Raw genomic sequence first — 122,835 nt, forward strand, 5'->3', positions numbered from 1 at the left:
AGGGCAATGATTCTTGGATAATTTCTTTACTCTTTTTTGTTATATAATCCTTATAGTAAGCAGAAGAATAAAAAAATCCTGCTTTCAAAACCCATTACTTTTTTTATTCGTATGGATGATGAAAGGCCAGATATGCACTGCTAAGTAGATGGATTTTAAAAGTTAAAGTTAACAGAAGTCTGAAAACCTATTATTATTAAATATTTTAATATATATTAGCAGAAAATTGCTCAAAACCAGTGAATATAATTTTGGCCAGGTTTTTGTTCCAGTTACTCCTCTGTGTGTCGTTTACGCGGTACAGATTGTCCATCGCCTCGCGATCTTGGTCTTCCTGCTGACGCTTCTTCCTTCGGAAAACCGAGTTTTGTCAGTTCTGCGCTTGTCTGTATCGCTCCACATTCAATCTCGTGCGGTGTTGCAGCATTCTCGCCCGTGCTGCATTCTTCTCCTCTACTAACAGTTTGCATTTACCGTCAAACCAGTCATTTCTTCGGTCCGGGATTGCAGTAGCTAGTGCCGCTGCAGTAGTACTACCTATGGCGGAACGGATATCCCTCCAGCCATCTTCAAGAGAAGCTGCGCCAAGCTGCTCTTTCGCTTCCAGCTGCTGCACGTAGTCCTGGGCAACTCCGGCGTCCCGTAGTTTCTCAATGTTGGGTCGCGGCGTTCGACTTCAACGTGTGTTATGCACCGTCGAGAGTTTTGAGCGCATGCATACTGCAACTAGGTAGTGGTCCGAATCTATGTTCGCACTGCGGTACGTGCGGACGTTGATAATGTCGCAGAAGAATTTCCCGTCGATTAGAACGTGATCGATTTGGTTTTCTGTGTGTTGGTCAGGTGATCTCCAGGTGGTTTTGTGGATATCCTTGCGGGGAAAAAAGGTACTTCGAACTGCCATACCCCGAGAGGCTGCAAAGCTCACGCATCGCTGAGCGTTGTCGTTCGATACGGCATGCAGGCTGTTTGGCCCAATTGCCGGTCTATACATTGCCTCCTGTTCTACCTGAGCGTTCAGCGATTCAAACATAGTGTATCACTATTTCAACAAAACATATTTTTGAATCAACAAAATGGTTTTTTAGAATCAACAAACAGATTATTGACTCTACAACCTGTTTGTTGATTCAAAATATTTTGCTTAGAATTAACCGAATAATATATTTGAATCAATACCAAAAATATATTAGGCCCTGAGCCAAAAATATATCCATTTGAATTTAAAAATCATTTCTCTGCGTGTATAATAGTGAGAATTTGTTGTGATAGGTATCTCTTTCTCTTTTACGTTATACCCTTAGGAATGTGATGAGAACATCGTAAAATATAAAGAGCCAGGGAGAGCAGCACCAAACTTAGAGCGCACCACCTAAACAAAAATCTTAAGGCTGAGTTCCATTTGGTGAATTTTTACTTAAATTTGGCAGATGGAAAATTTTCAAATTCCAGCAGACTTATTTCTGACAGACAAGAAACCAATTTTGACAGACACCTTCTCGAAAATCGAACGATCAACAACAGAGAGATTTTTGAACATTATAATTTATTTTCAAAGTGTCAAATTTAAGTGAAAATTCCCCACATGGAACGAAGCCTAAGTACGTCTCTACATAGCCGAAACATACAGAGGAGACAATCTCCTATGTATTGGTAATGTTGGTAATGTGATTTCATTTCTTTTCATTATGGGAAAAGCGTGAGGGGGGTTAATACTCGTAAAACTTGTGGGTGTCATATTTGAATCACCCCTAGTCGCTGAATAAACTGCAAAATTGAGCGTCGTTTACTCTTCAGTCGTACCATACGCGCAATAAAGTTCACCACGTGTGTCGCGTACCGCTCGCTGACCATACGATGGGCAGCAGTGAAATAACACCAAACGGGACGGACTGGAGGAACGTCAACTTTTTCGAAGATGTTGTTGTTGCCGATTTGCAAATTGCCTCCGAAGATTTCACAATATTGGATGTAAAAGTTGCAAATGCCACCGAGAAAATTACCGGTTATATGTCGTTAATGCATCGAGTTACACTGCAAGTGCAAGTGGGAAGCGCTGACGGTGGTCAAAGAAAACAACTGAACTACATCGTGAAAGAGAAATCCGATAAGGTTTTCGGCGGTGAAATGGTTGAACTGATGAGAGTATTTCCCAAGGAAATTCATATGTATTTAAAAATTCTACCGTCATTGGAAGAACTGTGGAAGGCCGACAAGGTGAAATTTGGACCAAAGTAAAAGATTTATTTTGCAATTGTACTGATAGCTGATACTGATGCTAATGGAGAATTATTTCAGAATGTTCAAAGTCACATCGTCCCCATTTACGGTAATTGTGATGGAAGACTTGCGACTATCGGGCTTTAAAATGAAGGAATGTAGTGCAGGACTTAGCCAGGAAGATTGCGAGAGAGTTCTGGAAAAAATGGCCAAATTTCATGCTGCTTCCGTGGTGTACTATGAAGAGGTTTGTTCAAGTATTCATAATTGTCTAATTGCAACGAATTGAACTTTAATCATACGATTTTTGAAGAACGGCCCTTACCCAGAAGACTTTAAGGATGGAATGTTTTCTGATAGACTGATAACAATGCTCGAGCAGTATTATGCCCCATTGTTTGACTCATACCTGCAGACTTTGGAAGAGCTTAGGTATCCAGCTCAAATCATTGAAGCACTCGTGAGTCGTTATCACTTAACTGCAATGATGAATAAAAACTAATTATTTACTTTTATTTCAAACAGAATTCGTTCAAAGGGAAAGTCTATTCAACGATCAGCAAACTATTCAGATTGGATTCGTCAAAGTTTAATGTCCTCAATCATGGTGACACTTGGATCAATAACATCCAGTTCAATGAACTTGATCTACTTTTGGTAACATCCCAAATTTAGCGACAAATACTCTTTTTGTTTAACTATTTTACTAACATAATTTCAGCTTGACTATCAGATATCCTTCTATGGATCGCCTTCGTACGATCTTCTGTACTTTATAATCAATTCAGCGCTTAGTGTGCGTACCGAGAAGTTTAATGACCTGATCGATCACTACTACAGTCATCTGGCAGCAGGATTGCAACAACTAGGAGCCCAAACACCCACACCAACGCGCCAACAGCTCTATGAAGACATCACGGCTCATGGCTTCATGGTTTGCGTTCTGTCGATGGAGGGACTGGCGATGATGTTGGCTATGCCAGAATTGGACCTGGATATGGAAATTTTGGGCTCCATGGAACCGGAAGGAATTGAATTTAGGAGAAAACTGTACACAAATGGACGGTTTGTGAAAATGATTGAAAAGCTGATGCCGTTCATGTGGGATAGAGGGTTTCTGAAAGAGGTTCAGTCATCAGCATAAATAAATTTTAGAAGGGGTTACTACTACTACTTACCCTATGTTAAACTAGTAACTTACTAGTTTAACATAGGGTAAGTATGCCAGTCTATGGCCGTAGTGGCCCTCTTAGTGGCCCTATTTTAAAGTTAATTTTATTGATTATTTTCCAAAAAAAATTCGATGCAAGTTTTTTTTTATTATGCCATTAATCTACGCAGCCGGCACCAGTGGTGTTGTGGTAAGCGTGACTGCTTTCTCACCCCAATAGGTCTGGGTTCAATATCAGCCGAAGTCGGTGGGATTTTTCTGAGGCCTGAAAATCTCTAGTTACATCTTCCTTCGGAAGGGAAGTAAAGCCGTTGATCCCGGCCCATGTATGGTTGAATGGGTGCGATACGCAGGTGTGGAAGCTGCCTTCCTGCACATTCGATTATCGCCAATGGATGGCAATCGATGTCCGTCGGTTATTGGCACTAGATTGCGGAACAGAGACCGACGTTAAATAAAGGAAAGAAAAAAATCTACACAAATTAGAGCAAGAAAATTTATTTCAAATTTGAGTTACACCCTAGCACTAGTGCCATAGCTGGTACGCTTACCCTATTATTTGCTATTATGTGCTATACATGAAATTACGACTGTCTTGCTTGAAATATCTATTATCCAATAGGCCTTTTTAATGCACCACCAATGTAGAGTGCGCCAAGCGAATTTGAGGGGAAACGTCTGCCAAACCATTTGTTAACATCAGAATGAGGAATTTCACAACGCAAATTAAATAAATTGTCATTCAACATCTTGAAAATTTCCATCAGTAATTGCCATATTTTACGATTTTTCACAGATCTGAATTGATTTTCACCTCAACTATTCACACACAAGAAATCCAGAAGATCATAACCACTAAGGCACTTTTTTTTTTTTTTTTGGTTTGTTTTCCGTCGATCTTGTTTTCCGTGCTGAGCACCAATGCTACCGACGCCAGGGAGGCTGCTCCCACACCTGGACCCTACCTATCGACCCATCAATTCATGAACCGGGGACCAACGGCTTTACTTCCCCCCGAAGGAAGGCGTGATCAGAGATGTTATGCCTCAGAACATCCCGGCGGCGCCGACTGGGATTGAACCCAGGCCTGCTGGGGTGAGAGGTAATCACGCTTACCAATACACTACCGGCACCGCTGAGGCACTTTTATAATTTTCCATTTTTCTCAACAAAAATATTCTTGGACACTAGCAGCACAAACGAAGTGACAGACGGAGCGGCTCGAAAACTTTGAGGATGAACCTGCTATTGCAATTTTTCAGTGTACCACATGGCAACACTACTACCAACTGGCTCAGTTCTAGTACTCTCTTCGGTCCCAAGCTAATCGATTCACCCCTCGAAACATAGCAAAATCTACGAACCCCTCATTTTATCTGTCAAACTATCATAACGAATCAAAACAAACATAGTGTGGTACTAGAATTTCGACTAGAATGGGGTGAATGGGGTGCGTTAATCGATATGCTCGGGATCAATAGGCTAGTCAAGTAGTGAGCCAATTTAAAATCGTTAGTTTCCACCGGTTGATTGTACCATAGAGGTAACTCTAAGACCAGAAGGTCCCGAAGAAACGAGCTCAACTTTCTGGCTCAGCTCTGGTACTATCTTCGGTCCCAAGCTAATCGATTCACCCCTCGAAACATAGGAAAATTCACTAACCCCTCATTTTATCTGTCAAACTTTCATAGCGAATCAAAACAAACATAGTGTAGTACTGGAATTTATACTAGAAGGGGGTACGTTAGTCGATTTGCTTGGGACCAATAGGTTAGTCAAGTAGTGAGCCAATTTAAAACCGTTAGTTTCGAATTGAACATGGCAACACTACTACCATAGAGGTAACTCTAAGACAAGTAGGTCCCGAAGAAACGTGCTCAACTTTTTGGCTCACCTCTGGTACTATCTTCGGTCCCAAGCTTGTCGAATCACCCCTCGAAACATAGGAAAAACCAATAACCCCTCATTTTATCTGTCAAAATTTCATAGCGAATCAAAACAAACATTGCGTAGTACTAGAATTTCGACTAGAATAGGGTACGTTAATCGTTTGCTTTGGACCAATAGGCTACTAAAGTGGTGAGCCAATTTAAAATCGTTAGTTTCGTATTGATTGTTGCTACTACTGGATTGTACTAGCATTTTCACCAAATGTACTCGAATGTTGTGGTTCTATCTCTTTCACTCTACTCAAAACTGAAATGCATAAAAAAATGACAAAATGATACACTCTTTGCACACCGTCAAAGATCATTGCACACAAAATCAACTTTGTTCAAATCACAACAAAAATACTAGCCCATCTGGTGGATGACTGCACAAGTTTCTAAGAAAATTCTATTACAACGAACCACATTATTTTAACTGGTTCCTTCGTCAGTTAGTCGTCTGTCACTTCGTTTATGCTAGCAGGATCCTTGCAAAATCGATACAGAATTAAATTTTTCAACTGTAAATCAAGTTTTGGAGCATCCCAGATGAGTCAATTTATCAGGAAAAGTAAAAAAGTGTACCGCTGTCTATGTCTCACGACAAAAATTTCTGCTCACAACACTCTCACGATATTCTCCTATTTACCACCAGAGGTTGAATCGATCATTTAGTTTCTATTAAAAGACGTATGCCTGCTTACCCAAGTAACCAACAAGCCCGATAAGGGTTCTTTTTGCAATAGGCGAATCCAGTAGAAACTAAGCGATCGTTTCAGCCTCTGGTGGTGAATAGGGGAACCATCAAAAGAGTGATGGGCTGAAATTTTTGCAATGAAGCATAGGAAGAGGAACATATTTTTACCTTTTCTGATTACTTTATCCATCGCAGGTGCTTGAAACCATGTGAAACCAAAGTGAAGATTTATAAAACTGCCCCAGCGGTTATGATCTTCCAGATTTTTAATGTGGTGTTATTTGAACTGTACATCTGTTCAAATATGTAAAAAAAAAATAATAAAATAAGACCCCTCCCGATGGAAATATGCAAGATGTGCATAAAAATATGCATTAGTTTGAGATGTAAAAAAATGTAATTTTGATGTAAACAAACGGTTTGGTTGACGTTTCCTCTCATAATCATCTAGCGCCTCTACATTGGTGATTCAACCTCTGGTGGTGAATAGGAGAACGTCAAAAAGAGTGTTGTGAGCAGAAATTTTTGCCGTGAGGCATAGGAAGCGGAACACTTTTTCACTTTTCCTGATAAATTGATTCATCTGAGATGCTCCAAAACTTAATCTACAGTTGAAAAATTTAATTCTGTATCGTTTTTGCAAAGATCCTGGAGATGTTCAGGAATATTTTTGTTGGGAAAAATGGAAAATTAGAAAAGTGCCTTAGTGGTTCTGATCTTCCGGATTTCTTGGGTGTGAATAATTGACCTACAAATCAGTTCAGATCTGTGGAAAATCGTAAAATAAGACAATGGGCCGTATGTATAAAAAGAGTTTACTTTACTTTCCCGTGCTTTTCTTACGGGTAAAGTAAAGTAAACGCTTTTATTCATACGACCTAATTACCGATGGAAATTGGCAAAATGTTAAATGAAAAATGCTTTACTTTACGTTGTGAATAAATCCTTATTCTGATGTAAACACAAACGGTTTGGTTGACATTTCCTCTCGAGCTCACCTAGTGCCCTCTACATTGGCGGTGCATTAAAAAAGCCTATATTAAGTTGGTATCCAACTGATATAAAACATGGAAGCACTATATCAACCTTATATTGGTTGTATTGATTCAGCCGAATACGATGTGGTTGGAAAGGTGTCCAGCCATTTGACCGGACACTTGAAAAGAGAGTTCTAATCTTTGAACACTACTAGGTTCCTAAATGGCAGCCCTGTGGACTTTTTTTACCTTCCACAATTCTGATTTTTGATGTTATAAATATGGCATTTTTTGTTAAATTTTATCTTGTATAAAACTGATTTTCTTTATTGTCAATGGATTCATTATTCTATTAAAGATAATCTTTCCGTAATGATGTTGGTATTTTTTCAGCCACCCTTTTTAACATGAGCATTTCTTTGGAGATTTGATGATCTTATTCTTTTTGCACAGTAAATGCAGCAGTACTTTGGAGCAGACATGGCAAATCATTTGCATTCATTTTATACATTCATTTACATTCATTTGCCTCTAACTTTTTTCATCAACAGCATTCTGCAAAATAATGTACAAAGCTTTTGTAGGTTTTGTTATAAGCTACAAGTTTTGCTCATAACTCAAATCCGTATCTCTTATGCATGACGAACCAGAGTGAACAGAAGCCACTACTGTTTTTCAGTGAATGTATTTTACATTCACTGAAAAACAGTAACAAGTTCTGACCGCTTTAGTTCGTGATGCATAAGAGATTCAGATTTAAGTTATCAACAAAAGTTGTAGCTAATAACAAAACCTACAAAAGCTCTATTCATCATTTTGAGGAATGCTGTTGATGAAAAAAGTTAGAGCCAAATGAATGTAAATGAATGTATGAAATGAATACAAATGATTTTCCATGCCTGCTTTGGAGTTTAAATGTTCTTTTTACATTTTGCACAGTAAACGCAGCTTGTTTCAAAATTCATAAAAAAGAAATTAACAATTTTAACTTCTTTCAAACACAAGCAGTTCTTTGGAGTTTTGTTGTTCTAGTCAATTTTGCACAGTAATCGCAGCTTGTCATAAAAATAATACAAATCAGAATTTAAAAAATAGAAGATTTTTCCTTTTTTTATTTCCATCAAGAATTTTTACAAAAATCCGAATGAATACATTTATACAGAATCATCAAAATTGTACATGGTGTTTCGAAATTTTTATTAGAGTTTCGTTCGTAAAATCTTTTGAATTATTTATCTGAATTTATAATGTTAAATTGAAATTGCGATTGATTAACTTTTAGTTAGGTTAAAATTTCTAATCATTTAAAAATTTCGGAAAATAAAAATAAATCCAAGAGAATCAATTTAGTACATAACAATACTAAATGCAAATTTAACATTTATGGCTTAAAAGATGGTATATTTTTTATATAAATGCGGAGCCGATATACAGTGTTTGGACTACAAACTGACTTAAAACTAACGTTAGTAAAGCGGGGACCTATTACTCGCGGCTATCTCGAGGTTAGGGGTAACAATTGTAACAATTGGATGTCAGGGAAGGGATTGAGAACACAGTGTTTGAAGAGCAATGTGCTCTTGATCATGAACTAAGCGACAGCGGCGCCGGTGGTGTAGTGGTAAGCGTGATTACCTCTCACCCCAGCAGGCCTGGGTTCAATCCCAGTCGGCGCCGCCGGGATGATCTGAGGCATAACATCTCTGATCACGCCTTCCTTCGGAAGGGAAGTAAAGCCGTTGGTCCCCGGTTCATGAGTTTGATGGGTCGATAGGTAGGGTCCAGGTGTGGGAGCTGCCTTCCTGGCGTCGGTAGCATTGGTGCTCAGCACGGAAAACAAGATCGACGGAAAACAAATCCAAGGAAAAAAAATGAACTAAGCGACATACTGATGAAAAAGACAAACATGGGGGTATACCGATGGGCAGCTATCAACTTGGGAGAACACAAGATAACTACTTAATCCTTAGATCGATGCGTTTTAAAAACACATAAATTAAATTTAAATAGTCGAGATTTCGGCTCGCCAAGACGTCCTCTAACTGTTTTCCTCGGGCCCTGAGGGATGCGGATAACTCGGATCTAGCAACACAATGAAGGGTGCATGAGCAAAGCACGTGATCGATCTCGTGATAACCACTACCACAAGCGCACAAATTGTTGCCTGCGAGCCCGATTCGAAAGAAATACGAGTCTAACGAGTAGTGATTGGACACGAGCCTTGACATGACACGTATAACGTCACGGCTCATGTCCAATCCTTTGAACGACGACTTGTTCGATACCTGTGGGAGAATAGAATGTAACCATCTTCCCAGATCACTCTCATTCCATTTTTGTTGCCAGTTGGTAAGGGCCTGCTGACGGGTAATTGAGAAAAATTCCGCAAAGGTGATTTGTCGATCAAAAATATTGCCTTCCATAGCACCCACCTTAGCTAGCGAGTCCGCTTTCTCATTACCCGGAATTGAGCAATGAGATGGGACCCAAACTAAGGTGATAGAATATGAGCAGTTAGATAAAGCACTCAGTTTAGATCGTATTTCAGGCAGGAAATAGGGTTAACTACCCCATTTCCGGCCTATTAAGCACAACCCGCACTTCGTCTTTCAATCTAGCGCAGCTTAGCACCAAACGGAATGTTATTATTACTGATGGCTTCCAAATTTATTTACCTTTCCGTACGTACCGTAAGATTTGATAAAGAGAAACCTATCGTTGAGATATTGTCAAAAGTTTAACACTGCTTCTTTACGCCAAACTCGGCCTACGGATTCTAAACTCGGCCTAACGCATTGAAACGCCATTGAAATGCCAATGAATTCACTTCGGCCTATCGGATGAAGATAAAAATTGATTCGGTCGAACGCTTCTTTTGTTTTTGGGAATAATGAGTGCAAACATTCATATCACGCGTTCTCAATGACTTCGTTCAGAAGCTTATTAACTAAAGTATCGTACCAAACCTAAAATATCGCATAATTGACGTGATTGATCGTGGATTTATTTGAAGTTTTCTGCTCGATAGGCCCAAAATGGCTGAAGTAGTTCTCTACCCTACAAAGAGTGTTTCGTGAGTGAACGAATAGCCTCCAATGAGCTAAGACTATCCGTAAAAATAAAATAATGGTCAGAGGGTAGTGAGGCAATTAGCTCTACTGCGTAGAATATGGCTGCTAATTCCGCAACATATACGGAACAGGGTTTTTACAGTTGATATGAGACGCTATGAAATTCGTTGAATACTCCAAATCCAGTGGAAGCGTTTATAAAACTCCTATTGTTACTGACATGATGGTACTTGTTTGCAAAGATTAAGGGAACAAGAAAGATGGTCCATAAAACCGGATAATTTTCGATTTATTCACCAGGAAAACCGGTGAAAAGCCTGATCCAACAAAATCCGATTCTTTATTCAAATTTTTGACATAAGACGACATACAATTTCCTGAATTCATAATTAAGGCCTTATCCCGTTCAACATAAAGTTCCAAACATTTACATTCAACATTCATTAACTGAAAAATGTTTATGTTTCAGATACCGGAGCGGCAATTCGTTAATTAAAATGCGTTTCATATAACAACCTGGTTTAAAATACTGCAAAGTACGTCTGTCACCATACACAGCAAAAAAATAATTTTGATATCACATCAAAGTGGATGCACTACAATCATGTCGAAAATTTCATGTAATTTTTATGACCACATAAATAAACAAATGCAGTAAAAGCAGCGTAATGTCAGTTCATGCATTGTATTAATGATAATTTTGTCCTTTTTAGCAAGTAATATTACACCATATTTTCGACATGATTATAGTGCATCCACTTTGACGTGATATCAAAATTATTTTTTTGCTGTGTACAACATTTCGTTTGTATTCATCTTTAAATTGAAAGTCAATTTGATTATATCATAGTAACATAGTTCAAACTCAAAACAGAACTGAATATTCACGTTGACAGGAGGCATACGGATATATTTAAATTTGCAAACTTTATGGTACCAATTTCATAACATTTCTTATTCTATGTCCTCCTTTGTTTCACTGATGAAAATTGCATATTGAATTTACGCGGTATATCGCTTTTTACGCGGTTTTTTCTTACACGGTCTTTTTTTACTCGGTTTTTTTTTACGCGGATTTCGGAATTTACGCGGTTTTTTTTTACGCGGATTCCGGAATTTACGCGGTTTTTTTTTACGCGGGACGTATCACCCGCGTAAAAAGCGACTCCAGTGTATATTGTTTGTGCAGTCACCATTTCACATGTAACGACGGCAGTCACAAAACGGCAAATAAAATTAAATTAAAATTTTATGTTTTATGTTGTTGGTATAGGCCCTAACACTGGACTAATCCGAAGACCCTAAATGGACAGCTCAGTAGAGTAGGTATAACTAAAACATCAGGTTTTCAATCCTAAACAAAATCAACCAACAATCGTAAGTGGTAAGTACCCTAATATAAAAATACCCAAACGGACGATAACCCAAATAATAGAACCAATCCAATTAGTTTGGAAGATTCCCCAAACTCGTCGTTCAGCAAAATAATCATACAAAATGCATTAGGGTAGATAAGAAGAATGCAATACATATTTATATTCATCAAGCAGTAGTTGAATGTATGCAGACACTATAATAAATTCAACAACAGCCTGATGAATATGAAATATGTATTGCATTCTTATTACCTACTTACCACTTACGATTCTCCCCTGAAAATGACTGATCTGACCAGGTGTCCATTAAGGGGCTGAATTTCATCATGTTTCGTCATCTTCTAACAAGCCACAGCAAATACAGATATGCTCATTCTTTTGAATTTATTACGTCCCTACTAGGACTTTACGTCGGCTCTCAACTTGATAACTTCCAGAGTTGTTAATTGAGAGCTTTCTAAGCATGTACCATTTTTGCATTCGTTTTATTGTGTGGCAAGGGAAATCTGAAATGTTTCAACCCAACAAACTACTAGACCAGGCCGGGAATTGAACCCAGTCGCCTCCAACATAATTTTGCTTTAGAGCTGCCCCTTTACCGACTGAGCTTAAGGAGACCCACAGATATGCTTATAATCAGCAATAAACTACGCTGATTTGGATATTTACAGTGCCAGTGTGGTGTGACAATTCTGGTTTCAGTTGTCTCACTTGATTTCATTCGCGAATCGTCATTCACAGCATTGTGAGTCTTGCAAAAATGTTGAACTGCGATTGGATTGATACCGATCTGCTGCTTGACATTTTACAAGCAGAACTAGGATCTCACAACCAGGAGATCAATATTGTTGGCTTTAATGTGGAACCAGCAACGAAAAAAGGTGACAACTATGCCAGTGAGATGTACAGAGCCGATGTAGAATACGAGCAGAATGGGAAACGGACGAAGAGCAAACGAATTTTGAAGGTATTTGTGACGATTTGAGTGTTACCTCATGTTATAATACATATCCTAGCTGACTTTTTACAGGTCATTCCATCAGGAGAAATTCAACGGATGATAATGGATAAGAATAGCATTTTCCCTAGGGAGATAGCAGTCTACAGGGATATTCTACCGAGGATCAACGGGCTGTTACAAAGCATAGGCGATTCAACAGTGTTGTCACCAAAATGCACCTTCACAATGGATGAGCCAAAAACTATGTTGGTGTTTGAGGATATCAAGGATACCGGTTTCCAAATGGCTGACCGTAAGCTTGGTTTGGACTTAGATCACTCCAGGCTGGTCATTAGTAAATTGGCCAAGTTACACGCATGTTCGGCGGTAATCTACCAAAAAAATCCATCTCTTATGGACCCAATTCTAGAGGGTGCCATTTGTTCGAACCCAGATCGACAAGATTTTCTAGTTTTCTACAAAATGTGCTCCCGTCAGGTTGTACGGCTCGTAGAAAGCTGGAATGATCCCCTGTACAATCATATTTTAGTGAGATTACAGAATCTACCAGACACAATAATTAGAAAAGGTATACAGGTATACACACGTGACGAGTCGGTATTCAATGTTCTAAATCATGATGATGTTTGGACGAACAACATGATGTTCAAATATGGGAATGGATCCGTCAACGATGTGCTTCTATTTGACTACCAGCTGACGTACTACGGCTCACCTGGAGTGGACTTGAACTATTTCCTCTATGGATCGGTTCAGGAGGGCGTTCGCGAAAAGTATTGGATGGAATTGATTAGGGTAAATGATTCTACTTGAACATCATTTCCAAGTGAAATTTGACTGTTTCTGATTTATTCATCAGGATTATCACAACATTCTAAGATCAACGTTAGAGAAGCTACAGTACTCCGAAAAAATACCGTCGATTGAAGACGTTCACGTGGAAATCATTCGAAAAGGCTTCCACCGTAAGTGTTATCACTATGTCAGCATTTCGTTACAGAGCACGTGCATTTGTTATTCTTTCTAAAAGCTCAATCGGCAACTGCCGTGCGACTTTATTTATGAGCCTTATCACTTTGGTAAACCGTTTCAACTCACGATAAGATAATTTTCCCTGTGTGATGCCTTTCGTATCGTATATCGCTGTCATCGTCCACTCTATTTTTCTATTTATAGGCGTAAATGCTGTATTCTGCCTATTGCCGATAGCGTTAATGGAGCAAACGGAGAACGCCGAGATGGACGTGTTTCTACAGGAAAACGAAGCCGGTGAAGCGTTTAGGAGGGAGATTTTTTCCAATCCACGACTGGAACTAATACTGAAGCGGGCACTCATCCAATTCGATCATCTGGGATATTTTGATTGAAAATTAACAGAAAGTAGTGTTCCCTCAACTGTTGAACTTGTTTTTAGGTGTCTCGAAATTAAACATTCAAATCTCGAGTAAATTTCCAATCCAAAAGATCTGCGTTGATCGAATATCTTCATCAATATCCCTATAATAACTAATCGTATAATTCTTTAGATCACTGTTAACAATCATGACTATATGAATACGTGTGATGGGAAAGCTACTTTGAATTTTTGCGTTGAATCCAGTAACCAATAGATGCGGTAGAATGGAGCACATAATTCGAGCAGTTTTAAATTACGTTTCCTACCACTCGAACATTCTCGTGGAACAATGTTTTGATATTTTTTCTTCTAGAACCTAAAAAAAATAGGATCTTATTCATGCTCAGTTTGAAGAAATCTAGAGTTTTGCTTCATTTTCTTAAAATCGCTGGAAGAAGTATGTCCTAGAACTGAAAATATGATTAATTATCTATTCCATTTGAGCAGATAAAATGACTTTTACTACCACTCGATCTTCGAAATAATGCAATATTCTGAGATTTTTTCGTCTAGAACCACGAGAGAAGCAGCCAAAATTTGTCAGCTCATCTTTCACAAGGCACATCAACTACCCTTTTTGTGAAGTGAAGCCCGGCCAATTCAGAATCGGTACACACTATTTTTATTGCGCTGGAAACCAGCAAAATTTAGCTGGATTTTGCCGAGCTGGAAATCCAGCAATCCTTTCAGCAAAAAAAAATAGTGCTGGATCACCAGCAAAATAATCTGACATAAAAATGACAGCACTTTACTGTAGAACCAGCAAAATTTGCTGGTTGTTCGGTAATACAGAAGAGGAATTTATTTTGGTGTATGATCAGCAAAATTAGTAAAGTATTATTTTGAGAAAAATCAAAGATTTTTTGAAGTTCAAACTTAATTTATTTCACACATTAGCATCATAACTGTGATTCAAATTATGTAGCGATAAATTCAGTGCAAACGAAGAAATACTATCAAAAACGATGAATATAAACGCCAACCCATTATCCACTTCCTCCTGCAAATAAATATTAAGGAAGTCACTTTACAGCACTGGTATAACCGATATTTGTATGCAAATTTAACTTTATCAAAATAAATCAAGTTGCGATCAGGCATGCGATAAAGAATCCGCTCTCAAAATTGCAATCTATTTGACAGTTCCCGTATTTTACTGATCATCCAGCAGACAAACATGTTTGCTGGATTCACAGTGAATGTTAATTTTGCTGGACTCTGTTCAGTAATTTGTTTTGATTCAAAATTTGGTGTGTACATTTCTTTTTGTCTGGTACAGTGCTTCTAGTGGTCGGTTCTGGAATATTTTGACAGAAATGTGTTTACAATGTCGTTCTCTTGAAATCCACCGTCTGTGTAGTGCTGAAACGTTTCAAGGAACGTTTGCCTGTTTCCCGTAAGGTGTAATGAGGGCGTCGAAGTGGTACAGTGGATCGAAACCTTGTGTCAGAACGTCATGAAGCCTTTCAAAGCGAATCCAGGACTTTCGGACGTGGATGCGGTCAACAAACTCAGTGCTGTTCGCAGTACAGCTCGAAATATACTCGTTTGGGCAGGTTTCTTCAAGTATCGGGCCATTAAGCAACCGAACTGGACCATAAAGCAACACATTACGGCCAAAACTCAGGCCTGAAAGCTGCATGATTAGGTGCTGACCAAATTCAACGGATGCATACTTATGGACGATGAAACGTATGTCAAATCGGACTTCAGACAGCTTCCGGGACAGAAAACCGTGGAGATGTTCCTAGAGGTCGCGGAGATGTTCCCAAGAAATATAAATTTATTTTTGCGGACAAGTTTGCCGGTAAGCTGATGATCTGGTGGGGAATCTACAGAATCATCACAGCCACTATGACGGACAGTTATACATCAACGAATGCCTAAAAAACGTGCATTGCCGTTCATCAGGTCCCACCGGGCCCCGTCAAGTTTTGGACAGATTTGGCGAGTTGCCACTACAGTATGAATACGCAACAGTGGTATAGTGATAATGGAGTAGGCGTCATTGAGAAAGGGATGAACCCCCAATGACCAGATACTCGAAAAAAGCAGCCGGTGAGGTTGACAATAACTTATTATTCTAAACCAAACAGATTCTGAGATGCATCCGATTGAAGGCGATTCTAAATTGGCAAAGCTTTACATGACAGAAAATGAAAATATTTATAAAAGCATTGCTCCCATGTAAACACTTGAAAATAACACGCAATGTATTTAATTTATCTTCTGTCCACATATTAATCTAAAACAAATTGTGCTGGTGACAGAGCCAAATAAAGGCTTTGTTTCAACTCAAAAATCGACGTAACTACCATTAAAAGAAAGTGAGCAAAGCAAGGCGTGATAATCCACAGCTAGCTTTTCGTTCCTAGCATGCTTCTTTTTTTAATTTTCCTTTACCTAATTCCTCAAGTCGAAACGATGAATTTTTTGTATGAACACTTGCATGAAAAAGTTTGTCATTTCGACATGCAAAATGAAGCAAAACCTGCCCCACCCTAAATTAAGAAACGCAAAGTTAGTGTATTATGGTTTTATTCCGCTAATCATAAAATTATAATAACATAAATCAAAATCACATGTAATTAGGATCTTCTGGTATGTAGTGTACCTACCAATGAAATGATTATCCAAAAAGCGTTCTACATGCTCCTATAACAGCAATGAAAATATCAGCAAACCTCCACCGAAAACTACGAAACACTGCCGCCATCAATCGAGCTTGTCCAGCAAGCCTTTCCTGTCGAAAGTCGGCAGAAGACCTTTGATGATCTTGTGGTACTTCTTGTTTGCCATGATTACCTTTTTGAAACGTTTCGACCGCTCATCCCCGGCCATTAGCGCATCGAAATCGGCATCCGCCGTTTCTTCATTCAAGTGGATAGGTAGGGCTACGACACTGGAATAGATAGCTGTACAACAAAAAATCATTCAATAAATAGGTACCCTATAAAACTGTCAACAAACAAATTGCTTACCGTAAAACATCTTTTTCAAAATCTGTCGTTGAAATTGATGTAAAGTTGGGAATTTCTGCGTACAGTTTAATCGTTTCACATACTCTGCCAGGTGATAGTAATAGTACTGCATGTACTCTTCAAAGCCATTTTGACGAATTTCGTCCCTGGCCGATGTGAAAAAGAAATAGCACAAATCAATAGCGGGAGTTCCGTAGCAGCAAAACTGAAAATCTAGCAGTAATACATCCACAGGATGGCCATCATTGTCGTATTTAAACATAAGATTATTGATCCATAAATCACCATGAACTAAAACGCGAAGATCATCCTTACTATCGTTATCGAATACGGATAATCCTTGTTCGATGAAATCCGGCCGGAGCTTCCGCAGTTTATTTGCGTAATAGTGCCATTCCGAATCCCACGTGTAGATTTCATCCGTTAGAGCATCATAAGTTGATTGGAAAAAATCATGAAAAGCATCCGTTTCCCGAGTAATCATTCCGGTTTTGTAACTATCAAATATTTTTGGATACATTTCAACTAGCTTCAAGGAACTGGCATGTAGCTTGGCCATTGCTTTGAGGGATATTTTTGTATGAATTGCGTCCAACCCTTTGGTTCTGTCAGTCATTACGAACCCTTTTTTTGAAACATCGTTGAATATCATAACGTCATTATTTCGATCGACACACAATGCATTCGGATACAGGTCCGAACTATCACCGGTAGATCTCATCAGCTGTCGTAATTCTGGAATCACCAACTGATAGATGTCCATTTCTTTTCCGTGGACATTGTACTCTCCCAGTTTCTGCTTGGCCAGCTCCGTTTCTGATAAACCCTTGATTATATAACTGCGAGTTCTAGCGGGTTGACCCTTGCTATAAAATACCACTTGCACTCTGTAGATCACACTGGCATAGTTTTCACCTTTTGCCAATGCATATTTCACTTGAACCGATTGTACTTTAATCGTTGCATCATCCTTGCACTTTCTCAACAGCGACTCAAAGTACGATTGGTTTATCCATTCCGGGGCATTGCACGAATCTTCGATCAACGTTGAACAGTTCCCTTCCGGCATTGTGGCGATGCTAGCAGATGCTGTCCGATAAACTGTTTTTGAAATTGTGGAGATGACACTCGAGAACCAACTAGTTTTATAATCGCTACTGAACTGACTTGGTGGGAAGACATCTGATTTACAGCTTTAAATCCTGATACAACACCGACTAGAGGGGGCTTGATTGGATCAATGTGATTTATGCATCTCGTGCAAGTAGCAGATTGCATTGGAGTGGATAGGCCAGTAGCTTAGGACGATACTGCTGACATGCTGATCTAACGGATACGTGACGAAGCTGCTAGTTAATTTCAGTACGGTACTAAGTGATTCTGACATAAAATTCATATTGAAGCTACTGAAACAGAAGCGTTCTTGCTAATTACAGAGGAAAAGCTATCTGGATGGCACGTGGAAGTATTTGATAATGTTTCGCAATGGGTAAGTATGTCCCCGTGGATGATTTATACACCGTCAACAAAATATAAGGGAAGGATTGCTCTCTATGAACAATCGTTGGTTTTCTGTCTAGACGTGTTTCGTGCATAATTAGCCTAAATACAAAATACGTTGAGGAATTCACCGCATTTCAGCCATGGAAATCATCTCGACATTGCGTTTATCCTACTGTTAAGGTTGCAATTTACTTTGATGCATTTTCAAAAATCTCAATCCCAGGTTTTTTCGACGCATCTATTCAGATTTAAAAAACCAGAACTAATCGTTGGAAATTAAATGTACTTGCTCAAAAACATACCACCACCAGCAAAATGAGATCAGAAATCGTTATCTGTGGTTAAAATTCATACTTTTAATATGAAAACATAAACTATCAAAAATCCTTGATTAGTTGTTAAAGTGTGCACCATCTCCGAATTATTTTTAACGTATCCAATTGACTTCAATTTTCCCAAAAGTTTTTTTTATAATTTGGATCTAAGTTTTTTAATGAATTTATAAAAATGGACAATCTAATTTTGATGGAAATTTTAAGATTTATAACTGTGTTAAGTATATCTACTAAGTGACATCCAGGGACTATTACCAGCATGGTTGACTTACTCAACAGATGTCGCTATTATTAAACTGCGACTTATTGTGTATTCATAAAACCAGAAAGTGTTGATTTTCACAAAAATAGAACCTCTTTAGAACAAATATTTGTTTCACTTAATAGCTTTAATTTTTACCGAACTGGCCTTCAAAATATTTTGTATGTTTTGGCTTCTAAAATCAATATTTTGGCCGGTAAAAGGTATCTTCCAACATTATCCGGAAGTTTTTGACGTAGGACTATGTCTTTTGGAAAAGGTGCCGATGAAACGAAATGGTAGAGTTTGCAAACACAAATTTCTCAAAACCCTTAATACGAAATATATCAAGGAATTTCGGAAAACGCTCAATTCATAAACCACAAAAGTGTAACGGAACCAAACGACACTTATCAGGGCCATCAAAAAATTGCTAAAGAATTCAGAATTTTGAACGTCATTCCAAATACACCACGGCGTCAAGATGAACGCAACCACGTAGCTTTTCCAAAGGACCAATGTAACATTTTCGCCATATTGAGAAAAACAATTTTAAAATCGCTATTTTAAATTGAATTTCATGCTATATACACCTTAAGAAAGTAATACATTATATAATAATACAAGCGTGAATTTTCAAATAGCCATGTCTGCTTTTGTAAACTAAGATTCAAACGTCCATTTAATTAAACTCTTAGCTCACTCACGCAAACTAACACCATCATCAGGTGGATAAAGTATCCCCAACAATATGCTGGTGCTAGTTTGCGTCGGTGAGCTAAGAGTTTCGACAAATTGACGTTTGAATCTATGTTTACAAAAACAGAGACGGTAATTTAAAAATTCACCCGAACAGTAAAACACCTTATACAAAAAATACCATAAACGAACGATTACCCAAATGTTTTATTTTACATTGAATTGTGCTTATGATTTTTAAAACAATATTGGTGAACAAAATAAGCCCTAAGCTTAAGCAAACAAAAATGCCAAATTGTCATTGTCATTGTCAACGTCTGCCATTAATGATAAGGTTGATAGGATCCACAAATGACCGTTTGCCTTGTAAAATCAGCCATGATTGTGGATTCTATCAATCTTATCCTTAATCGAGCTTGTCCAGCAAGCCTTTCCGGTCAAATGTCGGCAAGAGACCTTTCATTATCTTGTGATATTTTTCATTTGTCATTATTGCCTTCTTGAATAGCCTCGAGTGCTCATCTCCTGCAAACAGTGCATCGGAATCGGCAATTACTGTACCATCATTTATGTGAATAGGAAGGGCCACGACGCAGGAATGGATAGCTGGAAAAGATTTTGTTTTGTTCCTTAATACTGTTCCTTAAATGTAACGAAAATTTCATACCGTAAAACATCTTTTTCAAAAGCTGCCGTTGAAATTGATGTAACGTTGGAAATTTCAGTGTGCAGTGTAATCGCTGCGTGTACGCAGCTAAACCATTGTAATAGTATTGCATGTATTCTTCAAAGCCATTTTGACGAATATCGTCTCTGGTCGATGTGAAAAAGAAATAGCACAAGTCAATAGCGGGTGTTCCGTAGCAACAGTACTGAAAATCAAACAGTATCACATCGATAGGCTGCCCATTATTGATGTCATATTTGAACATGAGATTGTTGACCCACAAATCACCATGAACAAAAACTCGTAGATCATGCTCGCTGTCGTTATCAAACACGGTCATGCCTTGTTCGAGGTAATATGGCCGCAGTTTTCGTAGTTTGTTTGCGTAGTAATGCCATTTCAAATCCCACGTGTAGATTTCATCCGTTAGAGCATCGTAAGTGGAACGGAAAAAATCATGAAAAGCATCTGTCTCTCTAGTCATCATTCCAGTTTTGTAACGATCAAACATGGTTGGATAAATCTCAGCAAGTTTCATGGAAGTGGCATGCAGCTTGGCCATTGCATTGAGGGACATTTTAGTGTGAATTGCATCCAACCCCGTGATCCTATCAATCATAACGTATCCTAGCTCTAAAATGTCGTCGAATAACATAACATCATTGTTTCGATCGACACACAATGCATTTAAATACAGGTCCGAATGGTCTTCGATAGATCTCATCAGGTGCTGTAATTCCGGTATCACCAGCTGATAAACGTCCATTTCTTTTCCGTGAACATTGTATTCTCCCAACATCTGTCTAATCAATGGCGTTTCCGACATTCCTTTAATTATATAGCTGTGGATTCTTTCAGAATGATCCTTGCTGTGAATCACCACGTGCACCCTATAGATAACACTGGCGAAGTTTTCACCTTTTGCTAATGCGTATTTCACATCTATCGATGGCACCTTGATTGACGGGTCATACTTGCATTTTCTTAACATAGTTTCAAAATATTTTGCGTTGATCCATTCCGGGATACCACACGGATCTTCGATCAGCTTTGGGCAGTTTTTCTCCGGCATTGGAATTCTGATGGAAGACTCGGAAACGTCGTGTTTCGAGCTATACATTAAAACCTGGAAAACAAACGGATTAACTTCCGAATCAGCTGAAATATCTCTGAAGACTAGTTTTATAATGCGGTCTTCGTCTAATGATTGATAACCTATCTCTTATGTCTCTCTGTTTTCAATTCATTCATGTTAGAATTGTCAATGAACTTCAATTAGAAATAAAAAGATTAATTTCCTGCTGCCATTTCGTTCCGATTTTAACTCCAGAGCATTCCTTGATCCTTGAAAAATTAAGCCACCTTGATCATACGCTGGAGGTCACCGATTTGGCGATTTCCGCTTATTTGAATAATACTCTTTTATGCTTCGGCTAATACCGTAATGCCGAATACAAGAGAAAATCCGAATATTTTTTTTTATTAAATATTACATCTAGTTTATAGCATAATAAATATGGGTGATGATTATATTATCATAACAAAATTAACTTGATATTTTTAGCATGATGAGCATTGAAACTTAACTTTTGAAAATGTCTGAATTTGTGGACCAAATGACCGAGGTTCAATATTTTATGGTATCTAAAGTGGACCCTACACGATTGCTTTTATTGACAATAACCGTATTGTCAATACATTCTATATTGACGTCAATACATCGGTATTGACAATATTTATGTCTTTACATCATCAATATTATTGTCAATAATTCCCCTTCGCTTCAATATATTGATACGTGTGGGGTTTGCTTAAGACACTGATACATCCAAACTATGAAACTATACCCAACTTAGTACTCGTTGAGTATTTCCACATTTGTTAATTAACCAATGGATGTCACTTCTGTCACTGATAGTGACATGTAGGTTGACATTTATGAGCATGATAGTTTTCAGTCTGAGAATTTATGAAGAGTTTTTTTTTTGTTTTTTTTTTCCTTTATTTAACGTCAGTCTCTGTTCCGCAATCTAGTGCCAATCACCGACGGACATCGATTGCCATCCATTGACGGCAACCGAATGTGCAAGAAAGCAGCTTCCACACCTGCGTAGGGATATCGCACCCATTCCCAACACACATGGGCCGGGACCAACGGCTTTACTTCCCTTCCGAAGGAAGACGTGCCTCAGAAAAATCCCACTGACCTTGGCTGGGATTGAACCCAGACCCATTGGAGTGTAAGAAAGTAGTCACGCTTAACACTACACCACCGGCGCCGGTCAGAGAGTTTTTTTTTCGTTTTTGGTTGATTATTTAAAAACAACAGCAATTATCTCAATGATGTATGCACAGAAAAAGGGGACAATTGTTGAGCATATGTTGGTAGTATCTGTATTTAGGTGCATAGTTCCTGATCATTACTGTTGGATTTGATAAAGGGTCACAAATTGCTCATATTTTGTTAAAAATACGACGCTGCTTCTTGATTCCGAATTCGGCCTTATTGTTTATATTTCAATCTAACATATACTGCCTATAAATGAGAAAATGGCTAATGTACCTTGCTTGATTTTGTCGACACAGTAACTTTTACTAGACAATATTAACTTTTAAATGTGCATAATATCCATCGTTTATGCCGAGATCATACCGTTGAATGAAAACAGGAAAACAAATCTCGCGCAACGCGAGAAAAGGGCCTATCATCAACTTTCTTCATCGATTTTCTCTTTCGTGAATAACCCGACTACAAATGAATTTCCCATTGAGTGTGTTGTTTCAGGGGCAAGCTAACATGATCTTCTGTCGAACTGTGTCGATTAAGAGAATCGATCAACGAGGATAGGCTCTTTTCAAATGTTACGTGAGAAATAGCCAATTTTCATTTTGCTAACGTGCATACATTTTCATACAGATACCTGGACCCTACCTATCGTCCCATCAACTCATGAACCGGGGACCAACGGCTTTGCTTCCCTTCCGAAGGAAGGCGTGATCTGAGATTTTATGCCTCAGAAAATCCCGACGGTGTCGATTGGGATTGAGCCCAGGCCCTTTGAAGTGAGAGGCAGTCACGCTAAACCCACCATCGGCGCCGCTTCGAAAAACTCTTGGAGAGGATGCACGGAGAGTGAGCACAGATTGTCGGAGAGGCAGCTTGGATTCCAGAAAGGGAGATCAACGGTGGATGCAATTCAGACAGTGGTCGAGAGAGCTGAGAAGGCGTCCAAACAGAAGTGGAGAGGAGATCGATATTGCGCCGTGAGAACGATCGACGTCAAGAATGCGTCCAACAGCGCCAGTTGGGAGGCCATCATCGAAGCACTGCATAGAATGAGGGTCCCTGACTTATTGTGCAGGATCCTGAGGAGTTACTTCCAGAACCGGGTTCTGGTCTATGAGACAAACATGAGGCAATGATCGATTAGGATCACAGCGGGAGTTCCACAAGGGTCCATCCTTGGTCCAAAGCTCTGGAAAGGGATGTACAACGGCGTGCTATTGCTGAAACTATCCAAAGGCTTGGCTTTTTTGACGACGTCGTCTTGATGGCAACAGGCGAGACGCTAGAAGAGATGAAAATGTTGACGACCGGCGATCGACATTATTGGTAACTGGATGCAAGGAGCGAAGCTGTAGATAGCCTTCCACATCAAAAGTGCTTTTGGTCAGCATCTGTAAAGCACTGCGGCGTGCAGAAAACCACCGTCGGGAGCACGCCATAGCCTCGAAGAGCGTTTTGAAATACCTGGTAGTGATGATCTACGACCGGCTAAACTTTAACAGCCACGTTGAATATGCCTGGGAGAAGGCTTCAAAGGCCGTCAACGCGATAGCTACAATAATGCCGAACAACTCTGGACCCAGCAGTAGCAAGAGGCGTCCAGTGTGTCGTCGTCGATACTGAGGTATGGAGGTACAACCTGAGTTGCAACGCTGGAAACCAAGCAGAACCAAAGGAAATTGAGCAGTACATGGCTCATGGCTATGCGAGTCGTGAGTGCGTACAGAACCATCTCGTCGGGAGCAGTATGCGTTATCGCCGGAATGATTCCTATCGGCATCACCCTTGTGGAGGACAGCGGTGCTACATGCGGAGAGTAACCGAAGAGTACAGACAGTGGTTAGAGTGGAGTACGATAGATGGACACCTAGACTAATACCGATTCTTTCGACCTGGGTGAACAGAAAACACGAAGAAATCAACTTGCACCTGAAGCAGCTCCTGTCTGGCCACGGCTGCTTTAGGAAGTACCTGCATCAGTTCGGACACGCAGTGTCACCCCGCTATCAGGAGTATGGCAACGTCGACCGGAGCATGTGGTCTGTGACTTCCAAGGTTTGAGGCAGTGCGAAGGGAGATGCCCGTCCTTAACGCGGAGAATGTCGTTGATGGAATGTTAAGAGGAGGTCACTTGGAATGCCGTCAACAGAGCAGCCACGCAGATTATGTCGGAGCTGCAGCGCAAATGGAGAGATGAGCAGTGATCTAGCAATGTCAGCTAGCGCTGAGAGCATGAAAAGTGCATGAGCATTTCATTCAAGCTCTGTGGAACTACATGCGGTGAAATATGAAACGCACATTTTAAAGTGAATTGCAAATAATGGCCAGTGTCATCCTGGCAGAACTCATCCTAACCGTCACTGAACCAAAGGGCAGTTAAACGACTAAACTGGAGTAGTGCATAACAAATATTAACAAATTTACGGAAATTTATATTACAAAGTAATGCGCGTACAGCAAAACAGACAACATACAGTCAGGATTAATCTACAAATGACAAAATACAGAGCTCTAGTAAGTAAGAAAATTGAAAATTGTAAAACATTTAATTAAACTATATCAAACTTTTTACAGTAATCCTTAGAATAAGGCAAAATAAATTGCGCCGAAATGTCGTAGAGTAGAAATACTCTGTTTTACCACTTAAAGTGACTGAATTCCAAACCAAATAAATAAAAACATATATTTTGCCATTATCTACTCAAATTAAACCATGACATTTTATTTCAAATTTGAATGAGGCCCTAGGGCCAAAACTACCACTGTCCCTAGTAGCTTTGATTAGATATTGTCAAATTTAAAATAAGCACCCAAATAACGTTGATAATTTTATACTCATAAAAGTTAATTTATCTCTGTTTGGCAGTTAGTAGCATCAATCCGAGGCTTTGACGGTGTAGCTCTAAGGGACCGTACAATAGCGTAGTCTCTTTTTGACTAATGTTAGACCACCCCTCCCGCATTTTACTATACTTAATACATGGTCGTTCACAACTTCTGCAAACCCCATCCCCTCTCAAATACAACGTCATTTATGGATCGCCCTTAAAGCTAAAACCATTCTCTTGTCGATAGTTACATTTCTTAATTAACATATGTATCACTTTCGGCAGATTTCACCCCTATCTATGATGAACGGTTGATAACGTGTGGGACCTAAATTCATACACCTGAGTAATGCATTGAAATCCGCACACCTAAAAAACGTATAAATGATATAAGTACGGTTATAGGTCCCCCACGGTACAAAGATTTTAAGTATTAAGAAGAAGACACAGTGAATTATAATTAAAGATAGAACATGTCATTAGTTTCATGTATGTTAAACCAAATTTTGGGAAAACACGCTCATGCAAACATAAAACATAAAGACGTCAAACGCAACGTAGCCATCAAAGCAACACGGAAAGTTACAGTTCCTAGTGGGACTAACCTGTTCCATTGAATAAGATAGCTAGAAACGACAGTTTGTCAGAAATTACTTTACGCAAGATTTCAATACCGCCTTCTGTATTCTTGTTCAATTGTAAGAAAAGCATCCTCAAACTGCTCGGCTCCCAATGACTGTTCCTGACAGCTTGTGTCTAGCTCCTTATGACGTTTATATGTTTCGAGTCTGGGTCTCCTTCCCAGGGACTGCTGCCTAGCAAATTTCTCCGCATAACAGTCCCACTAAATATTGCTGATATGAAAATATGTAATTTCTGTAGTTTTCATATTATTCCGGTTGAAATGTGAACAATTCACTGACTTATTTAACGTATATTTCTTCCAATGAGCAGAACTGATTTGCGATTTTCTCAGATGCAATTTGTAGAGCATGGGACAGATATGCGTAGAACGGCAGTTCACTTCACTTCCCATGAATGATCAAAACGCTCAAATTGATGACATAAAGTTGTATTTCATTACGCAATAATATTTCATTCGACGTATACACTGAAAGCCGGTATCGGTTACCACAAATATCATTTGATAGTAAAATATATCAACATGCATGTACAATACAATCGTCTATGCGATAATTCCACGTATTCATTCGCACATACACCTCATTACAACCATGACCATCAACACATCGCTTCTCTGAACCAACGAAACCATACAATATTTACAGCCGAAAATGTGTATAGTTCAGTATAAAACCAACATCCGTACGCAGCACAAGCCTCATCCACAATGGCAGATTACAGTCCAGAGGAATTGGAAGCACCAGCTTGGCTTGACGATAAGTTCTTCACGGATATTTTGCAATCAGCTGAAAATGATCCATCTATCCAAATCCATGACGGTGGTAAGCTACGACCTGCTACCAATCCTGGAGACAATTACTGTAGTATTATGTTCCGTACCACGGTTCGCTACACATCGAATCGCCAGCCCAACGAACTGGTAGTTAATCTAATCATTAAAACCACCCCAACGACCGAGGGATTCAAGAAGGAAATGACCAAGGATAACACTCTGTTTCTGACGGAGATTAAGATGTACAGCAAAGTTCTCCCAGCCATGTCCAAATTGTTGGCGGACGTTGGCGAACATTTGGAGATACCAACGTATTTAACTCATATTCTACACAGGTATGAAATCGATTAACTATCTTCGACTAACATTGCTTGCAGATTGATACACGCATCTACGCTTCCGAATACCGTAATCGTTCTTGAGGATGTATCTCCCAGAGGATGGCTCCCTGGACGCAAATGTATTGAAAGCCTAGAGGAAGCTCGTTTCACCATACGAAACATTGCCATGTTTCATGCCACTTCATTATATCTCCAGAAAACAGTAACCATGTGCATTATCACATAGATTTTTTTTCAAGTATTTTAATACATAGCAATGAATCAAATTTCAGACCATGGATCTATCAACAAACGATGTGATGCAATTGATGACGTCCGGAGAAGTACTGAACATTTTCACTAGGGGATACGATGAATTGTGTAATGCTGTTGAAAAATGGCAAGGCTGTGAAGAGTTTGCTAAGAAGTTGAAATATTTTAACGGGTCAGTAAAAGAAAGACTACAGCAAGTCTACACTGCAAATCCACAATCGCTAGGCTACAATGTACTGAATCATGGCGACTTTCAGTGGAAAAATCTTATGCACAAAAGGAACCCAGCAAATCGTATCGTGGATTCCATGTTGATCGACTATCAATGCTGTCACTGGGGATCTCCTGCCATCGATGTATTGTATCTGATTGATTTAATCGTTGATAACCAGACAAAAACAGCTTATCGAAATGATATCATCCACGAGTATCATCAACATTTTACGACGATTCTGAACAAACTTGGCTTTGCGGATAAAATTCCTAGCCTTGTCGATTTGCAAATCGAACTACTGCGGAAGGGGTTCCTTGGTAAGCTTAGATATGACGAGTTATCATTGCTTGTACAAATGTTTACCATTTCGCTTACAGAGTTAATGCACGTTTGCGTTTTTGAGCAGTTTAAACACATGGAGCTTACAGGGTCTACATTTGATGAGTATAATGATGGCAAATTGAGCAAACCTTGCTTTGAAAATCCAAAATTCCGTGACATTGTTCGATCAGAATTACTTTCACTTATGTATAAAGGTTTCCTGAATGAATTTTAAATTAGACGAGGTATACATTTCCACGGATAGAACGTTTATTTGTTATAAGTCAGGTATCAAAGTAAGCATCATTATTTGTGTATTTATGTGCATGTAGAGAAATTCATATTAGTGTAGATGTAGCAGTTATGGTTATACATTCCTTATATGTGACCATGCATTAATTATGTTACGCTAAACTGAGGAAACATACCCCCCTCCCCTTTCGTCTCGTTTTTCCTATACTTTATGCAATGTTTGTCACAAAATGTTACACATTTTTACTACGTTGGATGGATAATTAGTTTCATTGAATTTTACCCTTATTTTATCATTGCTTTCAGCCAACCATGGACGTTAAAACTTTCAGACAACAGTGGACGTTATATTTGTTATACGTGCCAAATCAGTTGTCATAAATGAATTTAAAGATCACTAACAAGAAAACAGTTAAAAGTTATTAAAAATCATATTTTTATGATTTAATTAAAATAATTATATGCAGATATTTTCATAAAAGCGTTACCGAGCGATATTTTAAACGTTACAAATCGTTCAGTAAAATTTACATTGCAAACCAGTAAATTTTGAAAGCTCAAAGGCCAAATAAAATTTACCGAACGAATTGAAAATTTTAGAATAAATTAACGAACGATCAGAGAACGATCGGAGATTTGTCAATTATGTCAAAATAAGAACAGAAGCGCAAAAAAATATTGTGCACTCACTTAGAAAATCCGAACGCGTCACATATATGGATCGGAAACACAGATGCCGGGACAGGAGTGCTACGTCGCCTAATCAAAGTTGGCCATTCCTGAAGAAGCAGCTGTCAAAATTTTCCAAAAAAATCCTTGTCTGGCAGGCGATCTGTTGATGTGGTAAAATGAATCGTCACATCTGGCACCATTAACGGGCAAATTTTCAAGCATGAATGCCTCCAGAATCACTTTCTGCCCTTTCGGCAGTCTCACAGAAGCCAGACACTGTTTTGGCCGGATTTGGCATCTTGCCATTACGCCCGACAAGCAGGGTTGCCAAAAGCAAATCTGTATTTTTGCTTAAATTGTCGCGCTTATGTTAAATTCTCATTTGGTGAAGCACGCCGCTCTGCGCCATAAACAGAGAATAGATGATATAATTCCATTTTGAGAAATTATCCTGCCACACACAATATAAAAATCTTTTCATCTGAATTTCTTCTTCGAAACATCTGCAGCAATAATGTGTATAATTTTAATATTGCGTATTTCGCTCCAAAATGAACAAAGAGGTGTTGTCCCAAGTAACAAATCTAGAGCTGCTTGGCTATGTTCAAAATTTATAAAGGTTTTATTGCAGCTACAACCATTACCTACAGCTTTATGACGGTCATATACAATGCAAGTCATGGAACATTCTCATAGCTATCTACAAAACCTCTATAAAGCTAATAAATAAACCAACTGATGCTTATGCTATTTTCAATTATGAAAGGTTTTATGATTGCCTTGAAGTATAAAAAAAGCGATATGAATCGCCCTTATAAAACCCAAAAATAAATCCTTTTATTGCTATATAAGTAAGCGCAATAAATCTAGTTGGCCATGAAATAGCTATTTTAAAACAATTATAAGCATTCAGTTGCAACTTGTCAGAAGTGTAAATGGGCGGTTTATTTTTACAACATAGAAAGAATCAAAACTTTCCGGTACTTCCAAGCGGAGCGCAAAGAAAATCTTCAAAAAATTTAGCTTGAGCCCTTTTATTTGCTACAGTCAGCCGCAAACCTTCGTGAATAACTACAACCAAGAAAAAAAATGCCGCTGTATTTGCTGCGGATGTCACAAAGGAAGCTGTAAAGAGTGTTCTGAACCATCTTCACTTCGAATGGACACATTGCTACACCAAAAATGACTCATGAAGAGGAAATATATAATTATCTGGAGTCGGAGGATGATACCTATGCCAACTTGCGTCTCTTATCAGATTTACAGTCGTGGATGGTCACAGCAATTCAACAATCAGCATTGAAAATTTTCTTTCCTTTTTTTCATGGGGTGACACTGTCAAATCTTGGTCGAAATACATGGAATGGTGACAGTTCTAGGACAAAAAAGTTGAAATCACACATAACTTTTCATAAATTTTAATGTACCATTCAAAATTTTTCCAAATGTTTGTAAAATTTTTCGGTTACACCCGTAGAATATGAATATACGTTTACCCTCCAATAAGAAAAATGAATAGCTCTTGTAAAAAGAAAATAGTGCTCGAAATAAAATCATGAATCATGCTTTTCTGTTCTGCTTCCATCCAATGTAAGCATTAGGGAAAATCTCTATAATAAAGCAAAAAAAAAGTAAGCATTAGACATATTAAGAAATTGCGCTTGGTGTTTTTCTTGCCTGCTGTCCTTTGTCGCCATATTGTCATTATGAGCCTTGGAATAAAATCCAAGAAATTTCAATAAAATAGTGGCTAAATTAGAGATCCGAACTGATTTCCAGTGTGCATTGGTATGAATTTATTTATTGGGATCTATTTTCTGTAAAATTAAGATGATTCCATCAAATTAATTTGATTTCTAAAACAATCTATTTTGTTAACTTGAATCATTTTTTAGGCGCATTTATTTAACGCACATATTATCCCAATATACACGATAAAATTTCAAGCGCAAATGTTTTGGAACTTCTAAAAAGGCATATATTTTTTTAAGATTTTCACTAATGTCGCCATGAAACAAAATTTATTGCATGGTGATCTTGACACCAACACTCAAACCTATTTTTACAGCTAAAGATTACCATATGAAAAAAAAAAAAGTTTCAGCAGAACAGAACAACAACAAGCTAATTTATGGCGGTTGCTTTGATGCAATAAAAATTAAATTGGATTTATAACTGATTTTCACCAAAGCGTAATAAAACTGCTTGGATACAATATTACTCTTAAAGAGGCTATGAGAACCTTTTGTAGAGTATGGGGCTTTCTTACAAAAGGTTTTAAGACAGCTTTATTGTGATTCTCAAACATGCTTTATAAACCTTATCAAGAGTGGTCCACTAAGCTGGAAGACGATCTTATAGCGGTTATCAAAAGGTTGTGCTGGAGCTATTAATTTTATCGACGGTTTTATAAAATTGATCTCAAAAACCACTAATAGAGTGCAATAAAACAAGAAATGCTACTTGGGGTAACTGCGGTAACGGTCATAAAATTGCGCTTTTGCATCAAATCGGGTTAGTACGTTTTGCACCCAATACATTAATGGCGGTAAGCTTCAACTCGGATTTACTTTCAATACCGTCCCTGTTTGGGAAATCTGACAAATTTTTGCTTAAGACTGAATTGGTTAATAGTACCGTCGATACCAAATCAACCCGACATTCGTTATCGGGATTTAAACCGAGGATAATATTATGCGTGGCAGGATAATTTCTCAAAAAGGGATTTTACCATCTGTTTTCTGTTTATGGCCGTACCACTGCGCCCATCGATTTAACACACGGCGGCTCTTTATCCAGGATACGCTCCTTAAGCCGCTGCCATAAAATACTTTTAAAGTTACATACTAATCACCATTAAAATAAAACTAAGCCTCACCATAATAGGCCATATAAATGGTCACCGCGGAAATGTACCCAACAGGAAAATAAAATAACAAATTGCCTTAACGCCATTTGATTATACAGCATTTTCATGCGTTTTAATTTTAACGTAGTTAAGCAAACAGCCTCCCTCCCCTAGGCCACCACAAGGAAAACTTGCTAGCTATGCCAATGATTAAGGGGAAGTCTAGCACTCCGAAAAAAAATTTACGCGTCGATTTTTTTCTAACAATTTTGGAAAAAATATCGAAAATCTAAAAAAAAATCAAATTTTTCTAATTTTCTAAAGAAAATTTACGTGCAAATATATTTATTTAAGTCATCATGGCTTATAGTTGGACTGAAAAAAAACACACAAAACATCGTCCTCTCAGTTTAGCTGAGAGTCAAATTTTTTTACATGTAATTTTTTTCAAAAACCTATGGAAGAAACTGATTTTCTTGGATTTTTTTTTATTTGTTTTCCCAATATTTTTAGAGAAATAAAAACGTGCAGAAATTTTTTATTTTTTTATCTTTGGGCGGTAAACTTTCTCTTAAGAACCCAACTAACAATTTTAGCTGCAGATTAGCTTATACAGCCGAAAATTGGCTTATACAGCTAACTTTTGCCTGTATAAGCTAGTCTGCAGCTAAAATTGTTTGTTGGGAAGCTCTGTAAACTGTATGCCCAGTGGGAAAATTTAACTGCGTACTTATTTTTAGCAGGAGTCTAATATGGTTCAAAATCTGTAGTATTGTTGAGTAATTTCTGAGTAACCCATTCACAAGGGGATCTTTCGAAGAAAAGGTTTTAATTTAAAAAATGGTAAAAAAGATTAAATAAATGAAATCTATGCAAATTAAGAACTGTTCTCTAGAAAATACTTAAATGTTCCATAAGCTATAGCGAGTCTTATGGGACATTTCATATTTTTTATTGACACATATTTTGTAATGGTGCATTTCATATTTTTTAGGGATCTTTTAATCCTTTAGAAAATATTTCATCTTTTTTATGCGTAGATTTACCGTTCTGCCCGTGTTTTTTGATTTATATTAATTGCAGGCATAAGATGCCTTCTACCGCTAGGTGCGCTAGTGTTCGCCAATCAATAGTGGATCCGAAGTTCCACTGTTCTGTGCTAATAAGTACAATTCCTCATCACATTCCTAAAAGTTCACTCAGTTAAAGAGGCTTTTTTTTTGTTAAAATCATAGTATTTTCCAGCTCTCCTATGTCAACTGTTAACTTTGTCCTAGCGGTCGAATTGACTCGCGGTCCGTTGTTTTGGAAGTTTTCTCGCTATTCGCTGGTGTATATTATCAGTTTTTTCTCACTTAGTGGTGTAGTAGATATAAGGGTTTTGGAATAAAATTATTAAAATTTGTTGGGCAGTTAATTATTCTTCTTGTGAGTTATTGTAGTAATAGATTGGTCTCCCCCTTTTTCCTTTTCGATGCGTACATACCTCTCGCCTCTCGCAGAACGCACAACAGAGAAAACGACATTCTATTGGTGGCTCTTTTAGAGAATGAACTACCAATAGTGAACAAGCAGTAAAAAGCTGCAGCAGACCGACGGTATATAAGAAACGAACAGCGGAAGCAACAGGGATTCGATTGACAGATTTTGCAGCGAGCAGACCACCTACGGAAAAGCAGTTTACCTTTACCAGCGAAGCGAGCCGAGAAGAGTCAGCACCGGCGTGGCGGACCAAGCCGTATCGCCACCATGTTGGGTTACGACAATGGCGCAGCAGAGGACAGCTCCCAACGAAGGTATGTATTTATTTATTTTGAAGTGGATTGCAAAGAAATCAGTGACTGGAAATATTTTTGCCTGAGTGTGATGATCAGTTAACGGTTAACGGTCGTATAAAAAGTGCCAGGTCAAGCGAAAGGTCTTGACAAGGGCATGGAAAGATTTTTTTTTCCAAGAGAAGCAATAGATTTTTTGCATAAAAGCTTGAAATACTTAGCGGGTTAATTAACACCAAACAAAAAAAATGAATGAAAAGTGAAGCCAGGTCAAGCGAAAGGTCTTGACAAGGGCATGACATGATAAGACAACTTTATATTTCTTTGTAAAGAAGTGGAAGATCTTTTTTAAGAAGCTTAAAATACTAAGTGAATAAAACAAAAAAAAAAATATGCCAGATCAAGCGGAAAGCCTTGATAAGGGCATAAGTAAAGTAATTGGTTAATTTTGGATGAAGTGAAATTTCATATTAGCTATGCATAATCCGCTGGAGTTTGAGCGGGTCAAGCGATTAGTCTCGACAAGGGTACACAATTTTTTTAATGTACTGATGTGTTTATGTTTATAAAGAAAGACACAGTTCAAGTTATCAATTGAAGCAGTGAGCGATTTCTAGTCCTGCCGTGATAAATGGAAATTTTTTTTTAAAACAATTGTTTTATTTTTTTTGCTGCCTGTAGTGAATCACCGGATACTATAATAATTTCCCGGCCCAGAGTAACCAAACGCGACCTAAAAAATCAGCTGAAGGCTGCAAAAGAGCACGTTGCGTTATTGACAGATGACATAAAAAGATTGCGAGAAGAAAATGATATGCTACGCAGACCAAATGTTGAGAGAAATGAAATTGCATCAAATGATACTGGCGTAGTTGAGGTGAATGAAAAAGCGACACCCAGTGACACCCATCGAGCTGTTTCGTCTGGAGAATCAAAGCTTCTGTCAAGCGTTCATCAACTATCCATTTCGTCGTTAAATGTTCCAGAATGTAAACCAGATGCGGAAGGTGAAGGTATTCAGCGACATTCATTTGAGATGTGGCGTGATCTGCTCGTAGATTCGATGAAATTGTTGGGAATTCAGGACGAGTCCACAATGTTCACGATCTTCAGAGTGAAAGCTGGTCAACAGCTTCTTGAAACTTTCAAGAATACAAAGTCAGACTCTAACGCACCGGCCGCGGAAACATTCCCATTCTCAAATGCCATGCATAGGCTAAAACTGTACTTTGGCTCTGGGTCTGACGTCATGCTTCAACGACGTAAGCTGGCTACAATGGACCAGAAACCAGGCGAGTCAGATCTATCCTACATTGGCCGCGTGGGAGCGACTGCAAGACTGTGCGATTTTGAAGAAGGCAAGCAATTTGAGCAAATTGTAAGCACCATCGCAGAACATGCATTGAGGAAAGATGTCCGGGCGATAGCTCTTAAGATGCTTAGTCGAAATGCATCATTTACGGACCTTGTGGACAAAATTCGAGAATTGGAGGCGATCCGACTGAATGAGGAGTTTTTCTTGAAGAAAACAATGAAGTCAGACCTCGCATTGGTTGCTCCTGTAAGAGCTGATTTTCCTAGCAATACGGGACGTCAAGGCACTCGTGTTCAAAAAAATTATCCGGCAAGAAACTATCAACGCCCGAGGTTTGGCGGAGGACGAGCATCGAATTTTCAATATAATCGGGGATACAAAGGACGCCGGGACATAGAGCGAAACTTTGCTGCACCACAGGCAAATAGGTGTTGGAGGTGCAATAGCGTGTATCACATGCCATCGGAGTGTGACGCCGTCGATAAAGTATGTCGAAATTGCGGAATACCGGGACATCTTGCGAGAACATGTACTCAGCGTTTCCCTGGCAGTTCATTGTCGCGGAAGAGATTTGCCGAGTCAGCACCGGAGACAGCACCAAGCCCAAAATTGGCAGCGATTGAGGCACCTGATTTGGAGAGTATCAACAAGGAAGAAGTAAGTGCTCATACAGGCCATTAATTTGTAATGAGTAATTTTTAAATTGGAACATAAAGTTAAATTTTATTTTCTATGGTTTTGATGATACCGAGATTTGATTATGTCTCGGGTTTTGAAGTATGAGATACGTTCATTAATAAAATAAATGAGTTATAAAACAAACAAAAAAAAAACTACATTTTCTTTTAGGCAATCTCTGATGTCTTTGAATTGGCTGCAGTGCTGTCTGTTAGCGATGAAGGTATGATTTCCGTAACGCTTGGAGGCATGGCTTGTGATTTCCTAATCGATTCCGGGGCGCAAGTTAATACATTCTCTGAACATAACTTTCGCTTGCTTACATCCGACAAAAAATATCGTAACGAGATCTATAACTATCAAGAGAAATCAGACCGCTCATTGAAGCCATATGCATCTTCTGCAGAAATTAAAGTTCTAGGCACGTTTGAAGCTTTTCTATATATTTCGGACGACAGGCCAGTACTCCTCGAAAAGTTTTACATAGTCAATGAGCGTTACTCTTTACTGGGAAGGTTGACAGCAAGCCGGTATTGCGTCCTTTTATTGGGGCATAAAGTCCCTGTGTGTTCGAATACTGGTGATACAGATTCTAGCAACTGCATCAGAGCATTATACATGGAAGAGGTGTTCCCCAAGTTTAATATTCCTCCCGTCAAAATAAACTATGACAAATCAGCTCCACCATGCAGAAATATCTTCACCAACATACCGATAGCTCTGAAGACGTTGGTTCACCAAAGGTTAATGCAGTTAGTAAAATCGGACATCATCGAGCCAGTACATGAAGGCATGGATACCTCCTTCTGCTCCTCGATGTTGGTAGTCCCCAAAGGCAGAGATAATATACGATTGGTAATTGATTTGAGAGGACCCAATCGATGCATATACAGAACACCGTTTGTCATGCCAACATTGGAAAATATTCTGGCGGAACTCAATGGAGCCCGATGGTTCTCAACTATTGATCTTTCAAATGCTTTTTTCCACATCGAACTTGCTGAAGAATCACGACATCTCACCAATTTCTTCACAGAATTTGGCATGTTCAGATGCGTGCGACTACCGTTCGGTCTATGTAATGCGCCAGACTTGTTTCAAGAAGCACTTGAAAGAAAGGTTTTGGCAGGATGTCGTGGAGTTAAAAACTACCTTGACGATATTCTAGTGTCTGGTAGTACAGAAGAAGAACACGACGAAAACTTGAAACATGTGATGGCCCGATTAGAAAATCACAATGTTAAATTGAATACCAGTAAATGCTGTTTCAAAAAGCAATCAGTTACCTTCCTCGGTTTTAAATTAACGGCAGATGGATGGGAAATTGAAAACGAAAAGGTAAACGCCATACAGAATTTCAGGAAACCAACGTCATGCCAAGAAGTTAAAAGTTTTCTTGGATTAGTAACGTTTATTGACCGATTTCTGGTAAATCGAGCTGAGAGAACGGAGCACTTACGTCACTTGGCCAAAAGCGAGCAATTTTATTGGACTGACAAAGAGGACGAAGAATTCGAATCACTTCGCAACCTATCAACATATACGATCCGGAAGTTGGGCTACTATAATCCGCGAGATAAAACAGAACTTTATGTCGATGCTTCGCCGACGGGTCTGGGAGCCATCCTGATTCAATTCGATAGCCAGTCCATGCCAAGAGTAATTGCGTGCGCATCCAAGGCACTAACACCAACAGAACAACGGTATCCTCAGACGCATAGAGAGGCACTTGCCGTAGTATGGGGGGTGGAACGATTTACAACCTATCTATTAAGTAAATCGTTCATCGTTCGGACGGACTCAGAGGCTAATGAGTATATATTCAACGGAAAATACAGATTAGGACGGCGCGCAATTTCTAGAGCTGAATCCTGGGCCTTGCGCCTACAGCAATACGAGTTCAGCATCAAAAGAGTTCCAGGTGAGCTTCAATTGTTACCAAACTAGTTCTGTATTTGTATAAATCTTGTTATAATAGGTAATCTCAATGTAGCAGACGCCCTCTCTAGGCTGGTGCGCGGTTCAGAAGAAGCAATTCCTTTTGAAAGTGACAACGAAAACCATTTTCTATATTCACTTGACACCGGAGGCATGGAGCTTACATGGCATCAAATCGAAACCTGCTCAGAAAACGATGACGAGCTGCAATCAGTGAAGAACGCAATTGAGAATAATAGTTGGGAGCCAAGTCTATCCAAGTTTGAACCTCACAAGAAAGAGCTACGAGTATTAGGTAACCTTTTGTTCAAGGACAATAAGGTAATACTCCCACAGTTATTGAGAACAGAGGCATTGACAGCGGCTCATGAGGGTCATATCGGCGAAGTCGCAATGAAAAGGATAATGCGGGAATTTTTTTGGTGGCCAGGAATGTCCGCCACTGTAGAGAGATATGTCAAGAATTGCGAAGCCTGCGTTAGACTATCGAAGAAAAATCCTCCAGTGCCATTGTGCTCTCGCGAACTCCCAGAAGGACCGTGGGAGATAATTCAAATAGATTTCTTGTCAATACCGGGCTGTGGTTCTGGCGAGTTTCTTGTTGTGGTAGATACATATTCTCGGTACTTATCGGTTGTTGAGATGCGTTGTATGGATGCGGGTAGTACAAATGCTGCATTGTGCAGTATTTTTCAACTGTGGGGTCTCCCAGCGATAATCCAGAGCGATAACGGTCCACCTTTTCAGGGATCGGTATTTGTTTCGACTTGGGAAGATAAAGGCGTCCGTGTGCGTAAGGCAGTTCCTCTCAGTCCGCAGTCCAACGGTTCAGTAGAACGCCAGAACCAAGGCATACTAAAAGCTGTAGCGGCAGCCAAGATTGACAATGCTAATTGGAGAAATGCTATTCAGAAATATGTACACCATCATAACACTGTAGTACCACATTCTCGGCTGAATGTCACCCCATTTGAACTATTAGTCGGATGGAAATTCCGAGGAACTTTTCCATCTCTATGGAAATCTGGAACACTAGATCGAATTGACGTACGAGAAACAGACGCTGCGACAAAATGGAGAAGCAAACAATATGCCGATAAAGCCCGGCACGCCCAACACTCAGATATCGTAATAGGAGACTGGGTATTGTTAGCGCAACCTAAAAAAACTAAAACAGATCCTACTTTCTCCGCTGAAAGGTTTCGGGTAGTTGCAATGGATGGACCAAAAATAACCGTGATGAGCAATAATGGAATCCAGTATTCGAGAAACGTTCAAGAAGTGAAACGAGTACCCTTAAACGATGAGAATATGCTGATTTCACCTCCAAGATCCCCTGCTCCGGAAGATGCGAATGGCGTGGAACGAGATGATCGAGACGGATTTACACTTCTTCCATCTTCAACCCAGGAAGGCGAGTGTTCTAGTCCTGTCAGACAAAGCTTCGAAGCCGATGATGCGACTTCCGACAGAAACTTGCGTCCCAGAAATATTTTGCGAAAGCCATCCAGATTTAATGATAAATTTGTCTACAGAGTTATTCATTAGAGTAGAGATACCGAGACATGTAGTAGATATAAGGGTTTTGGAATAAAATTATTAAAATTTGTTGGGCAGTTAATTATTCTTCTTGTGAGTTATTGTAGTAATAGATTGGTCTCCCCCTTTTTCCTTTTCGATGCGTACATACCTCTCGCCTCTCGCAGAACGCACAACAGAGAAAACGACATTCTATTGGTGGCTCTTTTAGAGAATGAACTACCAATAGTGAACAAGCAGTAAAAAGCTGCAGCAGACCGACGGTATATAAGAAACGAACAGCGGAAGCAACAGGGATTCGATTGACAGATTTTGCAGCGAGCAGACCACCTACGGAAAAGCAGTTTACCTTTACCAGCGAAGCGAGCCGAGAAGAGTCAGCACCGGCGTGGCGGACCAAGCCGTATCGCCACCATGTTGGGTTACGACAAGTGGTTCCTGGCAAAGTCCCATGGCAAATTAATTTGAAAGTGAGTTTTTTCTGAGAAGAAGTGTGGAAGAAAAGAATAATCTGTGCGATTGGCAATTCTCAAACCAATTAGTGCATCATCGTTGCGTGGTCACGCATACCTGCTCACCTTTCATCATCATCATCGAGTGTGAGCAACCGTCTCTATATCGTTCATCCATCATCGTGTGTACAGCTGAGTGCGAGTGTCATCCAAACATACCACAACGAAGATCACCCACGCTGCGCGTCGCTTCCCAGCCATCTGTGTAAACGCCTACACATATAACGCTCGGTGGTAGTAGTATAGTATTTTTTTTTTTTTTTTTTAGTAACTTTATTTGTACAGGCTCAATCGAATAAACTTTACAGAGCCGAGTTATCCTTTGCGTTATACATTATTGCTGTCTTAAATTTAAAGTTAAAGGAACTGGACCGAGTACTCGCGGTTTTCTCGAGGTTAGTGGAGATTTACAATTTTTTGGATGGGAAAAGGGAAGAAGGAGGTTTGAAATGTGGTTTACGATACAACTATTTAATTAATCCTAAAGTATGAAATTATTTCTATTCATCTTGAAAACAAACATTGAAAAAAAAAACCCCACACGTACAAAATACAAACTAAGCACACGGTTAATCAAACTTACAATCTAAGGTTAATGTCCTTAAAGTAAACATATATGAGTTTCATAAACTCCAGATCGCGTCTAGCCAAAATATCCCGAACTGGAACATTAGGTTGTCTACCTCGAGCCCGAAGGGAATCATAAAAATGTGATCTGACTCCACGATACTCCGCACAAGACCAAAGGATGTGATCAGCGTCCTGGTAACCTTGTCCACATTCACAGAGATTGCTGTCTCCCAACCCCACACGGAACAAGTGAGCGTTTAGACAATAGTGATTGGACATGAGACGAGACATCACGCGTATGAAGTCTCGACTCAAGTCCAACCCTTTGAACCATGCAAACTTCGACACCTTAGGGATAATTGAATGTAGCCATCGTCCCAAGCTCCCTTCACTCCATTGATGTTGCCAGCTAACGAGCGACTGCTGACGATAAATAGAGAAAAATTCACTATAGGCGATCTGTCGATCATAAATGTCGCCTTCCATAGCGCCCACCTTCGCAAGTGAATCCGCCTTCTCATTGCCCAAAATTGAGCAATGCGAAGGGACCCACGCGAAGGTGATGATGAAAGAGCGCACGGATAAAGTACTAAGCAGTTCTCGTATTTTCAAGAGAAAATACGAGAAGTGCTTTACCGACCTAATGGAACGGATAGCCTCGACAGAACTGAGACTATCCGTAAAAATAAAGTAGTGGTCTGGAAGAAGTGAAGCAATAGTTTCCAAAGTGTAGTGAATTGCTGCCAGTTCAGCCACATACACAGAACAAGGAGCTTCAAGTTTTCGAGAGGCGCTATGAAATTCATTAAATACACCAAAACCAGCGGACTCCTCTATTAGAGATCCATCTGTGAAAAACGTTCTTGCAGAATCAACATGGCCAAACTTTGCAGCGTATAATGACGGAGCAATCATAGGACGATGATGCTCTGGAATTCCGTGGATTTCCTGCGTCATAGATAAATCAAAATTCACTGAATTGCCGAAATCGGAGAAGACTACACGATTGGGAATATTTCTTGAAGGGCTGACATCCTGTGTTAAATAAAGGTAGTACAAAGTCATAAAACATGTTTGAGGATTTAGCTCCAGAAGCTTTTCAAAGTTTTCGATCACCAGTGGGTTCATTACTTCGCAACGGGTGAGGAGCCTCAGAGATAACTCTGAAAAACGGACGGATAGTGGCAACATGCCCGCCAGCACTTCGAGACTCATAGTATGAGTCGAGTGCATGCATCCTAACGCGATACGAAGACAACGATACTGGATCCGTTCCAGCTTGATGATGTGGGTTTTAGCTGCCGACTGAAAACAAAAACTACCATATTCTAGAACCGATAAAATCGTTGTCCGGTACAACGTCAGAAGATCTTGTGGATGGGCTCCCCACCACGTTCCGGTAATTGATCGAAGGAAATTGATCCTTGGTTGGCATTTTCGTCTCAGATACTCAATTTGGGATCTCCAGGTGCATTTGGAATCGAACCAGACCCCAAGATATTTGAAAGACATGGAATGAGTGATCGGTTTACCCAAAAGTTGAAGCTTCGGTTGTGCTGGGCTATGCTTCCTAGAAAAAACGACCAACTCAGTTTTCTCCGTGGAGAATTCGATACCCAGCTGAATAGCCCAAGTAGACAAATTGTCCAAGGTATCCTGTAAGGGTCCTTGCAGGTCAACCTCTTTTGGCCCTGTGATAGACACTACGCCGTCATCTGCAAGTTGTCTCAACGTGCAATTGTCACTAAGACAATTGTCAATTTCTCTAACGTAGAAATTGTACAAAAGGGGGCTTAAACATGAGCCTTGGAGGAGACCCATGTAGCTAAATCGAAAAGCTGTAGAGTTTCCATGAGAAAAGCTCATATGTTTTTCTGACAGCAAATTGTACAAAAAATTATTCATTAATGGAGACAATCCACAAGCGTGGAGTTTCTCTGAAAGAACTTCAACGGATACTGAATCAAAAGCCCCCTTGATATCCAAGAACACAGAAGCCATTTGCTCTTTCTTAGCAAATGCTAACTGAATTTCCGAGGAAAGCAACGCGAGACAGTCGTTCGTTCCCTTACCCCTACGGAAACCAAATTGAGTATCTGAAAGAAGGTGGTTCGTCTCAACCCATTTGTCGAGGCGAAAAAGGATCATTTTCTCCATCAATTTCCGAATACACGACAGCATCGCGATGGGCCGATACGAATTGTGATCCGACGCGGGTTTATCAGGCTTTTTAATGGCTATCACCCTCACTTGTCTCCAATCGTCGGGAACAATATTGAGCTCCAAGAACTGATTGTACAAGTGCAACATGCGCCTCTTAGCGACGTCTGGGAGGTTTTTAAGCAAGTTGAACTTGATTCTATCAGATCCCGGGGCAGAATTGCCACACGAAAGGAGAGCGAGTGAAAGTTCGACCATTGAAAAAGGCTGACTGATTTCGTCTACCGAATTCGTGGTTTCGCGAGGAGTCAACTGCGACGGCACGGAATCCGGACACACTTTTCGCGCGAATTTAAGAATCCATTGATCCGAGCATTCCTCGCTTTCGTTGTTAGTGGACCTGTTACGCATTCTTCGCGCCGTACTCCAAAGCGTATTCATAGACGTTTCGCGCGACAATCCGTCTACAAACTGCCGCCAGTAACCCCGTTTTTTGGCCTTGATGAGGCTCTTGAGTTCGCGTTCAAGAGATGTGTATGCGTCGAAATGCTCGCGTGTTCCGCGCTTCCGAAAAAGTTTAAACGCGTCGGACTTTTTACGGTAAACCTCCGTGCATTGTTGATCCCACCAGAGCGATGGTGTTTTCTTACGGATTGACGATCGCGGCACCGGTCGTGTTTGAGCTTGAAGTGCGCTGTCGGCGATGAGATTAGAGAGGAAATTATATTCCTCCAACGGCGGAAGCTCTTCCACTGACGATACTGTATCGCCTATCGCGGATTGGAACTTAGTCCAATCGATGTTACGGGTTAGATCATACGCGACGTTAACGGATTCTGACGAGTTGAACCCACTGGCAATCGAAATTTTGATCGGCAGATGATCACTACCGTGCGGATCCTGGATTACATGCCAAGTGCAACGATAGTGAATTGGAGCAAAAGGTGAGGTCTAATCTGCTACCATTCGAGGATGGACCAGCCAAACGTGTTACTTCTCCATTGTTAAGGATTGTCATGTTGAAGTTGTCGCAGAGATCATAAATCAAAGTAGAACGGTTATCATCGTACAGCTCCCCCCAGCCTGTACCGTGGGAGTTAAAATCTCCCATGATCAACCATGGAGCGGGAAGTACCGCACATATGTCGAAAAGTTGTTTGCGATTAATAGAGACTCTAGGAGCAATATATACAGAAGCAATACAAAGGCTCTTACCTTTAATGGCAGCCTGACATACGACAACTTCAATACCGGGGAATTCGGGAAGATTCACTCTATAGAAGGAATGGCACTTTTTGATCCCCAAAAGTACCCCTCCTCCACGTGAATCCTCACGATCCAATCGAATAATGTTAAAATCATAAAAAGGGAGATCAATTTCTGAAGAGAGCCATGTTTCACAGAGGGCAAATGCATCGCAATTATTGTTATGGACTAAATACTTGAACGAATCTAATTTCGGAATAAGACTTCGACAATTCCACTGTAGAACAGTGATCAAATCCCCGACCTCGTTTGGAAAATTATCCATCGAAGGAGATGATAGCTGCAAGAAGGGGCCATTTTGAAGTCAATTGCTTCAAGAAGGATTTCACAGTGGGAAGCAATGTGAGGACAATGCTTTTCAGAGGATCAGAAATGTTGAGGTATTTGAGAATACCGTCCACAATGTCATCAAATGAGAACAGCCCAGATGAAGAAGGGGTTTCTGTTCCTAAAATTGGGGCACCAGGGGTTTTGGATGTCCCCGGAAGAGGTGGAAAATCCTGGGTATAATCAGTTCTGCGGAATCCAGGAGGAGTAGAAGTCTCCTTTTTTCCACCACTCCTTGATTTGGGCAAGCTGATTTGGGGTTCTTGATCTGCAACTTTCCGCGAACGGATGCGTTTTCGTTTCCGGGCAGAACCTTCCGGAAAACTGAAAGAAACTCCCTCCTCAGCCAAGTCAGAGCCAGACTCGTCATCTGACAAAAGAGCGAAGGGATTTGTTTCGTTGGTCGATGGCTTGGCTGTCTTAAGCATTTCTGCAAAAGACCGCCTGGAACGTTCCTTAAGGGAGCGTTTCATTTTGTCCCCGAGCTGTTTGTACGCCGGGCACGACGAGAGAGCATGAGGAGGAGTTCCGTTGCAGTACACGCATTTTGGTGCAGTAGCTGCGCAGGCGCCATCCTCATGCTTCTCCCCGCATGTGGAGCAGCGTGCCTTGTTGCCGCAGTGGGAGGCCGTATGTCCCAACCGCTTACAATTCTGGCAGTTCATGACCCGAGGTACAAACAACCGCACAGGAAGACGAAGTTTTCCCAGCTCGATGTATTGAGGAAGGGCAGATCCAGAAAAGGTCACCCGAAACGAGTCTGTGGGGGTAAAACTCTTTTTACCCTCGCTGAGCGATACTGACTTCATTCTATGAACGGCCAGTATCTTTACCGGAGGAAGCAAGGGGTTCTTAAATCGGCCAACCGCTTGCTTCTCCAGTATCTCGGGGTTCAGGCTCGCCTCAGTGACCACGCCTTCGATCTCCACATCAGAGGCTGGAATGTACACCCTATATTCCAGTGTGAAAAATTGGGAAACAGCATTTTCATTGGCCTGTTTCAGGTTAGCGACGGTCACACGAAGTTTGTTGTGCCTAACCTTCGTTATTTCGGTCACGGCAGAGAATCGCTTTGTCAGATCATCAGATATCTGAACAACATTCAAGGGTTTGTTTTTGGGCTGAAAATAGACAACCCATGGGCCAGTCGAGTCATTCGGGTAGGCCCGCAATCTGGAGCTTTTCTCAGCCTGCCCATTGTCAGACTGAGACGACGAACCATGGATGACATCATCATTTTTCTTAGATGAATGGTCATCCATGTCGTCTTCTGACAAAACATCCATTTTGTTCAACTAGTGGGAGCGCAAAATGCTCTCCCACTGAACGCACAGACACAATACACAGAAAACACCACAAACACAGAAATACAAAATGAAAATTTAACTAATGGGGGAGGAAAAAAAACAAAAAAAAACAAAAACTTATCTGATAATCCTATACTACTACCACCGAGCGTTATATGTGTAGGCGTTTACACAGATGACTGGGAAGCGACGCGCAGCGTGGATGACCTTCGCTGTGGTGCACTTGATCGAGGCGCGGCACTCAGCGCACACAGGCGCACGATGATTGATGTACGATGAAGATGTAGAAACGGGTGCTCACACTCGATGATGATGATACGTGCGCGGGTATGCGTGACCACGCAACGATGATGCCCAAATTGGTTCGCGAATTTCCAATAGCACGGATTACTCTTTCCGAAAATGACACTTTCTACTAAAAAAAACTCACTTTTCGATCAATTTACCGGGAACTATGCCAGGAGTCACTTAGTGAGAAAAAAACTGATAATTTATATCAAGCGAATACCGAGAAAACTTCCAAAACAACGGAGCGCGAAACAAGTCGACCGTACTTCTTGCTAGGACGCAGTGAGATGAGTAGTATAGTATTATCAGATAAGTTTTTTTTTTTTGTTTCTTTTGCTCCCCCATTAGTTAAATTTCCATGTTGTGTTTCTGTGTTTGTAGTATTTTCTGTGTTTGTAGTGTTTTCTGTGTGTTGTGTCTGTGCGATTTATAATATCGTTTCAGTGGTAAAGCGTTTTGCGCTCCCACTAGTACGTCAAAATTGAGGTTTTGTCGGAAGACGACATGGATGACCAATCATCTTAGAAATCTGATGATGTCATTCCTGGTTCGTCGTCTCAGTCTGTCAATGGGCAGGCTAAGAAAAGCAAAAGATCGCGAGCCTACCCGAATGACTCGACTATTCCATGGGTTGCCTACTTTCAGCCCAAAAAACAAACCTTTGAACGTTGTTCAAATTTCAAATGATTTGACGAAGCGATCCTCGGCCGTGACCGAAATCACGAAGGTAAGGCACAATAAACTTCGTGTATCCGTCTCTAACCTGTAGCAAGCTAATAAGATTGCTGTCTCCCAGCTCTTTGCACTTGAGTATAGAGTTTACATCCCAGCTCGTGATGTGGAGATCGAAGGTAAGCTCACCGAAGCGAGTCTGATCCCCGAGATCTTGGAGAAGCAGGCGTTTGGCCGTTTATAGAACCCTTTGCTTCCACGGTGAAGATACTGCATGTTCAAAAACTGGGCTCAGTATCTGTCAGCGAGGGTGTAAAGAGTTTTACCCCCACAGACTCGTTTCATGTGACCTTTTCTGGTTCAGCCTAGAGTCGGTGTATAAGAGAAGAAAAACAGTTTAACTCGCATCACGGTTTTCGAAAGATTCCCATTCTTTTCACTTGGCAACAGAGGACTTCTACAACAACTTCAAATGACTTCTAGCGAGAGAAAAAATATTGCGGCTGTAGTAAATCATTATATCAGTGATTTTGTCAAATTATCTTAACAAAAAATAGTAGAAATTCTCAATACTAATCATTACCGAGCGTATCCCATGACAATTTAACGCTCACTGCGTGTTTATGCTCATTTCTTCGATTATATTTTATTGCAATACCTTTCGTGGACCTTTCATAGCATCGTAAAGTTTATTTACTTTGCACGATAGGTAGCCGGTTTGACAGTTCAATAGGTAGACTTGGCTTCACTCTTGGCGTGACTCATTATACACCGACTCTAGTTCAGCCCTTCCTCACTACATCGACTTGGGAAAACTTCGACTACCTGTGCCTTTATTCGTTCCCCGGGTCATGAACGGCCAAAACTGTAAGCAGTTGGGACATACGGCCTCCCACTGTGGCGCTGTTCCAAATGCGGGGAGAAGCATAATGATGGCGCCTGTGCAGCTACTGCACCAAAATGCGTGTACTGCAAAGAAACTCCTCCTCATGGTCTCTCGTCGTGTCCGGTGTTCAAACAACGCGGAGAGAAACAACAACGCTCACTGAAGGAACGTTCCAGACAGTTTTTTTGCATTAATGCTGAAGACAGCCACGCCATCGACCAACGGAAAAAATCCCTTTTCTCTTTTGTCAGATGGCGAGACTGACTCTGACTTGGCTGAGGAGGGTACTTCTTTCAGTTTTCCGGAAGGTTTTGCACGGAAACGAAAACGCATCCGTTCGCGGAAAGTTGCAAATCAAGAACCCCAAATCAGCTTGCCAAAATCAAGGAGTGGTGGAAAAAAGTACCTAGATATTTTAGATCCTCTGAAAAACATTGATCTGACAATGCTTCCTACTGTGAAGACATTCTTGAACATCATTGAAGTGGCCCCTCCTTGCAGCCAGTGATGCAAAATATCATGACACTCACGTGACACTCGTCTTCGCATCAACCGACTATCGCTGACAGATCGTTTTGTCACGCAGTGAGAGTTAGAACCATGGCAAACAACAATCACCAGTAATGGTCGCTGCTCACAAGCAAAACTTTACACTCGCTGCTGATGATGAAAAGCACAACGAAAACAGTGAAGACTTCTGCAGTACGATCATGAGAAAAAGCGAAATGACAGAAGAAAATGAAAACAATGCCTACGCATTCCAAGTTCGTCTCGGCAGGCGCGACTGTGTGAGTTACAAACAAAGCAGGCAACATGAAACGGAAGCTGTTGGGCTCACTCACCAACACGTGAGTGTCATGATTTTTTGCATCACTGGCTGCAAGGAGGGGCCACTTCAATGTCAATTGCTTCAAGAGTGTCTTCACAGTAGGAAGCATTGTCAGATCAATGCCAGTGGCCCATCCTCTAATGGCAGTAGATTAGACCTCACACTTTGCTCTAATTCATTATCGTTGGATTGTACGTGGAATGTGATCTAAGATCCCCACGGTAGTGATCACTTTCCGATCAAAGTTTCAGTTGCCAGTGGGTTCAATCCGTCGGAAGCCGTTAACGTCGCGTACGATCTTACCCGTAATATCGATTGGACAAAGTTCAATACTGTGATCGATGAAGCCCTAACGTCGGTAGAAGGGCTTTCACCGTTGGAGGAAAATAACTTCCTCTCCAATCTGATCTTGAATAGCGCGCTTCAAGCTCAAACTCGGCCGGTTCAAGGAACGTCTTTCCGTAGGAAACCTCCTTCCCCTTGGTGGGACCAGCAATGCGCTGAAGTTTATCGTAAAAAGTCCGACGCGTTTAAGTTTTTCCGGAACCGTGGGACACCCGTACATTTCGAAGCATACTCGGCTCTTGAACGTGAGCTCAAGAGCCTCATTAAAGCCAAGAAACGCGGATACTGGCGGCAATTCGTGGACGGATTATTGCACGAAACGTCGATGAATACGCTTCCAGCCTTTTTCAATGGTGGAGCTCTCACTCGTGCTCCTATCGTGTGGCAATTCGGCTCCGGGGGCTGATAGGATCAAGTTCAACTTGTTGAAGAACCTTCCTAAGAAGCGCATGTTGAACTTATTTGGTCAGTTCCTGCAGGTCAATATTGTCCAGGATTATTGGAGGCGGATGAGAGTTATAGCCATTAAAAAGCCTGGCAAATCCGCGTCAGATTACAACTCGTACCGACCCATCGCGATGTTGGCGTGCATTCCTAAATTGTTGGAGAAAATGATCATTTTTCGCTTGGACAAATGGGTTGAGATGAACCACCTACTTTCAGATACTCAGTTTGGTTTCCGTAGGGGCAAGGGAACGAACGACTGTCTCGCGTTGCTTTCCACAGAAATTCAGTTGGCTTTTGCTAAAAAAAAGAGCAAATGGCATCTGTGTACTTGGATATTAAGGGGGCTTTTGATTCAGTATCGGTTGAAGTCCTTTCAGACAAACTCCACGCTTGTGGCCTTTCTCCATTAATTAATAACATGTTATACAATTTGCTATCAGAGAAACATATGAGATTTTCTCATGGAATCTCTACATCTTCACGATTTAGCTACATGAGTCCCCTTTTGTATAATTTCTACGTCAGAGAAATTGATAATTGTCTTAGTGACAACTGCACGTTGAGACAACTTGCAGATGTCGGTGTAGTGTATTTCACAGGGCCCAAAGGGGTCGATCTGCAAGGACCCTTACAGGATACCTTAGACAGTTTGTCTACTTGGTCTACTTGTGTAGGTATCGAATTCTCCACGGAGAAAACTAAGTTGGTCGTTTTTTCTAGGAAGCATAGCCCAGCACAACCGAAGCTTCAAATTTTGGGTAAGCCGATCACTCATTCTATGTCGTTCAAATATCTTGGGGTCTGGTTCGATTCTAAATGCACCTGGAGATCCCACATTGAGTATCTGAAGCGGAAATGCCAACAAAGGATCAATTTTCTCCGTACAATTACCGGAACGTGGTGGGGAGCCCATCCGCAAGATCTCTAACGTTGTACCGGACAACGATTTTATCGGTTTTAGAGTACGGTAGCTTTTGCTTCCAGTCGGCGGCTAAAACGCACATCATCAAACTGGAACGGATCCAGTATCGCTGTCTTCGTATCACGTTAGGATGCATGCACTCGACTCATACGATGAAGTGTTGGCGGGCATGTTGCCACTATCGGATCGGTTTTCGGAATTGTCCCTCAGACTCCTCACCCGTTGTGAAGTTATGAACCAACTGATGATTGCAAACTTTGAGAAGCTTCTTGAGCTAAACCCTCAAACTCGTTTTATGTCATTGTACTACGAGTACACAGGATGTCAGCCCTTCACAACATAATCCTCCTCAGTGTTCACTCGGCTGTCGACAAAAGCAGACCACTCTCGATGTGTGCTACGCGATCGTTTGTTTTCTCGGCAGCAACCATTGTGTGGTCCTCCTCATTGTTCTTCATCAGCAGTTCTTTCGGTCGATGCGTCGTCGACTTTGGAAAGCAACCGTTTCGTGATGAGTGTGTGAGTGCTGACCACGTTTTGCGTCCATTGCTGCAATGGACGCGCTCTGACCCTCGTTGGCGTACAACAATTTGCCATACAATGAAACTACTGGAAGTTCCAGTTCTGATGGAGGAGGCTTTTTGGATAGCGGAAGATAAAGTGTTTATTGTGTTGTACCTTTTGACTATATTTTTAAGATGTATTGTATAGTGACCAAGAATCCTCGGCTCTGTTAAGTTAATTCGGTTGAGCCTTACCAAATAAATTAATAAACAAAAAAAAAAAAAACATAATCCTCATCGTGTATGCTTCTCCGACTTCGGCAATTCAGTTAATTTTGATGTAGCTATGACGCAAGAGATTTGCGGTATCCCAGAGCATCATCGGTCCATGATTGCTTCGTCAATTTTTGCTGAAAGTTTGGCTAAGTTGATTCCGCATGATCATTCTTCACAGATTTATCATTAATAGAGGCGTCCGCTGGTTTTGGTATTTTTAACGAATTACATACCGCCTCTTGAATGCTTTAAGGGGAAGCTCACCGCTCCGAAAAAATAATTACGTTTTGATTTTTCTAAAAATATTGGAAAAAGATATCAAAATTCTAAGAAAATCACATATTTTTTTAATTTTTCAAAGAAAATTCACGTGCAAAAACATTTTTTATAAGTCATTATGGCATAAAGTTGGACTCAAAAAACCACAAAACATCAACTTTTCGGTTTTTCTGAGAGTCCAATTATTTTTCATGATGGGATAGAAAAAAAATTTTTGCATGTAATTTTTGACAAAAATCTAAGGAAGAAACTGATTTTCTTGGATTTTTGATAATTTTTCCCAATATTTTTAGAAAAATAAAAACGTACCGAAAATATTTTTTTATTTTTGGGCCGGTGAGCTTCCCCTTAAGCTCCCTGTTTCGTATATGTTGCTGAACTGGCAGCAATACGCTAGAAACTATCGCCTCACTTGCACCAGATCACTATTTTATTTTTACGTATAATCTCAGTTATGTCGAGGCTATCCGTTCCATGAGGCCGGTAAAGCACTCCTCGTATTTTCTCAAATACGAAAGCTTCTAAGTGCTTTATTTTAAAGATCTTTTGTCATCACCTTTGCATGGGCCCCATCTCATTGCTCGATTCCGGGCAATGAGAAGGCGGAATCGCTTGCAAAGGTCGGCGCTATGGAAGGCGATATTTACGATCGACAAATCGCCTACAACGAATTTTTCTTCATTTATCGTCAACAGGCACTCGCCAGCTGATAACATAAATGGAGTGAAGGGTGTTTGGGACGATGGCTGGGGGACAGCAATCTCTGTGGACAAGGTTACCAGGACGCAGATCACATTATTTGGTCTTGTGCTGAGCATCGTTGAGTCAGATCTGAGCTATTAGATTCCCTTCGGGCTCGAGGTAGATAACCTAATATTCCAGTTCGGGATGTTTTGGCAGGACGCGATCTGGAGTTTATTAAACTCATATATGTTTTCTCGATGAATAGGGTTAAATACCCCATTTCCGGCCTATTAAGCACAACCCGCACTTAGTCTTTCTTAATCTGGATCAGTTTAGCACCAAACAGAATTTTATTATCACTGATGGCTTCCAAATTTATTTACCTTTCCGTACGTACCATAAGATTTGAAAACGAGAAACCAATCGTTAAGATATTGTCAAAAGTCCAACACTGCTTCTTGACGACAAACTCGGCCTATGGATTTTAAACTCGGCCTAACGCATTGAAACGCAATTGAAACGCCAATGAATTCACTTCGGCCTATCGGATGAAGATAAAAATGGATTCGGTTGGAGCGCTTCTTTTGTTTTTGGGAATAATGGGTGCAAACTTTCATACCACGCGTTCTCATTGACTTCGTTCGGTAGCTTATTAACTAAAGTATCGTACCAAACGCATAATTGACTTGTTAACTCTGAAATCATGGAGTTATTTGAAGTTTTCTGCTCGATAGGCCCAAAATGGGCGATTAGGCCGAAGTAGTTCTCTACCCTATTAACCTTAGATTGTATTTTATGTGTGTGTGGGTTTTTTTTATGTTTGTTTTGTAATAATAGTAGAATTACTCTGTTGATATCAAGTTGAATAGGAATAAGTTCATGTTTAGAAATAATGAAATATTTGTATCGTAAATCCAAATATATCATATTAACAATATGATCCATTCATGCATTTTCCAAATGTTGCAATGGCGACCCGCAAAATATTGCTTCACGCACCATCTAGTGTTGAAAAAGGTCAGCAACCATCATTCAATTACAATCGAGGGGTGCGAATACAGCTCTTATTACAAAAGTAAGAGTCAAATTATGTTCATTAATTACATTGTGTATATTACTTTCAAATTTGTCTGAAATGTCACTGTTGTCATCAAATAAAATAATATGCTGAAATACATTCATTTGAAATATTAAACAAATTTTCATTTGGTTTACCGCTCGTGACGATAAACAAATACATTGGTAGCCTTTTTGGCCACGAGGTACCTTCATCGCTAGAAAGCGAAAGAGTGGATCATATTGTTAATATAATATATTTGTTAAATCATATTTCAAACCTCCTTCTCCCTCTCCCCATCCATGAAACTGTAAATCTCAACTAATCTCGAGACGACCGCGAGTGCTCGGTTCAATTCCTTTAACTTTAGATTCAACACAGTTCAAAAAACTAGTGTAAATTTCTGTTCAGTATGATGCACATAAATGGAGCGTCACATATAAGTTTACATTATATATCATGTAAAGTTCTGAGACATTTCATGCAATGTAGCAAAAATTGTATACAAAAGCCAATTGTTGTAAACAGCATTGTTTACAAGTTGCTCGATTGCGTGACATGAAATAAAAGTTTACGTGAATGAATATTTACATCACTATTAAAATTTATCTGTGAAGACATTAATAATGTATAACGCAAAAGATAATTTGGCTCTGTAAAGTTTATTCGATTGAGCCTTTACAAATAAAAATGTAAACTTATATGATATGTGACGCTCCTTTTATGTGCATCATACTGAACAGAAATTTACACTACTTTTTCGAACTGTGTATAGTCATTCCTGAGTTTATTTTCTCCTGCTTGGGTTCAGCGTAGGGGAGAATGGTATACAACGCACCCCCTGGGCAGAACGCACCAACTGACTTTCATTTGTGTTTTTCATGGCTTTTACGTAACTTTTTTGTTGTCTTATCAAGCAGCACTTCTAGCATAGCATCTGAACTCAAAATCCTGCATGATAAATCCTTGAATTGGATTAAAAATTCCAAGAAAAACTCAAAATAAAATGAAAAAGTGCGTCTTACCCCGGGGGTGCGTTATGTACTGTCCTCCCCTACGTCAAAAGAATAGTTTTTTCAAAGAAGTTTCAGATTTATGATTGAGCTAATGTAGATAGAAACATCTTCAATGCAAACGACTTCTCCAATTTGAACAATCTTCGTTCACGATACAAACCACTCGGTATGACTTAGGGGGGATTTTGAAATTTAAAAATCCAATCCATCTTTTCGACGACACTATCAGGCACGAGTTTTTGATCACAACTCCACAGGTTTCGTCTACTTGTCCGTTATATTGTTTATTTTCATAATTTCTATTTCAAACTAAGAATGAGACACCCTAATACACATGCACGCTAATAGCAATCAAAAAGTGCTGCGCCTAATGGAGCGAATGCCAATTTTACTTTCATTTGGCATTTTGTCGCTTGTAGACAAAAAATAGGGAAACAAAAAAGAATTCATTGAGCCGTTATTTTCGGCAGAACCAAAACGCCAAACGCAGTGTTGATAAAACCTTTGCATCGTCTTCATCGTCGTCGTGCTGGTTTGTGTCGTCCGGGAGAATCGTTGTTCAACGTTAATCGTCATAATCTAATTTACTTGCAAAGGTAATTCAATTTTTGCAGACAAGATTTTGACAAAACGTGTATTTTTTTAGTTTTTTTTCTTATGTTTTCTTTTTACGCGTTACGTATCATAGACACATTTTTTTCACGCCAAATGCTCCCTACCAAACTTTATAAATTTTCAATAATGCATAGCAGCTAGTAGCTTCAAGTAAAAAACGCTGTGACTGTAATAACTATTATGCAATTGCATCGATTCTCAACTTGAGGTACGTGAACCCCCACCAAGCGAAAATCACATGAAAGCGATATTGAATGAGCTTGACCGCAAGGTGGGGGAACGTTGAGAATCGATATTCAATTGACTTTTAGTCAAACATATTGTCCCACATACACTCTTAATAGTCCACTTCTGATTACGCGAAACAGTTTTTTCCACTGCACCAGGAGTCCATTATCATCATATCACTTCACAGTTTAAATACAACCAATCGATCAATCACCATACACGTCAGAGCCACTTGTAGCGAAATCAACTTATAATTTCAATTTTGATATCACTTCCAGTCTCTTGCAGCCCTAGATACGCTCAACATGGAACAGCACACCGCGGATGAACTTCAGGCACCGGATTGGCTGAACGACCAGTTCTTCCTGGAGGTGATCAGGAAGGCTCAGAATGATCCTTCAATTACACTCTGTCATGGTTGCAAACTTCGCCCAGGCACGAATCCCGGTGATCACTTCGGCAGCGTCATGTTCAGAACTGCGGTCCATTATCGATCAAACCGATTCCAAAGCGAACGGGCTATAAGTCTAATCATGAAGACCACGACAGAAGCTGAGGGATATAAAAAGGAGGTGCTGAAGGACAACTCTCTGTTTGACACGGAAATCAAGATGTACAGTGAAGTGCTTCCGGCAATGTCCAAGGTTCTGGAGGAAGCTGGAGAGCACTTGGAAGTTCCAAGGTATGTGGTGAAAGTTTGATTCACTATCCAAAGCAATATGCTAGTTAATACTCTCCAAACCATTTAGGCTGATCTATGGTGCAATCAAACCGCATACCATAATCGTTCTTGAAGATATTTCACCGAAAGGCTGGCAAACCGGACGGGAACTCGTTACTAGCTTTGAGGAAGCCCTTCCCACAATAAGGAACATTTCCAAATTCCATGCTGCCTCCTTGGTCCTACACCAAACGGTGAGTGAATCATTTTTCAATATACATTACAATACAAACCGTATTCAACTTTTAGTCCATGGATCTATCGACGATCCATGCTCAAATATATACGAAGGAATTCGGTGGAGGTTTAGAAATTTTCTATAAAGGCTTTGATGATTTTTGTGACGCTGTACAAACCTGGGACGGTTGCGACAAGTTTGCTCCCAAGTTCAAAGATCTAAAAGGTGTGATTAAGAAGAAGCTTCAGCAAGTGTACATTTCAAATTCCAAAGGCGTCGGATACAACGTGCTGAATCACGCAGACTTACACTGGAAGAACCTGCTCCATAAGAAGACTTCAAACGATCGAATCAAGGATTCCATGTTGATAGATTACCAATGCTGCAACTGGGGATCGCCAGCTGTCGACGTTCTTTGTCTTTTGGATATGGTCGTGGATCATGAGACCAAGAAAAACTACCGGAAGGAAGTAATCTACGAATACTATCAGCACTTTGTGGAGGTTTTGAACAAGCTTGGATTCCTGGGCAGCGTTCCAACTTTGACTGATTTGCACATTGAACTACTACGGAAAGGAATCCTGGGTAATGTTATGATTCTGTTTAGATAAGTTTCAGTTTTTATGGTTTAAATTTTGAAATATTTTTTCAGAGGTCTTCCATGTCGTAGTGTTTGAACAGTTCAAACATACAGAATTAACCGAAACGACGCTTGAGGATATAAACTCCGGCCAACTGGAGAATCCGGGCTTTGGGAAAGAGCAGTATTTGAATGTTGTACGAACGGAACTGCCTTTGTTAATGTACAAAGGTCTGTTGGATTGAGTCTTTGGCGAGTGAAATACAGTTCCATTATTTAGTAAAATAGACACCTTTTAAGATTACTGTACTCTTTGGATGTTACCGCGTGAAACTATAGAAGGCATTAAATAAGTTCACTTTTTATTAACTCGCTTTTCAGACAAAATCAGACCCTGTGTATTTCTTCATCTAAGGTGCTACGTTCTTATTGTAAATGTAGTAGTAAAATTATGTTTATTTCTGTTGATTATGGTAGTACATTGATTTATCATTTTAATTGATTAGCCTACTTGGCTCTTCATCTTTGTTTAATTTGATATTCTAATTTAATATTTGCGTTTTTCAACTAGTTTACAGAATATCCCTTTGGGGATGTGTTTTATTTGAATTGGAAAAAAGTGATAACCTACCTAACTACGAGTATAACTTAACCTAACGTGCTAGATCACGTATGATCTGATGATTTGATCTCAGGCAGATGTCTCTGAACCTTTCCAGGATGAATACTCTCCGTTCTTCTAATGTTTGAATTCCAGCCAGGAAGTGGATCTCAGAATTTCTAGTCCGCGGGGGACTGTTTAGGACCATCCTAAGGATCTTGTTCTGGATCCTTTGGAGTTTAAGGTGATGGCATTTTGCGCAACTCTCCCAGATTGGCATACCGTACTCGATTACAGGTACGGCGGATCTTACTAGCAAAATCGTTATTTCTGAGATCCACCAACCTGGCCTGAATGATCTTTGTTAATCGATTGCAATTGGTCTTCAAGTTAGGCAGGCCAGTACGCTGGTACTGCCTACGAATGGTGTTACGGAGTCTAATGAGATCTTTGGTAGGGCTGTCAAGGTTCAGAGTGTTACTCACCTGTCTGGATACTGGCATGCGTTGTTCCCTGGCCCGGGAAATCGCCTCCTCGATGGTTTGTAGACACCGGTCAACATCTTCCGACGTCCCCGGTTGGACATCGTAGTCGATGGTTGTGTCGACGCAGTGTTGATATTGTGCCCAGTTGACTCGATGGTAGTTGCGCCGGGAAGCTTCGAATCGGTTTACCGAGGATCCAACTACGGCCACCACCGGGTAGTGGTCCGAGCTCAGCTCCTGGAATCCCACAGGTTGCGAGACGTTGTGTTCCATGTTGCTTACGAAGATGTCGATGGTCGCATGGACCCCAGACCGACTCAACCGGGTGGGAGAGTCCGGGGCCAAGATGGTATAGTGGCCCTCTTGCAGGTCTTCATTGAGGATGATGCCGTTTCTATTGCTCCGACCGTTGCCCCAAGCTTCATGTTTTGCGTTCAGATCGCCAGCGATGATAAAGTTCCCGCTTCTCCGGGTGAGTTTGATGATGTCTTTGCGAAGGGCCATTGACGACCCGTCCCTGATGTTGGTTTGCTTGGGGCAGTAGGCCGCGATGATGGTGATTGGGCCAAGTGATGTGCTCACCTCCACTCCGATGGCTTCAATTGTTTTCAGCTGGAAGTTTGGTAGCAGCCGGCAACTGATGTTCCGTCTTGCAGCGATGGCCACTCCTCCACCTTCAGAGCAGGTGCGATCAAGTCTGACGAGCCGGAAGTCGGAAAGGAATACGTTCAGTTCGGGCTTCAGATGCGTCTCGATGATGATAGCAATGTCGACCTCCTTGGTGTTGAGGAGATCGAGTAGCTTTCTATGCTTGTTCGTCAGTGAGCAAGCGTTCCAATTTGCAATTTTTATAGCTTCATGGTCCATTCTTGGTGACGAGTGACAAGGCAGCATGAAGCTGTTCAGATCGAGTCTTGCAGGTACGCATGATGATGATAACCTCGGCCACGAGCGTCACAAGTTCCTCCGAGGTGAACGGAGAATCGTCGACAGAATCACCTGAGACAGCACCAGCGTATGATAAACCAGGGGCGGTGGATGAACCTGGAATTGGCTGGGCCACAGCAACAGCGAGACGATGCTGAACTGTCCGACTGTTGGGAACCATTTGGAAACTCGCTTGATTGGCTTGTCGGTTGTTGAGCGGAAGCGGGGCTAGGTTCGGAACATGTCGACGGGGCGAGAGAGCTGGGTACTGGACTTCCGTTAGTACAGAAGGCGAACGATGATTACGAAGGCGACCGAGCTGGTTGTTGATTGTGGTCTTCCGACAGATATTAATGAACTCCACTCGCTTGGGACATCCGCGATTGGAGGCTTGGTGGTTTCCACCGCAGTTGACACACGTTGGCTCGATGTCATCAACTTGCTCACAGGACGCAGTTGAGTGAGTTCCAGCACACTTGTCGCAGTTTGTCTTCATGTGGCAGTTTTTGGTGCCATGGCCATATGAGAGGCAGTTCATACACTGCGTTACATCACGATGTAATGCTCCCAACTGATGATGACCTGGAACAGGTCCCGGATTTTGGATCTCAGAGCCGCAAGACTGGTGGATCCCTTCGTGAAATGCACCAGGAACAACTGATCACGGAAGCTGGTGTTTTGGTTGGGACGCCGGTTCATCTGGAACACGGCCTTAGGTTGGATCCCAAGCCGCTCCAGCTCGGACTTCACCGCAGCAGCCTCGAACGACGGTAATCCACGCAAAACCACCTTCAGTGGCTTGCTCGATGGCAGATCATGCGTGAAAAAGTCCACGTTGTTGTTCTTCAGGAAACTTCCTATTTGTTTGTACTCCTCCAGGCTGGAGCACATGATTTTGGTACCGATGCTGCAAAGCTTGAAGCGAGGCAGCAGCTTGTGTTTTGCCAGCTCGGCACCCAGCTTGGCAACATCCTTCACCGGCGTAAAAAGCGAGGGAATCCGCTCTCGTCTTGCAATGGGAACGGCGTCACCACCGCCATTTTCTTCCGGGAGTACTGCATACTGGTTGGCTTGCAGTACTCGTTTTCCGGCGTCATCCTGCGACGCGCTGGGCTTGATTAGCACCTTCTTTGAATGGCCCGCTGCTGGCTCATTGGCACGTTTCGGCACCATTTGTTTCGTGTTTGCAAGTTCAATTAAACTTGTCAGAACGCGAGAAGGTGGCGACACTTCCACGGCGCAACGCGACAGCACAAAACGAAACAAAATCGAATCGAGAACTCGAACGAAAATACGGACTGAACAGCTCGACAGTCGAGCAAAGAATCTTATTGTAAATTATGCCTGCTTTCAATTTATAGTTCTAGTGAGAAAATCGTACCCTCAGAAAAGCAAACGTTAGACCGTCATCAGTTTCGTATATGAAATATGGAGTTTAGAAAAGTTCTTCAATTAGGCCTTGTAATCTTCTGAAGGTGGCCTTAGCTCGGTCGGTAAAGAAGTAGCTATAAAGCAAGACCATTCTGGAAGCGGCTAATAGATTTGATTCCCGGTGCGGTCTAGGAATTTTTCGGGATGACGAATTTCTCGAATTCCCTGGGCATAGGGTATGATTGTACTTGGCACACAATAATACTAAAGCAAACACCACATGGAGAAAATTATTGACAATACTCAAAATTATTGACAATAATATTGATGCATATATTGATGACGAAAATATTTATGAACATATTGACGCCAAACCAACAAAGTTTGATTTCAGGTTTAAATCTTTCCCCTCATTTTTCCCTTCTGTTTGACTACAACAGCAGATGGGGCTTGTTCATCTGCAACCTTTTTCAAGGTGATTTTGATTTGACTCTGAATATTCCATCGGATACAACAATGTTAGCGACTCTGTATTCTCCCCGAAAATATTGTTGAAAATATTGGCATGAAAATGTTGATGGAAATATTGACGAAACTTCTGTCGTGTGGGGTGCACTTAATACAAATATGGTACAGGATTAGAAAGTTGTCAATTAACAACTGTGGAAGTGCTCAAAGAATACTAAGTGGAGAGCAAGCGTACAGTCGCAGATTCCGGAGCTTCCCAAGCAACATTGCAAGTTTATCGTGGTTTTATAGCATTCTACAAGTCTAAATCATGGTCTACAGAACCCTCATAAAACCTTAATTGTTACTTGGGTTCTGAAGTGGTATGGAGTTCTTTTCAAAGGGAAATATAGATAGAATAGTATAGTACACTGGAGTCGTTTTTTACGCAGGAGATACGTGCCGCGTAAAAAAAAAACGCTTAAAAAAACTACCGAGATTTTGATTTTTCCCATGCTTAAATATTTTATATAAATCGGATTTTGATGCCATTCGTTATTATAGCATGCTATGGTCCATATAGACATATTTTAAAAAAATCTGTATTTACACCAAAAATTGTGATTTTTTTAAAAGTATGCCATTCGATTACCTATAGTTTGAAACGGATACAAGTCGATAGGTCGTATCGTTGTCGAGAAATCGTGTAAAAAAAAACCGTGTAAAAAAAAACCGCGTAAAAAAAACCGCGTAAAAAGCGACTCCAGTGTATACTCAGATCTTTGAGGGCGTGTTCTAGTTCAAAGAGCCAGCTCGTACTCGCTCGAAGATGTTCGTACTTCCTTGTGATTTTTTGTCTTTCTGTTTTCTATTTTCTAAAATGACATTCAATCGTCAACATAACGGATTGCCTCTCTCTCTCTCTCTCTCTAAAGGGCCTGGGTTCAATCCCAGTCGGCAAAGTAAAGCCGTTGGCCCCCGGACGGGAAACAAATCAAGGAAAAAAATCAAAATAATGAGCCAGTTCGAGCTGGTAGAACCTAAGAAGAAGAGGAAAAAACTGCCTTATTTTTGTTTGTGAAGTGTTCTTCTTTTCTCGCGGAAACGTCCGCGCAAAAACTATTTCATTATGGGCGACGTAGTCGACTGTCAAAATACAAGAAAATAGATTCCCTGTTGTAAAAAATTCTCGCGTTTCTATTCGTTCACCCGACCAATCAGGCGCTGGTTCGCGTTTGAATTGGTTCATAAAAGTCCTCCTATTGTCTCCTCTTCCTCTTAGGGTAGAACATACTCGGGTTAAAGCATGCGGCTCACTTAGTAATGGAACAACATCATTTGGGTCTATATCGGAATTGAATTGACGGATTTGAAAACAGTTTTCACTCAAGTGCATGCTATTCCTTATTTTTAACAAAAATATACGAAACGAATTTTTCGTCGCGGATTCGAAGGAATTATCGAACTTTTCCCTTAATACAACCCATCAAGCGGCACACAACGGTTTCATCTGAGCTGCCTTTTTGATGTCTGTACCTTTTAACTTCAGTTTCTTCTTCATAATGACCAATAGTTTTCAATGGGCCTGAACTAAGGACAATTGGGCGAATTGAGGGTTTTCGTAACAAACTGGACTCCGTTGTCATTGTACCATTGTTGTACTTCCCGGCTGTAGTGACAACGCAAGATCCGGCCAAAATGTCACCGGACCATCATGTGACCCTATTAAAGGGTGATACGGTCAAAATTTGGTCAATATCAACTTGACGTATTTCTTTCAATTTTGCAATTAAAAAACCTGAACACCCCTCATTTTGAAGGTGTGTGTGTGTAGAATGTTGCTCCTATTTTGATTTTGGAATTCACTCTTCAGTTGTTAAAATGCCGTCCAAGCAAGAAGAGCAGCGTATCAAAATTTTGCTCGCGCATCGCGAAAATCCGAGCTACTCGCACGCAAAGTTGGCAAAATCGCTAAAAGTTGCCAAATCAACCGTTACAAATGTAATTAAAGTGTTTGGGGAACGTTTGTCGACAGCCAGGAAGTCTGGATCGGGGGGAAATCGAAAACCGGAAGCCGCTGAGACGACAAAGAGAGTTGCTGGTAGTTTCAAGCGAAACCCTAACCTCTCTCTCCGAGATGCCGCAAATAAGCTGGGTGTATCGTCTACAACCGTGCATCGAGCCAAAAAACGAGCCGGACTATCGACTTACAAGAAGGTAGTGACTCCAAATCGCGATGATAAACAAAATACGACGGCCAAAGCGCGATCCCGGAGGCTGTACACGACGATGCTGACGAAGTTTGACTGCGTGGTAATGGACGACAAAACCTACGTCAAAGCCGACTACAAGCAGCTTCCGGGACAGGAGTTTTATACGGCAAAAGGAAGGGGAAAGGTAGCAGATGTTTTCAAGCACATGAAACTGTCAAAGTTCGCAAAGAAATATCTGGTTTGGCAAGCCATCTGTACCTGTGGCTTGAAAAGCAGCATTTTCATAGCTTCCGGGACTGTCAACCAAGAAATTTACGTGAAAGAGTGTTTGAATAAACGTCTGCTGCCTTTCCTGAAGAAACACGGTTGTTCCGTACTGTTTTGGCCGGATTTGGCATCTTGCCATTACGGTAAAAAGGCCATGGAGTGGTACGCCGCCAACAACGTGCAGGTGGTTCCCAAGGACAAGAACCCTCCCAACACGCCAGAGCTCCGCCCAATTGAGAAATACTGGGCTATTGTCAAGCGGAACCTAAAGAAGACCAAAAAAACTGCTAAGGACGAGCAGCAGTTCAAGGCAAACTGGCTTTCTGCGGCGAAGAAGGTGGACAAGGTGGCTGTACAAAATCTGATGGCAGGGGTCAAGCGTAAGGCCCGGCAATTCGGATTTGGAAAAGCGGAAGCCTAACTGAATATTTTTTCTGAATTTTATACTAATTGAACTTGAAAAAGAAATTTAATTTGATTTTTTAAATAAACGATTTCACCGATTTACACGCGTTTTCCCTTGACCAAATTTTGACCGTATCACCCTTTAAGGCCAGAATTATCATTTGGTTTTGTAAACCTCCGAGTTCATCATTTCTTAGTGACGAAAACCTTTTTCTTCTGGCCGCAACTGCAAATTGAAATTGTTATGAAAAAAAAATACTTTTTCACTTCTTCTGAATATTTTTTAAATCGAGTTTTCATGTATTTTCTGCTATTGTTTGTAACAACCTAGTCTAACATTCTAGGGGTAAGCAAGTTAACTTTTTGATATTTTTTGAACGCCTTAACCTGTAATCTTGAAACTAATGTAGAGATGTTTATATAAATATTCGATAGGTGGTGCGATGCTGTAGTGGTAAGCGTGATTGCCTCTCACTCCAGCAGGCCTGGGTTCAATCCCAGTCAGCGCCGCCCGGTTGTTCTGAGGCATAACATCTCTGAACCAACATTTATCTCACCGGCGGGCAACCCATCGCATCGACGCTAGACCTGTTCCTGACAAATATCGGCTTGTCCAAGCCGGTAGCATTGAACGAACTCAGCTCCAACCACCAACCGGTGGTGGCTGAACTGGGCTGCAACGTGGCTCCTGCTTCATGCCTGCGCAAGGACTGCCATCGCGTAAACTGGGCCCAATATTTGCTCAGCGCTGAAATGCACCAAGAACATGAAGGCTCCCAGTAAACTGAGCCCAATATTTGCTCAGCGCTGAAATGCACCAAGAATATGAAGGCTCCCGGGTTTGACGGTATATTCAACTTGATCTTGAAGGGACTCAGCATGAAAATGTAGTCTCTTCTAACCGCTATCTTCAACAGATGCTTGGAACTGCACTATTTTCCAAGCATCTGGAAAGTAGCAAAAATCATACCAATCCGCAAGCCCGGTAAGGATCCAACATTGTCTTCAAGCTACAGACCAATCAGCCTCCTTTCAGCGCTGAGCAAATTGTTCGAGAAACTCATTCTCAATCGTTTGCTCAAGTTTGTCGAGGAAAATAACATTCTCCTTCTGGAACAGTTTGGATTCAGAAAGGGGCACTCCACCAATCACCAGCTAGTACGGGTGATGAATAACATCCGAAGTAACAAAGCTGTATCCAAGTCCACAGCCATGGCCTTGTTAGACGTTGAGAAAGCGTTTGATTATGTCTGGCACAATGGGCTTGTATACAAGCTTTGTAACTTCAACTTTCCTTTACATCTGGTTAAAATCACCCGTAACTACCTCCAGAAAAGGTCGTTTAAGGTATCGTTGAATGATTGTCTTTCAGACACGTTTCCATCCCAGCAGGAGTCCCGTAAGGCAGTCTCCTGGGCCCCTTGCTTTACAGCATTTACACTTCCGACATTCCTCCCTTCGGAGACGGTTGCGTGTTTTTCCTGTTCGCAGATGATACCGCAATAGCCGTCAAAGGAAGGATGCCTCGCGAAATGACGAACAAACTTTAACGATGCCTTAACGCCTTTGCTGATTATGCCACCACGTTGAAAATTAAAATCAATCCCTCCAAAACACAAGCGATCATGTTCCTCCATCGGCAATCGCCCAAACTGAAACCGGCTCTATCTTTTTTTTTCCTTGATTTGTTTTCCGTCGATCTTGTTTTCCGTGCTGAGCACCAATGCTACCGACGCCAGGAAGGCAGCTCCCACACCTGGACCCTACCTATCGACCCATCAACTCATGGATCAGAGATGTTATGCCTCAGAACATCCCGGTGGCGCCGACTGGGATTGAACCCAGGCCTGCTGGGGTGAGAGGTAATCACGCTTACCAGTACACCACCGGCGCCGCTTACCGGCTCCATCTTGTACCGTAATCATGGATGGCACAAGGGTTGAGTGGTCTCCTGAAGTAACCTAACCAAGTAGCACAATTCTGTCCCAAAAAGTTGCAGCAACTTGTTTATAACTGAAATAAGTCGTATAATAGTTTCCAAGTAACAAGTGTGCCACTAGGGTATCTCGGGATGTTGTTCGATGAAAAGCTCCTCTTCCGTTCGCATGTAGAGACAACTGTAGTCAAGTGTTCTACCTTGGTTAGGTATCTGTATCCGCTGATCTGCCGCAGATCCCGCCTCTCAAGGGTGAACAAACTGGCTTCCCAGACAACCAGAAGTCGTATAACAATGTACAAACAGTATCGTAAATTTCTACAGTTTAAGTCACAATCGCATAAAGGAATGGCAAACCTCGCATTATGTTTAAGTTTAATCGTATAGAATGCAAATTTCCGACTTATATGCGATAAATCATTTTTTGTCGTACTTTATCACAAATTAAATCGGATTACATCGTAAGACTTTTTAAAATGAATATGTTATTACAGATTAAATCGTACATCAACTCGTTTAAAATTAAATTTAAATATGCACGTATATGGCCTCCACTTTTGTACGTATATGCCATTTCTTTGCATTCTTCACGAAATGTTTGTTTGTATATATGTTTGTATATCACGAAAACAACTTTGAATATACGTGCATTCTGGTTGTCTGGGCTAGCACCTGCGATCCTCTACGCAGCTCCGGTGTGGGAACCATGTGCACAGACTCAGAGTTGAAAATTATCTGGGGAGAATCACCCGGGTACAAGAGATATCATTCTCTGGGGTGAATCTCTGCTTCTCTCCTCGGAGATTTCTCCTGGCACCACTGGAGAGATTTTTAGACACAGCACGAGAGAGTGAGAATGTTGACAGTTCACTTTTTGTCTGTTTATACCTAAGAGGAAGAGGTGACAATTGGCTTCTTCCTCTTTTATTTCTATCTCTATCTTTATCTATCTCTATCTCTATCTCTATCTTACGCACATTAAATCGGCCAATCAGGAGCTGGTTCACGTTTGACAGAAAAGTGGTTCATTTTCACCTCCGTATTGTCACCTATTCCCTTAGGTTTATACACTCACTTCCGTGAGAAAGATAGCAGCGCAAATGCGTTATTGTTTCTCCAAAGATTCCGGCAGAGCTTGACGTGAGTGAGTGAAAACATCAATAAAATGGCTGAAAAACGTATCCAGCTTTCCATGCTCGGTAATGGCGGCCTGTTTGTATGAATAAATGTATCCTTCACTGTGCTTTTTGACACTAACTGGAGGGCGTATGTTGTTCCATTTTCTTCTGTTCCTGGGAGAGGGAAAGGGAAGGGGTTAAAATTCGAACATCCAGATAGTGTCAAAAAGCACAGTGAAGGATACATTTATTCATACAAACAGGCCGCCATTACCGAGCATGGAAAGCTGGATACAAAGACAAGGGCGTAGCCAGGTTTTGAGCTAGGGAGAGGCGAAAAAAAATTTACTATGGAAAATTTTGCCGAATGCCATTTCACCGAACGCCATTTCACCGAACGCCTTTGTGTTGCTGAGTTTAGTGCGGTTTGAGGACAGTACCGAAAAAGTGGTTGTGAATGTTGTGCTTTGCAGGGCAAATGAAAAAAAAAACATTAAAAGTGGTCACGGTATTCAACTTGAAGCGGCATCTCGTCAATATTCATCGGGTGTTCTGGTGTGGCTAGATCGCTGCTCCTCTCTCCATTTTCGCTGCAGCTGCTGACGGCATTCCAAGTGCCTTCTTCTCGACACATTTCAACGACGACATTCTCCACGTTAAGGACGGGCATCTCCCTTCACAAAACTGCCTCGATCCTTGGACAGTCGAAGACCACATGCTCCGGCGTTTCATCCACGTTGCCACACTCCTAGCCGATGCAGATACTTCCTGAAGCAGCCGCGGCCAGACAAGAACTGCGTTAGGTGGAATTTGACGTCTCCGTGATTTCTGTTCACCCAGGTCGAAAAAAATCTGTATTAGTCTACGTGGTTAGGTTAGGTTATCTTTAATAGTGAGATTTTCAGCCAGAGGCTGTTTCATCTCTTTATTAGTCTACGTGTCCATCTACCGTTCTCTGCCGTGTTCCACTCCTGTTGCGACTTAGCCAACGACTCCACTCTCACAACTTTCCGTACTCTTCCGGCTTCCCTCCGCCTGTAGCACTCGCTGTCTTCCACTTTGAGGTTATGGCATGCCCCCGACGGTGATATATTCCCGCTGTACCGCTTTACAGTTACTGTCCAATAGAACTTCTGTTTTATGATGGACCATCTGCAGCTTCGCTCCTTACATCCAGTTACCAATCATGTTGATCACCTCGGTCGCCAGCACTTCCACCTCTTCCAGCGTCTCGCCTATTACCGTCAAGACGATGTGTCCGCAAAGCCAACGATATCAACTCCTTTGGGCAGCTTCAGCGTTAGCACGCCGTTGTACATCCCGGTCCAGAGCGTTGGACCAAGGATGGAGCCTTGTGGAACTCCCGCTGTGATCCTAATCAATCTCTGTCCCATGTCTGTCTGTCGACTAAACTGAAGCAAATTTCAATAATGGTGCGCTGATGCACTTCCCGTATTCGCATTTCTAAAATGTGTACACCAAATTTTAAAATAATTGACTACTGTACGTTAATAGAAAAAGTAACCTTTAAAAAAAATTTGTTTGCAACAAACCTAAGAGGAAGAGAAGACAATACGGGGGGCGAAAACGAATCACTTTTCTGTCAAGCGCGAACCAGCTCGTGATTGGCCGATTGGAAATTCGTAAGATAGAGATAGAGATAGAAATAGAGATAAAAGAGTAAGAAGTCAGTTGTCTCCTCTTCCTCTTAGCAACAAACTAACAACCAAAGTCTTCACCGGGGTGATTCTCCCCGGTGAAGCATACGAACTCTCTACGGTGCTTCCTAGTGATCAATCATACGCTCCCGTGTGTTGGACTGGTGGAGGTGCGAGGTCAGAACCTGTATTTGTTTGCGAAGTGGGAGAAGCGATAGAAACTGAAAACAAAATAAAAATCTCTCGGGTGAGTTTGCTTTTGTCATAGTGCGAGCAAGGGGGGGGAGGTGGCTGTCAAATACGAACAATCGTCGCCTACCTCGCATGCCTCGCATAACTGGTTCCAAAGGTAAACAAGCCATAAGAAACCTACAGCGATTGTTTACGTTTGGAGCCAGTTTCATACAAGAATGATCAGTAGGCTGATTTGACAGCACGTCCCCCCCCCCAGAGTGCGAGGTGTCGTTTCAACTCATCACCCTGCTTACACTGGGGAGAATGGCATCCCTGCAGACTCACAGGAACAACATTCAGGTCACTCAGAATAGAGTGCTGAGAATGATACTTGATCGTCCTTTCGACACTAGAATAACAAATTTACACGAAGAGGCAGGCATTGCCAAAATAGATTTAAGAATTAACGAAATTAAGAAAAAAATTGCACAAAAATGTAATTTATCAGAACATGCTTTGATAAGCAATTTGTATATAGTAGGTTAGGAGTATATAGTAGTTGTAGGTTAGTTGTAGTTGTAAATAGTAGTTATAAGTAATCTCCTTTTTCCAATTCAAATCAAACCAATCCCACCAAGGTGGTCATACTTTAAAATAGGCCTGATATGACTAGGAACTGTAAATAATAATAAAAATCTCAAATGTACTAAAGATGAAAAGATGCATCTGTGTCATTTGAAAAATTCATACATGTAAACCACACAAACACAAGAAATAAAGATCATTTAAAGTCAAGATAGATAGATATGTTCTACGTCATACTGCGGTTGTGTCTAGGGCACAACCCTTTAATTTTTTTTTTTCGATTAGGCTTCTCATCGTACTTTGGATTAACTGGACTCTTGAACGAGTTTGATCTACATACTGAAATTTATATGCACCAAAAATCAGAATAACTCTCACATAAGATCTATTTTGACCTATTTGCTAGATACTTTTCCCAAATAAATTACATTCATTGAGCATTTTTATATGATACTTCAAAAATATAAAGATTTTAATGTAAATATGAAAAATGTGAATAACTAACTAACGATGGACGCGTCATTGAGACGGTACTAATGGATATTTTTAGTCGCTATTGAACATTTAGTCGATTGCTGATTATTTAATTAGAGGCATTTAGGCCGACATTACAACCATTTCCCCTATATGTCTTATTTTGACTCATGATGATTTAATTATGTAATTATGCACATAAAAAATCAAGATTTCTGAGTATTGATAAAAATCTCATGAAAAAATTGAACATCTAGCAAGCCGTAAATTATTTTTCTTCCCCAAGAAATAACTAAAAATATATAAATTGTATAGTTACTACAATACATCAATTTACTGGTCGCAGTAGTGTCAGGTCCCGAACAGAGGAAAAAAATTGTATAGTTGCACTAAATTCGATGCATTAGAAATATTTTCTCACTGCGTCCTAGCAAGAAGAACGGTCGACTTGTTTCGCGCTCCGTTAATTTGGAAGTTTTCTCGCTATTATCTGACGTAAATAATCAGTTTTTTTCTCGCTTAGTGATTCCTGGCATAATTCCCGATAAATTTATCAAAAAGTGAGTTTTTTTCTGAGAAGAAAGTGTGTTTTCGGCATCATCGGAAGGAAAATTGTTTTTGCGATTGCCAATTCGCCAACCATTTTGCGCACCATCGGTGCGTGGTCACGCATACCTGTGCACACGGATCATCGTCATCGAGTGTCAGCATCTGCCTCCACATTCAAACCGCTCATCCATCTCGTGTGTTCAGCTGAGTGCCGAGCTTCATACAAGCACACACCAACGAAGACCGCCCGCACACGCGGATCGAAGATCATCAAAGCTGCGCGTCGCTCCGCTGCTGCTGTGTAAACGCTCGGTGGTAGTAGTATAGGATTATCAGATAAGTTTTTGTTCTTGTTTCTTTCTTTCTCCCATCAGTTAAATTTTAAGTTTGTGTTTCTGTGTTTGTATTTTTTTTTCTCGTGTATTGTGTCCGAGTAATTTTGATTATCGTTGCAGTGGTAGAGCGTTTTTCGCTCCCACTAGTACGGCAAAATGGACATTTTGTCGGAAGACGAAATGGACGTTTTGTCGGAAGATGACACCACTTTGCCACGCGATAGCAAGAAGGGTCGAAAACGTCTGTCATCCCAGAAATCAGATGATGTCATCCCTGGTTCGTCATCTCAGTCTGGTAATGGGCAGGGACAGATAAGCCCCCGATCGCGAGCCTACCCAGAAGACTCGACTGGCCCATGGGTTGTTTACTTTCAGCCCAAAAAGAAACCTTTGAATGTAATGCAAATTACTAATGATCTGACGAAGCGGTTCTCGGCCGTGACCGAAATCTCGAAGGTGAGGTACAATAAACTTCGCGTTGTCGTCTCTAACCTGAAACAAGCTAACGAGATTGCTGCCTCCCAGCTCTTTACACTCGAGTATAGAGTGTACATCCCAGCTCGTAATGTGGAGATCGAAGGTGTGGTCACCGAAGCGAGTCTGACCCCCGAGATCTTGGCGAAGCAAGCGGTTGGCCGTTTCAAAAACCCCTTGCTTCCCACGGTTGAGATACTGGAAGTCCAGAAGCTGAACTCAGTGTCTTTCAGCGAGGGTAAAAAGAGCTTTACCCCCACAGACTCGTTTCGAGTGACCTTTTCTGGTTCAGCCCTTCCTCACTACATCGAGTTGGGAAAACTTCGGCTACCTGTGCGTTTGTTTGTTCCTCGGGTCATGAACTGCCAAAACTGCAAACAGTTGGGACATACGGCCTCTCACTGTGGCAGCAAGGCACGCTGTTCTAAATGCGGGGAGAAGCACGAGGATGGCGCCTGCACAGTCACTGCACCAAAATGCGTGTACTGTAAGGGAACTCCTCATGGTCTCTCATCGTGCCCGGCGTACAAACAACGCGGGGAGAAACTAGAACGCTCTCTTAAGGAGCGTTCCAGGCAGTCTTTTGCAGCAATGCTAAAAACAGCCACACCATCAACCAACGACAAAAATCCCTTTGCTGTTTTGTCTGATGACGAGTCTGACTTTGACTTGGCTGAGGAGGGAGTTTCTTTCAGTTTTCCGGAAGGTTCTGCACGGAAACGAAAACGCATCCGTTCGCGGAAAGTTGCAGATAAGGAACCCCAAATCAGCTTGCCCAAATCAAGGAGTGATGGAAAAAAGGAAGTTTCAACTCCTCCTGGTTTCCGCAGAACTGACTATAACCAGAACTTTCCATCTCTCCCGGGGACATCAAAAACCCCTGATGGCCCATTTTTAAGAACAGAAGCCCCTTCTTCATCCGGGTTGTTCTCATTTGATAAAATTGTGGACGATATTCTCAAGTACCTTAATATTTCTGATCCTCTCAAAAGCATTGTTCTGGCAATGTTTCCTTCTGTGAAGACCCTCTTGAAGCAATTGACATTGAAGTGGCCCCTCATTGCAGCAATCATTTCCTTCGATGGATAATTTTCCAAACGAGGTCGGGGATTTGATCACTGTTCTACAGTGGAATTGTCGAAGTCTCATTCCTAAATTAGATTCTTTTAAGTTTTTAATTCACAATAATGATTGTGATGCATTTGCTGTTTGTGAAACTTGGCTCTCTTCAGATATCGATCTTCCTTTTTATGATTTTAACATTATTCGACTGGATCGTGAGGATTCGCGTGGAGGAGGGGTACTTTTGGGGATCAAAAAGTGCCATTCCTTCTATAGAGTGAATCTTCCACAATTTCCAGTTATTGAAGTTGTTGCATGTCAGGCTATTATTAAAGGTAAGAGCCTTTGTATTGCTTCTGTTTATATTCCTCCTAGAGCCGTTGTTAATCGCAAACAACTTTCAGATATCTGTTCGGTACTTCCTGCTCCACGGTTGATTATGGGAGATTTGAATTCCCACGGTACAGGCTGGGGGGAACTGCATGATGACAACCGTTCTACTTTGATATATGACCTCTGCGACAGCTTTAATATGACAATTCTTAACAATGGAGAAGTAACACGTTTGGCTGGCCCATCCTCGAATGGAAGTAGATTAGACCTCACACTTTGCTCTAACTCATTATCGTTGGATTGCACGTGGAATGTGATCCAAGATCCCCACGGTAGTGATCACTTGCCGATCAAAGTTTCAGTTGCCAGTGGGTTCAATCCGTCGGAACCCGTTAACGTCGCGTACGATCTTACCCGTAATATCGATTGGACAAAGTTCAAGAATGTGATAGAAGATGCCCTAACGTCGGTAGAAGGGCTTCCACCGTTGGAGGAATATAACTTCCTCTCCAATCTGATCTTGGACAGCGCGCTTCAAGCTCAAACTCGGCCGGTTCCAGGAACGTCTTTCCGTAGGAAACCTCCTTCCCCTTGGTGGGACCAGCAATGCACTGAGGTTTATCGTAAAAAGTCCGACGCGTTTAAGCTTTTCCGGAAACGTGGAACACCCGTACATTTCGAAGCGTACTCGGCTCTTGAACGCGAACTCAAGAGCCTCATCAAAGCCAAGAAACGCGGATACTGGCGGCAATTCGTGGACGGATTATCGCGCGCAACGTCGATGAATACGCTTTGGAATGCGGCGCGAAGGATGCGTAACCGGTCTTCAAACAACGAGAGCGAGGAGTACTCCGATAGTTGGATTCTCAAGTTCGCGCGAAAAGTATGTCCTGATTCTGTGCCGGCACAGATGATTCCTCGCGAAACGACGAATTCGGTAGACGAGATCAGCCAGCCTTTTTCAATGCTGGAGCTCTCACTCGCGCTCCTTTCGTGTGGCAATTCGGCTCCGGGGGCTGATAGAATCAAGTTCAACTTGTTGAAGAACCTCCCAGACGTCGCTAAGAGGCGCATGTTGAACTTGTTTGGTCAGTTCCTGGAGCTTAATATTGTTCCGGATGATTGGAGGCGGGTGAGAGTTATAGCCATTAAAAAGCCTGGAAAACCCGCGTCAGATCACAACTCGTATCGTCCCATTGCGATGCTATCGTGTATTCGAAAATTGTTGGAGAAAATGATCCTTTTTCGCCTGGACAAATGGGTTGAGTTGAACCACCTACTCTCAGATACTCAATTTGGTTTCCGTAGGGGCAAGGGAACGAACGACTGTCTCGCGTTGCTTTCCACTGAAATTCAGTTGGCTTTTGCTAATAAAGAGCAAATGGCTTCTGTCTTCTTGGATATTAAGGGGGCTTTTGATTCAGTATCGGTTGAAGTCCTTTCAGACAAACTCCACGCTTGTGGCCTTTCTCCATTAATTAATAACTTTTTGTACAATTTGCTGTCAGAGAAACATATGAGCTTTTCTCATGGAAACTCTACAGCTTCACGATTTAGCTACATGGGTCTCCCCCAGGGCTCATGTTTAAGCCCCCTTCTGTATAATTTCTACGTCAGAGAAATTGACAATTGTCTAAGGGACAACTGCACGTTGAGACAACTTGCAGATGACGGAGTAGTGTCTATGACAGGACCCAGAGAGGCCGACCTGCAAGGACCCTTACAGGATACCTTAGACAATTTGTCTACTTGGGCTATCCAGCTAGGTATCGAATTCTCCACGGAGAAAACTGAGTTGGTCGTTTTTTCTAGGAAGCATAGCCCAGCACAACCAAAGCTTCAACTTTTGGGTAAGCCGATCACTCATTCTATGTCCTTCAAATATCTTGGGGTCTGGTTCGATTCAAAATGCACCTGGAGATCCCACATTGAGTATCTGAAGCGGAAATGCCAACAAAGGATCAATTTTCTCCGAACAATTACCGGAACGTGGTGGGGAGCCCATCCGCAAGATCTTCTAACGTTGTACCGGACAACGATTTTATCGGTTTTAGAATACGGTAGTTTTTGTTTCCAGTCGGCGGCTAAAACTCACATCATCAAACTGGAACGGATCCAGTATCGCTGTCTTCGTATCGCGTTAGGATGCATGCACTCGACTCATACGATGAGTCTCGAAGTGTTAGCGGGCATGTTGCCACTCTCTGATCGGTTTTCGGAATTATCCCTCAGGCTCCTCACCCGTTGTGAAATTATGAACCCACTGGTGATTGCAAACTTTGAGAAGCTTCTTGAGCTAAACCCTCAAACTCGTTTTATGTCATTGTACTACGTGTACATAACACAGGATGTCAGCCCTTCGCAGCATAATCCCTATCGTGTTTGCTTCTCCGACTTCGACAGTTCTGTTCATTTTGATTTATCAATGACGCAAGAGATTCGCGGAATCCCAGAGCATCATCGTTCCATGATTGCTCCGTCAATTTTCGCTGCAAAGTTTGGCCAAGTTGATTCCGCAAGATCGTTCTTCACAGATGGATCACTAATAGAGGCGTCCGCTGGTTTTGGTATTTATAACGAATTTCATAGCGCCTCTCGAATGCTTCATGCTCCTTGTTCCGTATATGTTGCTGAACTGGCGGCAATACATTATACGATAGAAACGATCGCCTCACTTGCACCAGATCATTATTTTATTTTTACGGATAGTCTCAGTTCTGTCGAGGCTATTCGCTCCATGAGGCCGGTAAAGCACTCCTCGTATTTTCTCATGAAAATACGAGAGCTTCTAAGTGCTTTATCTTTAAGATCTTTTGTCATCACCTTTGCATGGGTCCCATCTCATTGCTCAATTGCGGGCAATGAGAAGGCGGACTCGCTTGCAAAGGTGGGCGCTATGGAAGGCGATATTTACGATCGACAAATCGCCTACGACGAATTTTTCTTCATTTATCGTCAACAGTCACTCGCCAGCTGGCAAAATAAATGGAGTGAAGGGAGTTTGGGACGATGGTTGTATTCAATTATCCCTAAGGTGTCGAAGTGTCCTTGGTTCAAAGGTTTGGAGGTGGGTCGAGACTTCATTCGTGTGATGTCTCGCCTCATGTCCAATCACTATTCACTAAGCGCTCACTTGTTCCGTGTTGGGCTGGGGGACAGTAATCTCTGTGAATGTGGACAAGGTTACCAGGACGCAGATCACATTATTTGGTCATGTGCTGAGCACCGTGGAGTCAGATCCGAGTTGTACGATTCCCTTCGGGCTCGAGGTAGACAACCTAATGTTCCAGTTCGGGATATTTTGGCTAGACGCGATCTGGAGTTTATGCAACTCATATATGTTTTCTTGAAGAATATTAACCATAGATTGTAAGTTTGATTAACCTTGTGTTTAGTTTGTGTTTTGTATGTGTGTGTGTATTTTTTTTGTAGATTTGTTTCTGTAATAATTGTATAATTACAGAGTTGATATAACGTCGATAGGATTAAGTATTTGTTTTAGAAATAGTGAAATTTTTGAATCATAAATCATATTCCAAATCTCCTTTTCCCTCTCCCGATCCAAACAATTGTCATCCACTAACCTCGAGAAGACCGCGAGTAATCGGTTCCAATCCTTTAATTTTAGATTTAAGACATTTATAATGTATAAAGAAAATGATAACTTGGCTCTGTAAAGTTTATTCGAATGAGCCTGTACAAATAAAGTAATTAACAAAAAAAAAAAAAGAAATATTTTCTCAGCTATGGCTATGAAAACTCGACTATTTTCAAAATTCTCTTCGGGGCTACCTCTAAATCACGTTTTTCAGAGTTTTTTTTTCCGACGATCTTGTTTTCCGTACTGAGTACCAACTTTACCGATGCCAACTCCCACACCTGGACCCTACCTATCGACCCATCAACTCATGGACCGGGGACCAACGGCTTTACTGCCCTCCCCCGAAGAAAGGCGTGATCAGAGATTATATGCCTCAGAAAATCCCGGCGGTGCCGACTGACATTGAACCCAGGAGCTTTAAGGTGATTTTTCAGAGTTTTCGCCATACAAAAGTTTTTTTGTAACATCTTTGGCTATAATTTGGAGGTTTAGCTCCCAGATTTCCAGGCAAAGTGTTATTTTGAGCCACCCTATATGGACATAAGTCTACTCATCACGCGAAAGAAGTCACGACTTAAACCCAAACCTTTAAAAACCATGCTGGTATTTCATTGCATCGAACATCGAATATTGCGCTAGAGCCATAACACAGACAAACAGACATATCACTCACAATCACTTTCATCGCAAATAAGGTTTTAGTTGGGAATGTGCTCGCATTTATCATGATGACGCCACTGAAGCGTTAAGCAAGCCACCATATTTCGAACTTATCAGTGATGCCAGTTCTTTTTCAGGTTAATTTAGTAGATGTCAGCTCTTGAAAATGTTACCTGGCCAAGGCAGACACATACCACATCTGACGAACACAGAAAGAAAAGGTTGTTGAATATAACATCCAAACTGCTGCACATTGGTCATTCCGCATGTGTAATATTACGGTATATGATGTACACAGATTTTAAGAACAAATCGTTTTGATGACTGTAATATTCTATCAATTTTTACCAGTTATTGATATTCAATACATCACCATGAATATTATTGATTGATACACACAGGATACATATTATATTTGTTTGCTGCACACACATTAAAGTGATGAGCAATGGTAGGAATGGCACTCATTAGTGTTGCATTACCACGTTTAAAAACTTGTTTCCAGCAAATGAAAAATCACAATAAATAAACAAAACAAATCTCTAAAAAAAAGTCTGACCTTCTTTGAATATCTGCAACGGAACCGTATTTCTGAAAAATTCAATCAAACCGACATTACTGACTTGCATATGTTTGTTTTTATTCAACACAGCTGGTATGTTGACAGATCGAGAGAAAAGCATCTAGTGAAAAAATTGCATGAACGAGGTATGCTCCGATTGCAAATCAATGCTTGGGAATGTGCATGATATATTATGAATGTACAATCAGCCTTTAATTGTACACAGCAAAAAAATAATTTTGAAACACCAGAAAGTGGATGCACTTCAATCGTGTCAAAAATTTGGTGTAATATTACTTTTTTTTTTACAATGCGTTTATTTTTCCAGGCTCATTTACTGTAGCTTTGCGGAGCCGATATTCATTGTTTAGATTACAAAATTACTTAAAACTAACGTTAGTAAAGCGGGGGCCGATTACTCACGGCTATCTCGAGGTTAGGGGTAACAAATGGTAACAAATGGATGGCAGGGTAGGGATTGTGAACACAAGGTTTGGAGAGAATGTGCTCTTGATCTCGAACTAAGCGACACACTGATGAAAAAGACAAACATTGGGGTACACCGATGGGCAGCTAACAACTTGGGAGAACACAAGATGGCACTAACTACTAAATCCTCAGATCTATCCATTTTAAAAACACATAAATTAAATTCAAATAGTCGAGATCTCGGCTCGCCAAGACATCTCTAACGGGTATCGCGGGATGTTTTCCTCGGGCCCTGAGGGATGTGGATAACTCAGATCTGGCAACACAGTGTAAGGTACATGACAAACAACATGCTCGATATCGTGATAACCACTGCCACACGCACATAAATTGCTGCCTGAGAGCCCTATTCGATAGAAGTGCGAGTCTAACGAGCAGTGATTGGACATAAGCCTTGATATAACGCGTATAAAGTCACGGCTCATGTCCAACCCTTTGAACCATGGTTTGTTCGACACCTGTGGGAGAATAGAATGTAACCATCTTCCCAAATCACCATCATTCCATTTTTGTTGCCAACTGATGAGGACTTGCTGACGAGCAATGGAGAAAAATTCGTTGAAGGCGATTTGTCGCTCAAAATGTAATATTACTTATCTAATAGGACAAAATTATCATAAATACAGTGCATGAACTGACATCACGCTGCTTTTGCTGCATTTGTTTATTTTTGTGGCCATAAATGTTGGATGTTATATTAAAATTTATTTTTGGCTGTGAATTCATTGAAACCAGGATTAGTTTTCCGTTTTATTCAACAGGGTAAAATTTGCTCTCATTTTTGCTGTGTTAGCCGATCAACTGGAGTATTCAAAATAAGTCACATCGTAACAGCATATTTTAATTTCAATTTGATCTACAGCTTTGCTCGGGTAATCCACTTGTGCTGTTTTCTATTCCGAAAACACACCACAGAAAAAATATCGATTTTCATACGGCTCACGCTTGTCTTATTTCCATTCGTCGTCAGTTACAGCGTGTTGTACATTCTCCCGATTCGGTCACAAATATATAACAGTTGGACGAGTTGTAGCTGATAAAGTCGCGTTTACAATCCAATCGCGTTTACAATCCACTCGTTAGTGGTCTGTTTTGAAGTTGAAGTGTAGTGATCCGTTACTAAAGCAGCTGATCAGACTTATTAGCATATTTAGGTATTTATATATTTTTTGAAACCACAAACAATATTTTAACAAAAGTGCAAATCGTGGCTGGGTCTAAAATGGTCAGCTAATACGTTGATGCAGAGAATATCGTGGGCTGCAACAAAAAAGCACCTGCCACACAACGAAATTTGCAAAACAAGAAACGCATAGGATACACATCTGGCCTCGTGTTTACAAGTACAACGGAACGAAGGATTACATTTTCATAACAACTTAGGTGAAATGTACCTGGTTCGTTTTCCAAAACTTCAACTGTCGTCATTCGAAATAAAATAACAAGAGGAATGTAATGACAATTGCTTTTTGCAATTTGAAATAATGCATCGAAAAAAACATGGAAATAGCATCAATGTAAATTGCTCCTTAACAAAGTTCAAAATGTCACGACACTTGCGTTAATTATTAAGGAAAAATGATTATGAAACTTTCTTCGGAAATGTGGAACATTCGGTGGGACGTACAACGTATTAACGCACCATTAAGATGTGATCCATCCTATATCAATATAACACTTTAGTTTGGGGTACAGTGTTCATTGACATTCAAATGTCCGATTAAGAACGGTGATTGAATAAAAACAAAATCCCTAAAAATAATCTCGAAATCTCATATTGCCTCGAATTGTTTGTTTGTTTTCTCATCCATTGCATCACGGGTCGGTATATAAATATATTCGTACCTTCATGTGCTTCACTTATGTAAAGATAGGATAAACGGCTTATTTGTCACGAGATATCCACTGAAGTTCATGTTGTTGATATGCATCAGCAAGAAAAGCAAAGTTGTGTGTGAACTGGTTTTTTACAGGGTTGAAACATTTTTTTGTTGAATTGATTTGACACCGATGAACTGAAATTCAAATTATCAGTCCTACGTATAATTTGCCTTTGAATTTTGTTTTCCCGAATGCGTCGCAGTTTTAGTCGCTACTGGCTTGACTCATTTTATAGAAAACAACATTGTAATTGACCTGCACCTCAAACCCCGTATGGAGTTCCAGCTATGTTTGTAAACAAGTGTGTTCTGTTGTGAAAGAAGCGCCAACAAAAGCATTTGAAATGCTTCATTCCAGATGAGAGCCGAACAAAAAAAAATAAAACACTTGATAACGTGCGTGATTATGTATAATTTGTGTTGTTTCTACAACAGTTACTCTTCGCTATTTATGCTAGAGCTTTATACCGAGGGTGTGTGATATTAGGCGTTTGATGGTAGATCAGGCCAGTGGCAAGGCCTATACCAACAGCAGCGTTTGACAGTAGGCAGCATGTCCCGGGCTCAAATCATTTATTTTGCTGTGATGGGCCCGCTGTCACTGTATAACATGTTGCCTACGCGCCTGCCACTGGGCTGTGGTAGATGGAACGAAACCGAAAATGACGATAACTAAACGATACCGATGTACCGTAAAACGGGGTATCTTTGATAATTCGGATAGCTTTGATAGTAGATTATATTGATTTAATTTGCTCTCTGCACTATTTCCGAATTTAAAACAATGGTCCCATTTTGCAGCTCAGGGTATAGAGTTCTATATAGGGGAAATTGCTCTAATGTTGGCCTATGAATCTAAGATTGGGCCCATCGCTAAAAATCTAATATTTATCAATTTTAGCTAGATGAACGCGTCATTGGGACGGTACTAATGGATATTTTTGGTCACTATTGAAAATTTAGTCGATTGCTGAATTTTTGTATGGGCCCAAATTAGGGACATTTAGGCCGACATTACATCCATTTTGTTTTACATATTTTCCAAATATCTGAAAAATACAATTTTCTTGTTTTTTTTTTCTAATTCAAAAGGCATTCAAACAATCACTTATGAAATGTATTTCCGATACACTGCCACTCTTCGCATGTCCGTCTCATAGCGAAAATCGGCAAGCCTAGAAAATAGCGTTTTAAGTTTGCTTCGTACCATTGTTTCTTATGTGATGGGGACAACCAATGTGACTATCTTTCCAAACTTTTCAGATGTTAGCACATGCATTACAATTTCTCCGCTTTTGCCAATGTTGTCGAATAGTTTTTTTTACAAAATCAAAGAAACATGACATATTTGCAGGTTTCAGGACACTCCACCAGAACACCAGAATCACGCACTACTGAGACTGGGTTTCTTTTCTTCTGGCCTGGTTAACAGCCCGTTTCACTCGCCACACTTGGCGTAAAATTTACGTATATAGGGTAGAGCGCTACTTCGTCGTAATCGTCCATTTCCGTTCAATCAAGCAGAAAACATCGTATAATCACCGTGCATAAATCAGTAATACGATTGTACTGATGCGTTAGTTCACAAGCTACAACACAAAGCCCTTTAAAGCGAAATGTGTGAATATTTACACTCATTGTTCTCAAAACAAAAGAAGCACTCCTAGAAAACTCGCTTTTTCTACCTTTATCCGTAGGACGAATTTGGAATCAAGAAGCAGTGTTAGATTTTGAACAATATCTCAACAATGTGCGGCTCTTTATCATATTCAACGGTATTAAATTTAGAAGTGTTAAAACCCGTTCAAGAAAGAGATGTAAAGCGTTAGTTGCATAGGCACAGCCAGAGGGGCAGGGGGGCAACTGCACCTCCTAAACCTAGCAACACAAAAGGCTTTCGGTGAAATGGCGTTCGGTGAAATGGCATTCGACCAAATTTTCCAAAGAAATTTTTTTTGCTCCTCCCTAGCTCGAAACTTGGCTACGCCCTTGGTGGGTTGTGCTTAGTAAGACGGAAATTAGATCGAAAACCCTACTGTTCTCCAACACTCGACTTTATAATTCCGCCCGTCCTTACTATTCCAAGGTTTTTTTTTTACAAAAGAGACCGCATCAAACGAGCCTATTTATCTTCTCCCTCGCTCTCAATGAACTTTCTTCCTACACACGTTTGTCAACCCTTAAGAAGAGGTGGTAGTTGTCTACTCGAGCAGTTTTGGTAGCGGACGGCACTCAAATAGGCGAGTTTATTTTAAATATTTTAACAATTTCTAGTTCTAGCTCCTATCATATAAACAGTTACAATAATGGGTATATTTTAATTGAATGGGACATGGTCTAATTTTACATCCTCCCTCCTCGCCATTATACAACTAGGTTTTCTATGCAATTCTGAGGCTTTGTTCAAAATTTGAGCCAAATCGGTCAAGATTTACCTATTTGAAGCTATTTTATACGAATTGAAGTTTAAAATGTATTAAAAAATACTATTTTCAAAGTTGTATCGCTGAAACGACCCAAATATCACTAAGTCCATTTGTCGAATTAATCGCCCTTCGGTCATTTTAAACTTCTATTCAATTTTCATACTGCCGTACTCTCACAGAACTATCTACCTACCCTCTTCAGACCTTGCTCTAGCTAATAAATTATCCCACTATAGCTTCATGTTAGATAGCATTTCAAACCAACTCCAAAAATTATTGATATTATAGATATAGGCAATATATAGTCCTCGTAAATCTTGAGATTTGTATTCATTACATTGTGAAGAGGGACAAAAAAAAGGACTCTACATAAGAAAATACATAAAAATTGATTAAAAACCCCATAATCTCATTGAAAAAGCCATAATGCCACAATTAAATGCCGTTTACAATGCATTAAAAATTCTGAAATAAAATCTACATCATAAAAATTTAAATCAAGTTGCCATAAAACCGCAACATTGGTTAAAAAGATGTCTGTTAAAGCAAAAATCATCTTAACATCTTAACAAAATGGTCTTAAGTATCTGAAAGCACTAAATTCGCTTTAAAAATGCCTTAAAAATTACAAATAGCAATAATTCTCATGAAACTTCAAAATAGCTGTAAAATCAGCAAAATCATCTAAAATAATCAATATCGCTGCTGTTCGAATGACACAATCGCATAACAAATTGAAGAAATTATCAGGTAACCAATTATGTGGTATCGTGTGTTGAACCTTATGACATTTAGCTCAGTGGACATTTACCAAAAGACGATTAAGTTAGAAATTCTCCATTTCAATAGGTTCCGTTGTAGAAAATGTTTGCCTCTGTCACACATGTAATTAGATACTCCAATGCATCATCATTTTTATTGCAGTTCCCGGAGCTTAAAACACTGATAAACAATATCTCTGCGTGAAAACGAAATTCACTGTTTATCGCATAATCTGTGTGGTGTGTGGGTACGAAGTGATAACGATTTATTGTGCTATATATGATTAATTTCTCGGATGATTCCATTTTAGTTTACCCTGTCTACAGCTTGAGACACCACAATGGTATCCAAAAAGGATCCAACCGCTTGGCTGGATAATGCATTTTTTGAAAAGGTGCTCCGACTGGCTCTCGGAGACAAATCCATCACGGTCGAAGATTTCTTCATCAGTCTTCACACCAACGCAAGCGAACAGTATGCCAGTACCATCTATCGGGCAACGCTCAGCTATTGGACCAGAGGGAAGGTCGAATCACTTGCTGTCGTTATTAAGCTGATTTCTTCGAAGGTAAGCCAGTTAGCCGATGCATCTTCGTTTGAGAACGAACTCAACCTATACAAGAACTTCATCAGCCAAATGCAGAACCTACTGTCACAAGCAGGATACGCCGATGCTCAACTCGCTCCAAAGTACGGCAATGAGAAATGAAAATAACACGTTGAACTAATTTCTGCAATTTACAGGTTAATGTACGCATCCACTGAACCTCAACCGGTGATGATTCTGGAAGATGCTACTCACAATCACTACGAACTTTACAAAAGCTCCATGACATTCGAGAATGCTGAGGCTGTTGCAGAAAAACTTGCCAAATTTCATGCGACGTCATACTGTCTGCTCAAGGATGTCTCGGTATGTCATCAATACTCTATTTCAAACCCAATTAAAACCTAATGTGACTTGAATCATTCCAGAATAAAATCCCAGATGGAGGGTCCAGTGGTTTATTCAAGGCAAAACCCAGTCAAGGCGTGAAATTCATGGAGGAAAATTTCGCCATATTTGCCGAGGAGATTGCCAAATGGGAAGGATTCGAAAATTATGCTGAAAAGTTCAAAAATCTCATCCCAAACTTTTTACAACGCGGAATTGAAATATATAATCCAGAAATTGAAAACTCCAGCGTAAAGGTGCTGAACCACGGGGATTTCCACTACAATAATATGCTCGTCAAGTTTGACAGTGATAAATCGTCAGTGTTGGATGTTATGTTCGTACGTATCATAATACTGGGTCAAATAGCATTCAAAGTTAACTATGCTTCATTACAGATCGACTTTCAATTGAGCTTCTGGGGCACCCCAGCAGTTGATCTTTACTATCTTCTCTATCTGGTTTGCAATAGGGAGGCACGTGACAACCACCGTCAGGAGCTTATCTACCACTACCATAAGAAGCTTGTTGAAACACTTAAAAGATTGGGCCACATGGGAACGATCCCAACACTGTTGGATATCAACAACGACCTCCTCAAAGCGGGATTCCTGGAAGTGATAATTGTCGTGTGCTTCATACCGTTCCTTTTTGCGGACCAGAGTACAGCGATGAACGTGTTTTCCGAAACGCACGATGCGAAAGCTTACCGAAAGCAGCTGTACAGCAGTTCTCAATATCGGGAGATCCTCGAGCCACTGTTGCCACAATTTTTGCACAAAGGATTTTTGAATTAGGTGGTATCAATACCCTAAGTGGTATATTGAAGAAGTCACTGAGCCATCTGGGGTCAATTAGATCCTGGTCATGAAATGAAAAGACGCACTTATCCACCAGAGTATGAATTGCAATGCATTTCCATAGTCGAAACGCGATGTCGAAATGACGTCACATAATTTCAATGTTCTATATAAGTTTAAGTAATGTTAGTAATATATGCCATTAATAAAACAATTAAGAAATGCAAAAATTTGATCTTCCAAACGGTTTTCTTTAAATTTTTGACTATATGATGAGGTAGGGTAAGGATCCCTTTTAGAAGAGCATAGCAAAATTATAACACAATTACATCATTCGTTGATATTTATATCAACGTGTGTTATATTTTGATATATTAGTGTAAAATGGTCTGTACGAAGTTTTTCATCATATCAGAATTATAACAAAGTCACTTTTAATTACTAAAAATATATAAAATAGGTATAAATGATTACAAAATATAAGTTTATCTACTATTTCCTGTCTCTAAGTGACATCTTCGTATAAATAATAAGAAATAATATGATTTTCGAATGATTGTCAACGATTGTTCAATTCATAAACGGCTTATAACGCGAATTTATTCAGTAATAAACGCTGCCTTGTATTCAGCTATCTCTTTGGAATATTAAAAAAAAGATTCTCTGGTCTACTGCTCTATGAGAAAAGGAACAAAAAAGTTCTTTTTTAATTGATCCACAGTTTTCCACAGGGCATAGAGGTTCAGGTTGTGGAGCAGCTTCAAATCAAAAAATAAAAAAGGTTGTTAGTGTGCTGTCATTATTGAACAAGAAGACGACATACCCATACTGACAATTCACACAAAAATAAACCCTTTCGGTGCTGGGAAAGCATTAGTAACAGCGGTAAAACTTTCGAGAAAAGTTTTGCCTATGGTGAAAACATTCAACATTCTCATAAAGTCTTTCCAATCTCTTTGGGTAAGCTTGTGCCTTATGTAAAAATTTAGTGCTTTAAACATCATACTTATGACACGAATGTTGTCATGAAATTTTTCCGATTGATCGTAGCTACTCGAAGACTCCTGAAAAAAAGGTAGGTTGTCCTCAGTCTTGTCTACCTTGAATAAATAAGATAATAAATACCGATCCGAAACATCGTTCATCGTTTCCTTCGAAAAATTCTGCATGTATAAAATCTCCCGATTTTTCTGATTCGTCATCGGAACTCTACCGACCCTGATAAACTATCCGAAATAGATTGGCTGCCAACTGCTTCTGAACCAGATGAGGAATGAAATTCCATCACCATAGGAATCTCATGATTTGATCGAAGATCCTCTAACAATCCACGTGGAAGACCATGAACGACGGCAACCAAGCATCAGCCTCAACTGCCACATAACACTGTTTAACAGTTAAATGCGTTCCATGCCGGAAGAAGTGAAATATGTGCGAGGTAACCTTAATTTTTCATTCATTCATTCAGAATTACTGAAACAACAAATTTTTCTCTCAGATCGGTTGTTAATTTTTATAATTACTTTATTTGTACAGGCTCAATCGAATAAACTTTACAGAGCCGAGTTATCCTTTCCGTTATACATTATTACTGTCTTATATTTAAAGTTAAAGGAACTGGACCGAGTACTCGCGGTTGTCTCGAGGTTAGTGGAGATTTACAATTTTTTGGATGGGAAAAGGGAAGAAGGAGGTTTGAAATGTGGTTTACGATACAAATATTTAATTAACCCTAAAACATGAAATTATTTCTATTCATCTTGAAACAAACATTGAAGAAAAAAAACCCACACGTACAAAATACAAACTAAACACAAGGTTATTCAAACTTACAATCTAAGGTTAATATTCTTAAAGTAAACAAATATGAGTTTCATAAACTCCAGATCGCGTCTAGCCAAAATATCCCGAACTGTCTACTTCGAGCCCGAAGGGAATCATAAAAATGTGATCTGACTCCACGATACTCCGCAAAAGACCAAAGGATGTGATCAGTGTCCTGGTAACCTTGTCCATATTCACAGATATTGCTGTCTCCCAACCCCACACGGAACAAGTGAGCGTTTAGACAATAGTGATTGGACATGAGACGAGACATCACGCGTATGAAGTCTCGTCCCAAGTCCAACCCTTTGAACCATGCAAACTTCTACACCTTAGGGATAATTGAATGTAGCCATCGTCCCAAGCTCCCTTAACTCCATTGATGTTGCCAGCTAATGAGCGACTGCTGACGATAAATAGAGAAAAATTCACTATAGGCGATTTGTCGATTATAAATGTCGCCTTCCATAGCGCCCACCTTCGCAAGTTAATCCGCCTTCTCATTGCCCAAAATTGAGCAATGCGAAGGGACCCACGCGAAGGTGATGATGAAAGAGCGCACGGATAAAGCACTAAGCAGCTCTGAAGTGCTTTACCGGCCTAATGGAACGGATAGCCTCGACAGAACTGAGACTATCCGCAAAAATAAAGTAGTGGTCTGGAAGAAGTGAAGCAATAGTTTCCAAAGTGTAGCGAATTGCTGCCAGTTCAGCCACATATACAGAACAAGGAGCTTCACGTTTTCGAGATGCACTATGAAATTTATCAAATACACCAAAACCAGCGGACTCCTCTATTAGAGATGCATCTGTGAAAAACGTTCTTGCAGAATCAACATGGCCAAACTTTGCAGAGTATAATGACGGAGCAATCATAGGACTATGATGCTCTGGAATTCCGCGGATTTCCTGCGTCATAGATAAATCAAAATTCACTGAATTGCCGAAATCGGAGAAGACTACACGATTGGAAATATTTCTTGAAGGACTGACATCATGTGTTAAATATAGGTAGTACAAAGTCATAAAACATGTTTGAGGATTTAGCTCCAGAAGCTTCTCAAAGTTTTCGATCATCAGTGGGTTCATTACTTCGTAACGGGTGAGGAGCCTCAGAGATAACTCTGAAAAACGGACGGATAGTGGCAACATGCCCGCCAGCACTTCGAGACTCATAGTATGAGTCGAGTGCATGCATCCTAACGCGATACGAAGACAACGATACTGGATCCGTTCCAGCTTGATGATGTGTGTTTTAGCTGCCGACTAGAAACTAAAACTACCATATTCTAGAGACGATAAAATCGTTGTCCGGTACAACGTCAGAAGATCTTGTGGATGGGCTCCCCACCACGTTCCGGTAAGTGATCGAAGGAAATTGATTCTTAGTTGGCATTTTCGTCTCAGATACTCAATGTGGGATCTCCAGGTGCATTTGGAATCGAACCAGACCCCGAGATATTTAAAAGACATAGAATGAGTGATAGGTTTACCCAAAAGTTGAAGCTTCGGTTGTGCTGGGCTATGTTTCCTAGAAAAAACGACCAACTCAGTTTTCTCCGTGGAGAATTCGATACCTAGCTGAATAGCCCAAGTAGACAAATTGTCCAAGGTATCCTGTAAGGGTCCTTGCAGGTCAACCTCTTTTGGCCCTGTGATAGACACTACGCCATCATCTGCAAGTTGTCTCAACGTGCAATTGTCACTGAGACAGTCATCAATTTCTCTAACGTAGAAATTGTACAAAAGGGGGCTTAAACATGAGCCTTGGGGGAGACCCATGTAGCTAAATCGAAAAGCTGGAGAATTTCCATGAGAAAAGCTCATATGTTTTTCTGACAGCAAATTGTACAAAAAAAAATTTCAATAGTGGAGACAATCCACAAGCGTGGAGTTTCTCTGAAAGAACTTCAACGGATACTGAATCAAAAGCCCCCTTGATATCCAAGAACACAGAAGCCATTTGCTCTTTCTTAGCAAAAGCCAACTGAATTTACAAGAAAAGCAACGCGAGACAGTCGTTCGTTCCCGTACCCCTACGGAAACCAAATTGAGTATCTGAAAGAAGGTGGTTCGTCTCTACCCATTTGTCGAGGCGAAAAAGGATCATTTTTTCCATCAATTTCCGAATGCACGACAGCATCGCGATGGGCCGATACAAATTGTGATCCGACGCGGGTTTATTAGGCTTTTTAATGGCTATCACCCTCACTCGTCTCCGATCGTCGGGAACAATATTGAGCTCCAGGAACTGATTGTACAAGTTCAACATGCGCCTCTTAGCGACATCTGGGAGGTTTTTCAGCAAGTTGAACTTGATTCTATCAGATCGCGGGGCAGAATTGCCACACGAAAGGAGAGCAAGTGAAAGTTCGACCATTGAAAAAGGCTGACTGATTTCAACCGTCAACCGAATTCGCTCAACTGCGACGGCACGGAATCCGGACACACTTTTCGCGCAATTTTAAAAATCCATCGATCCTAGTATTCCTTGCTTTCGTTGTTAATAGACCGGTTACGCATTTTTCGCGCCGTATTCCAAAGCGTATTCATAGACGTTTCGCGCGACAATCCCTCTACAACTGCCGCCAGTAACCCCGTTTTTTCCCTTGATTAGGCTCTTGAGTTCGCGTTCAAGAGATGTGTATGCATCAAAATGCTCGCGTGTTCCGCGTTTCCGAAAAAGTTTAAACGCGTCGGACTTTCTACGGTAAACCTCCGTGCATTGTTGATCCCACCAGAGCGATGGTGTTTTCTTACGAATTGACGATCGCGGCACCGGTCGTGTTTAAGCTTGAAGTGAGCTGTCGACGATGAGATTAGAGAGGAAGTTATATTCCTCCAACGCACTGGCTGGCAGTGTTATTATGGAAGAACTCTGTCGCTTATTTGGCCATTGTAGACAGCTTGGAATCTCCCTTAGCTCAGTCGGTAAAGGCGCAGCTACAAAGCAATACCATACTGGAGATGGCTGGGTTCGATTCCCGGTCTGGTCTAGGAATTTTTCGGGTTGGAAAATTTCTCGACTTCCCTGGGCATAGAAGTATGATTGGACTTGCCACACAATTATACCAATGCAAAAATGGTACAGGCATCGAAAGCTCTCAATTAATAACTGTGGAAGTGCATCTAGAACACTAAGTTGAGAGCACGCAATAAGCTAATATGCGATATGCAATAAGCTTGAAATGCGAAGAAGAAGAAGAAGAAGAAGAAGAATAATAAGAAGACAGCTTTAGTCCGGGAGTTCGAAGGTGACAGCTTTATTGCATGTCCAGCAACCCATATCAGAATGTCTGGAGAGTCACGCTCATTCCGAGGTTACTTTCACTTACAATAAGCCCCGCATTAATGTATTACCTCTATCAATTGGATATTAGTATTACATACACAATTTCAGTTTCAAACTGTTCTTTTGAATCCTGGCACGTATTTAGTTTATTTATTTTTTTTATTGTAAAGAGTATTTCGACTGATCTCACCATGTTAATTCCGTAAAATGGGTTCCGTAGTTTTATTTTTCTCTACGCTTTGCATTTAATTTCGTGATTCACTTTCGGAGCTTGCAGAAACTCAAACGCAGCGTACGCCATCAGCGCAGGAACAGAAACAAAAAAGGAAAATGAAATCCTTCCTCTCGTTGTCGCGGTCCTTTGTCACTTTCACTCGCACAGGTCGATGGAAAATTGGAACTTTTTTCTTCTCTTTCTTCTTCGGTTGGCAGCCTGCAGTCGTGGCTGTGCTCTGGGATTTCAAGAGTCAAGTTATTAGCTGTTGTGCACGGGCAATCCTACTCCGGAAGGTGGATGGCTGGATCGGTGGTAGTTTCGCCAAAACAAAAAACAGCACCACTCACACTCGTGCCCGTGACACTACACACTTTTTCGATTTCGACTTTCTCTTTCTCTCTGGTTCCAGGGGAGTCCGTGTCGTGTGAAAATTTAGGGAAAAAGACGACGACTATTAACAAAAATACACACTATCTTCCCCCACAATCACTTGAACGGCGACACTTTGGGCTTGAGCTCGCTTGAGGAAAAACACCAATACACTACAGCGCAATTATGCATGCAGTTTTTGAATGAATCGCGAACACTGCGGATTTTGCGATACGCAACATTCGTCTAACTTCTTCTCACTGGGACCGATAATTGCACACGCACACTAGTAATCCGCGACGCAGAGCAACGCGATCCGAGACTCGTTTTAAGGTGTATTCAGATCTGAGCGATATTTCACGCGCGGAGAGAGATTTTGCGAAGGTACGAGAGGGAGAAAAGTACTAGTTGTCTCTCTCATTCCAACGCAAATTTTGCTCCGCTCCGCTAATGAACGCTTAGATCTGAATACACCTTTATTCTTGTGTGCTGGTGTACCGAAATTGATTTTCAGATAATAAAAATGGCAAAAACGGAATCCTTAATATATATATTTTTTTTTCCTTTCCGTCGATCTTGTTTTCCGTGCTGAACGTCAATGCTACCGACGCCAGGGCAGGGAGACATCTCCCACACCTGAACCCTACCTATCGACTCATCGTCTCATGAACCGGGGACCACCGGCGCCGCTGGAAACCTTAATAGAATTGGTTCGAAACTATTTTTTTCAAAGATGTCTGAACTTGTAAATCCCTCCCTGAAATTTGACCAAGATCTGAATCCCCCGAAATTCTTCAAATTCTAGCAGAGCTTCTATGTAGTTCCAAGAACTTCTACAAAATTCCTTGCTCTACTTGGAATTCACTCAATTTGTACAAAGACTGAAGCTTCCGGAGTAGAAATCTAACGTATATGTGAGGATAGTAGACCACCCACGATTTGTACAATTACATATGCAATAGTAAATCTACACAGCAAAAAAATAATTTTGATATCACATCAAAGTGGATGCACTACAATCATGTCGAAAATTTCATGTAATTTTTATGACCACATAAATAAACAAATGCAGTAAAAGCAGCGTAATGTCAATTCATGCATTGTATTAATGATAATTTTGTCCTTTTTAGCAAGTAATATTACACCATATTTTCGACATGATTGTAGTGCATCCACTTTGACGTGATATCAAAATTATTTTTTTGCTGTGTAAGGAATATGTTAGTAGAACTACATAGGGAGAATTTAGAAACTGTAAGTTAAATTCCAAGGGAAGGAGAAAATCGATTTTAGAAATAAATTCAGTTCTGAGAATAATTCATTTGAATTGTTTAGGAGTATATTTTTAGTACAAATGAATTCAAAGGTGAGTTCCAGAAAAGCATTTAGTAGAACTATTTTTTTTCCTGAGATAGTTCATCTGAAATATCTGGAGAATACTAAGAGCGAACTCAAAGTGAGTTTACAATAGACTGTCCAAGAGTTAAAAAAAAATCTTCGAAAAAATCTTAAAAGATACCATCATGCTCAGAAATTATCGTAAATACACAAGACTTCAGTATGATCATTCTTCTGGAAATATTCCACATCTCAACACGCAACAGATATGAAGTTCTTCACATTTCCCTGAAGTTCCACAAAATTCCTTGATATTGTATGAACTTTCTTGAACTTTCGCAAATTCCTCGGGAGATATTTTTTCAATCTTCAACTTGAATTTCTTTGATGATCTACGAACCTTCCTGAAGTTCTGTGAGCTTCCCTTATGTTTTACAAATTTCTCTGATGATCTATCAACATTTCTGAAGTTCTGTGAACCTCTTTGAAATTCTGCAAACTTTTTGATGATCGACGAATTTTCCTGAAGTTCTGCGAATTTATCTGAAGATAAACAAACATTCTTTGAAGTTTTGCAAATTTCTCTGAAGTTATGCGAACTTCCCTGATGTTCTGTCGATGAAATTTCCTGAAGATTTGCAAATTTTTCTGCACTGAAAATAAAATTTCGTTTATACAACGAAATCACTCGTTTGTTTTACGAATTTATTCGTTGTTTTCTGCAACGAAATGGATTTGTACATTGTATGAAGCTAGTTTCGTTAGAACTGCCACATTCGCTATCGCTACACCCAACCAGTGGGCCACAAGTGTTGGTTGTGGATACCGAAAAATGTGGAGTGTGTTAGTGAGGATGGGTAAAAATAACTTCATTATTGTAAGGGATAAACATGACAAAAATATAAAAATAGGCTTCAGACCGGACTTGAATCATGAACCTTGCGATAGCCAGATCTGTGCCTTATCCATCACTCTATCTGTGCGACGAGAAAAGTATAGGCTAAAGGCAAATAAGAAGTACTCATGGAGCGGTAATTCGATTTCGTTTGCTTTTTCTGCTGCTTGCATGTATTTTTTTTCCTCTGACATAAAACCACCGTGACCAGCATTTTGATTTATAATGGTAGCTTGCATGTAGGTATTGGTCAAACCAACAATATTTAAAAAAAAATATCCCATCTCCAACACACAATCAGAACTTTAGGAGACAATAAGCGCAGTTGTTGGTTTGATTGTAGTGATTGTACGAAGATGAATTTGTATATTGTACGAATAAGGTGTAATAGGGGAAACGCTCCTATAGTTGCGGTACGTTAGAAGCGTTAGGTTCCTATAGTTATGCATGGAGACTCAATACACAACTATAGGAACCTAAGCGTTTACCCTATTGGCATTGCCCCCGATGACAGGGAAAACGAATGTTTCGTACCATTTATGAAAGATGTGTTGAATGTACGAAATTCATTTTTACGAAACGGTTTTCAGAGAAATAACGAAAATACATTTTCAGTGTGATGATATGCATTCCAGGGGAAGTTAAGTTTTATAATTTTTTCTAAAGATTGACAAACTTTCTTTAAAATTCGATGAACTTTCGTAATCATAAGTAGTGAGAAATCTGTAATATCAAACAAAACTATCACTAAAATGAAGGCAATTGCCAAAATACAAATCTAAAAATATGCGCATTCATGTAAAGATAATGAAGGGTCCAAAAGGAAAAAAAAACATATAAAAGGAAAAACAAATGATGTTACTATGACATAATCAAATTGACTTTCAATTTAAAGATAAAATATGTACTGACAGTCTGTCAACTAAAATAATGTTCAGTTTATCTGTCATAATTTTGCGACATCATAAAACAGGTATACCTCGATATAACGTAACTGTCACTTTTGACTTCCACCGCCGATTGCTCGCAAACGATCATTCAATCAAGCAAGTAATGATTCCATCGTAAAATCGAGACAAACTCCATCTATTGGTAATGTTGATATATATGATTGAATTGTTTTTTGATGTCGCAAAATTATGACAGATGAACTGAACATTATTTTAGTTAACAGACTTTCAGTGTATATTTTATCTTTAAATTGAAAGTCAATATGATTATTTCATAGTAACATAGTTCAAACTCACAACATAACTGGTCTATCCTCATTTACACAATGCATACGCCTATACTTAAATTTGCAAAATATATGCTACCATTTTCATAATTTTTATTGTTCTTTGCCCTCCTTTCTTTCGCTCATGAAAATTTTATATTTTCATATACTATTTGTGTAGACAACAACTATGAAAAATGTGAAGAACTAATCATAATTTCGAATTAAAGATTCACAACATTAAAGGCTCAATAATATTCCTGGTGACAGAACTCTGAACTAAGCTGTGCAATAGGTCTTGTCTAGCTGAACTACTTTGCCAAAGGCACCAGGTTACTTGATACACTAGCGTCGCCTGGTGATGAAATAGGTCTGGCCAATGACATTTACTCAAAATTGTGTCGATTGTCCTCAAATTGTTATTCAGTATATAAGTAACCTGCATTTTTTCACATGGTACATATTGCACATATATGTAGGTAGGCACTGTTAGTCAGTCAGTCAGAGCGAGAGAATTCCCTGCCTGTTTGGTAGGTATATGGTTTGGTGTGTGGACTTCTCGTTTTTGCAATGCTCACGGCAATAGCCAGTAGTTTTTTTCCTTGATTTGTTTTCCATCGATCTTGTTTTACGTGCTGAGTATCAATTCTACCGACGCCAGGCAAGCAGCTCCCACACCTGGGTCCTACCTATCGACCCATCAACTCATGAGCCGGGGACCAACGGCTTTACTTATCTTCCGAAGGAAGGCGTGATCAGAGATGTTGTTCCTCAGAACATCCCGGCGGCGCCGACTGGGATTGAATTCAGGCCTGTTGGGGTGAGAGGTAATCACGCTTACCACTACGCTAGTCAGCAGTCAATAGTCAATAGTCAGACAGTAGTCAATAGTTCGGAATGGATGGAAACAACGAAAAACACAGAAATTCACCAATCAACCTACCTACCACCACCAGCCCAGCGGCAGCCAGTGTGCCATTGGCCTTGTGCCATACACTACATGAAGCGGGAGGTAATATAACCAATAAACCAATGCTGATCAGCAATTGATCAACTTGTGGCATGACCTCATTGTAGATAGCTGCTTCCCTCCGAAATATGTCATATTCCTCCATCATGTTAGCCATCTCTTCATTATCCAACGATGATTTCCGTCCCAAATATATTGATGATAATTATAACGTTGAACCTTCAAATGAAACTTATCTCTAAAAATAGCAACGTGCGATTTGTGAATACAAGTGCAAGATAAGACTATGCCTGATGAGTGTTAATGATTTCATCAGCGAGACTGAGATATCGTTGTGCATTATTTGAATTAATTAAAGTATCTCTGGGCTTGTTCTAATATAACGTAACTCCACCACACATTTCCTACAGGGTAGATGTACCAATTATGGCTATACGTTCCTATTATGGTGTGTTCCAATTATGGCCTATGAGAATTCCATCCAAAACAGGATCACACCATAATAGGAACGTATGGTAATAACCGGTACACCTACCCTACCTAATGCATGTCTTAATATGCGAGATCCTCCCACCTTCTGATGCATAACGTAATATTGATATGGGCATCTTTTAAGTACGGCTTTGTGTCCATTTGAAGAACAACAGTATTCGCTCACTGTAGAAATACATATACCTATTGCAAGTCCACATTAATTAGAATAAATATTGACAGTGTCATTCCATATTTGCCATCTTTCATGGAGGTGATGATGATTGATTGACGGCATTTTTACTATAGAAAGAACTGCATTCACCTGTAAACAACTGATGAAATTGGATTTCAGTTGACCATTTGTCATGATTAGCAATTTTTTTTCCGGTCTTCTTCAATGTGGTTCACAAAATGTGTATGCATTTCGATATCAAACATTTTCTCGCGTACCTTTTCAATAAGTCCTATCAACATTGTTCTGTTATCTACATTGACTTTCTCTTAATAACTCAGCAGCAAAAACATTATCTCTTATGTTTGATGTTTTGGATGCAAGCCCGAAAAAGGAACAAAATACCCGAAATGTGTTTGTATGGTCGTGGTAATCCAAAGAGAAAATCGACGAAGAGAATCAAAATGCGGCAAAATGACAGCTAAATCTATTGTCTAACTGTCAAATTTACGTCAACGCAACGCAAACGGATCTAATGTGGGTGGCTACATGTCCTCAATAAATCATATGAGAAGACGGAGTTAGAACGCCCAGCGGAGTTCGATAGACCACAGCCAGTTCTATGTGAAATCTTGAAGAATCTTGCAAATATTAAATACAGAAAAGTTCTTATCATTCTGAATCACCTTGTAATTCTCGAACATAGGAGACGTCATACAATTAATAAAAATAAACTTTTCGTTCGGTGGGTCTTTTCCGGATTAAACTCTGAAAGAAAGAAATTAGGGATTTTTGATGAAAATATTGTGTTTTCTTGATATCTTGAACTTCTTTTGTTTCTGTTGATAAAGGTACTGTGGACCCCCGGTAATCTGACCATTTTTAATCTGAACACTTGTAAATTAGTACGCTGTGCAAACTAAAAATGGCTCAAACGTAATGTAGATCGTGGAATACAGAGTCGATATTATAATAGGAGTCCCGCAAAAAGAAAATGTTGCGAACAAGCAGCACTGATTGTGATTGATTGTTCACCAGAGTAAACGGCAACCACATTTTTTTTTCTTTAGCATCTGATGACTATTATTCAGAAGTGAACAATTTCATGTTAGTAATGATGCTTCTGGGCGATAAAAACAACTATAGAACCTGAAACAACTTTAAACAAGTGCTTGATATAAATTATCAATACTAAAATTCACTAAATAAAGTGAAATAATATTTTCAATTAAACTATTTTCTGAAGTGAATGCAATACTTGCAGTCCACCGGTTCAGGGCCCTAATAAAAATAACCATAAGAAAGAGCTTAATGACATGTTTGGGGTATTATTCAATCCATTTTTGGAATACTTCTTCCATATATGCTACCATTCGTTCATGATAGTAGTGGGTAGAACTCAGTGGGTAACGCGTTCTTCGGGGGATAGCTGTACATATTTGTTTATTAGAGGGAACAATAATAAACATTTATTTAGTTTGCTCGTTTGGAACTTCACATGGAACATACACGTTTCGAAAAAGTAGAGTACATTTCTGTTTAATATGATGCACATAAATGGAGCGGTACATATCATATAAGTTTAAATTATAAACCGTTTAAAGTTCTGACACATTAATTGAAAAGTGGCAAATATTGTATACAAAGGCCCATAATTGCCTACAAGTTGCTCCTTTCCGTGCGTTTATATCACAATTAAAATCCAGAAAGAGAGAAGGATTTGTAATTTCCATTTAACTCGATTACCCTATTTGCTTATCCTTAACAGATTCGTACACGTTGTACGAGGTACGATCTAAGCCAGCTGCAGAAGGAAGCACAACATCCAATTTTTTCAAGCTTTGCTAGCAGAACGTCGTGCACAACTCTATTAAACGCAGCTTTAGGATCAGTGTAGATGGCATCCACTTGAAGTTTATTGCATACATTTTCCATACAGAACGACGTAAGGCTAACGAGATTCGTTTCTACGGAGCTGCTAGGAAAGAAGCAATGTTTACAGATACTTATGTAATGCTTGCAGAAAGCAAACAATCTCTCACTTATCAGCGACTCAAACACCTTAGATTCAACCCCGAGCGAGGTAATCCTACGGTAGTTTTCCACATTGCGTTTGTTTCCTTTCTTGAAAACAGGGAACATAGTACACGGTTAGAAAAAAGTACCCAAAATTAAGTTCTTTTCACTCATCTAGGCACTATAGTGCAGGAACCCAAAAGTAGGTAAAGCGGGTCAAAGTAATTTTCATTTACTTGTGTGCAGTTCGTATGGAATTTTCCACTGGCTTTTTAACCAAAAGTAAGTTAGTTGTACCCAACAGTAGGTAAATATGATTATACTCAACGTTGGGTTCCCACACTTTACTACCCCTGTTGGGTGGTTTTGCTACTCCGTTTTTGACAACATTAGAAGGAGAAAAGGAGACAAACTAGTCAATAGTAGGTAAAAGTGAACTTTCCGTTGGGTACTTTTTTCTTACCGTGTAGATTGTTTCCATAGCGCGGGAAATTTCTGCTGACAAAGCGACAGGTTGAAGAGCAACGACAGCGGAGCAGCTAAGATATCAGAGTATTTTTTCAGGACACCCGATGGAATAACGCTCGGACCTGGTGAAAATGATGATTTGGTTTTACTTATCACAGAGAGAACCATTTGTACATCTACGGCAAAAACTTCCATGTTTACGACGTCGGTTGGCACATCACGGACGGTTCGCTCAATTTCGGCTTGTGAATACGATGGTGAGTCATTCAAGAAGACGCTCAAAAAGTGCCTAGAAAATAGGCTGCATTTGTCCTCAGTTGTCAATGGAACGTCATTGCCGAGAAACATTTTTTTACGACAGACCAATTTCCTTCCTCTTCGTATTCTCAAACCATCAGAATCCCCGAATTTGAGATCTTTTCGCGACAGATATATCCAAAGTAGGGTGGAAATTGTCAAGAGGAATGACGACGGCAGGCGCTTCAGTGACGACACAGTCCAGAAGAGCACTTTCGCTTACAAAAACGAAATCAAGAAAATGAGACTGCAAATTGGGAACAAGTTTTATCTGGCTCAGTCCATGAAAAGCAGTGCCGGCAGGAGTAGTTGAAGATGCAATCGGATCTGGAAACGCATAACCCTAGCCTGAGGGTGACCAGATAGGCACAGGCTGATTAAAATCATCAAGCAGAAGAATTACATTGGTCATACTGTGGTTGGAAGACCCCTTCACCAGGCCCGAACACAGGGCCGGGACGGTTGTAGGTCGTTGGCGGGAACGGTTCGACTGTGGTGGGGGGCTCGGGGGTTTCCATGATGCCAACGGCAGTCCATCTCAATAAACAAACATAAATTGATTCATCATATTGGTGTACGCCGTCACTCTTTGGCAAGACTAGATCAGAAGATCTGGATGCTTCCGTTAAATTTTCTGTGGTGCGTCTCGACTTCTGGCATGGTGGGGCTGGTATACTGTTACTGTCATTTTCAGACCACATATACGATGGCACTCTGGAAACCATGAATTTTTCAGGCAGAGAAGTTGTTGCTTGCTGATTGTACTTGCCTACGGTTGGAGTTTGGAAGACCCCCTCTCCTAACTCAAACACAGGGCTGGGACGACTGTTGAACGCATTGTCGAAGTTCGAGTAGAAATGATAATGATAATGATAATGAATGATTATTTTTGACTCTTATTGAGAATTTCTTTTGATGATTGTTAGATATGTTTAAAATGGTCGAAGTATAATGAGTTTTTGGCTACAGTGGTTTTTATTAAAAGGTAATACACATTTATTCAAGCACTCGCTCACGTAAATATTCTGGATAATGATGCCAGCTGTCACAAAGATAATTACTCTTCAGCTCACCAGTGCAAATCACCTGCCCCACCAAATAGTTTTCAATAATTTCGACAGATTTTGTTTTGCTTAAGTCGTTCTGAACTATTCTCTTCCAGTTACAGTATAAAATTCTTGACCAAGAATCAGTTTAAAATCAGCCTTCACAAAGAAATATTTGCATTTAACGAATGCACGTGCAAAATTCTAAAACCAAAAATGGCAAGAGGTTGCATAAATACACACCATCGAAAATCAACGTTTGTTTCTTTTTATAGCCCTAAGCATTTAGCACTAAATTTGAATTGAATACTCTTTGAACGTTCTCCCTTATCCCCATAAAATAATTCACCTTTTTTAATTTCCGATAGTGGGGTATATTATTTTAAGATCCACCCTAGCCTCTCAACACAAAAAAAAACTTTAACCATTCATTCACCAAAATACGCACATCATTGCTTGCGTACACGCGTGTAAGCAAGAAATAAGCAAACCACCAATACCGCTAAAAAAGCACGTGCTATTCACATTCTCCACCACCAAGATGGGTCTAGACTTCCCCAAATATAAGCAAAAATCGCTTAGGAGTTCAATCAGCCAAACACAATACATGCTCAAAATACTTCAAACATACACATATCTATGATGTGCTTCTCACATTTTTCGGCCTCCGTGTGGAACAAACGCAAAGGCAGTAAATGTACAACCCAACAACCGAATAGCCGTAAGTATTTCACAACATTGTCATTCGCATACCGGCAATCAGCTTCACTATCACTGACAGTAAGATATACCCTATTCGCTTATCAATTATATACCTCCCTCTAGCGTAAAATAATAGGTTAAATACTTCTGCCCGATCTCAGTAGAAACATTATCTCCGGCTGGCCCTACCATAGAATATATTCAAAGTTTCAAAAATGGACCCCGAAACTATCTCGAAAAAATATCCCTTCATCACAAATCAATACTTGGAGGAAGTTCTACGCAAAGATCAGTGTGAAAGTTCCATCCGAGTACAGGATTTCAGTGTAGTGCCTGCACTGGGTAAAGGAGAAAACTACTCCAGTGATATTTTGCGTGTGAAAATCAACTATGTCACGGGAAGCAACAATCATAGGTTAGACGAAAAACTTGACCTCCAATAATTGGCCTTGATTAATAAATGATCTTCAAATTGTTCCCAGAACTCAAACGTACATCGTCAAATCTTCGCTGGTCAGTGAAGGCATGGCTGATATGTTGGAAGAGTACGACGTATTTCATAGGGAAATTGCCGTTTACAAAAACGTAATGCCACGGGTCGAGCAACTGTTGGCCTCCATTGGCTACACGAAAAAACTAGCTCCAACGTAAGTTTGATCAGTCAATTATCATGTGATAGCTAATCGATAATTGTTTCATCTTTCAGAGCACACGTTATAAGTTCAACGAATCCCAAACATTTTGTCTTTGAAGATCTTGCTTTGCAAGGATTCAAATCAGCCGATCGAAGGCAAGGTCTCACTTATCGGCAGCTGGAGATGGTCCTGGAAAAAATCGCAATGTTTCATGCCGCGACTGCCGTCATGTTCAGTCAGGTAGATCACACATAATAAATAAACACTTTCGTCTGACCTCCATTCTAAACAGCATTATATTGCAGGACGAAGAAACCATGAAAGATCACAACTATCGAAACATCAACGAAGAGGTGCAACACTTTTACCCTCTGTTCCAAAACAGCATGGTCGCCTGTGCAGAACAAGCTCAAAAATGGCCAACCACTGCCAATAGGATTGCCAACAAGCTGTTCGATCTAGAGAAAACCGTCATTCCGAAGGGCTGTCATGGCTACACACGCGACAACTCCACTTTCAACGTCCTGAACCATGGTGATCTGTGGGTCAACAACACCATGTACAAGTTCGATGAGCATGGTAACCCGATTGATAGTATTCTAGTAGATTACGCCGTAGGATTCTACGGCTCCCCGGCGATAGATCTCAGCTATCTATTTTTTACCTCTTCATCGGATGACGTCACCACGGAGCAGTTTGATCTGCTGATTCAGTATTATCACTCAGAATTAGTTGACTGTCTATCGAAGCTGAACTACAGTAAACCGCTTCCCACTCTGTTGGACATTCAGATAGAAATGCTACGCAAGGGATTCGTGGGAATAATGTTCGTTACCTTTCTGATTCCCTTGCGGCTGATCGAGGATACGGCAAATGCGGACTTGGGTAACTTGCTGGGGTCTACGCCGGAAGCCTTAGAGTTTCGCCGGAACATGTTTAGCCATCCAAAGTATCAAGGTAGAATGGAGTACCTGCTGAACTACTTCGATCGGAAAGGATACCTAGATTGAGATAAATAACGTTTTTCCGAAGTTTTTTTTTTTTTTGCAAGAGATTCAGATTTTGAATGCTGTGATTCCCTGGCGAACGCAATTTCATTGTTGTGATAATAAAAAATAATATCTCTCAGGTGCTGGATTGATTCTGATTGATTGATTGAATGACATCCCGCAGCATTATTCTTCAATCCACGACCTGTAAATATTTACATCATTGGCAATTCTCAGGTAATCATGACATTTTCATCTTTGGAAATAACGCGAATGGAACAAATTGACCTACTGCGTCAGGATCTGTCATGATAACCTGAGTTTTGTCAGAAATATTAAGGCTGTGTGCAGCAAAGAATACACTCAGGTCTTTTTTTTACACGGGGGATACGGTCCGTGTAAAAAAAAAACCGTGTAAAAAAAAACCTACGAGATTTTGATTTTTCGCATGCTTAAATGTTTTTAAAAAAAGTAGAAGGGTCTGTGCCTAGGGGCACAAACGGAAGCTTGACGTAGGACCGCTAGTGGACGGAATAAATGTGAAGAGCATTAAGTTCTTTTAATTGATCAAATCAGGCATAACATTTGATAACGGCACAAAAGCATTTTTAAACAAACATTCTAAGGCCCTTTACACGCGAACTAAAGTACGCCCACGCAAACCAATACCACTTACAGAAAGGTGATAGTTGCCCCTATGCCATGATGTTGTTGGTTTGCGTGGGCGTACTTTGGTTCGCGTGTAAAGGGCCTAAGAAGGTTTGTTTACAAATGCTTTTGTGCCGTTATCAAATGTTATGCCTGAAATATCTATTATCTCAACTCTTTCCGGTTTTGAATTGTAGGCGATCCAAATTTGTAGTAATCTTTTTCAAAAAGAAAGTTGATTACGAGAATCAACAGGGTGGCCAGTGAATTTTCATTTTGAAAATCCCGGTTTTTTCCCGGTTTTCCGGGTTCAAATCTTAAAAATTCCCGGTTGTTAATATGCAACAAAAAAAAAAAACAAAATTTACTGATAGGATAAAAAAATGTGATTTAAGAAGATTCCCAAGATTCTGGAGCTTTGAAATTTGTGTAGAGTCTGAAACTAGAACTTTTCTTCAAAATTTGTGATTAATAACATGCTTCGTGATGCAAGATTTGGAGAAACAATAATTAAAATGTGAAATTTTGAATTTGTTTCAAGATCACAGATTAATCAAAAAAAACATCATACTTATGAGTCGTGGAGTCATAATTGTCACGCTCTGAGACTTGGAAGCATTTTAAGGGTAATAACAAATTACATAGCAATCTGTAGAATCTGGCGGACAAACCCTGGAATTTTTAGTAAAATTTAAAAGAATTCAAAGTGTTGATTAAAAACAAATATTGAGAAGGATTCCCACACAGTTTTCGAAGGAGAAGAGCAGATTTCCAGAATTATTCTTAGAATTATTTATGAAATCCATAGAAATTGTTAGATGAATTTGGAAGGATTTCTTTGAAGAAGAATGCAAGTTCTAAATTAAACTGTTAGGTAATTTTAGTAGATTTAAAAAAGAATTGTGAAAATAAAAATAAAACATTGCAGAAAATTCCTACGTGGTTCTGATGAGATTTGTATGGGCATCGTGAGGAACATGACAGATGAATTTTAAGAAGAATTCCAAGAGAATTATGATCGGAAACAGAGCTCTTAAAATGTTCTGGCAATAATTTCAACCCTAGTGCGAATGATTCATCACATAACCCAAACAAAATTGATTCCAAAAAATTTGCTGATAATTAGAAAGAAATTCTTTAAAATACTCCAAGGGGTTTATAAATTAATTTTCGAAAGATTTCTTTTGTTTTGAATAGAGTTAAAAGAAATGTTTGAAAAGATTTTTAAAGGAATCAAAGTCTCCAGATAGGCGGAAACGGGAATTATATGAAGGATTCCAATAAATTCTTAGAAGGGGTTGGAAGAAAATTCCTAAAAGAATTCAACGGTAATTATTACGCGGAGTGTTTTCTGGTTTATTTCAGAACAATTTCAAGATAATTCAGAGCAGAATTCCAAGTTAATTCTGGAATTCATCATGAGAATTTTGAACAACGAAAAATTAAAACCCCGGAAAAAATAATTCAGTTTCGGTTTTTATAAAATATTTGTTTCCAAACTCCAGCATCTTCAATATTTTCTTTAGAGGACCATGCACTTTACATCTGAAATTGAAACGACAAAAATCAATTTGCAATATTGCTGAGTGATTAAATTCTAAAAACAATAAGACGGTATACTGAAGAAAATCATGCAACAAATAGAGCAAGACATTCATTTGCTAAAGGATCACTCTGTTTAAATGGTTTATTCTGAAATTCTGATGAAAAAATTTGTTCCTATGATATGGTTAATTTATTTTCCCGGTTCTCTTGCAGAATTCACGGGTTTTTCCCGGTTTTCCCGGTTACTTTCCCGGTATTTCCGGAATTCCCGGATATTTCCCGGTATTCCCGGATTTCGCGGTTTGCTGGCTACCATGAATCAATCAAAATCACTTGCACCCCTGCTTCCAAGTTTGTGTGGTCGTTGGGGGCTTGTGGTTCTGAATATGGACAAACAAGCATAGATAAATTCTTTTCCAACTCTTTACCGATGTAAGCTTGATGCCCCGGAAAGGGGCCGTTTTATTGAAGAGGACATCCATGGCCACTTACGCTTGGCGTGTTTAGTGTAGGTGACAGCATCACGGACCTCATTTTCCACGAACACCTTCAGCACACCTCGTAGATCAGACCGGAGATACGTCAGACACTGCGACGGCGAGCCAGACGACGGATGGTGGTTATCTCGAAGAATTTGCGATGACGATTGGCACCTCCTTTGCCACGACCTACTGCTACTATTGCTCCGAAGCGAAAATGAGCTGATACCAGACAGCAGCGCTGCTTTATATCTTTTTAGGTTAAAGCAGAACGATGTGCAACCAAGTGGTATAAAAGCTACAAAGACTCCTCCCATTATGAGTAGTTTGCTATCAAGTAGCGACACTGGCTATTTTCTTTTTGCGTACACGGCGAATTAGAATACCCCAAATTTGAGTTTAGTTCACTCATAATCGCCAAAAGTGTAAGAACTCAGCGATGAGTAAATTTGTCTCATGATTTCCTGTGGAAAACCTAAAAATCTGCCAGAAAATGAGGAAATTGACTACTCTTTACTGTAATAAGCTTGGTGGCCCTGAAAAGAGCCGTTTTGTTTCCAATGTTGGTGATGATTTAACCTCTGAAACCAAACAGAGTGCGTCTCTGTCACTTCAAAAACGTAGATGACATCCATGGCCGCTTACGCTTGGCGTGTTTAGTGTAGGTGACAGCATCACAGATCTCATTTTTCAGGAACACTTTCAGCACACCTCGTAAATCAAACCGGAGATACGTCAGACACCGCCACGGCGAGCCAGACGACGGATGGTGGTTATCTCGAAGAATTTGCGTTTGGTTCTGAATATGACGATGAGTGTGTAAAATATTACGCAATTCCATCCTCCCTATTAGCACGCGCCTGAGAATCGGAGGCGAATGCCACTTCGACTTGTTTCGTCTACTTACTACTCTCTGACGACTGTGCTGGGGAAGCAGCATATGCATGTAGGTAATTGGTGGATTTGTTAGTTAATTCGACGTTTTTGGACAGTGCTGAACATTTACCAGTTTTTCAATAGTTTCTTGTTGAAAATCAACATTCGGAGCCATATTTCTGATCGATTGGTGATAAAATTATTGAAATTGGACCAGGGGTAGCTGAGTTATTAACGTTCAAAATCTTTCTTAATTTGTTACATGTTCCATTTTCGGTTTTCACAAAGTGTACCCCCATATAGAAATCAAAGACGTAGTCCTACGTCAAAATCGGATTTTTATGCCATTTGTAATTAAAGCATGATATGGTCCATATAGACATATTTTAAAAATTTCTGTATATACACCTAAAATTGTGATTTTTTTTTTAAGTATGCCATTCGATTACAAATAGCTTGAAACGGATAATGTGATTGGAATCAAGTCGATAGGTTGTATCGTTGTCGAGAAATCCGTATAAATCGTGGAAAACCGTGTAAAAAAAACCGTGTAAAAAAAACCGCGTAAAAAAAAAAACCGTGTAAAAAAAGACTTCAGTGTATAGTATTTCCACGCTGAATCGCGAATTGGTGAGACATGACTCTCTTCGATTTTAATTCAACTTTGGAAATATGATGGTTGGTCCAATGCTGAGAATTCTTATTGGGAGTCACCTCTATCGTTAAACATTGCGTTGCGTAACAAAGAGAAAAGAATAAAATAACGATTTTTTGTTTTTTTTTTAATTAAAGCTTGAAAATACAGGTCATAAAGTGCAAAATAAATGTGTTCTAATTTTCTATCTAGAATCTTATCGACTATCTTATCTTTTGTTTTTATTTTGAATATTTTTTTTTTTTTTTTTTATATATTAATTTATTTGTACAGGCTCAATCGAATAAACTTTACAGAGCCGAGTTATCATTTGCATTATACATGAATAATGTCTTAAATCTAGAGTTAAAGGAATTGAACCGGTTACTCGCGGTCGTCTCGAGGTTAGTGGAGATTTACAATTTTTTGGATGGGGAAAGAGAGAAGGAGGTTTGAAATATGATTTATTATACAAATATTTAATTAATCCTAAAACATGAACTTATTTCTATACATCTTGAAAACAAACATTAAAAAAAAACTACACGCACAATACACAAACTAAACACAAGGTTAATCAAATTTACAATCTAAGGTTAGTATTCTTAAAGTAAACATATATGAGTTTCATAAACTCCAGATCACGTCTAGCCAAAATATCCCGAACTGGAACATTAGGTTGTCTACCTCGAGCCCGAAGGGAATCGCACAGCTCAGATCTGACTCCACGATGCTCAGCACAAGACCAAAGGATGTGATCGGTGTCTTGGTAACCTTGTCCACATTCACAGAGATTGCTGTCTCCCAGCCCAACACGAAACAAGTGAGCGTTTAACGAATAGTGATTGGACATGAGGCGAGACATCAGACGAATGAAGTCTCGACCCACATCCAACCCCTTGAACCAAGGACTCTTCGACACCTTAGGGATTATCGAGAATAGCCATCGTCCCAAACTTCCTTCACTCCATTTATTTTGCCAGCTGGCGAGCGACTGTTGACGATAAATGAAGAAAAATTCATTGTAGGCGATTTGTCGATCGTAAATATCGCCTTGCATAGCGCCCACCTTAGCAAGTGAGTCCGCCTTCTCATTGCCCGGAATCGAGCAATGAGATGGGACCCATGCAAAGGTGATGACAAAAGATCTTAAAGATAAAGCACTCAGAAGCTCTCGTATTTTCATGAGAAAATACGAGGAGTGCTTTACCGGCTTCATGGATCGAATAGCCTCGACAGAACTGAGACTATCCGTAAAAATAAAATAGTGATCTGGTGCAAGTGAGGCGATCGTTTCTAGCGTATAGTATATTGCCGCCAGTTCAGCAACATATACGGAACAAGGAGCTATTTTGAATATGTTTAATTACTTTGAAATAAAGAAGTTATAACCAATCCTCAGGCATGTCCACTGGTTCTTGAAACTGAGATAGCGATGTCATCATGGTTTAGCGGTGAGTTCTACCTATCCGAGTATGACCAACCGATAGGATGGTCATTGATTCTTGAAGCCACTGTGAACTCACTTTCATACACTGTAACTGACGTATATCCATTAATGGGTAAAAAAGTACTCACTTCTGATTACTATATTTAGCTGTCAAATAATGGATGAATGTCAATTTCAAATAATGGGCACTTTTTTTATTCATTTCTCAGATCGCTTCGGACAGAAATAATGAGGACTTTTTTTATTAATGTGTAAAAAGCAACTTAGATAACATTTTTCAGCCGCAAGTGTCAGAAATTGCTCGGGAAATTGTTTGAAAAGTTCTTAGTTTATTTATTCCTGCTCACATCTAAAAAGTAATCAGAAACATGCAGATACAAAACCAACCCCATCAACAAAGATATCCCAGGAGAGCTGGCCAAGCACCATGTTTTCCACGAGCGATGAAAACACCGCAGGACAGAACTTCATAAATAGCAGTGTCGGCCAGCACTACAGTAATAGCGTAATAGCAACCGGTAGAAACTAACGATTTTAAATTGGCACACTACTTGACTAACCTATTGGTCCCAAGTATAACTATAAGTACCCCAATCTAGTTTAAATTCTAGTACTACACTATGTTTGTTTTGATTCACTATGAAAGTTTGACAGATAAAATGAGGGGTTCGTGGATTTTCCAATCGATAATTAAACGGTGCTCATTTAGAATTTGTTTAACTGGTACCCCTAGACAGGTGCGTAACGCCATTGGGCACCGGTGTATGGGTACCACTTAAACAAATTCTAAATGAGCACCGTTTAATTATCGATCGGAGACGAACCCCAGGGCTGAAAATCTCCTTAATAAAGATATTAAGGGTGTCCCACATCAAATTGCATTACGGAAAAAACGCTGTAGAAAATTACCCATTGGGTAATGAGAGAGAGAAAAGGGATAGTAATTTCCATTTAATTTCACTACCTTATTTGCTTATCCTTGACAGATACGCGTATTTCGTCTATAAAGTGCAGACTTTTTTTGACATTATTCTTTACACTGTATTTTTATCAGTTTTTCTAAAGTTGGACAAAATTGCGTCACCAGAAAAGCAACGTCGCGAACTGAACACTTCCTTCAGCAAAAAGCAAATAAATCCGCACGGCAAGAGAGCACGATGCGGACTGTGAAGCTGTACTTTACTTATTTCTCCATGGGGCCTAAATTCAGTACTGCTTACAAATTTACCGTAGCAAAATCATAAAAAATTATCACCCATAAAAAGTCAATAGTTCATCATCATAGGCATGAAAATATCTTAAACTTCAACTTGTATGCACAGGGTAGGTCAACTTACAAACCTCTTGCTCCTCACTGCACTTTCGATGTGTATTGAGGACCACAAGGACTGTGCAATTTGGTTATGATTTGGATTTGCGAAACAAATTTAAAGTATGCACGGAAAAATGTATAAGAAACGGATCGAAATTTTGACCAACCTTGAGACACAGATAAAAAACTATGCAGAAAAACTTTTTCGCAGATCGCAAATAAATTCTGTATACATTCATTCAAATTTGGCACAGTTGATGGAGATCTCCAAACAGATCGATTAAGTAGTGTGTAGCACGGAGTTGTTATCCGCCATACAAACTCCGTTAACCTAATTCACAGCTATTATGAGCTCGTATAAGTTGCTAAATTGTAGTGTTACGTTTGGGACACTTTGTCCCTACAGATTCTTCTGGATTGTGATATCTTTCCAAAATCACAAACGCTCTCGTTGGTGGTTAGAACAATAATAATCCTTATTCAAAATTATATTCCTTAACACATTTTTTCCTACGGGAGAGACCTGAAGTCATTATGTGACAGTTTATGTAAACGATCACCAATCAGCGATCGATATTAACAAACGAGAGAATTAGAGAGTGAGAGAGAGAAAGAATTTGGAGAAGGCAAATTGGTTAAGTCGGTTGCGCTGAAAACGGCTTAGCAACTAGGAATATCGGTTGCCCGGAGTGCGCCTTGGCGACAAGCAATACGATACCCTTAGACGCCGAGTATGGGTTATTGAATTTGTTTTAGCGTTCATCGAACTGCTCCATGCACTTGCTGCGTAAGGATTTGGATGTCCGAGTGAGGCATGGGAAAATGCTTGTTACTAATTGAAAACTGAAATGATTTTTGGAAATTGATGACATGTGAGTTGCGCATGTCACAGTAGTCCGAAAATATTTATAGAAACTAGCCTTAAATTGGCCATTGACCTTAAATTCTTCTAAAAATGATCAACTCAATCAGCCATAGAGCTTAACCTTCATCTACACATGGGATCACGATGGCACAATCCCAAATTGATAACGAAGCAAGTGCAACGCATGTTATCAGCTACGTTTTCGCCCAACATGTGAACATTTATTTTGCGAACCAAGGTTAATTGATAACAAACACTCTTCCATCCCGTTCCACAGGCGTTATGAGTGAAAACTCTAATAATTTTTCTTCCGGTTCTTATATTAAGTTCCAAAAATATTGTTGCGTTTGTTCCCAACTTAGTATTTAATCGGCTATCTTCCAGCTAGATAAATTCCCAGGCCAAATCGAGATAAAATTTAAGAATCGTGAAAAATCAAGGACCCTGACATTGTCTTTGCCTGAGAAGAATGTTTTTTAATTAATTATCACTGCCTTAAACTTGAGACGATGAGAGAAAAACATACACCAGCAATCTATCTTTCCGGATTGAAAAATTCTAAAAATCTAGGGATATGGATTCAAAAAGTTCTCAATGACGTATTTCAAATCAGTAAAATATTGTTCAAAAAAGAATTAATGCTTCTCAAGTATTTGGCCAAACGGCATTCGGGGGCCTCTCTTAGCACAGTCGGTAAAAGCACAGATATAAAGCAAGACCATGCTGGAGGCAACTGGAATCGATTCCTGGTTTGGTCCAGGAATTTTTCGAGTAGAAAAATTTCCCGACTTTCCTTCGCATAGAGTATGATTGTACTTGCCACACAATAATACTAATGCAAAAATATTACAGGCTTGGAAAGCTCTCAATTAACAACTGTGGAAGAGCTTACAGGTATGTGCGGCGCACTTGGCCAGAAGTTAAAAGATAATAACATATAGCGCAAATGTCTAAGTGGTTTTTAATCATTGACAAGGTTGCTCTACATAGTTATTCCAATCTAAATCTTATGTTTTATTCAAATTGTAACATTTTTTGAATATCTGACCAGCATACGAATAGTTTAGATAAGTTTTTCATATATGTTTCTATACTAATTTTAAAGATCTTCCTTAAGTGATGATTTTTACTAAATTCAATTCAAATTTGGCACGGTTTTTTAACTAGTTCATTTCGAAGGCTAATTGCGTTAGCTCTACAGAACCGATAGTTCATTGTTCTTTGTTCGTAACAAAATGCACTTAATTCTATATCTAGTAGGAGTTGAGTCCAATACTCGTGGGGTACATTGTCGATGGATAGGATTAGGGGAGGAGCTTGGGGGTGGGGTTTCGTCTCATCAGAGCTTTGTCGTCAGTATGAACGGTAGTACGGTTCTAGATTCGTCTGGAGTTCAACCGCCCAAGCAACCACCAAGCCCACTAACTACCCGATAATCGCCCTTTTTGCGATATAAGGTAAATATAGGGTTTCCCAACTTTATATCAGTCGTATATCAGCCTTGTATTGCAAAAAGGGCGATTAGCGGGCTTGGTGGTTACTTGGGCGGCTATGGTGACCAGTGGACGACGATGAGACTCATCGAGATGGAGAGGACAAGACAAAGGAATTAAATTCATATACTAGACATTTGCAGAAACACATAAATCGACTGCATGTATCAGAGATCGCGGGTTGCCAACACGTCTCTGATAGAAACATAGAGTTGTCTTACTTGGGCCTCGAGGGTATTCAAATTAATTCGATATTCGATTAATTTTCCTCTCGAAAAATGCGTTAAGATGCTGAATCTAGGCTAGTTTCCCAAGATCATGAATTATGAATTTTGAAATCCAGGAGATTTAAAGCTTATCTAAGCCTATGATATCATAACCTTTTTTAAATCCCAACAATAGACCTAGAATATAATTTTGGTTCCTATGTCTGAGATTTAACTGACTAACAAAATCTAAAAAAAAGCCAGATACAAAATTCATGGAATTATCTAGCTCTGAAAGTTTTCCTAATTTTGATATGCTTAAATTTATGAGATCCGGACGCTATGTGATTTCATTAAAAAAAAGCATGAACAAAGGATCATTGCTTGTTCAAAATCAGTAAACTTTAAAGGCTCCCCCAATCGAGGTCCCAATCATTGTTATGAAATAAATATAATCGAATTTATTGTTTCACCATTAAAAGCCTCAATTTCGTATTATTGGTCACAGAAAAGTTGTACCCAAAAACAAGTTGCCTTGACGCAATTTGATTGAATAGCATTTCCGCGTGTTTTTATTTAACCGTAGTTTAACAAAGTAAAACAAATGCAACAGGCCCCCCCTAGGCCCCCTCCAGATTTAATTTTCTAGCTACGTCAATGCTGCTTACATGTGTCGGTCTCAGGGAACCGAAATTTACATTACTTTTTCGTAGTCTGTAGTCACTTTAAAACTCTTGGGTCATTTGTGACTTGTCCGGGGTGAGATTTGAGTTCGTGACTTTGGCGTGAGAGGTATGGATGTTAACCACTATGCCGGGGTCGTAGTATTTCCCAGTTTGAAAAACAAAATAAAATGTATAATTTGCTTTCACGTGATCTGATACAATAGACGTTGACACGTTGACAACAGCAACACAATTGACTGTCATAATGCCAAACTTCCACAAGCTTGACGATACCCATCTCCGCTACGGGACAGGCATGCTGTGTCAAAGCATCGATACGCATTTTGCAGGATCGGTTTTATGATAAACTTTCACGGATTTATCTAACAGCATTGCTAGTGACATTGAACTAGCAATGTTGATTCATAGATCCATCTTCAAAATGAATGTTTAAGGTACACTTTGGTGCAAAAATACCACTGAAAAATCGCATGGGTTTCGTAGAACATTAGAACGTATGTATTTTCAATAAGGGGGCTGACAACATCAGGTCAGTACTATACTAGTGTACCTGTGTTTATCTTATCCTTAAAAATTCAGACAAAAAAATAACGATAGCACACGAACGATCAGCTTCACCATAAATGGCAGCAGAGATCATATCAATGAATGATTCAGGTGTATCCTAATCAATTGTTGGTTACATTTTGGGCGCTGGTTAATCTATAAGGTTCAATTACGTCTGAAGTTATCATTAGCATCACGTGATGTGTGAGGAGTTATTAGAAGAGATTATAATGATTCGTTTCGACACGTCGGTTTTGGTGCCTATAGAGCATTTTACGAGACGTTTCTGATTCAACTCATGAACAGCATTGGGAAAGATCGCGATATTTCACGAAGTTCACCAAGGGAAAAGTTCGCGAGTCATAGTGAGTTTTGTTGATCTTTTCCAACACTGCTCATGAATGCACTTGGCAGGTGTCAGTTACCCAACGTGAGAAGCAACATCATCTGTAAGACAAAATCGCTCTTGTCATTCCGTAAAATAGTCTATAGATAATGCATCGTATTTGCTGGTGCAATATTTTCGGTACAGTTGGAAACCGAAAAACCCCACTAAAGACAATCGATTTTACTCTCTAGCCGGCGCCGGTGGTGTAGTGGTAAACGTGACTGCTTCTCACCCCAATGGGGCTAGGATCAATCCATGAGGCATACAAATCTCTGGTCACGTCTTCCTTCGGAAGGGCAGTAAAGCCGTTGGTCCCGACCAATGTGTGTTTGAATGGGTGCGATATCCTACGCAGGTGTGGAAGCTGCCTTCCTGCACATTCGATATCCGCCAATGGATGACAATCGATGTCCGTCGGTGATTGGCACTCACATTGCGGAACAGAGACCTACGTTAAATAAAGGAATTAAGAAGCAGAAGATTTAACTCTCATTCTGGATAGGAAGTAGTGCGTTGTATAGCGCATCATTGTGCAAATACAGCGAACTACTTACGACACTATGTATAACGTATAGAACGAGAGTAAAATCGGTTGTCACTAGTGGGTACCTCCGGTTTTCAATTATAAATATAAGGCTTCGATCTTTTAGAAATAGAACAAACATTTTCAACTATTAAAGCACCCCTAGTGGACGTATTTGGATACTTTTGGCATCTACAACTATGTGTTCCCAATATCAATATCAATAGGAGTAGGGTAAGTGTACCAGTTATAGCTATACGTTCCTATTATGATGTTCTATAATAGGATCGTATAGCAAATCAAACGTGTTTAATAAAAAAACCTGTTTTTTTCATATTTCTATTGCTTATTTAACTCAAAATCATTTTTATTTAGAAGTTTTTGTGCCTGTAGAAGCTTAAAATCTCTTTGATTAAGAAGCTGTTGAAACTGGCACGCAGGTATAGAAAACCTGTTTAAAATACTGAACGGTTAAGGCAAGAATAATGAGCACTCACTTGATATATGTCATAACAAAGTTATGTATGTTCCATTGGTAGCATGACAGAAGTACCCACGTTAAACTATGAATGTAAATTAATTGGAATTTAAGAAGGCTCAACCATGATTTTCATCCAGAATCGTGCAATACGGCACAAATATTACACATCTTAAACATCTTACACATCTCTATCGCGTTTTAAACCAATTTTATTCTCCTTCACAATTCGTCGAACTCTCGCCGTTATATCTTACATGAGTTGGAAAATGGCTTTTCAGTCTCGACAAAATCAAAATACTGTTATGGGTCAAAAATCAAATAACAGTATTTTGATTTTGTCGAGACTGAAAAGCCATTTCCTACTTATACCATTTCCCAAGTCTAACAAGCTCTTTAGTGAGCTGCTGGTCGAAAACAATCCCCTTCAGGCCCAACGCGTACAAACATCAATTTTTTACAACAGCCCTCATGATCGTGTTAAGGTGATACGATACGTCATGCTTTTTTTGCTTTTTTTTTTCTCCTTTCTATGTGTCAGTGAATTGATTATCATTGATGCTGTAGTGGTTGAGTGTACATTAGAAATACTCAGAGGGAGAGATAGGCGGAGAAAACAAAATACAATTTGGCAGCAGGGATTTGTTCCTAAATTATCTTGCAACCCTTGCTAGAAGCTTGCATTTCAAATGACTTTTATTGTTGATTCGATTTACGTGCAAAACAATAATAGATTACATTGCAATATTTTGCACATTTCTTGATGCCATTTATTAACCAACGAAGATCAATTAATCAATAGAGTTAGAATATTGTTTTTGGTGTCCAAAAACTAGTTGAATTTGAGAAGCACACAAAACATAAAGGTGATTGAATTTCTGTTCGATTGCAATACTCTCAAATTTATTCTAGTAAGAATGAGAAATCCTCGGAAAATTCTAATTGGAATGTTCGATTGGCTCAGATTTTGACAGTTCATTTGGCTCAAAACATTCTCTCCGCCCATCCCGAAAAAAAAAATTACAGTGAAATTTTCAGTGGAAACAATGCTCTAACATAAATGTTTATTGTCGACAGTAAAAATTGTTGTTATAATGTTGTACCCTTCCGAAAACGGCAAAACTGCTACCTAACTGTACAATGAATGTACATAGTAAAATGTTGTTACAATGATTTTTATCGTATTTTTCATTTATTTTATTGTTAACATGATTTGATCATGAACAATAATGAACAACTCTATTACAATAACAATTGTTGTTACATTAAATATTGGTGTGTTTTCATTGTGGGTTACTTCACGAACAATAAAAATAAATCTGATTGAAGCATGCAGACTATGAGAGGGTCAGCAACACTGCGAAATGAACGCCAAGAAATCTGACCGATATCGGACTTACTCTATTCGTTGCCAAGTCAATTGAACGCCTACGACCAGATCGGTTTGAGTTGAATTCAACTCACCTGCCTCATCTAAATCCCGCTTAATGCAGACCTTTTCCGTGCAGTCAATAATCATACAATAATAATAAAAAAAATCCACCACTTGAAGATGTCAGGAAGAAACTCACAGGTTGAAGCATATTTCATGAGCGATTCTCTCCAGTCGAATGCATTAACTTATCAACGACGCTCAACCACCAAGGAGACGTGACCTAGAGAGATGGAGTGCAGGGGAGTTGGCCTGCATTTCTCACAAGTTCCGGATCGAATCTCAATCCATAACCAGTAAAAAAGGACGCACCCGTAACAGACAATACCACCCCCTTCCCTTCCCGGGGCGATGTTTTATTTTTTTGATTTATTTTTAAAGTCGATAAAGTAGATCTGTCAAGCCAACACATACACTCTAAAGTACACTGTTATTATTTTTAATCAATAAATTCGCCAACCAACAGTAAAATAACAATAATATATAATGTTGTTGAAAAAAAATTATATGGGGAAATCTCGAAAATTTCATTGTTAAGATACTTAACAACCCCCCTTTTTTATTGTAAATTTTCCATTTACCATGAAATTTACTGTTTACTACAACAAAAATCAAGGTAAATTTATTGTAGACGTAACAATATAAATCGTTGTTAAGACAATAATTTTCGTCTTATTGTTACATTGTTTTTTAATGTATTTTTGGGGATCTCTCCCTCTGAGTATTTCTAGTGTACATCATGCACTACCGCAACTACCGTAAACATAGCTGCTAGAGTTCGTTATTATTAGGTCGAATGTGCAACAGAGCCTATCACTACATGTCCATGCAATTTGTCAATATTATCGACCTACAACCTCCCAGAACACCCCTTCCTATATAGAAAATAATTATGCGCCTAGCCACCAAGACCAACATGTCAAGTCATCATAGTAGTTAATTGATTCAACATCACACTTTGAACACTTTGGTTACATACGACCTGTCCAAAAGTGATTCCAGAGCTCAAACCTCCAGATACACGGTAAGAAAAAAGATCCCAAAGTGACTCAATTTCACAAATCTCGGCACTATATTGCAGGAAGCCAAAAGTAGGTAATGTGGGTCGAAGAGTTTTCATTTGATTGTGTTTAATTAGTATGGAATTGACAATTCTCTTCTACCCAAAAATAGTTAGTTGTACCCAAAAGTAGGTGAAAATGATTATACTCAACGTGATTATACTCAAAGTCAAAACAAAATAAGAAATTGTTTTTAACATCTATTAGTGATGGTTTCTAAATTGAACACAGTTCAAGCACTTTAAACAGCAATAAAAGCATTGTTTTCACACACTTTGTTTCAATTAAATCGACAACACTGGATACGATGATAGATAATTCGTACAAACCCCTTCGTAATGCGGTGTGTAGAAAAAAGGTAAACAAAACAGTTTCAACTTGCAAAATTATTTCGCTGCCCGCGTTTTTAACGATCTTCTTCTTCTTCTTCGGATTTCAAGCTTATTGCATATCGCATATTAGCTTATTGCGTGCTCTCAACTTAATGTTCTAGATGCACTTCCACAGTTATTAATTGAGAGCTTTCGATGCCTGTACCATTTTTGCATTGGTATAATTGTGTGGCAAGGCAAGTCCAATCATACTTCTATGCCCAGAGAAGTCGAGAAATTTTCCAAACCGAAAAATTCCTAGACCGGACCGGGAATTGAACCCAGTTACCTCCAGCATGGTCTTGCTTTGTAGCTGCGCCTTTACCGACTGAGCTAAGGGAGGTTTAACGATGCAAATGATATTATTTAAGTAAATATCGTCTTTAAAAGTGAATTAAGTTGAAAGTGCTTGTAGAATCACGTGTCGTAATTGTTTTTAATGTGGTTCTGAGAAGTGAAAGCTAGCGTGAATGAATTGCCAATATTTTGGTGGAAAAGTATTAACATATGTATGCAGATCTTATTCATACAATTCAGGCCCATTTTTTAAGGTATGTAGTAATTTACTGTTTTGTAGGAAGATGCCTTTCGTACGCATACCAAAACACTTTATTTAATGATTGTAGGGACAGCCATTGTTGCATGACGTGCCATATCACCTTAAATAGGACGCATACGCACACGTCAACACATCAAAATCTAATCGCCCTGCCTTGCATATTTTCGCGATCGCATTTTTTCTACCTCAAAACGAACCATGTTTCAACACGTACAAAATCTTAACTCATCACACGTACCCAACCGTACCAACCGAACGATTGAGGGTTAGAAAATGGGGATCAATCACAATGAAAAAAAAAACATCATCAACAATCCCGGCCATACTCTCCAATCATTAAAAGACCAAGCTCAGACACTGCATGATCGACCGTGTTTTCGTTTCCTAACACAACACACTCGCGTAAAACGGCGCCGGTGGTGTAGTGGTAAGCGTGATTACCTCTCACCCCAGCAGGCCTGGGTTCAATCCCAGTCGGCGCCGCCGGGATGTTCTGAGGCATAACATCTCTGATCACGCCTTCCTTCGGATGGGAAGTAAAGCCGTTGGTCCCCGGTTCATGAGTTGATGGGTCGATAGGTAGGGTTCAGGTGTGGGAGCTGCCTTCCTGGCACGTCGGTAGCATTGGTGCTAAGCACGGAAAACAAGATCGACGGAAAAAACAAACCAAAGGAAAAAAAAAAAAACAACACACTCGCGTAAACAAAAGCCTGACTCATCGTACCAATCGAACAAAAGATTACGCACGATCGGTGCCATAACGTGTAACAAAGGAAAATGCGAGAGCACACCAAGCATCATTGCATCTGAGAACAAAACGAGAGCAAAACATTTACCAAAATGTATTCAATCCGATTAAATTATCGGGATATAAAACTAATAAAATACGATCACCGAACCGAACAGGAACCACAACCGAAAAACTCAAATCGTTCGAAAACAAAACATATGCGAAAAATTAATTTAATAGAAATATCACGCGCCAGGCCAGGGACTAACAAAAAATGCGATCGAACCGATCGGCTCCTCACACAATCCACCGAAATTGATATTCTACATGAAGAACACACAGCTGGCCATACTTCATGATCGGATTTCTAGAAAGAACCCCGGGACGGGACTTGACAATCGAGCTTCTCACTCTTCTTAATGGTTTTGATGAAAGCCCTTCGAATATGTGTGCGAGGTGGATTCAAATTGCCTTCGGCCATGGAGGCTGAGCAAATATTTGTTGTATTTTTAATTTATCATATTTTTTTCTGCTCAGAAAAATAGTTATCATTGACGATCAATCATATTGTTGTAGCCGCACGGTATTCCGTTCAAAGGAGTGCCGTTTCTAGGAAACCTCAATAAGCCCCGAAAATACAAAGGTAAGGTGAGTTTGGCCACAGAGGCGTAGTTTTAGCAAATATATTATATTAGCAAATATAATATATTTGCTAAAACTGAACGTCCCTGAAACTTAATCCCTGAAACGTTATTTAGGTAGGTTTTCGAGCAAATTTACAAGACGATAAATTTCTAATTCATAACGTACATTTATTCCTGTTTTCACTAGGCCTAGTTTAGTTCTCCTCCTAAAGCGTGCGTTCTCTCTAGTTGCCCCTAAAATCTGATTCCCACCTGAAGTCACATGTGCACATGGATTACATACACGGTAACCAGCGTAAACACATTAGTAGTAAAAAAATACACATTTTTTATATTTATATGCAGCTGTCAAAAAATGTGTAAATTTGGAGATCTAGAGATGGAGATCTGGAGATTACATATAGCGGTTACTCAGGATCTTTTACAGCCTACATGTGGTCGCCGGTGCGATGAAAAATACCTCGCAACCGGCGTGATCAAGCGACGACTGTCGCTATTGTTGCGTGCGATGACTCCACTGGCTATTGTTGGACGAGGCTCTTTGTTCATCGGTGGTGTGGTTTAGCTGAATTTATCGGTGCGTCCTTGATGATGAATCCACCCACCCGTGCGTTTGATTGGTTGACGATCAAACGGCAACGTTTCCGGTCTCGTGGTCGAACGATGGAAACTTCGCCAACGGGCGCGATGTTGCCGACGGGGCCCTCTTTGGCCACACGATGGCAAAACCAGCCACATCTGCCTGGAATACGGAAGTAGTGACCGGTTCACACGTGAATTTCCTTTCTTGAACCTAATCACTTCACTAATTGTAGAAAAATAACAAGAGCGATCGATTCTAACAATGTCTAAGAAATCACTTTAGACTATCGGCAACCAATATCAGAATCCTTTTACAACGTTTCACAATTCCAGGCAAAGTCGACGAGAAACTTTTTAGTCCTCAGATAAAAACCTGGAAAAACTCACCGCTTCGCACGAAAAGGTCGGGTCGGGTTTTCATGGCATGTTTCTGACTGCCTCTCGCTCCCACCAGTACTCGTCAAGGTGACCTTCACATTTCCCGCACCATTCCTCAAGGCCGTTCTATGAACTTAACCTTGGGCTTCAATCCCGATCCCGGGCAAAACGGGAGAGCACTTCTACTCCCCTACAGCGGAACAGGTGTTTTAAATGCTCATGTTCTGAGTTTTCCTAAGCGTTGGCGCAGTTTTATAGCATGACGTGTGTGCAACGCGGCGTTCTACAATGTACGATTTAAGGCTCTGAACCATTTGGTGGATTATAACAACTTTTGGTTCAAATTTGACACATGGAAGTGGTTACTTCTGACCAAGGGGGGAGGTGGCTGTCAAATACGAACAATCGTCGCCTACCTCGCATTACTGGTTCCAAACGTAAACAAGCCATAAGAAACCTACAACGTTTGTTTACGTTTGGAACCAGTTTCATACAATAATGATCAGTAGGCTGATTTGACAGCACGTCCCCTCCAGCTTCTGACAGACAAGATGTTAAATTTTGACAACCTTGGCGAAGTTCTTCTCTAAAACCGGTTGATCGACAGCACAGGGATTTTCGAACATAGAAAATAACTTTCGAAATGTCACTTTTAACCACGAGTTAAATTAAACTCGGCAACTGGTTCACAGCCTAAATAGAGTATGTTGATGGTACAGATGTAATTCCATGTGACATTTTATAATAGTACACATACACTGAGCGAAATAAATATAAGGACAAGACTCAAAAGACTTCCATTGCGTTTATAGTTTCTGTAACCCAAGTTTTTGGTGAATATTCTAGAATTTACTTAAAATACTACTCAACTCGTTCAATTAATTTGTGATGTAGACTCTAGATTAATTATTAAAAATAAATTAAAGTTCTTCCACAAGAAATAAGTATAAGGACAAAATTAAAATTTCAACAAGAACGTAGTATATTACATGAAATTAACAGTGATTAATAATGAGTTGCGCCTCCCTTGTTCTTAAAGACCTCCATCAGTCGTCTCGACATTGACGTAATGTACGATTTTAGAACATCATTGTCCAACTTGCTCCATTCTTTGACAATAGCAGTTTGGAGTTGAAGAACGATCCCAAGTAACATTGAAAGTTTTATCAAAGTTTTAAAGCATTCTACAAGTCTAAATCATAAAACCAAAATTGTTACTTGGGATGTCAAACATATGCCCTTGTTTGAAAACATTTCGGGAAAGTAGGCTCCAAACAGTCTCAATTGGATTTAGATCTGGGCTACATGCTGGCCATTCGAGAATAGTGATGTTACTGTAAGCAAGAAACAATTTCGTGTTACGTGTAGAATAACAAGCGGCGATGTCCTGCTAAAATATCATATTGTCATCCATAATATTTTCAGCGAATGGGATCAAAACTTCGTATATGATCTGCACATACTTTTCAGAATTCATTTTGGTGGAAATGAAACACACTGGTGTTTTCCCAGCAAGACTAAAAGCTACCCAGATCATCAGAGTGCCCACTCAACAATTTCTTGATTCCCACAAAGGCTTTTTGCGTCTTATATCCTGCCAACAGTTTTTTTTTTTTTTTTTTTTTTCCTTTGTTCGGGACATAACACTACTGCGACCAGTAATTTGATCTATTGTAGTATATCCCGTGTCCTTAGTTTAGTGCATGTCGTTTTACTCCATCACTATTGAGAAATGATGAAGTATTCGGTTTTGATACAGTTGTCATTCTTGCCTTCATCGCACGGAATCGATTCTAACTGAAAGGTTCCGCTATTTATATCCTTCGGAGTATTGAAACACCCTCCAAAGGCGCGCCCCATTGTCAGTCAAAATTGGATTCCTTAACAACAAAAACAAGCTATGAAACCGATAATGACCATGCATCAGAACCCTAGTCTTAACCACTTCAAACTAGGGAACAACGAATAGAAGATTAGGAATCACATACATAGGTGAATACTAACTAACACATTTTTTCCTTGTTTCAAGATCATCCTCGGTCCAGGCAACCCGAGGACTTATGACTATCAACAAGGCATAAAAAGTAACAAGGACTAAGATGTGTTCCTTTGATTACTGAAAAAAAACCTGTTCCCCTAGAAGTCAGGACTAGGAATCGGTGGTAGATCTTACATCCCGTAACGTACCACGAAAAGGTGATCTACCCACGAAAAGGTGATCTAGCCAACAGTTAGTTGATTCATCAGGTCTATCTAAGTTGAATTTCTTTTCATCGCTAAACACCACATTTTCTCACTTGTTTCCCAGACCTGATATTTTTCTGCAAATTCTAATCTTGCTTTTTGTGTCGAAGCAATAAGCGAGGAACGGACATACTTTTACCATATTTGGTATTCTTATCGCTGCTTAAAATTTGCTGTACTCAACATTTAGATAATGAAAGATTCAAATCTTTCCTGAGAAAGCCTACGATTGATTGCCAAACGCTTAATTTCTCGTTTTGCGCGTTCTGATACCGAGGCTAGACGCCCTTTTCTTTTGCATATTTCTCACCCAATTTCACGAAATTATGCACCATCGTTTTGCTTCTTCCTATTCTTCTTGCAATCTCACGGATTGTTAGTCCATTTTCACGATGGGCCTGAATTTTTCCATGCGCAAACTCCGTAAGAGTGGTCGATTTCAGCGTTTTCTGAAAATTTAATAATTCTAAAAACAAAATTTTCGGTCATAATATAGATTAATTTGATAAGCGTTATATTATAAGAATGGTAATATTTGGTTTAAAAACTTTCGGAGCCAGCGAACGGAAAAACAATCAGCTTGTCCTTGTAAATATTTCCTTCTAAGCAGATGAAAAGAGTCGATATCCCGCGTATAAAGACTAGTCAACACTGAAACTGTGTAGTAAATGTGAGATGACATTAAACACACAAAACTGGAAAACAGAAGTTTTGCGTAAATAAAACTAATTTTTAAGAATTGCAAATAGACAGTCCTTATATTTATTTCGCTCTGTGTATTGATAACAAAATTTCGACATATTTACAAAAAGGTGACAAAGTTTAGCTCTGAACTTCTGATTTAACTTTATACGTTAGTCCGTCAATATTTTGAGCTTTTTGGTTGCCAATTGTTTAGCTGAGTTAACAGATCTTTCGCAAAGTTAGCTTTGATTAATTGCAAATGAAGACCATTGAGGACATCGATAACTAATGAATTGCTGAGTTATTTTTGTTTGCCCAACATCGGAAGTAATGTTCATAAGCATTGATGTCTCATTGAAGCTAAATTTAGGCATCAATGCTTCATGGATGTTTCCAATTAGTTTTACTGATTTATATTGTTTTTATGTAGCATTGAAGTAATGAGAATAAACACAACTTCAAATTGAATACCATAATTCATAGAAAAATTGCTCACATGAAACGTAAATATGGAAATTACTTCTTACATTAAAGAAAATTGACAAACTTATGGTATTAAAATCAAAAGTCTATGATATTGATGTCGTTCCGCATGATTACTTATTATTTTGAGTGTTTTGTTTAGTTTTTGGACATTTCTGAAATTTTATTGGAAAATATAGATATTTGTGAAATGGATAAACCCCTCAAATGACTTTAGAGTGACTTTTTATGAGATATTCTTATCAAATTTGGGTTGTCTAAATCCTTGTACGAAATATATTTTCAGCAGATATTATGAAAAATATATTTTTTTTATTGCAGTTGTGTCATTTTTTATATCACTGGTAATTTCACAGAAAATCTTCAATTTCTAACATTGGAAACATTTTACCAGAGACAAACAAACATAACTCTATCATATTTTTTATCCAACACGTATTTAACTATTTTTCATCGAACAATGCATTATGTATGTTTGTCTGTGATTTTAACATATTTAAAAATAATGTGTGACGCTTAGTTCAACGAAAAATGTGACTATAAAAAATAGCTGGTTCCAAAATAAAAATAAAAAATAAGTATAATCATGGTTCCAAATTTTTAGATAGGATTTCCGCGAATTCCATGCAAAATATAAAATACCAGTCAGATGTGACAGCCGTGAAATTTGTTTAAGAGTTTTTTATCACAGCTTTTCAAATAGGATCGAAATCGATGTATCCATAGTCACACTTGTTAAGTTTTTGGATGTGTTTATAATTTATTATACATGTAATGCTCATGTTCATAGTTTGTCATACAAGTGTATCCGCGGCATAAAGTTGATAAACCATTCGTAAACAACTCTCCTTAATGAAAAAAATCTTTGCAATGATATTACGTAAGGGAACATCCATCCGACTCAAACAAGACCCACTACAATAGTCGCCAAAACAGAGAGGTGAAGTGTGTAGATTTGACTGATACCAACCGCTTCCACCCACTCACACTACATACACTGCATGGTGCTGGAGCTAATATATCAGGCGTAATGCAAATCCCTTTCGGAACTAACATCGACTTGTAGGACAGATACACAAGTTACACAAGCTGATTAAAATCGAGCTCAGACTTAGATCGCAACCCTTGGATCGAAACATCTGAGATGCTAAAACAGTAATCAGCCCTTTTCTCCAAGACTTCTAAGCCGAAATACAACTTTCAATTAATTACTGCAGTCGAATGTCTAAGTAACATGTTCAATAATTGTTGGGACATTAGGCCGAATGTTACCAAGCCAATTTTATAATATCGAATTGATGGACAATTTTTCGTGACACAATATCTTCGAATAAAGAAAAAATATACCGATTATGGACTTAGTAAAGCGTTGTCATGTAACAAATATAGTAAACTTTAATGTTTTACCACATTAATCTAATAATTAATTGCAGTGGAAATTTACACAACAGGAAAATATCATAACAGGATACATTGATTTTATGTCGTATAATATGGTAACGATTGAATAGCTTTTCACGAGT

The 122,835-nt window shown here is 39.9% G+C and overlaps 6 protein-coding genes and 1 pseudogene across 7 annotated transcripts; 5 read left to right on the plus strand and 2 right to left on the minus strand.

Moving 5' to 3' along the window:
* The first annotated feature begins 1,916 nt into the window (after nt 1–1,916).
* Nucleotides 1,917–3,372, plus strand: LOC135706516 (uncharacterized). Its single transcript, XM_065228129.1, has 5 exons — nt 1,917–2,234; nt 2,299–2,467; nt 2,534–2,680; nt 2,746–2,877; nt 2,942–3,372. Exons 1-5 carry the CDS (start codon nt 2,011–2,013, stop codon nt 3,362–3,364), a joined length of 1,095 nt encoding a protein of 364 aa, XP_065084201.1. The 5' UTR covers nt 1,917–2,010; the 3' UTR covers nt 3,365–3,372.
* An 8,784-nt stretch (nt 3,373–12,156) lies between these two features.
* On the plus strand, nt 12,157–83,135 carry LOC135706515 (uncharacterized; annotated as a pseudogene).
* On the minus strand, nt 16,328–17,874 carry LOC135706511 (uncharacterized). 2 transcript variants are annotated; one of them, XM_065228124.1, is made up of 3 exons: nt 17,064–17,874; nt 16,779–16,991; nt 16,328–16,712 (listed from the first exon to the last, which is right to left on the minus strand). In XM_065228124.1, exons 1-3 carry the CDS (start codon nt 17,845–17,847, stop codon nt 16,513–16,515), a joined length of 1,197 nt encoding a protein of 398 aa, XP_065084196.1. In that variant the 5' UTR covers nt 17,848–17,874; the 3' UTR covers nt 16,328–16,512. The 2 variants fall into 2 exon arrangements, with proteins under 2 accessions (XP_065084196.1, XP_065084195.1); XM_065228123.1 differs by having other exon boundaries at nt 16,779–17,874.
* On the minus strand, nt 19,963–21,295 carry LOC135706512 (uncharacterized). Its single transcript, XM_065228125.1, has 2 exons — nt 20,224–21,295; nt 19,963–20,162 (listed from the first exon to the last, which is right to left on the minus strand). The coding sequence occupies exons 1-2, from the start codon at nt 21,293–21,295 to the stop codon at nt 19,963–19,965; spliced, it is 1,272 nt and encodes a 423-aa protein (XP_065084197.1).
* LOC135706513 (uncharacterized) lies at nt 26,641–28,150 on the plus strand. The gene is made up of 4 exons (XM_065228127.1): nt 26,641–27,066; nt 27,133–27,298; nt 27,369–27,879; nt 27,940–28,150. Exons 1-4 carry the CDS (start codon nt 26,690–26,692, stop codon nt 28,116–28,118), a joined length of 1,233 nt encoding a protein of 410 aa, XP_065084199.1. The 5' UTR covers nt 26,641–26,689; the 3' UTR covers nt 28,119–28,150.
* On the plus strand, nt 54,349–55,853 carry LOC135706514 (uncharacterized). The gene is made up of 4 exons (XM_065228128.1): nt 54,349–54,771; nt 54,839–55,004; nt 55,060–55,573; nt 55,641–55,853. Exons 1-4 carry the CDS (start codon nt 54,395–54,397, stop codon nt 55,811–55,813), a joined length of 1,230 nt encoding a protein of 409 aa, XP_065084200.1. The 5' UTR covers nt 54,349–54,394; the 3' UTR covers nt 55,814–55,853.
* A 15,435-nt stretch (nt 83,136–98,570) lies between the features above and the next one.
* On the plus strand, nt 98,571–100,036 carry LOC135706517 (uncharacterized). Its single transcript, XM_065228130.1, has 4 exons — nt 98,571–98,806; nt 98,874–99,038; nt 99,098–99,266; nt 99,332–100,036. The coding sequence occupies exons 1-4, from the start codon at nt 98,607–98,609 to the stop codon at nt 100,034–100,036; spliced, it is 1,239 nt and encodes a 412-aa protein (XP_065084202.1). The 5' UTR covers nt 98,571–98,606.
* Nucleotides 100,037–122,835: the final 22,799 nt, after the last annotated feature.

This window comes from Ochlerotatus camptorhynchus, unplaced genomic scaffold (assembly GCF_037179485.1).
Source record: "Ochlerotatus camptorhynchus isolate MF236.1 unplaced genomic scaffold, CSIRO-AGI_Acam_v1.1 ptg000283l, whole genome shotgun sequence".
Taxonomy (NCBI): Eukaryota; Metazoa; Arthropoda; class Insecta; order Diptera; family Culicidae; genus Ochlerotatus; species Ochlerotatus camptorhynchus.

Coding starts and splice junctions, on each gene's coding strand:
- LOC135706516 (XM_065228129.1), top strand. CDS start 2,011: ATGTCGTTAATGCATCGAGTTACACTGCAAGTGCAAGTGGGAAGCGCT. Junction 2,235..2,298: donor AAGGTGAAATTTGGACCAAA/GTAAAAGATTTA, acceptor GAATTATTTCAG/AATGTTCAAAGTCACATCGT. Junction 2,468..2,533: donor CCGTGGTGTACTATGAAGAG/GTTTGTTCAAGT, acceptor CGATTTTTGAAG/AACGGCCCTTACCCAGAAGA.
- LOC135706511 (XM_065228123.1), bottom strand. CDS start 17,847: ATGCCGGAAGGGAACTGTTCAACGTTGATCGAAGATTCGTGCAATGCC. Junction 16,713..16,778: donor TTTGAAAAAGATGTTTTACG/GTAAGCAATTTG, acceptor TTTGTTGTACAG/CTATCTATTCCAGTGTCGTA.
- LOC135706512 (XM_065228125.1), bottom strand. CDS start 21,295: ATGCCGGAGAAAAACTGCCCAAAGCTGATCGAAGATCCGTGTGGTATC. Junction 20,163..20,223: donor TTTGAAAAAGATGTTTTACG/GTATGAAATTTT, acceptor AATCTTTTCCAG/CTATCCATTCCTGCGTCGTG.
- LOC135706513 (XM_065228127.1), top strand. CDS start 26,690: ATGGCAGATTACAGTCCAGAGGAATTGGAAGCACCAGCTTGGCTTGAC. Junction 27,067..27,132: donor GAACATTTGGAGATACCAAC/GTATTTAACTCA, acceptor CATTGCTTGCAG/ATTGATACACGCATCTACGC. Junction 27,880..27,939: donor ACTGCGGAAGGGGTTCCTTG/GTAAGCTTAGAT, acceptor TTTCGCTTACAG/AGTTAATGCACGTTTGCGTT.
- LOC135706514 (XM_065228128.1), top strand. CDS start 54,395: ATGGAACAGCACACCGCGGATGAACTTCAGGCACCGGATTGGCTGAAC. Junction 55,005..55,059: donor CCTTGGTCCTACACCAAACG/GTGAGTGAATCA, acceptor TTCAACTTTTAG/TCCATGGATCTATCGACGAT. Junction 55,574..55,640: donor ACTACGGAAAGGAATCCTGG/GTAATGTTATGA, acceptor ATATTTTTTCAG/AGGTCTTCCATGTCGTAGTG.
- LOC135706517 (XM_065228130.1), top strand. CDS start 98,607: ATGGACCCCGAAACTATCTCGAAAAAATATCCCTTCATCACAAATCAA. Junction 98,807..98,873: donor ACGGGAAGCAACAATCATAG/GTTAGACGAAAA, acceptor AATTGTTCCCAG/AACTCAAACGTACATCGTCA. Junction 99,267..99,331: donor CTGCCGTCATGTTCAGTCAG/GTAGATCACACA, acceptor ATTATATTGCAG/GACGAAGAAACCATGAAAGA.